The 142246-nt window shown below is 42.0% G+C and overlaps 9 protein-coding genes across 21 annotated transcripts; 5 read left to right on the plus strand and 4 right to left on the minus strand.

The window, feature by feature from the left end:
* The first annotated feature begins 2442 nt into the window (after positions 1 to 2442).
* Positions 2443 to 12543, plus strand: exoc3 (exocyst complex component 3). Of its 2 annotated transcripts, XM_003975489.3 has the most exons (16): positions 2443 to 2590; positions 3269 to 3442; positions 4235 to 4454; positions 4580 to 4752; positions 5675 to 5887; positions 5984 to 6162; positions 6356 to 6472; positions 7072 to 7189; positions 7319 to 7444; positions 7688 to 7788; positions 8061 to 8171; positions 10868 to 11009; positions 11590 to 11712; positions 11797 to 11958; positions 12044 to 12165; positions 12259 to 12454. In XM_003975489.3, the coding sequence occupies exons 2-16, from the start codon at positions 3299 to 3301 to the stop codon at positions 12452 to 12454; spliced, it is 2247 nt and encodes a 748-aa protein (XP_003975538.1). In that variant the 5' UTR covers positions 2443 to 2590; positions 3269 to 3298. The 2 variants fall into 2 exon arrangements, with proteins under 2 accessions (XP_003975538.1, XP_029687169.1); XM_029831309.1 differs by lacking the exon at positions 2443 to 2590 and having other exon boundaries at positions 3299 to 3442; positions 12259 to 12543.
* Positions 12544 to 16275: 3732 nt separating this feature from the next.
* On the plus strand, positions 16276 to 21030 carry LOC101067505 (dnaJ homolog subfamily B member 6-like). The gene is made up of 8 exons (XM_003975512.3): positions 16276 to 16454; positions 16926 to 17032; positions 17229 to 17338; positions 17723 to 17788; positions 18345 to 18437; positions 18805 to 18948; positions 19052 to 19238; positions 19996 to 21030. Exons 2-8 carry the CDS (start codon positions 16968 to 16970, stop codon positions 20099 to 20101), a joined length of 771 nt encoding a protein of 256 aa, XP_003975561.1. The 5' UTR covers positions 16276 to 16454; positions 16926 to 16967; the 3' UTR covers positions 20102 to 21030.
* Positions 21031 to 23803: 2773 nt separating this feature from the next.
* On the plus strand, positions 23804 to 31270 carry kcnb2a (potassium voltage-gated channel subfamily B member 2a). The gene is made up of 4 exons (XM_003975513.2): positions 23804 to 24023; positions 25122 to 25834; positions 28816 to 30111; positions 31265 to 31270. The coding sequence occupies exons 2-4, from the start codon at positions 25259 to 25261 to the stop codon at positions 31268 to 31270; spliced, it is 1878 nt and encodes a 625-aa protein (XP_003975562.1). The 5' UTR covers positions 23804 to 24023; positions 25122 to 25258.
* A 5298-nt stretch (positions 31271 to 36568) lies between these two features.
* Positions 36569 to 51750, plus strand: cntnap2b (contactin associated protein 2b). Its single transcript, XM_029831126.1, has 25 exons — positions 36569 to 37036; positions 39340 to 39450; positions 39841 to 40034; positions 40977 to 41124; positions 41355 to 41558; positions 42277 to 42461; positions 42835 to 42978; positions 43307 to 43565; positions 43646 to 43795; positions 44659 to 44821; positions 44897 to 45003; positions 45461 to 45580; positions 45828 to 45943; positions 46230 to 46314; positions 46424 to 46580; positions 47352 to 47479; positions 47571 to 47741; positions 47930 to 48148; positions 48535 to 48771; positions 48934 to 49167; positions 49276 to 49409; positions 49598 to 49691; positions 50246 to 50476; positions 50562 to 50636; positions 50939 to 51750. Exons 1-25 carry the CDS (start codon positions 36955 to 36957, stop codon positions 51136 to 51138), a joined length of 3948 nt encoding a protein of 1315 aa, XP_029686986.1. The 5' UTR covers positions 36569 to 36954; the 3' UTR covers positions 51139 to 51750.
* Positions 51751 to 52143: 393 nt separating this feature from the next.
* On the minus strand, positions 52144 to 60277 carry tgs1 (trimethylguanosine synthase 1). 2 transcript variants are annotated; one of them, XM_029831127.1, is made up of 15 exons: positions 59978 to 60277; positions 59795 to 59862; positions 59399 to 59502; positions 59221 to 59311; positions 59047 to 59121; positions 58425 to 58907; positions 58112 to 58235; positions 57392 to 57478; positions 56655 to 56808; positions 56055 to 56346; positions 55790 to 55957; positions 55443 to 55589; positions 54729 to 54945; positions 54444 to 54522; positions 52144 to 54280 (listed from the first exon to the last, which is right to left on the minus strand). In XM_029831127.1, exons 1-15 carry the CDS (start codon positions 60085 to 60087, stop codon positions 54167 to 54169), a joined length of 2313 nt encoding a protein of 770 aa, XP_029686987.1. In that variant the 5' UTR covers positions 60088 to 60277; the 3' UTR covers positions 52144 to 54166. The 2 variants fall into 2 exon arrangements, with proteins under 2 accessions (XP_029686987.1, XP_029686988.1); XM_029831128.1 differs by having other exon boundaries at positions 59950 to 60276.
* Positions 60278 to 61184: 907 nt separating this feature from the next.
* Positions 61185 to 68381, plus strand: tmem68 (transmembrane protein 68). 4 transcript variants are annotated; one of them, XR_965487.2, is made up of 10 exons: positions 61187 to 61365; positions 61969 to 62124; positions 62426 to 62599; positions 63613 to 63712; positions 64069 to 64236; positions 64593 to 64786; positions 64992 to 65052; positions 65278 to 65417; positions 65721 to 65912; positions 66453 to 68381. XR_965487.2 is itself a non-coding variant. In XM_011616346.2 (9 exons), exons 2-9 carry the CDS (start codon positions 62062 to 62064, stop codon positions 65823 to 65825), a joined length of 915 nt encoding a protein of 304 aa, XP_011614648.1. In that variant the 5' UTR covers positions 61185 to 61365; positions 61969 to 62061; the 3' UTR covers positions 65826 to 68381. The 4 variants fall into 4 exon arrangements, 3 of the variants coding, with proteins under 3 accessions (XP_011614648.1, XP_011614647.1, XP_029687255.1); XM_011616346.2 differs by having other exon boundaries at positions 61185 to 61365; positions 64593 to 64696; positions 65721 to 68381; XM_011616345.2 differs by having other exon boundaries at positions 65721 to 68381.
* Positions 68382 to 69363: 982 nt separating this feature from the next.
* Positions 69364 to 82472, minus strand: xkr4 (XK related 4). Of its 2 annotated transcripts, XM_011616304.2 has the most exons (4): positions 81404 to 82472; positions 77340 to 77539; positions 76371 to 76725; positions 69364 to 75986 (listed from the first exon to the last, which is right to left on the minus strand). In XM_011616304.2, exons 1-4 carry the CDS (start codon positions 82093 to 82095, stop codon positions 75386 to 75388), a joined length of 1848 nt encoding a protein of 615 aa, XP_011614606.1. In that variant the 5' UTR covers positions 82096 to 82472; the 3' UTR covers positions 69364 to 75385. The 2 variants fall into 2 exon arrangements, with proteins under 2 accessions (XP_011614606.1, NP_001027886.1); NM_001032714.1 differs by lacking the exon at positions 76371 to 76725 and having other exon boundaries at positions 75117 to 75985; positions 77338 to 77539; positions 81404 to 82136.
* Positions 82473 to 89107: 6635 nt separating this feature from the next.
* Positions 89108 to 132675, minus strand: rnf31 (ring finger protein 31). Of its 6 annotated transcripts, none has more exons than XM_029830466.1 (24): positions 132361 to 132675; positions 131654 to 131852; positions 128585 to 128731; positions 127906 to 128061; positions 119143 to 119199; positions 118626 to 118824; positions 117809 to 117977; positions 115915 to 116042; positions 115285 to 115457; positions 101131 to 101364; positions 100882 to 101049; positions 100497 to 100661; positions 100025 to 100210; positions 99303 to 99509; positions 97413 to 97586; positions 95960 to 96058; positions 94537 to 94626; positions 93852 to 93966; positions 93217 to 93329; positions 92790 to 92900; positions 91460 to 91508; positions 90893 to 90989; positions 90155 to 90320; positions 89108 to 89639 (listed from the first exon to the last, which is right to left on the minus strand). In XM_029830466.1, exons 1-24 carry the CDS (start codon positions 132549 to 132551, stop codon positions 89589 to 89591), a joined length of 3444 nt encoding a protein of 1147 aa, XP_029686326.1. In that variant the 5' UTR covers positions 132552 to 132675; the 3' UTR covers positions 89108 to 89588. The 6 variants fall into 6 exon arrangements, with proteins under 6 accessions (XP_029686326.1, XP_029686329.1, XP_029686328.1 ...); XM_029830469.1 differs by lacking the exon at positions 132361 to 132675 and adding an exon at positions 132179 to 132301; XM_029830468.1 differs by lacking the exon at positions 95960 to 96058.
* Positions 132676 to 132846: 171 nt separating this feature from the next.
* ccr12a (chemokine (C-C motif) receptor 12a) lies at positions 132847 to 135024 on the minus strand. 2 transcript variants are annotated; one of them, XM_029830484.1, is made up of 2 exons: positions 134774 to 135024; positions 132847 to 134555 (listed from the first exon to the last, which is right to left on the minus strand). In XM_029830484.1, exon 2 carries the CDS (start codon positions 134506 to 134508, stop codon positions 133426 to 133428), a length of 1083 nt encoding a protein of 360 aa, XP_029686344.1. In that variant the 5' UTR covers positions 134509 to 134555; positions 134774 to 135024; the 3' UTR covers positions 132847 to 133425. The 2 variants fall into 2 exon arrangements, with proteins under 2 accessions (XP_029686344.1, XP_003975539.1); XM_003975490.3 differs by having other exon boundaries at positions 132848 to 134522.
* Positions 135025 to 142246: the final 7222 nt, after the last annotated feature.

Raw genomic sequence — 142246 nt, forward strand, 5'->3', positions numbered from 1 at the left:
ATTGAACAGTTCGTGAGGAACGGATTGCAGCCCTCTGGGGTTCCCACCCGGGGCTCTGGAGCAGTGCCTGGTGGGGGAGCAGGAACCGGAGGAGGAGGAGCAGGAACAGGAGCGGCCGGTTGTGACACTGAGACCACCAGCTGTTGGACCTGGGTGGCTACTGACATTAATGCCCGCTCCAGGGCCGATGCTGTCTGCCGAGCCTCCGCAGCATTGGAGGCTAGCTGGGCCTTGAATTGTTGGAGCCTTCCCTCCACTTGGTCCAAACGAGACTGAGGTGGTGACGAGTGTGCTGGGTCCATGTTTGGCCAGATTGTACTGTGACGGGTGCAGTTTGGACCCAAATGCAGCACTCTGGAAAGCTAGACCATAGTAATGCCTTTTATTAACACACGGGCAAACAGGAACTCAGGCAGACAAGGAAACACAGGAAATAGTCCGTTCTTCAGGCTCTGGGCCCACACAAAGTCTATGGGTTGCAGGCTCGGGGAGTGGGACGAGGAGCAACGAAGTCGGGGCCGGGCGGAGAAGTCAAAACCAGGTGAGCAGACAGGAACCAGAGACACTGAGGCAGAAGTCGTAGTCAGGGGCAGAAAGCAGGTAGGTTGTCCGGGGAACAGGCAAGGCAGGCAGAACGAAGACAGGCAGAACGAAGACAGGCAGGGTCGGTAACGGGTAATCCAGCAGGGAAACAACGCTGGAAAGTCTCGCATGAAAGCAGAAGAACAATCTGGCACTGAGTGAGTGTGAGGCTGGAGAATATATACTGGTAGGTGAGCTGATTGATGAGTGAGAGCAGGTGTGTGATCAGTGACTGAGAGCAGGTGTGGTGATCAATGACTGAGAGCAGGTGTGGTGATCAATGACTGAGAGCAGGTGTGGTGATCAGAGGGTGTGGTGTGAGCAGGGCAGTGGAAAAGTACTGGGACAGGAGGGAACTGGGGAAAAGGGGCTGTGACATTTACTGGTGATTGATAAGTTCCTGGACAGGAATAAGACATCTGATCTGGCCATCTGAGAAGACAATGGAGAAGAAGGACTGCACCAACACCAAAGGAGGCTGGAAGAAGAAGATGAGGTCATCCAAGAAGGACTGAAGGATTGGACTGAATTAGCATCAATAATTTACATATGTCTTTCTATATAAACTGGGCCAAGGGATAGTTAGGTTGTCAGACTTCATGCCCTGACAATGGACTCTGTTATTGTAGGGTTATGAACTGGCCCGGAGCTCTGTAATATTTGTATCTTGAATTGGTTCTATTGCTAAATACATTTTGAAATTGGCATTTGTTTACTTGAAGTCTTCATTTAAAGAACACGCGGATTGGCAGTGACACACGAGAGGTATTGCAATCCAACAGCATCCAAGTGGGTCATTGGAGGGAAACATTTGCAATATAGACAGTGTATACCACCCATTCGCACCGACATCGGTGACATGTTGACCTTGACTTCTACCATCACTTGCACAAAACAGCTTCCTAACTGTTAAATAAGGGAAAAGACCCCATCTAGACATGAAACTGCTTGTAATTCCAGCCATCACTTATCAAATCAATTAACACAGTGAGGAAGACTGGAACCCAACCTGGGGTCTTCACCCAGACTGGCAGGATCCACTTTTCGTGCCTTGTGTGACTGAATAAGTCACCTGTAGGTTGGTATTTGGTCACACCACCTCCTGTCCACAGGGCTTCACAAGAATGCATGTGAGTACACACAAAATGCCAAATGTCTTACAGTCTCAGTTTTAGAATTATTAATTTCTAGGTGAGTTGTTGTTATTTAAACATTCCCAGAAAAGGTTACCAAATATGAATTGTGTCTCCATGTAAATTTATATTTGTTATTACATGTTCATGTAATCTGGTTGGGCAGTGTTCTAACATAATACGTGTGTCTAAATAGCAACTGTGTAGTAATCTCAGAATTCCAAATCTTGTTTCTGGCAAAGATAGGGTGGCCTCTTTTATTTACTTAGAGATTACAATATTTTGTGGGGAGCTCACACAACTCACAGTTCTCACAGGTAACCTGGACTCTAATCTTCAAGCTGAAGTGGTCACATAGCTACACTTTTCTCAAGTACCTTAGAAATAATAACAAACAATTTTTCATCTTACAGCTGCTATTAAAGTATCTGTTTGACCCATAACAGTGTGAGAGGGCAAACTACAAGATAATTTAAATATGACTGTAGGTAGTCAATTTTAAGTCATTTATATTACAAGGCATTACCAATGTGTATCTGAGTTTTGGATGTTGGCTAAGGTCACCATAGGAAAACTGCAATCAAAATCAAATATTTTATATTTAATCTTGTCCAAACGATTAAAATACACTGAAAAATTGAAATTGGTGCTCACAAAACGGTGCTCACTCAGACATTTACACAGAGCTATGGTTGCTCATGTCATTTCCGGACATCCGCGTTGAGGATGGCAATTGACCAATCAGAGCAAAAAAAGGGCGGGTCATCGTGTGTTCCGGAACATAAAAAGCTAACAGCATAACTCCAATACAAATATTATTTTTCACGACTAGAATGTGTTTTATCCTAACAATATTTGTACCTTAACCGCCTACGGTAAGAATGTTTGAAACGATTGTGTCGACAGTTCGACCGTTTGTTTGATTAGTCGTAGAGTGCAATTAAATTTTCCTGCGTGTAGGTAGCTCATGCTATTATTGTTTGACTCGGAAAATCTGCATTACTTTGCAACATTTTTTGTGATTCTTATTCACATTTTTAATAAGATGCGACGTAATTATCTTAATTTTGTTAAACTGTACTGGATTTGTGATAACATTGGCCTATCTTGTGTTAGGGTGTGTGTGTGTGTGTGTGTGTGTGTGTGTGTGTGTGTGTGTGTGTGTGTGTGTGTGTGTGTGTGTGTGTCGCTGAAACGAAAGTTATTTGACACTACGGGGGAAAAAAATTATGTAGTATTTTGTCACCACTATATTTCCATTACCGTAATATGAGGATGACTGTCATGCGACTAAAAACCGGTCGGATTCAAACAGCCATTTCAGTTTGTGCTTGTTTTATAATTTTACAGAAGATGTTTCTTTTTTAATAACATTTCCACCAACAGGGTCACTAAAATGTGAGACTAATGTATTTGCATGACATACATACAGGGTTAATGTAAAGAATTTGTATTAATTATCAGAACATGGCGGAGCGCCCCAGTGCTACATTTGAACTACCGGTAGTTCTATAGATTAATCCATATTTCATTATTCTTGTCTTGCGCTGAAGTTTCTAATTTAAGCTTCAATAGAGAAGACAATGGAGGAGACCAGTAGGGAGGCAGTTGCCACTGCAGTGCAGCGTGTAGCGGGGATGCTGCAACGGTCAGACCAGCTGGACAAAGTGGAGCAGTATCGAAGAAGAGAGGCCCGCAAAAAAGCCTCTGTGGAAGCGAGGCTGAAGGTGATGGCCCACCCATTTCAGACCTTTATACTCCTTGTTTTCACTCATCATTGTCAGTTTATTGATACTGATTTGTAGTTGTGACTAAAATGTCACAACCCCAGAATGATAACTTGTAAATTAAAAGTGACAAACTGAAAGAAGTGGGGAGAAAATGAACAATTAACAATTCCTCACAAATACTCCCAATTTTTGAATAATAAAAAATCATAATGCATCATTATGGGGTATGTTGCTAGACAAGAGATTTGTAGCATAACACCAAAGCTTCAAATAAAAATACAGAGAGGGCAAACCACACTATGGTTTAATTATGAGATAATAAATGAGCTTTAATTAAAAAAAGAACAAACAAAATGTTTTAAGTGGCATGGATTTTTAGGAACTGCTCTGTCAGTTCTTTAGTCTTAAAGTTTAATTTTACTTCTACTAGACAAGAGTCTATTAGAAGTTAATCTAGTTAATTAGGTGTTCCAAAGATTTTTCTCCAGATTTATGGATGCTAATGTAAATAAATTGAGGCTACTTTTCAGTGCTGTAACAGTATGAACACAGTGATGCAAGGCATTATACTGGTAAATAAGGCTGTATGGTCTAAAGCTGGCATACATTCAATTCAGCTCTTACTGGGTGGCTTATCAATGTAGTACAAAATCGAAAAGGTGAAGAGCATGTGCTACTTTAGTACCCGATGCCAACAGGAGGCTGCATATAATACTCAAATTAATTTGTAATTCTTGTTTCAATGACCATTTACTCCAACCCATGTTGATGTCCCCTGACATCCCTTAGGCAGCCATTCAATCCCAGCTGGATGGTGTTCGTACAGGACTGTCCCAGCTACACAGTGCCCTGGTGGACGTCAAAGATATCCAGAACTCTTTGGCTGATGTGAGCAAAGACTGGAAACAAAGCATCAACACCATTGAGAACCTGAAAGATGTGAAGGACGCTGTTGTTCAACACAGTCAGCTGGCCTCTGCTGTGGAAAACCTGAAGAACATTTTCTCTGGTAATCTTGGGTTTTAAGAGAAACTTTAGATCATTGCAGGGAATCTTTTGCTCTTTATTTGTAGAGACTCGGCCATCACAGTTTGGATCACTAGTTTTGCATGCTGTTGTCTTCTTCTTATTTAGTCCCAGAGATCGTGGCAGAAACCCAGCAGCTCATAGAACAGGCTGAGCTTCTGCAGGCCCATAGGAAATTAATGGAACTGGAGTGTTCACGTGATGACCTCCTCTATGAGCAGTATCGTATGGACAGCAAGAACACAAGTGACATGAACCTTATTTCCATCTACTTTGAAGATGTAAGTGTGAATTTTTCTTCGCTATTCACCCAACTCATAATCACGTGATCAGTTCTAAGTAGAACTTCTCTCTGAAATGGCATAAATTCATGTTAAATTTTTTTACATTGAAAATTCAATGGTTGCTAATCAGCAAATGAACCGGGAAAACTTCAACTTTAAAAAGTTTAATCTCCATGTGTTCTGTAAAAACTGATTAATTTATATTTCTCACATGAATAACTGAGGTAGGAACTCAGAGGTCTCTGTTTAAGTCTTTCTTTGTTTGGACAGGAATGAAAACCTAATTCTAAACAGGAATGAAAACCTAATTCTAAAAATCCACAAAGACAAGTTGTCTTTGTGGATTTTTAGAATTAGGTTTTTGTACGATCCTGAAAAGCAGCGATACAAATTTTGTGCACTGTCAAGAAAACATGCGCAATGTCATATACCACTGCATATTTCAGGTGTCTAATCTGAATTGTGATTCATATTAAAGTTTTATCAGTTCAAATTTTCTAAATCTGGAATTGCATTGATTGAAAACTTTTTGAAATGCTTTCCTCAGCTTGTTGATTAAATTGTGTTTTTATTGCTGATGTATAATACTTCACACACATCTTAGCTGATTTTATTAGCAGTGGCTTATCTCATTGGTGGCATTAAGAACAGAGGGCTGGACCGGTGTAATAATCTGTTCTTACAAATGAACTTACTTTAGGATAATGTGATGTCATAAGCCCTGTTGCAAAAACAAAATGGTGGATGGCCACAGATTTCTTTTGTACAAGAATAATAGAAAGCACTCAAAACTACTAGCTGTAGATAGTAAAAAGAGCAGTTGGTGTATAGTGCTGATTATTTTGCTTAAAAATATTAGAATTACTGCAACAAATGAAATTCAAATCTGTAATACATATGGCTTTATGTATTCATCCAGGTTCAGGGGTTGTCAGATGAGTTGGCCAAACAATTGTGGATGGTCCTGCAGAGATCCATGGTAACAGTCCGTCGTGACCCAACCATGCTGGTGTCAGTGGTTCGTATCATTGAGCGGGAAGAGAAAATTGATCGCCGCATGGTTGACCGCAAAAAGCAGACTGCATTCATTCCACCTGGCCGACCTAAGTGTTGGAAGGACAAGATGTTTGATGTAGGAGGAATGATAATAGATCTGAGGAAAGAAATCCTGTTTTTGTATCTTTACATTTGTCCCAAACTTTTCTGCTGTTTTTGCTGCTGCTGCTAGGTGTTGGAAGCCACGGTCAGCACCCGCATTGAGGGCACCCAGTCAGTAACCAGGGAGGCTGATAAGATGTGGCTGGTCCGTCTTTTAGAAATAACTCGGAAATATGTACTAGATGACCTCATTGTTGTCAAGAACCTAATGGTTCAGTGCTTCCCTCCACACTACAACACTTTTAACAGGTAATGAATACAATCTGTCTCTTATAAGAAAGAGGTTCATTGCACTCAAGAAGTTATATTTACCATTGAATATCAGAATACTGTTACAATACTAATTAATGAGAACTTGCGAAAAGTGACACTGATGTTTTCATTGTAATTCTTCCGTCAGATACCTTATAATTACATGTACATATGTGTCTATGTATGGCAGATTTTTCAGTCTCTACCACAATGCGGTGTCCTCTCGTGTCAAAGAGCTTGCCTTTGAAGATCTGGAAGCTAATGAGATCGTTTCCCTGCTGACATGGGTTCTCAACACATATAAAAGGTACTTTTACACATTTTGTTTGTCAGAATTTGCTTTACTGATTGATAGTCTGCAATACAATGTCCTCATTAAACAGTTGTTTACAGCTAATACAGTTTAAACGATTGATATCCAAATGTGAATCTAGATGAGTTTTCTTGACAGTATTTTTTGGTTTGAAAAAAATTCAAGAACCTGTGTAGATTTATTGGGTAACCTGTTAGTTATGAAAGAGTAAACTATTTTTTTTTAAAGAAGAAATGTAGAGTTCTCGACTCAAAATTAGAAGCGATACCTATACTTAGCTTTTACTACATTCATTTATTAAAAGTGCCTACCTTTTCAATTACAACCCAGCCTCTTGAAATGCCATTTTATTTCACTCCATTTTCCAATATAAAAACAATGAAAGAGGGTAGAAGTAGGAAGAGTTTACACTCTACATGCTTTTTTTCTTTACTCTGGAGAACATTTGTGTTGTCAATCTGTATAAACTGAACAGGCAGAGAAAAAAAATCTGTTAACATACAAAAAATTTTAATCCATATTGTGGTACCTCTTACAGAATTGAACCATTTAGAGTCTGATAAATGTTTAAGACATGCACATGTTTGCTGTAGCATGGAGATGATGGGTCATCACGAGCTAAGAACTGAATTTAACATCGACCAGCTGGAGCCTCTGCTGCCTCAAGATTTGGTGGATGACCTGCTCAGCAAATATGTCCAGACTTTTACAGTAAGAACAATGTCCTGTCTAATCAATTTAATTCATGTTAGTCTTTCAGGATTAATTTGCAAATAAAAATAATGTCTCAGAGGCTGAATTAAACATGAGCACTGACTCTGTTTTACTGTATGTGTTTAGTCTAATATTACAGGGTGGCTGAGGAAGGCCCTGGAAACAGACAAGAAAGACTGGCAGAAAGACACAGAGCCTGAGGCGGACCAAGATGGATACTATCAGACCACACTCCCTGCTATCGTCTTTCAGGTAACACTCTTTATGCCTGAATCTTTATGTTGCTTGCATTCATCAACTAACTCTGATCATGAAGACTGACTGTTCAGAAAATAACTTTTGGAGATAAACAATTTTACTTGTAAGATATATATGGTGCAGTAATCATTCAAAACAGCCCAGATATAGTTTTGGTCAGTGAACATTCCAGGAAAACAAAAGTCTACTCATAATACAGTCACCCAAGTCATGTTCTTTGATTGTGCATATATGTAGATGTTTGAACAGAACCTGCAAGTTGCTGCACAGATTAATGGAGATTTTAAAGAACAAGTTCTGAAGCTCTGCCTGAAGCAGATGAACACCTTCCTCATTAGGTATATTTTTGCACTTTTTGACTCTATGATATTTAATAGGCTATTCTGCTTCTTTAGATTTGGGTGGGGTTCAATCCATACTACAGTCATGCTAAAGTCAAGTTTTATTCATTCATTCATTTATTCAGGCCAAACCATTACGTATATTGAATTGCACTTTGCGTGTTCTGTATGTAGCCATTAAGCCTAGTCAACCAGCTATATACCGGTACTCATTGCTGGGTTGATGGTTGATCAAATGTCTTCTCCCTCATGTGTATTTGTGTGTTTAGATACAGAGAAGAGGTGGTGGTTTATAAAGAGGAGCACCTGAGGGACAGGCAGCTTCCTCAGTTCTATGTCCAGTATATGATAGCGATCATCAACAACTGCCAGACATTCAAGTGAGTTAATTATATTAATAGATGACAAATTATTTTATTGTGCTTTTGTTAATATTTGTGATCAGTTTGAAACCAGACAGTTGAAAAAGTCTGTAGTGTTTCTTAAAAAATATTTAGAATATTTGATTATGACAAAATAAGCAACCTTTTTTTGTTAGCTGTACTTGTTTTAATTGGTTTCTTCCATCCATCCTCTACCACTTATCCGGGGTCGGGTCGCGGGGGCAGCAGCTTAAGAAGAGAAGCCCAGACTTCCCTCTCCCCAGCTACTTCTTCCAGCTCATCCAGGGGGATCCCCAGGCGTTCCCAGACCAGTCGAGGGACATAGTCTCTCCAACGTGTCCTGGGTCTTCCCGGGGGCCTCCTACCAGAGGGACATGCCCTGAACACCTCACCAGGGAGGCGTCCAGGGGGCATCATAACTAGATGCCCAAGCCTCATCTGGCTCCTTTCAATGCGGAGGAGCAGCGGAGGTGTGAGTTGAAGCTCCTTCTGACAGGAGACTCTGCCAGGCGTTCCCAGCAGACCCTCACAATACGTTTGGGTCTGCCGGGTCTGTCCGGCATCCTTCCCCACCATCGGAGCAAACTCACCACCAGGTGGTGATCAGTTGACAGCTCCGCCCCTCTCTTCACCCGAGTGTCCAGAACATGCGGCCGCAAATCCGATGACACGACCACAAAGTCGATCATCGATCTGCGGCCTAAGGCATCCTCGTGCCAAGTGCACATGTGGACGCCTTTATGCCTGAACAAGGTGTTCGTTATGGACAATCTGAGACGAGCACAGAAATCCAATAACAAAACACCATTCGGGTTCAGATCAGGGGGGCCGCTCTTCCAAATCACACCTCTCCAGGTCACACTGTCGCTGCCAACGTGAGCATTGAAGTCACCCAGGAGGACGAGGGAGCCCCCAGAAGGAGCACTCTCCAGCACTCCCTCTAAGGACTCCAAAAAGGATGGATACGCTGAACTGCTGTTTGGGCCATAGGCACAAACAACAGTCAGGATCCGTCCCCTCACCCAAAGGCAAAGGGAGGCTACCCTCTCATTCACTGGGGTAAAGTCCAATATACAGGCACTGAGCTGGGGAGAAACGAGAATTGCCACCCCTGTTCGTCGCCTCTCACCATCGGCAACTCCAGAGTGGTAAAGAGTCCAACCCCTCTCGAGAAGACTGGTTCCAGAGCCCTTGCCGTGCGTCGAAGTGAGGCCGGCTATATCTTGTCAGAACTTCTCAACCTCGCGCACCAGCTCAGTGTCCTTTCCCACCAGAGACCCCAGAGCCAGTTTATGCAGCCCGGGATCAGACCGCCAAGTTCCCTGCCTTCGGCCGCTACCCAACACACAATGCACTCGACCCCCTTGGCCCCTCCTGTAGGTGGTGAGCCCACGGGAAGGGGGTCCCATGTTGTCTCTTCGGGCTCTGCCTGGCCGGACTCCATGGGCAGAGGTCCGGCCACCAGGCACTCGCCAATGTCCACCGACCCCAGACCTGGCTCCAGGAGGGGGCCCCGGTGACCCGCATCCGGGCAAGGGAAACGTAGGACCAATGTTGTTTTCCGTCATTAGAGGGTCTTGGGCTACGCTTTGTCTGGTCCCTCACCTAGGACCAATGTTCCCTCTAAGCTGCGTGCTTGCGCAATCGTGCACTGCTTGCACATACTCAGCGCACAAGAAAATCTATGCAGCGCACAAAATAAAATTCAACAGAAACGTATTAATTAATATCTAATTTTAGAACTGATATAATCTAGTTAATTAGACCAGTAATATTGTTTTCTGTACTATTTCGCAACGTAACTCAATGAGCGACAGGTGTCCAGCCAATGATCCGATACAGTTCACTTACGCTACGCAGCCAATCAAAATTGACAGTGTTTGCATATGTGCCCTGCCTTTACTCGCCGTGCACGTTAGCTAGCTAACAGCAGTGCAGCAGATCTAAGAGACGCAAATGCTAATCCCTTATCATGGCGAAACGAACGGGCAGAGCCACATCCACTCATCAAGCCAAAGTAAAAAAGAAATGCAGTTCTTTTAAAATGGAATGGCTGTCGGAGTATGTGCAAATAGAAGAACAAGCGGTGAAACTGAGTGAGATTTTTTCCTTTTCCAGGACTCTTCCTATGGTTAAAGCAGGACTCTCACATATAACATAGTATACATCTCCTGATTTTTGTCTTTTTCATTTTATGTGCTGCTGTCATTTGATTCTTTTAATAAGCCATGTAACTTGCTATGATCCAAGGTTTTGAACAAGCGTGATACTGGTGTGTGGCCACAGCGTACCCATCTGATGTTGCTCACAGTGTGCTCAGGGAACTTGTGTGTCTGCTCAGACACATGAAAAATTAGAGGGAACATTGCCTAGGACCTGTTTGCCATGGGTGGCCCTACCAGGGGCATAAAGCCCCAGACAACGGAGCTCCTTGGATCATTGGAACACGCAAACCCCTCCACCACGTTAAGGTGGTAGCCCAGGAGGGGATTGGTTTTTTACCTGTAATTGTTCTACCCTTATACAGCATGGTTGTGACCTAATTGTAATGTATGTATGAGATATACAGTATGCGTGGGGTTTTTCATGTCATGTTTACAAGATATGTTTTATTGCTGTTCAACTGAAGTTTGAGCTTTTGTCATATCACATGAAGTGAAATTAAATTTAATAACCTTTATTTCTCCCCACAGAGAGTCAATCAATAGTCTGAAAAGAAAATATTCTCAGTCTTCTGAGCCCAGTGACAGTGATGCTGCCATAGAAAGGACTCTGAATGAGGTGGCTAAAGAGGGATGCCAGTTCCTGCTGGATGAAGTCTTCCTGGACCTTGAGGCAAGAACTCTTCACAAATGGGAAAAAAACTAGATTAGATGCTCTTTTTGGAAAGATTGGTCATCTGCTGTCATGTTATCAAGTAGCAGGTCCACCACAGTGTTCCAGTTAGCTCTAACTTTTCCAACTACCTTCACGTAACTGAAATAACAGCTTAACGATAATAAATTGGTGCATAAACCTTATTCTAAGCAATTAAAATAAATAAAGCAAAGTGAGAACAATTTACAAAGGATTGTATTCCAATTAAAATATAAAATTTAGTGATTGTGCAACATGAAAATATTGTTTATATTGTATAAATATTCCAAAGATGTGCTTGTCAACATGTCATATGTATTGCTACGGCATCATGATGATGTGTCTGAATATTAAAGGACATTGAAACATAGTCACAGTTCGGTAGTAGGTCAACATTCATTCTATTGTTGACAACAGCTCCTTAGCTACAACATGTGTTTATCATTAACACGGTAACATACAACTGCTTTACTGAGACGTTCACATATCAGAGGCAGACGGAGACTCAAACTGACATACGTTAAGTTCTAATGCATTCAAATGTAACTTTATGATCCAGCATCACCTATATGAGCTAATGACCAGGAAGTGGTTGACTGGCTCACATGCTGTGGACACCATCTGCGTGACCGTTGAGGACTATTTTAATGATTTCAACAAGATCAAGAAGCCCTTCAATCAGGTAGCATAGCAGTAGAATCAAACCTGGTATGAGCTTGAGGGATTTTTTGATCGCTTGTCTGTTTGTGTTTGTTCATGTTTGCAGGAGATGACCAGTGCAGCCCTTCGCAGAGTTGTGGTGGAGTATGTCAAAGCAGTGATGCAGAAGAGAATCGCCTTCAAAAATGCAGATGAGAGGAAAGAGGGAGCAGAAAGGATGATCAAGGAGGCTGATCAGTTCAAATTCCTGTTCAGAAAACTATCTGCTGTGAGTTCACATATAACAACTACAGTACAGACCTAAAAATAAAGTTAATTTGCAATACATTTACTTCTTTTCATAATGCGCATAGGGTGAAGACACAGATCGGCTATGTGGTGCTATTTCTGCCATTGCTGAGGTGTTCAAGCTGACTGATCCCACGCTGCTTTTCCTAGAGGTCTCTACTCTGGTCTCCAAATATCCTGATATCCGGTACACACATTTTCTGTTAACCTGCATGGACATTTATTTATGATACTACTGCTGACTACTGCTACTGATTATTTTACGGTTGTGCTTCCACAGGGAGGAGCACATCCAGGCACTGCTGTCTGTACGTGGTGATGCAAGCAAAGAAATGCGACAGATGATCATTGGGACTCTAAATGAGAACAAAGTTTCCCACTCTGGTGTTACACAGCCTATCTTCAAGGATATTACAGTTCCTACCATCACCATGACTACCATGACCTCTATGGCAACAGCAAAGCTGTTAAAATAAATCACGATACACTTTACAATTTTGGCTCCGACCAGATGCTAGCGAAGACACCTGCGTTAAGAGAATAAAATTTTATTTGTAACGTGGGATTTTCTTGTTCTTTTGTTAAAACCTCAATTTTGCTTGTCAGATAATACAAAGATGTTGTCTTGACAACAGTCAGGTCCTGATTACTTGCTGTGTGAGGTGTGTAAGTATGTGATGCCTCCAGCTTCCTTTCATTGCACACATCCAAGTCTGGTTATCTACTGAGTTTGAATTGCCTGTAGGTGTCAATTTGAGTATTCATTTTGACACTATACCCATTCTAAGTTAATTTTTATGAAACATCTTGTGTTTAAAACCCTATTTTAGGCAATATTTTTATCCTATTTTAGGCAATTGATCTCGTGAGACATTATCATAACTTCAGATGTAAATCATATTGACACTGCCAATGTTTATTTGTTGCTGTCACCACACAACCAGGCATGATAGTCCATTCAAACATCCACAAGGGTTGAAATTTAACGTGATGACATCTGTTCGATCCTGTTGGTTGGCTGACGTCAATGATGCCAAATGCATGTACCGTATTGGCCCGAATATTAGACGACCACCTCTTTTTCAAGACTCAAGTTTGAAAAAAGACTATTTTCTGTTATCTCTTATTTTCTTCTTTCTTTCTTACCGCTATTTTTTATTTTTCTTCTTCGTGCTACCGCTATTTTTATTTTTATTCTTCGTGACAGGGGTTCGCTTTGGCCTGGGGAGTTAAGTTCAGCATTCGCTTTAAAGATATCTGGCGCCATCTAGCGTTGTGAATGGGTATAATGTCTAGCCCCCGAATGTAAGACGACCCCCACTTTTTCAGTCTTATTTCAAAGCAAAAAACACCGTCTTATATTCGGGCCAATACGGTATTATTTTTATTTAGTCCTATTATGTGAAACATCCAGTTGTATATGTAAACTGTTATTTTGGCAAAGCTTGTTTTTTTTTTAATGAGATGCCTGCGTATGTTAGAACAACCGGAGTATTAAAACACCCATTAATTTCGTTTCCGCGATCTTGTTCTTTCGGTCATCACCCAATGTTGATGGCTATAGGTGAGGACTGGGACGTAGATCGACCGGTAGATCGAGAGCTTTGCCTTCTGGCTCAGCTCCTTCTTCACCACAACGGCTCAGTTGAGCGCCCGCATCACTGCTGACGCCGCTCCGATCCGCCTGTCGATCTCACGTTCCATCCTACCCTCACTCGTGAACAAGATCCCGAGATACTTGAACTCCTCCACCTGGGGCAGGACCTCCTCCCCAACGCGGAGAAGGCACTCTACCTTTTTCCGAGCGAGGACCATGGACTCTAACTTGGAGGTGCTGATCCGCATCCCTGCCACTTCACACTCGGTTGCGAACAGCATATGTTGGAGGTCCCTGTTTGATCTCGCCAGAAGAACCACGTCATCTGCAAAAAGCAGCAACGAGATCTTCCGCCAACCGAACTCAACACCCTCCACTCCCCGGCTGCGCCTTGAAATTCTGTCCATAAAAATTATGAACAGAACCGGTGACAAAGGGCAGCCCTGGCGGAGTCCAACCCTCACTGGGAACGAGTCCGACTTACAACCGACTATCCGGACCAAACTCCTGCTCCTTTGGTACAGGGACTGGACGGGCCCTTATCAAGGGACCTTCCACCCCATACTCCCAGAGCACCCCCCACAGGATGCTTCTGGGGACCCGGTCATAAGCCTTTTCCAAGTCCACAAAACACATGTGGACTGGTTGGGCAAACTCCCAACTCCCCTCAAGCACCCCAGCAAGGGTAAAGAGGTGATCCGTGGTTCCATGACCGGGGCGAAACCCGCATTGTTCCTCCTCGAGCAGAGGTTCAACTATCAGTCTAATCCTCTTTTCCAGCACCCTGGCATAGACTTTCCCAGGGAGGCTGAGGAGTGTGATCCCCCTATAGTTGGAACGCACCCTCTGGTCCCCACTCTTAAAAATAGGGACCACCACCCCGGTCTGCCAGTCCAAGGGCACTGCTCCCGATGTCCACGCAATGTTGCAGAGGCATGTCAACCAGGACAGCCCTACAACATCCAGAGCCTTAAGATACCCCGGGCGGATCTCATCCGCTCCCGGAGCTCCGCCACCAGGCAGCTGTTTCACTACCTCGGCAACTTCCGCTCCGGAAATTGGATGGTCCACCTCCTGGTCATCCGACTCTGTTCCACCTTGAAGATACGTGTTGGTGGGTTTGAGGAGCTCCTGTAAGTATTCCTTCCACCACCGGATAATTCCCCTAGGAGACGTCAGCAGCTGCCCACGCACCCCTAACACGGTGTGGGCGAGTTGCCGCCTGCCGCCCCTAAGGCGCCGGACAGTTTGCCAGAATCTTCTCGGAACAGACCGAAAGTCTTCCTCCATAGCCTCACCGAACTCCTCCCATGCCCGCGTTTTTGCCTCCGCGACTGTCGCAGCCGCAACCCGCTTAGCCAAACTGTACCGGTCAGCTGCTTCCGGAGACCCACAAACCAGCCATGACCTGTAGGCCTCTTTTTTCAGCCTGACGGCTCCCCTCACCTCTGGTGTCCACCATCGGGTACAGGGATTACCGCCACGACCAGCACCAGCGGCCTTGCAGCCATAGCTCACGACAGCCGCCTCGACAATGGCGGAGCGGAACATGGCCCATTCAGACTCAATGTCCCCTAACGCCCTCGGAACACAATCAAAGCTCTGTCGGAGGTGGGAGTTGAAGACCAGCCTGACGGGTTCCTCCACCAAGCGTTCCCAACAGACCCTCACTAAGCGGTTGGGCCTGCCAGGTCTGCGCGGTAGCTTTCCCTCCCACCTGATCCAACTCACCACCAGGTAGTGATCAGTTGACAGCTCTGCTCCTCTCTTCACCCGAGTGTCCAAAACATATGGCCGCAGAGCACCGATGAACAACCTTATGTTCGAACATGGTGTTAGTTATGGCCAACTAGCATGCGACTAGCACAGAAGTCCAATAACTGAACACCACTCTGGTTCTGATCGGGCAGACCGTTCCTCCCAATCACGGCTTTCCAGGTCACGCTGTCGTTGCCGTTGTCGTTGAAGTCTCCCAGCAGCACGATGGAGTCCCCAGTTGGGACACTGTCCAGCATCCGTCCTAGATCCTCCAAAAAGGGCGGGTACTCTGAACTATTGTTTGGTGCATACGCACAAACAATCCTGAGCCGACGCTATGTGTGGAGGTGAGGCCAACCATATTTAGTCGGTAAAGCTCAACCTCCCCCACAAGCTCTAGCTCTTTCCCCGCCAGAGAGGTGACGTTCCATGTTCCAAAAGCCAATTTCCATAACCGAGGATCGGACCGCCAAGGCCCCCGCCTTGGTCCGCCGCCCAATCCACACTGCACCACACTACACCATTAATATTAAGTTGTTGTTTTTTTAAAAAAACAAAACACTTGACAGAGGTTGGGGTTCTGGTCGTGGTACAACAGTGTTACCTGATGGACAAAACTTATACTGCCACTTGAATTCCGCTCCGTCCAGAGCACTTTCTCGCCAACTGGCTGAAGATTGTGTTGAAAGAAACAGGAAAATGAAATCGTGTCAATCCTTCCTGCGCGTTGCATTTAGTTAATATACATTAAGCTGATTTTTTCGCCCTCTTCATGTTACGGAAAAAAACGAAAATCCAAACCAAGTTTTCAGTTTGAATAATGCGTGCTCTATAGACTGATTTTAGCTGCAAATACAGTTGGTAATAGCGCCTTACATGGCTGATTTGACATACCACCTGTGTCCGACCGGGGGCGGTAAGTAGACACTACGCTGTAAAAAAAGAGCAACAAAAGGAAAAAAAAGGACACGAAGAAATGAGAAACAGGACGTTGTTTTGCTGTGAATTCTCGCTGCACCACATCATGATTACTATGATTGTGACATTTTAGCTTGAGTTGCAACCTGACTACTGGCCTGCGTGTCTTCTCATTTTTTAACGTCGATTCAACCTAAACCGAGGTAAGAATGTTTGGCAGAGCCGGTAAAAATCTAGTCTGACGTATATTGCTAATCAAAGCTAGGCTAACACTCCAAACTGATTACTGCATGTTTGCAGCAGACAAAACCGCCAGAAACAAATCTATATCCATCAAATTATTGCATCTTGTAAGTTGTTAAAAATAATATTCTAAAACTAATTGCTATTTGTTAATCCGCCTCGGACATTTCATTAAAACACTAGTCCTGAAGGATATTATAAAACACAAGAAAAGTCATGTACATTGCAGTACTTCGTCCAAATATTCAGCCGTACGTTGATTATTATCATTGCGCCATATCTCTTTTAACCCAAACTCGGGGTTTGCGGGCATACAAAGCGGAATGGGTTGAATTTTAACTACGTTTTTTGACAAGAATTGCGTTTTTGGGCGGTACAGCTACAAGCTCACTGCAGTGACATCTTATGTCTGACAATGGCGCTTTTTTCAGCTTCACAAAGCTTCCTGGAGGATCCTCTGTAATCTTGCCATCATGGTGGAGTACTATCAGATCTTAGGTGTCCGGAGAGATGCATCAGCAGAAGATATAAAGAAGGCGTGAGTTGTGGAAATCCTATTACGCAGCATCAAAATGACTTTTTCTCATCAGTGAAGGGATCGATTTTGTGATTACTTTTTAATCCATTGTATATTGCACATTGTCAAAAATGATCATAGCATTATCATAAGACTGTTAAGTGGTTTAACAATAATTTGGCTTTAACTCTTTGGGAATTTTCTGTTTCTGATTTAGGTATAGAAAGTTGGCCCTGAAGTGGCACCCTGATAAAAACCCAGAGAACAAAGAGGAGGCAGAGAAGAAGTTCAAGGAGCTGTCAGAGGCTTATGAAGTCCTGTCAGATGGTTGGTGTTACCATTACTCTGCAGCTTATGTTCCTGTGGCGGGGGTTGGGGGAGAACTTTACATCGCTTTACAATCAGGCATAACATTCTGACCACATGTTTGGTATTGCATTGGTCTTATTTTAGCTGCTAGAGTAGGTCTAAACCATTTGGAGTAAAAGGTCATAGCCTTATGAGATATTATCAAATCTAATAACATTGTTGCCCATTTTTCCTATCTCTAACCCATTAACCGAGGACAAAATTCCACATCCATTTATTTGTTGCCTCATACATCCAAAGTATCTTGACAGAGATAATCAGTGTTTTTCAATTCACGATCAATGCAAATATTAATTGTAATATTGTAATTAAGGGTTTGTTTTGTTCACTTTTTTCTTCTAGCCAACAAGAAGAGCATATATGATCGCTATGGAAAAGAGGGACTGACAGGGAATAACACAGGAAGAGGTAAGTGTATTGAATTGATTTTATTATAAGAACATAAAATTTAAAATGATATGTACACTACATAATTTTAAAGGCCAATTTTTGCTAGAATTAGTTTGGCGTGATATGAATTTACAGAAATTGACCTTTTATAATAGTAATTGTAGGTATTCTAACTATAGCTACTGATTATGAGTATTGTTTTTCAGTTCAGTAGACATTTATGTTGAGCTGTCCTGGAAATGGTAGTCACAGTTTCAAAGCTAATATATATATTTTTACCACAGCTCTGTGTATAAGTGGGAGACTTCATTTAGAAATTGCAGGATAGGCTCTGATATATTCCAAAACTTTAAAATCTATATGTCCCTTTATTGATATTTTAAAATTATGATGAAGCTTTAGTGTATGTATGTGGGATATTGCAATGGAGGGGCAATGCATTGGATTTGCTCTGCATTTTTTCCTCGTCTTGCTTGAGACACTTTAACCATATCAACTGCTGCTAAGATGTACTTTATTCATCCCCGTAGGGAAATTGAATTAATGAAATTGAATTAATGCTGCCGTGTTTCAGGAAACCACTTCCATGGGCCATTCACATTCCGTGATCCAGATGATGTTTTCAGGGAATTTTTTGGTGGCAGAGATCCGTTTTCAGACTTTTTTGGTAAGTCTGAATTCTGTTTTGTAGTTTAAATAGGTTCTTTTGTGACATGCACAATACAGAATACTTACTAATGATAATATTAGACTTTATTTATAGAATGATTTTCACCCAGGAATCAAGTCTCAAATACTTTAAAAATTAAATACAATATTTAAGCATACACAACATTAGTTACTCTAAAGCCCTGAAAAAAAGAAAATTACAAGTATAAACACTTAGAATATAACATGATGGAAATAAAGAGACATGCTGATGAAACATTTTAAAACAATAGGATATTGGGGGTAAGCTATTCTTTTCGATCAGTCTATCATTTGTGGGGCCCTCAGATTGTCCAAATCTGAAAATTTTACCCTCCTGTTATCAGGTGTTGACCCATTTGGTGATGACCCATTCTTTGGCAACAGCCGGCGCCACCACGGACGGGCAGATCATAGCAGAATTGGTGGCACATTTTTTGGAGGTTTTGGGTTTCCTCCATTTGGTGCTGGCTTTTCACCCTTCGATCCTGGTAAGATACATCAGGATAAATAAAGACTTCAAGAAAACAAAGTTTTATCATAACCATAAAGTAGTAGTATCAGTTGCAGTAATTGGATTCTCTTCTATTGCAGGCTTCACATCTTTTGGCTCCATGAGCACAATGGGCAGTCTTGGAGGTGGAGGTTTCACTTCATTCTCCTCAACCTCCTTTGGTGGTGGGGGAGGTCATGGAGGAGGTCAGGGAGGAGGCATGGGCAACTTCCGTTCTGTTTCCACCTCCACCAAGATCATTGATGGCAGGAGAATTACCACCAAAAGGTATATTTGATGGTCCTGTATACTGCCTTTCTACAGTGTTTACTGTATTCTAATTCTACAGTCCATTTTTCAAGTAAGAGTACAAACACATAAAAGATGTCATTACTTCATATCATTCAGCAGTTTTTTTATTTTCAAACTAATTTGTAATAAAAAAAAATGGCCATCTCATGACATGAAACTAACAACATAAGAAGAAATAACCTTTGGGGAGAAATGCATTTAATCTCAACAGTTGTTTTTCTGGTTTTATTTTTAAAATAACACTGTTAAAGCACTCATGTAAATAACAATATTTGGCGATGACTATTTTAGATCTGAATCATAGACTAGGCTCAACCAAATCATATTCTAAACTCTGGTGTTAAAATGTGTTTATCTGTATTCCCTCATGGCTGTGAAGACCAGTGTGTTTCATTTCCTGCAGACCTGTAGTTGCAGCATTGCTGGTGTCTGATTCATCGGTGCTTTAGGCTGTTGGTAGTTTCTGTCATACAGATACACCGCTTCAGCATTGAGCAGGTTCTGTTCTGTAGACAGGTGTAGATCATAGTTTGCTCAAGTGAGACCAGTTAATAAAGGAATTTTATGAATAACATGTAAGTTTGTTCTTATTATTAATAGTTTTTCAATTCTTTGTGTCATGATTGCTGAGTTTTCTGTCATCATGTCCATTTGTTTGCCTTTTGTATGGCAAACAAATGTATTTGTGGAGGTTTTATCAGTTTCCTAATCCAGTTTTTGTTTTGGCCAACAGGATTGTAGAGAATGGTCAAGAGCGGGTGGAGGTGGAGGAAGATGGTCAACTGCGATCATTGACCATTAATGGTAAAGTGCAGCTGCTTCGTCTGGAACAAAAGTAAAGTTCGAGGGATCGTCTCCTGGAGAACTGTTACCTCAGCACAAACTAAAGCTTGAAACAGAAAAAAATGAGAAAAAGGTGTAATAGTGCTCCACTGTTGTCTGATCTTCATGTTTAGGTTGTGTTTCTTTGCTCTGAGTCAAGATGGAAACTTTTCTATGCATTTTGGTCATGGATTTCTAAGTTGAAAATGTCAATATATTTTGACTCAGGGTGATGTGAACTTTTGGTGTTTGGACCACAGTATTGTGATGTATGTTATCAGCCCTGCGTATCCCTCCCCCACTCACAAACATTCTGTATGCACTGTAGGGCTGCAATGATTCCACAAAAACATCAATGCAAAATCTTCATAGTCTTGGACAGAGACGATTGATTAAGAACTTGGCTCATTCTAATAACTGGATACTGTTCATTTATTTTCTTCAGTATTAGTTTTTAACTGGAAATCATTTTGTAGTGAGACAAATCCTTCACATATCTCCACAGTATTTTCTTTTGCACTTTTGCCTAATTTTTATATTTTTAAGAGTACAACATTATTAGTTATGAGTATAATACTAGTATAATACTATTAGTGCAGATTATTCTGCTGTGTATGACTGCAGATACACATCACAAAACTTTGCTTTACTAGAAAAAGAGCTATTTTAATGAAGGCATTTTTTTCCTTTTCTTTAAAAATTATACATCCATGTTTGATTAGTCATTTTTAATATTTAAAATAACATGGTAGGCTGAATCACAATTTTATATGTTCTAATGAAGATGTAGTTTGTGATTATTTATTATTGCATGTTAAACTGTTCATATTGAGTCTTAATGTTCAAATTGTAAAATGATACAGACATTGAAAAAATAAATGTCGTATGTGATTGTGGAAGGAGTCTTATGTACAATATGAAATTAGTAAACATGTTTAAACCTGCATTCAGGATGAAAGAATCATTTTCTTTTAAAAACACACTTTTCTTAATACTACTATACATGCTGTTCTGAGTAGTTCAAAAACATACGTTTCTTAACTGCAACTCACTTATGACCCTTGAACAGAGCATCAGCTATGAGCACTGAAAAATTGACAATTACAGTTCATAAATATGAACTATAGACCAGGTAAATGCAATTGGATTAACTGGTGCTGGATCAGACCCTCGCACCTCTACGCAACTGTTGTAGATTTTATTCTGGGTCTGTACAGTATTTCTGTTCTTTGCATTGAGAAAAATGTTGTTTAGGTGTAATTAGTTTTAATATGTGCATTAGAGTCATTGCACTCAAGATTTTTATGTAATTATCTGTTGAGTTAATCAATTGTTAACTTTGCTCTCCATAAACAGTACTCTGTTTTTCTTATTAATTTGGCTTTTCACAGACACAAATTTCAGAATGATTTGTAAGTCACAGGACGTGTGCAAACTTGTCAGAGGCCAAGCGGACAAGCAGGACAGTGATTTCTTTGGCAATCCTGGCAATGCTATTGTGTACCACTTCTGACAAGATTTTCTAAAACAAGAAAAGATTTAATACAGATAACTGACAGCAATTCATCAAAATCAAATTGAAATCAAATCAATCTTTATATATATAGTGTCTTACAATCAAAATTGTTTCAAGGTGCTTTCCAGAATCCCAGGGCCTAATCCCAGACAAGCAACAGTGGCAAGGAAAAACTCCCCTTTAACAGAAAGAAACCTTGAGCAGGACCAGGCTCATGTAGGGGGACCCTCCTGCTGGGGGCCGGCTGGGTAGAGAGGAGAGGGGGGAGGACAGGTAGAGGATAGAATGGAGAGGAGAGGAGAGGAGAGGAGAGGAGAGGAGAGGAGAGGAGAGGAGAGGAGAGGAGAGGAGACCATGACCCAGTGAGGTGACAGAGGCCTGTCAGGTGAACATGTTTCTGGACCCTGGCAGCCTTGGCCTATAACAGCATAGCTAAGATGTTAACCTAACGATTAGACGACCCCCTAAGTATGATAATTTGTCTATCTATGATAGTAACTGGAACTACAGAATTAGTAACAATAAGCTTTTGCAAAAAGGTAGGTTTTAAGTCTGATCTTAAAAGTAGAGATGGAGTCTGCCTCCCGTATCTGGACAGGGAGCTGGTTCCATAGCAGGGGGGCCTGGTAGCTAAATGCTCGGCCCCCCATTCTACCCCTAGAGACGCTGGGAACCACAAGTAGACCAGCATTCTGAAAGTGGAGCGGTCTATTGGGCTGGTAAGGTGTCACTAGCTCCTCCAGGTAGGATGGAGCTAGGCCTCTGAGGACCTTGTAGGTCAAAAGAAGGGTTTTAAAAATTATTCTAAATTTAACGGGCAGCCAATGAAGAGACGCCAGTACAGGAGTAATGTGATCTCTTTTGTCAATACCTGTCAGAACTCTGGCTGCAGCATTTTGGATCAACTGGAGGCTTCTTAAAGAGTTGTTTGGACACCCTGTTAATAAAGAATTACAATAGTCCAGCCTGGAAGTAACAAATGCATGGACTAACTTTTCAGCATCATGCCGCATCAGTAGTTTCCTGATCTTTGTGATGTTCCTCAAGTGAAAAAAGGCACTTCTAGAGACTATTTTAATGTGTGAGTTGAAGGAGAGGTTTTGGTCAAAAGTTACTCCTAGATTCCTCACAGAGAGACTAGATGTTCATGAGATACCATCTAGAGTGATCATGTGATCTAATCTATCCCTGAGAGGTTCAGGACCAAACACCATGACCTCAGTTAAGGAGGAGGAAATTTGAAGACATCCAGGACTTTATGTCTTTAAGACAGGTCTGAAGCTTCACTAACTTCTCTGTCTCCTCTGGTTTCATGGATAAATAAAGCTGAGTGTCATCAGCATAACAATGAAAATTTATCCCATGCTGCTGAATAATGTTCCCTAAGGGGAGCATGTACAAGGTGAAGAGGATTGGTCCAAGTACAGAACCTTGAGGAACTCCATGGCTAACCCTACTGTATGAGGAGGGAACACCATGGACATGAGCAAACTGGCATCTATCAGATAGATACAATCTAAACCAGTCTAGTGCTGTCCCTTTAATCCCAATCACATGTTCCAGTCTCTGTAACAGGATGCTGTGATCAACTATCAAAAGCAGCACTGAGGTCCAGCAGAACCAGCATAGAGACCAGTCCATGAGCTGAAGCTATAAGAAGATCATTAGTAACTTTAAGAAGTGCTGTTTCTGTACTGTGATGAGCTCTAAAGCCTGGCTGAAATATCTCAAACAGGCTGTTTCTCTGCAGGTGCTCCAGTAACTGAGTCACCACCACCTTCTCAAGAATTTTAGAGATAAAGGGAAGGTTGGATATCGGCCTATAATTTGCTAAGACATCAGGATCCAGTGATGGTTTTTTAAGCAACGGCTTAATCACTGCCACACTAAAAGATTAAAAATAACCAAAATGTAATACCTTTACACTGAAATACAGGTTTATTTTTGTTTTTTTATTTCGTTTTGTAAAAGCAGGCAGATAGAAGACACCGACTCACTAAGACAGTTATGTTATCAGCTGAGCAAGAACTGTCCATGGTGCTACTGGATGCCCAAATCCTATTACAGCAGCTCTCTCTCTCTTTCTCCAACTCAGTTGTTCTCTCTCTCTCTCTCTCCCTCTCTCTCTCTCTCTCTCTCTCTCTCTCTCTCTCTATCCTTCTATCATTCTCTCTTTCTGTGCTTTGTGCTTTCTGATGGTTTGCAGACTCTGTCTCAAGGCTCGGGTACTCTTCCTATCTCATCTCAACTTTTTACCTTTTTATTTCAACCAGTATGTGGACCTACATCCGTCTGTGTGCTCTCAGCATGTTTGGTAAAATTCTCGTCAGAGGCAAGGCCAAACAGTGACACTAACTAAGCAGGTGCTATGGTAGGAAGCCTATGGTTCCAGCTCTCCTGAGATATCATCAGTTTACACAAAGGTGGGTTGCAAATAATTACTCAGTGTCTCTTGTGATTTTATCAGGCCTAAAGTAAAACAAAGACAGATATATGAATTGTGCTCATGTAACCTTTGTTGTTAATCAATCTTAATTAAAACCATAGTAATTGAAGTGACTTATGCCTGTTACATATAATTCCTTTCCTTTCTCTTTTAATGACTTATGTGTTATAAATAAGAGTCACAAACAGGATTCAAGGCCGAAATATTCTTTCCACCACACACTTTCCCTTTATCATAGTTTTGTTTGTTCCTATCTATCTATCTATCTATCTATCTATCTATCTATCTATCTATCTATCTATCTATCTATCTATCTATCTATCTATCTATCTATCTATCTATCTATCTATCTATCTATCTATCTACCAGTCTGTCTGTCCGTCCGTCCATCTGTCCGTCTGTCCATCTAATTATCTAACTAAATAGATTTGGGCTTTATTTTAAATGTTAACTTGTCTAAATTTTTTCTGGTGAACCAGAAGCTTTTTTAAATCGTGACTTAGCAGCTTGCTTCTTGATGTAACCTTGTCCATGAATGTCCTCAGAGAAGATAGACAGTCCATAATTAGAAATGGCAGACTTGAGCCAGAGGAGACCAGGACTAATGCCTCTATGTGGATTTGTGTTACACAATCAGCTAGACTAAAGGTCCCTCAGTCAGAGCACTTCTACTGGTCACTTAAGCCTTTATGGTCCAATGGGAGAGAAGTACCAACAAACCAAACTTCAATCGCAAAGGGAAAATTGTTAAAGAATACTGACATTAGAAGTAATGTCACAATGATTCCACAAAATAACAACTTCTTATTAATGTCCATGTCATAGGGAATTTGAGATTCAGACCTTCCATTAAGTGTAGTCAAATTCCACCCATGATTGGAGACTAGACCTAGTTCAATTCTGTATTGGTCTGTTAATCTACTGTTGTTTTGCTAATTGAATTTTCAAAGTTGTCCTTAAAACATGGAACAATTAGAACAGTAAAAATCTTAGGGGGGAGGGGTTAAAGCAAAAAATGATAGTGAATGAATGAATCAGACCCAGAAAAATTATTGTATGTTGCATTGTCTTACAGCCATGGGTCCACAGAGGAGTTCTAAGGCGTGAACTGAGCCTGGTGTGCTTGTGGGCCTGGGCAAGAAACATCCTACATAAGCTCCACCCACCTGCCCAAACGCCTCCAGCCTCAGAGCTTACCCCACAGTGGCAAACATGACGGACAGAAGCACACCTAAACTCCCCACCCAGTCAATCACAGCATCTGTGCTCCCACCTGAGCCCATCGACATCATTCGTATGAAGGCTCGCTCACGACGGGTCCATCTTAATGTTGGAGGTCTCACACATGAGGTTTTGTGGAGAACACTAGACCGGCTGCCTAGAACCCGTTTGGGGCGGCTCAGAGACTGCAACACTCATGAGTCACTGCTGGAAATCTGTGATGACTACACTCTTAATGAGAATGAATATTTCTTTGACCGACACCCAATGGCCTTCTCCTCCATCCTCAACTTTTACAGAACAGGGAAGCTGCACATGATGGAGGAGATGTGCGCCCTGTCCTTTGGTCAGGAACTGGATTATTGGGGGGTGGATGAGATCTATCTAGAGTCATGTTGCATGGCACGGTACCACCAAAAGAAGGAACAGATGAATGAGGAGTTGAGGAGAGAGGCAGAAACTCTGAGAGACAATGAGACTGAGGACCAGGAGCAGGGCTGCTGCCCCGAACAGAGACAGAAGCTCTGGGATCTGCTGGAGAAACCAAGCTCATCTGTGGCCGCAAAGGTTAAACACACTCTCTGATATGTTGCATACACACTTGAAGACTAGTTTGTCCACTCTGTAGTCCACTCACTCAATAGTTAAGTTTGACGAGAGTATGATGTTGACAGAATAAAGCAAATTGCAAAACTACAAGAATGCAAAGAAAAACTAGTTGACTCACCCCACCGGCCAAGTAAGGTAATTAAGGGTGAAACAGATAAATCTGCATTCCTGAATGAGAGGGGGAAGTGATTGCTTTAGATGTTTAAGGTTAACATTTATCTTGAAGTTACTTGTTGGACTTTGTGGGAGATCTTAGAGACTTTAAGTAGCAGCAAAAATGGATAAAATAGTTTTACAGGCCATGATGATGATGATGATGATTATTATTATTGTTGTTGTTGTTGTTATCATCACATACTACATCATCTATCATCACATACAAATAATGTACAGTAGGATGGAAAAGTTAAAAAAATCCCTAACCCTAACCCTGAACCCTAACCCATACCTTGATCTTAACCTAAACCCAATACTAATCAAAACCAAGTCTTGGTTCCCTCAAATAGGCCTTCAATGTTGTGAGGATAACCCAAATGTCCTCAGTTGTCAAAATTTCCCCACTCTAGAGGTGAAACACACATGTGCACAAACACACACACACACACACACACATACATACACACACACACACGTTACACTTCAGTCTTAATCTCAAAAGTACAGCTCAGTACTCAGTGTAAAAAATCTGGCTGGTATGATGTATACATCAATGTAAATGCCATTTGCAGCACACCAAGTGAAGAGATAAGTGAGAAGGAAGACCTGAGAGTGGTTGACCTTGATCTGGATTCTTATCTACAACACCTCCAAAATGAAATGGGGTCCAATTCAAATCCATTTCTGGAAATGGTTCAAATCCAGCTTTCAGTCATGCTGCAGTAAAAGTATGTCACAAGGAATAGGATGACCTAGTTCTTGATTAAGTTAAATGTGTTTGCTTAACTTAATTACTTTGATTAATAATTGATTGTAGAGTACTATAATTAAGTCCTAGATTTGCTTATATTTCTGATTGTGCACCGGCAACTTAAGGATTCTTTTATCCTAGTTTCTTTCATTTCCATAGATGAAATAATCTCACGTAATCTTTGTTTATAGGGCCTTGTTTACTTTAATTGTTTTGCTTTTTCTTAAAGTGAATTCTTAAGAAATACTTTCTGCTTTTTAAAATGGTGATATTATTTATGCTATCACTTATTCATTATGGTTCATCTAATACTTTATGACTTTTATTGAAATAGTCACAGTAAGGGAGGTTTTTAAAGATGGAAGGACAGTCTAACAATATATTGTTCAGAGCCATTTTTCTGGGTGTTCTTAGCACTATGTATTTGTTCTTATTTATTTATTTATTTATTTATTTATTTATTTATTTATTTATTTATTTAGTTAGTTAGTTAGTTAGTTAGTTAGTTAGTTAGTTAGTTAGTTAGTTAGTTAGTTAGTTAGTTAAGATTAAGATTAAGATGAACTTTATTCATCCCCGTGGGGAAATTGAATTGTAATAGCACCCTATACAAAGTATAGAAACAGAATAAATAAATACAGATAAGATTAGAACGTTATAAGCATATATACAGCATATATTATAAGCATATATATATATAGATATAATATATACATAATATAATATATACATATTATTGGCATTATAAGCATATATACATAAATATAGAATAAAATAAAAATAAAATTACAACATAAACATTACACAATTATTGTTATTGGCTGGGTTTGGATGAGCGTTAGTTAGTTAGTTAGTTAGTATGTTTTTATAGTGTTGTTTTGGTAGCTGATTTATGTCTTTTTTTTGTTGATCTGCTGAGTTTTAAATATTAAAACCAATAGTTCTTCCTCCCCTGCTCAACATGTAAAGCAGCTTGTGTTCCAGTGCAGGTTTAAATCTGCATTTAAGTCTGCTGCACTTTTTGGCAGCCATTAAGCCACTAAGACAGTGAAGGGAAGGTGGACACACTTGTCCACAGGTCCCAGCAGGCCCCGCGTCCTTCACAATTCACAGACTGTGTCCTTGTACATTTAATATTAACTTAATCGTAGTGTGTTTTAATTAGTGGTTCATTTTTATGCATTTTTTTTCTTTTATGGTTTCATTCAGATCTTTTTAAGGGTAACTACAAGAACCTTGGAACCTTTTTTTTTTTTTTTTACATTATTTCAGAACAAATTATGCAGTTTTTTGTTTAACGCAGTTTGGAGCTGGATTTATTTGATTTATCTGTATTTATTTGGAGGCCCTTCAGTGGTTTGACACTGACCTCTTTGAAAATATATAGTGATTGTGTTTGACCCTTCAGGCCACCAAGTATTTCTTCTGACAATACCTGTTTCCTCTGGAGGGAAGAATGAGTAAAGCGCTCTCTATCCTTTCCAAAGATAGCACCCCAATCCTATTACAATTATCAAGAAATGTCCCAGCCAGAGCTGCAGAGACAAGACTCAAACTGTGCATACTTGTGTTACCTTCTTCAACTTTGAAGTATATACATGTATTTCAGTACATTTTTAAATCCAATACCAAAATTGTCTAAAATTTAGTTTAAAAAATGCTAGCAGCAAGGTGTGGTTATTTGCCTGCATTCTCTTCTGTTGTTTCTGAGATTTGTCTGTAATCTTCCACCCACTTTCTGTGCTCATATGCTATTTTTGTGCTGTTTGCCAAACGTCTGTCTCACCACATAAAACTGCACAAAACAATTCAAAGGAAAATAAGAAGTCAAAATTGTACATTTTAAAACAGTGACATTGACGTTGTCACTAAGTGTAATAACTTTTGGTTAGGAGTGGATAAAACCATATATTCCAAGTCCAGCATTATTTATTCTACATTACTTACATGCTAATCTAGGACTTAAAAACACATGCCATCGCTATCCCTGAGGATAATAATTATCTTTGTTGTCTGTTGTCTTATATTGCAGATCCTGGCTATGATCTCCATCCTGTTCATCATAATTTCCACCATCTCCTTGTCATTGAACACCTTACCAGAGCTACAAGTAGTAGACGAATTTGGCGAGTTTAATGATAATCCCAGCCTCGCCCATGTGGAAGCTGTCTGCGTCACCTGGTTCACCCTGGAGTACATCCTACGCCTGCTCTCAGCACCCCAGAAGTGGCATTTTATCAAAGCTCCATTGAATATAATTGATTTGCTGGCTATCCTGCCTTACTTTGTCACTCTCTGTCTGACTGAGTCTAGCAAGAGTGTAATGCAGTTTCAAAATATGCGCCGTGTGGTCCAAATATTTCGAATTATGAGAATCCTGAGGATCTTGAAGTTAGCCAGGCATTCCACGGGGCTCCAGTCCCTCGGGTTTACTCTACGAAGGAGCTATAATGAATTGGGACTACTGATTCTATTCTTAGCAATGGGGATCATGATATTCTCTAGTCTTGTGTTCTTTGCTGAGAAGGATGAAGAATCTACTAAATTCACCAGTATCCCTGCATCATTTTGGTGGGCTACAATTACAATGACCACTGTTGGTTATGGAGATATCTACCCAAAAACCCTGCTGGGGAAGATTGTAGGTGGGCTTTGCTGCATAGCAGGTGTGCTAGTCATTGCCCTTCCCATCCCCATCATTGTCAATAATTTCTCAGAATTTTACCGAGAACAGAGGAGGCAGGAGAAGGCAATCAAGAGAAGAGAAGCTCTTGAAAGAGCCAAACGCAGCGGAAGCATTGTTTCTATTACACCAAAGGATGCTTTTGCACGTAGCATGGAACTTACAGATGTCTTGGTGGAAAAGAAAGAAGAGAGTAAATGTCCTGTGGACTCTCAGCATTCACCAAGTCACTGGAGTTACCACAAGCACTATACAAATGATGTGCATAAACCAAATCTGCAATCCCATTACAAAGAAGTGACTCAGTTGGGTTCCCCTCAAAAAGTCAATCCTTCTTCTAACAAAAGTACTCCTCAACACCTCAACATGCAGCTGCTCGGTGATGCTAACAAAGAGACAGCCATCAACCAACAGCGACAAGAAAAAGAAATCAAGGAAGAAATGGAGATGAACATTTTGAGTTCAAACCAAAAATCCTCAGCTGAATTCAACAATGCCAGAAAGACCTCCAATGTAGCAGAAATGTTTTCAGTGGAAAGAGGAGAATGTAGGTCTCTGTCCTCTCTTTCTGAAGAATTACAAAGTGGTGCGAGGCAGCAGCGTATCCCCCCGCCTTTAGATCTGAGTCAGATCACCACTATGGAGGTGAGGAGTGCTGAACGCCTCCATCCACTCAGATCTGTCAGAGAGGGCTTGTATGAAACTGGAACTGAAACTGGTTTAAGTCCACAGAGTGTTGGGAATTTTGGAGCATCTAATGACAGCCTCTGTCACTCATTGCAAGATTACAGTATCTCCCCAAATTCAAGAGCTCTCAAGGTTGATTTTGTTGGAACCCAAGATGACGTGCTAATGGCTGTAATGACACCTGTGACAACAACAGCCTCCACTGGCTCAGCCAAGGTTGTTCAGTTGTTGTCTGAAGATGTGTGTCCCAAATTGTCTACATCTCACACTTTAGCACTACCGGAAGTTACCTCTCCAAAGCCTTTACTTAAATCTGCACTTGAAGCCCAGCAATCTGTCAGTTCATGCTACTCCCAGGAGGGGGATGAGCGTTCAGCAGCCAGGAGCTTAGAAGGTGAAGGGCAGCTCACAGGCTTAAGTCATCAAGGAAGGAATCACATGGAAAGGTCTGCTGTTGGCTCAGGCAACAGTGCTTGCCCACTGCTGCCAAAAGCCAACTCGCTAAAGTGCTCCCAGGAGCAACTAACTACTGAGGAAGAAGGGCAAACAGCAGACCAGAGTCAAGAGAAACTAGAAAACCACATCACTGTGGATAGAAGCCCGACACCACCCTGTGAAACCAGCATGTGAGGGAAAAGTAGAGAAACTTTCAAACAAATGGATGGCTTGAGAAATGGAAAATTCACTTGATGTGTGATTAAAAGATAAAGTTTTGAAATCTTTTTTTTTTTTAAACCCCCAAAAAAAACACAACAGTTGAGAAAAAGCCTGAAATGATGCCACCTGGCGTTTTTACTGGGCATCCACCGGAGTCGTCTGTTCACTCTCATGGTGAAAAAGATGCTATGTGAATGCTGATCTCATGTGAATGCTACTGACTCCTTCAGAAATCTATTGAGGACAAGAACAATGTATTTTAGCTCAAATATGAGCATAAGTGAAGCTTTGAGTGAGAGAACTACCCTGGAGGAACTTTCATATGACGCACAAAGGAACAACACGGAAAGATGGTACCTGCGAATAACACACTTTTTACAACCAAACAGTATTTGATTTTATTTTTCCTTTAAAAAAAACCCTGCTTTATAGGTTTTGTTTTTCGTGATTGCAGAATTGAAAGACTTTGGGAGACAAAAACCTGAAAAACCAGTACATACAAGCATGTGTGTGTGTGTGTGTGTGTGTGCGTGTGTGTGTGTGTGTGTGTGTGTTTCTTAGCTGTAGGAAAAAGGACAGGTGGGGGAACCGTTCTCATCACACTGGTTATTCTCATTTCATCAACAATCACAGAGCCAGAAATATTCTAAAAAAACTAAAACAATATTTTCCTTATACTGTCCATGATTGCAGCAGCAATGTTATGTGCTAAATGTTCTTTTTTTCTTTCTTTCTTTCGGTGGTGGAAGGAGTGCGAGCGGGAGAGAGAGAGAGCGAATGAGATACTGTGCAAAAACGCGTTTCCTATTTCTGTCTTTTTCTGTGTGAGTGTGAATTATAGTGAATATAGTTTATTTATTGTGTGTTTCGTTGTTTTATTTTAGTTTAACGAGTGCTTGTGTGGGTTTGTCGGGCGGCCGTCATGGCGGCGAACGCCACTTTAACCGGGTTGAGCCGGGGACACGGGGTGAAGGTGGGAGCGGGCTGCACGCTCAGTGTGGAGGAGGTGGCTCTGGCTGTGGGCCAGGAAATCGGCCACAGTTCGATTAAATCCTCCGCCCGTAAGAACAGGGCGGTAGCGCTGTTCCTAGAGCAGGTGGAACAGGCGAACATGTTGGTGGAGACGGGGATCACCGGGGGGGGCAGTTCGTGCAGGTGACTCCGCTGACGCAGCCGGCGGCGCGGATTACCTTGTCCAACGTGCCGCCGTTCGTCAGCGATGAGTTCCTGGAGAGATAACTGTCCCGACATGGGAAACTGGTGTCCTCCATTAGGAAGTTGTTGTCGGGTTGTCGGTCGCTATTGTTGAGACGCGTAGTGTCTCACCGCAGGCAGGACCACATGATCTTAACAGGGCGGAGGAGTTTAATTGATTGATTATATTTTGTTTGCTACCTCCTCTGCCCTTAAACTGTGGCGAAGAGGGACACCTGGCCAGGGCTTGTCCGAGCCGCGCGGTTCCGGACGTGGCGACGCCGGCGGCAGAGTCTGCCGCGCCCGACCCCGCGGCCCGTTCCGGCGGCGAGGCGTCGGTGGTGCGGTGCGGGGGGCCCCGCGCTGTCCCGGACGGACCGCAAATGGAGTCGAAGGCGGAGGGGAAAAGGAGTGAGTGTGTGCGTGTGACTGAGGTGAGTGGAGAGAACGTGGAGGTGGTGGTGGAAGTGACTGGCGACAGTGGGGAGGCGGGGAAGGTAAGGGATTTTACTGGGGTGGACATTGAAGTGTTGTGTGGGCTGGGTGAGACTGGTGATGGAATGAGTGAAATAAGTGAACTAGGTGAGGCAGGAGAGATGAGAGACATGGGTCAAACAGGTGAACAGGGTGCAGCGGTAGGTGAAATGGGGCAGGGGACAGGTGAGCGTGGGGTGCCAGCGATGGTGGCTGGCGAGCTGGGTGAGGGAGGAATGAAGACAGATGAGGTGGGTGTGAGCACAGGTAAGCTGGGTGAGGGAGGTGCGGGTACAAGTGAGGGCAGTGGGGGGTGTCTCAATGGTGACCTGCTCCTGCAAAGGGGCGCAGAAAACAAAAATATATCAGGAAGGACAGTGGAGACAAAGAAGCTGGGCGGCTGGAGGATGCAGCCGCTGCCACAGTGACCAGGAGTACATGTCCGACACCAGTGAACTGTCAAACACAGATGATTTGTACCCCCCAAGGACGCTCAAGACCTTTCTTACAGAGACCAAAGATATGAGGGGCCCTGATTTGGGGACATATTTCCCCGACAAGCTGCTGTTTATCCAATCAGGAAACCATTGGATTAAACACAAAGCAGCGTCTGACCTCACCGACCCTGAGATCTTTCGGCTGAAGAAACACATGGGCAAAGCCAGGAAACAGCTCAGAGAACTGTCAAACAAGAGCACCAGCTTGTAGGCTGTCCGGCTGGGATGGATCTCTGTCAGACCAGTGCCCGTTTCTGTTCCGAGCGAAAGACAATATTTCAAGTGTGCGATGAACACGAGAGACTCACTATACTTTTTTTTGAATGTCAAATATTAATTGCACATTGAACAAACTCCTTGTAGAGTTACTGTTTTTTGTTGAATTCTATTCATTTTACTTTATTGTCACTACTGTGTTGTCAACAGGGTGTGTAATTTGTAAATAAAGTGTTTGTGTAAAAATCAAAAAAATCTTTCTTTCTTTTTTTTTTAATATTTTCACCATGAATTCAGTTTCACTGATGACCAACACCACAGACAACACAGCCAGACACAGCACTCAAATTATCAAGTACTTCTCTACAGGCATTTTTTTAGGTACTTCAAATCTCTGAGTAACTTGAGCTATAGTTTAGAATCAATCAATAAATTTGAAAGTGTAGCTCATTACAATTTTTTCCAGACTTTGAGAACTCATTTACTCAAGGAAGAAAAAGGAGGCAAACTCATTTTCCACATTCTACTCACCCATCATTGTAATTATCATCTTAATTAGGTATATTTGACAATGATGGCAAACTATAGTACATGAATGTAAATGTTTTTTTCTACACACACACACACACACACACGTTTTTTTTAGTTAAGGTCATTCATATCGAGGTTATTCCTAGGTATTTTCCAAACATGACTTTTATTTAAGGGTGATGTACAAAATTGTTCTATATGAATGCTAAAAACACATAAATACTTAAAATGTAAAATTTCAAGAGGATGGCAAAATTCATGGTTCCTGTATTCCTTGGCTGTAATTAAAAAAAACTTCAGTTGTATATATTCCTATGAGTGAAATACACTTTTACCAATGACAGCACAAAGCCGTCACTAATTACACAATTGAACGACATTCTAAACACTGTGGAATCTATTGACTTTATCATAACCAATGGGAAAAATTGCCAAAATTTCACAATGCTGCCAGAGATAATAAAATGAAGAAATAACATCTTATGCACATACCCCTGAATGATTTAATTCCTCAATTGAGAGACCACTTGTGTGAAGCATTATTGAACTGTTGTGTGGTGATTATTGAAGAGTGTATGATAAACTTTGACTGTATTTCTGTGTGGGTGTTGATTGTGGCAGACAGAAGAGGAGTGCCCTCTACAGGCATTCTTAAATGGTACTTAAAAGAAGGACCCTATGCCTCTTAAGCACCCTAAGTTTATTTATTGGATTGTTTTTATTTATTGAACACCTGCTGACACACTGAAAAGGTCATTAAATTGCAACAGAGTATGACATGCTCTGTGACTGTACTCAAGTTTGTCCACTTGTTCCTATAAATGTCCAATTTTTGTCTGAAATTTGAGGTATTTGTGGGTGACACCTCAGTAATATTCTTAAAGGGTGCCTTTTCATAAAAAGACATTTATAAGAAGGTGGAACAAAGTGTATCCATAGATTGTTTTCCCCTTTCACTCTGTGTTTAGTGAATATACTAATTTGGAAGTACTTGTGTGCTGCATATCTTAACATTTGTGTTGTTAATTAACTGACTATCAGACAAGTAGATTTAATGCAACATAGATTAGATGCCACAGTGTCATTTCTTTTTCAGTTAATCTAGCATTGTATGCTGCACAGAACAGATAAACTACAATAAAATGGTTCAGCAAATGACTTTATGATTCTATGATAATGACAATGGGAAAGACTTTCAGCACATTGTGTGATAATTGCATGGTCTTTCATTGATGATGTAATTTCGGGTGTAATTCAGGATGGAAAGGTTAATTCAAATATGTGACAAACTGAGATCACCAGTATAGGACCCATATTATAGAAATGCCTTATCTTAATGGGAGTGACTAATAATTTGAAAAATGTCTTGGAGGGGGCCAAGTTAGGGTTTGTCTGCTGTAAGGTGAAGGACTTTTTTTTTTTACCCCACCATTGATTCATCAGTCATCCTTTACATTTAAAAACAAATTGTTGACATGACAGTGACACCTGGTTTAATTTCCTGCTTCTACTTCAGTCAAATCCACCTCTTCTAATTCTGGTCTATGTAATAATGAAGCTTCAAATTATAAGCAAACATTCTGAAAATAAGAGACCTGCTTTAGTAGTGACAGAAAATGTACAAATTTACAAATGTGCAAATCTTCCCCTGGTTTATATTACACAAACATACAAACTCTGCACTTTACTTTGCTACAATCAACACATATTCTTTCCTTGAAAGCATCTTCATTGTGCTGTAATGAAAACAGCATTTTATGACTGTGTGCATTTAAATGTTTGTTTCAGTCCTCAGATCTCAAAAAGATGTAGATTCTCTACACTAAATACACCAGCCATATGTAAAAAGATAAAGACTGACATTAAAAAAGGATTAAAAACTTGCTTTTGTTGTGGCTTTTATCAGCCTTATAATAGGTATAGGTCTAGATAGGTGTAGGTGTGGGATCTACAGAGCCAGGCTCAGTAGATCCCACACAGAGTGGGAACTCAAAAAAACTACTTTTTTCCAACCTGGTCAATATCCAATAATCACTCCTATCTTTAATAATCTAATCCAAGCCACAAAGATAAAGTCTACATTCAAATTCAGGTGTTTACTCAACAAGACTCACCAAGAAGGGAAAGAGAAGGTGGATTTAAATACTTCAGAATGAAGAGGATCCAGTTAAATATAGCTGACAACATGTCAGTGATTACATGAGGCACAGTAAGGAGGAGATCTTTGACAAAGAAATGCCCATCATTGGCCTCATCTCAGGGAGACAAGCAAGCGAGAGGGCTCAATAATCAGTACCTCAATACTGCAAAAACAGAGTCATGACTCACAGCAAGAAATGTGGTTGCCACACATGACTATTACTGTTAAAATAATATATAGTATAGCATTACTAAAAAAAAAAGGGGGTATGTATGTATGTATGTATGTATGTATGTATGTATGTATGTATGTATGTATGTATGTATGTATGTATGTATGTATGTATGTATGTATAGCAGTTTGACCCTTTAGCTTGTTTCCTTTCTTTATTTTAACTTTTAAACATACAAGTAAAGTATAAAAAGAACAGTCATGCAAAATATACAAAGAACAGTATGCAATAGATCAATAATAAGACAACATACAGGATAAAGCGTGCGCGTGTGTAAAAACTGAGACTACTGTGCAGACATGCATCCTGCTTTGATCGGATGATCAGATGACATAAACATAACTGATAACTGTAGAACAAGAAAATCATTTTGCATGTGTTCTTGTATTAACTGGAGTGTTCTCTCCTGAGGTGGCGCTAGAAAGCCTCCCACCCTCCCTCCCCTCTCCCTGCCCCCTGGACCATCTGCGTGCTCTTCTCCATCCCCGTAATATTCCGAGGAACCCCTGTATTGTTGTCTGGACCGTACCAAGTATCAGAGCGGTGCGGGGGGGAGGGGGGTATTGATGAGCCAAGCACTTGAGCAGGTGGACCGACTGTTGTATTTTCGGGGTTGCACTTAGAACAGCCACGGGCCAGGACAGAACCGCAGCCCTTTTCGCTTTTCAGACCTTTGTCCGAGTGCTGCTGAGCAACCCGATAAACAGGGGAGACGACGCACAGAGAAGGACCGTGCTCGGCTGCATTTATCTTCCCTGTTCAAAGCATCTGCCGACTGCATTGTCACCGGACAGACGGGGACCACCGCCGTGGTGTTTAGGTTATCTGTTGGGTTTTTGTCTTCGGGTTTTTGACTGAAGATGTTTTGTCCGTCCGGACTGTTTTGGGTGTCAGTCCTGTGGAGCATCATCGGCTCCTGCAGTCCTGGGTCTTCAGCATCCCGTAAGTAGGCTGTCACACGCACGCACATGCATGCGCGACATAGCGGCCTTGGCTAATTGTTCCACTGCAGCTTCCTCAGGTTTGTTTGGGTTAAGTCTGTTCACCGTTAACCTTTATCATACATATACAGCCATAAATATCAAAAATGGTTGAGCCAACGGAGCACTACAGCCGTCCGCTCTTCAACACTTCAGATTTTCGTTTATTTTTGTTAATTTATTTTAGCGCGTGCGTGTTTCCATACAGCACACGCACGCACACACACAAACTATACACACACAAACTAACCCTGTGGTTCTTTGGTTTTGTGTAGTACGAAACGTTCAAACTTTAGCACAGTTTTCGCACAAAAAAAGGCACATTTTGTTATCAGATCTGCTTCTGGCGGGTGGCAGAGTCAGTTTATGAGCCTGCCACCCATAACCTGAGATGTTGACTTTGGGAATTTGGGAAGTCAAGATCCTTAATGTCTTATTAGACAGCTTCTCTGCAGATATTCTGTGTACTTAGGGTCATTCTCTGAATGGAATTTAAGCCTCATTCAAGTCCCAGTTCTGTTGCTGAATGAATATGATTGGATACCAGTATTTTTTAAATTCTTTTTAGTGCTTTCATTTACCTTTTTGCCTTTATGCATCTGTACCTGCTGCAGAGCATCCATCCTTTCATACATCGATACATCTCCTGTCATAGCTTGTATGTCAGGAGATGCTTTTCTGAGAGTTACTTTTGTTTATCTGCCCTCATGGTATAATTATAGCAACAATGATAATTAGTTATTGACTGGAACTTTTACAAATAATCTTCTAACTGACCCACTAATGAATATGTTCAGGATCAGGTGAAGATAACAGAGCCTTAACTTGTTTGTGATAAGAACAGTGTTTCAGCTCCAATCCCTAATTGCTCTAACTATCACTTTGTGCAATCTGATGTTGTTGTTGAACTGAAGTTGCAACTAAAATCAAACTTGAGTTCGGTTTCTTGACATCCACCAGAAGTCATTGCGTACCACTGAGTTGTGACCTGGATTGACTGATAACTCATAGGAATAGATACTCAATGTGATCGAATTCACCCTTTTCCTTATTATTGACATATTAATCAGCTTTTAACGGCCACAGCATATTGTTTTTGAGTCACATTTTAAAAATCCAGAATTGATCAATCTCAGCCCCTATTTGATAATGTTGTAGACAGTGAAACAATCTTAAATGTCAAATTTTTCTGTTTTTGAGTTTTTCTTCGATTATCACTTTTTTTCTTCATCTCATGCAGACCTTCTGCCAATCAGGGTTTAAGAATGGGCTCATAACTTTTGTACTGCTAGTAATTCAGACAAAAATTAAACTTGCTCATGTGGACAAATGTTTGCAGAGGTGACTGTATTGTTCAAAGATCATCTTTCATTCCATTTCAGTGCAGTTTTAACAGAATTTAATATTCAAAGGCTACTAAATAACAAATGTGTCCCCACCTGTTTTAATACCCCACAAATGGAATAATTCAGTTAATTACTCTTATTGATTAAAACATATATAAATAAAAATTATACATGAAACAAAAATTAAAAAACTACAGTGACCATTGTTTCTTAAATGTTAGAAAACAGAGGTTACAAATTACATTTTACAGTATCGACATGCTTAATATATTGGGACATAATGGCTTTTGGACATTCAATAACCTGGATTGATTTATAAATGATAAAAGAAATGTCTAAATTGGCAGCGTGTGGCTGATTTTTCAGGGTGAGCAGACACTGTCTTCGTCTTTAAACAGCTTGGGGTTGGCTTTTTTTGTAATGCTTATGAGGAAGATCATTAGCATCTCCTCCACCTGCCCCCCCCTCTCTTTTTCACTCTCATCTACACACACGTGCAGATGCACAGAGTGGTAAAACCCTCCCCCACACAAAACTCAAGCTCACAGCTGTTCTGTTGAGAACAAAGACCAATCTGTACATATACATTCACATATATGAACACATCACATGTGTATACTAGCACCACTCTAATGATAAATTTGTCTTTGAGTAGTCTTCCTCATATACCAATTTTTATGATTTCTGTGCAAATGTGCTCTGTACTTGGGACCTGGCTCCTTATAGCTGAGCTGGTAGTATGGACAATCTTCATCACAGGTCAAATAAACACTTTTGTACTGTGAGTAGTTTTTATATAATTCTGCCACACAATGCTAAAGCATTGTGCATTACTGCAGTATGATTCAGTAATGCTAAAGAATGGATGCATCATTAAACCCTGGTTTTTAAGCACGTGGGTTAAATATTTATTTTTCAGGGAAGTGTGAGAACAGCTTGGCCACTCCTCTCCCCTACAGCTCCTTTACCAGTTCATCAGTTTATGCTGGAGGATATGGAGCTGGCTATGCCAAACTCAACCGGAAGCAAGGTTTGTCTCTCCCAGAAGCAGTGGGAAATGTCTGCTCTGCATGTGTTTAGATCTGTTCCTAATCACTGTAAAATGGGACTGCACAGATGCATCTCAGAAATGTGTTAATGCCCTTCTCACACATTCAAGTTTTGATATAAAACAATTCAGACTAAACCTCCAATCTGCAGGCCAGTTTGTATCATTAGATAATTGTCATTAATATTTCTATAATTTAAATTTAAGTCAGAAGTGGGTGCAGGACAAGGCTACCAGTCAGCATGATGATCTGTGATGTTTTCCATCATGCCCTGTTTCATGCAGACTGCCCGGTTTCATTAACTGCTGATATGTCATTTTCATCTAGCTCCTCCAACATTAATGCTGCATACAACATTCCCTCTAACCTAGGTGCTGGAGGTTGGTCCCCTCTGGATACAGACCATTACCAGTGGTTACAAGTTGACCTTGGTTCCAGAAAGGAAATCGTTGGCATAGCAACACAGGGGCGCTACAGTAGCTCTGATTGGACCCGCAAGTATCAGTTAATTTATAGTGACACTCCCAAAAACTGGAGGCCATATCTACAGGATGGAAACATTTGGGTAAGTAAGAATCTTCAGTCTCGTATTCTAATGTCCTTTAAACTTTCCTAATATCCTTTGAAATCAGGACTGCTATGTTGTTCTAAATGTTGAGACATCATGCCCATCCTTCTTTTCAACCTTTTCAACCTTGCTGTTTTTCATTTAAAAATGTGTGCTCTAAAACATTTTCTTCTTCACATGTTTTGATAGACTGTTTCAGGACTCACAAAAGGGATTTGAAGAGTTGCAGATTAGGTCAGCTTTACACAGAAAGATTGTGTAAATCAGACTATGGTCATTTGTAATGTTAAACAATATGTTCTAAGGTTAAAACTGAGTCCAGAAGGAGCATATTGAATAATTTTGGCCAAATTCCAGGTTTGGTGAAAACCGAGAAACTATTTTCTCTATAATCTGATAATAATCATTCTTGACTGAAGTTCCAACTTCACAGATGTTCCAACTTTTCATCCATTAATCAGAATAAATTCACTTTTAAGTTACTTGATTTCTGGTTTAATCTTTAAGATGCAAGCACAACAGTTTGCACTTCTGCCATCTTTGTGTCACATGGGATACATGGGCAGTAGGACTAGGGAAGGGAGGAAGGTAAAGTGTAAAACTCCAGGTTAGGGACTTCATGAGGGTGCAGTTAACCAGTGCATCATGTTTCCTGGGAGCAGCCCAAAGCATCATTTGAGTGTCCAAATGGACGTGAAGTTTTGTGTAGTTCTTAAACACAATAATAGTATTTTATTGCTTCAAATAAGAAACAAAACAAAACTCACTATCTGAATATCTTTTTCCTGATTTCTGTCTCAGATGAGAGGAAATCGCTGTGGTTCAGGATAAATTCTACACAATGTAAAAAACAAACAAACTCCAAAACGCTCCACAGGCAGGGCAGCTTTCATGTCATCTCTGTTGTTTTGTGTGTGTGTGTGTGTGTGTGTGTGTTAGACATTTGAGGGAAACAAAAACAGTGAAGAGGTGGTTCGCCATGAGCTTCAGCATGCAATCCTTGCCCGCTACGTTCGCTTTATTCCAGTGGACTGGAGCAGAGAGGGACGGATTGGTGTACGTCTCGAGCTCTATGGCTGCTCCTATTGTGAGTTGATTCATTTCTACTGAGGCTAAAATGTATGTGTGTATCTTATGTCCACATATATTGATCGCTATGTTTTTGTATTTGATGTAATTGATGTTTTGAAACTAATATTGACATAATCTTGAACTTCATAGAAGGAAACAGCTAAAATCTCCCATGAAGTCCAGATATTTACCCATGAACAGCCATCAATTTCTGTCTATTGACAGTATTTTGTTTTTGCACCTTAGGGGCAGATGTCATCAGTTTTGATGGCCACAGTGTCATCTCATACCGCTTCAGGAGTAAAAAGATGAAAATTCTGAAGGATGTGATATCTCTGAAGTTTAGAACCTCTTCAGGAAATGGAGTTCTGCTCCATGGAGAAGGACAGCAAGGAGACTACATCTCCCTTGAGCTGCGCAGGGCGAGGCTACAGCTCAGCATCAATTTAGGTAGTAAAACTGTGCCTTCATTAACAAAGTGCTGCTTAAATATGCATTGTATATTCACTGATCAGCCATCCATAAAACTGATACCAGATAGAGACATTAACACTGCAGTGTTCTGCTGACATATTTTTCAACTGAGGCCCTGTTCAGACAAGAATGTTTTCAGTTGAAAGTAGTGAATTTCCCTTTTGGCCGATGGACATTTTGGCTGCCCATTAATAACAGACAATGGTGCATTATACACTACTGTTTGTACTGCAGACTGTTTTGAATATAACAATGATTCTTCAACAAAAAGTACATTTTCTACATCAACACGCGGATCTGATTTTATGTGCCAGATACTGAACGGGCTGATAAGTATTGTAGTCTGTGCATGTGTGTATTGTTGCGCCAGACAAAACACGGTGAAGACTACTGGCCTAGAATGAAAACTACAGCGTTAGCAAGATACCATTAATGATTTCTCTCGAAACATATTTCTTTTCAAAAACAAAAATGGGAAATATAACTGTTTCAGTCATGTGGTTCTCGTGTAAACCGGTACTTGAATTTTCATCTTCTAATCTCTAATATTGCACTATTAATAATAATGATAAAAAACACATTCGTGCTTCAAGATTTGGATATTCTGTAGTCTGTTCTCTAGAACACAAATTTCCTCATCAGCATTGGTGTAAGTCTTCTAGGATTCATGTGTGAATTTCTCTTCTCTCTTCAGGCAGTAATCAGTACGGATCAATCCAGGGTCACACAACCGTAACCAGCGGGAGCCTACTGGACGATGACCACTGGCACTCTGTTGTCATAGAGCGCTACCGAAGGAATGTCAACTTCACTCTGGATCACCACACTCAGCATTTCAGGACAAATGGAGAGTTCGACCACTTGGACCTGGACTATGAGGTGAATACTGTCAGTATTCATTGGTCATTGACACTAATAGTGTCAACCACATAGATTCACTAATCATCTCTATTGGGTAAGAATTAACAAAGGACTGCAGCCGTCTAACATCTTAGATGTTAAAATGTGTCACATTTGGCCAATGACTGCCATGAGTTTGTCAAGTTGTGACTAGACTGCAGATTAAGTTGACCACGAGGAGTTTCACAAAAGTGGGGATGTATTTTTGTAAAATGTGTTATTCATAAATGTTTAAGGAAATACTTGACCTCATTGTTGCCAATAGTGGAATGAGAAAATTGCCTTTACCATGGGTGTAAATAGGGTGAATGCAGACTTGGTCATGTTGTAGCTTCTGCTGTCTTGTTTTCAGATCAGTTTTGGAGGGATGTCTCTGTCACTGAAACCCAGCTCAGGAGGCAGAGACAACTTTGTGGGATGTATGGAGGGACTCACCTACAACAATGACAACATTACAAACATGGTCCGCAGGAAGAAAGTGGACACCTCCAGCTTTGTAAGACAGCATCTGTGTTGAAGAATAAAAAGAAAATTGGAACATTTATTTACTCTTAGTTTTGATATTTGAGTCCATTATTGTCTAAAGCCTATCCACAATAATATATAATAGATACTTTTTTTTTAATAACTTTTGCTTTCACCTTATTTTCTCTGCTTCAAGGTCCTGTTTATGACATCGGTCCATATTTAGTCTAGAACATACAAAATTCTGTCTGCATGTCAGTGTTCAAAAACATAAATAACTTATAAGTAACAACATTAACGAATCAAGTATTTTTCATAAGAATATATGTTTCTGTCTCTCTTTCTCCCATTCATTTTAGAGCAACCTGACGTTTTCCTGTGCCGAATCCAACTCGTTTTCTGTCTTTTTTAATTCCACATCTTTCGTGAAACTACCGGGTCAGAGTGACAGCGACACTCTGTCAGTCAGTCTGTCCTTCAGGACATGGAACCCCAGCGGGCTGCTGATGTTCACAACTCTAGCTGATGGCTGGGTGGAGGTAGACCTGTCAGAAGGCAAGGTCATTGTCTATGTGACCTTGACAGAGAAGAAGAACATGCGTATTGACATTTCTTCAGGTAAGATCAGCTCTTCTGAGTGGAGCTTATGGATCTTTCAGTTGGCTTGGTTTTCAACTTAAGTTTGATCTGTCCTGTAGGTTCTGGCCTTAATGATGGCCAGTGGCACAGTGTCCATCTAAATGTACTGGAGAATCACGCCATGTTGACAGTCGATGGTGATGAAGCCTCCACTGTTAGAACAGCCATCCCCACTCAGATCCAAACTGGAGGAACATATTACTTTGGAGGTGATACTCATAAAAATGAGCGGCCATTATACTCAAAATGTCTGAATTAAGGTTGAAGCATTTATGCAAGGACCTGGCTGAACTCACTATCTGATAAATATCAATTCAACTGTCCCCTGAGCAATATTTAATCCATTTATAGTGCTGTATTCATTTTCCAGTGCACCAATTCATGCAGAAGATTTTTCCTGATGCGCAAAGCACTTACGTGAAGAAGATGGCACAGAACAAAAATAGAGTGTGAGGAAGAGTATCAGGAGAGAAAAAAGAAACACTCAGATTTTAGGATAATTTGACCATTTTACAAAGAAATGGAAATGTTTGCACAGTTAAATCAGAGTAATGTTGAATCAGTGACAAAAGAACAGTCATACCAACAGAAAGACAGAAACTTGCAATAATTTTTCTAAGCATAATCAACACAATCACTAATATTTTTATTATGAGAACACATGGAAAGTTGTCGTGGTTCACCATTTAGCTGTGATATTTTGGACTCGGGAATGTATTATTTCTACACAAGTCCTCACAAAGATAGATCTATGCAAGTCCCCACAAAGATAGAAGTACAAATGTGTGTGTGTGTGAGGGAAAGCGAAAGAAAGTCCCTTTTAGGTCAACCAATCTCGTACCGGCTACTTTGCTGTTTTGATCAGATTATGGTTAACCTTGATATTGACTCTTTTGATGCTTAGTGACAGGTTTTGTGGCAGTATTCAAAACCCCAACTTTGGAATGTAAACCTTGAGCACATGAATGCATAAAAAGACAAGTGGAAAAGGCCTCCTCAATGAGTAGAAATTAAAAATTAATTTTGACAGTATTCTGTAAACAATTGCCTTGCATGTGACCGGTATCTCCAGGATACTTCCTGCACACCAACACTCGATCGCCTCAGTGGTCCTTCCAGGGCTGCATGCAGATGATCCACATTGACGACTATCCAGCTGACCTCAGAGCTGTGGAGCAAGGCCTCATTGGAACTTTTGAAAATGTCAGCTTGGATATGTGCGCCATCATAGACAGGTATTAACTAAAGATAACAGTTGTTTCACTGCTTGGAAGCATGCATTAATGCAACCTATGTATGTGTCATGGCAGGTGTGTTCCTAACCCCTGTGAGCATGGGGGTTATTGTTCTCAGACATGGGATATGTTCACCTGCAATTGTAGCGGCACTGGCTACACTGGAGCAACCTGCCATGCCTGTAAGTGCACACATATAGGCCACAAAACATCCACTTTTGTGATTAATACTTAAACATTTACAATGCTATGACACTGGATTCTGTGATTTGTGTGTTCCCCACTCCAATAAATACATATTCATGTTTTTCTGCATTACTGGACATTGACGACATCAACATATGCTTCTTAAAATGACACGAGTGTACTACAGATGCTTGTTTCCAGTTGCATTTGTTGATGTACATGTGTATGATCAGTGAACATGGTTATTGTTGTATGTTAAACTTTACACTGAACCAGGCCAGATTTGGTCTTCCAAATGATGTGGCTGTTTGTATTTTTCTATATTTGACTAACAACGGTAAGCATCTCATGATAACTATGGCTGAAGAGCAAATAAACACACACAAACACACAAATGGTGCGGACTGACATGCACACTGTAGGTTTCTGCTAAGCTGTGCCTTGTACTTGCAGCAATGTATCAACAGTCCTGTGAGGAGTATAAGCACCAAGGGAAGAGCTCGGGGAGCTACTGGATAGACCCAGATGGCAGTGGCCCTGTTGCTGCCTTCCAAGTGACCTGTAACATGACAGGTGAGAGTGCTCCTCATCATCAGGAGCTACTGTTTATTAGCCAAGTCTTTCAAATGAGAGCTTAAACATCCCATCATTTAGATTTAAAAGTGAGATTTCAATCTCTACATGAAAATGGCTCTAAAACCAATAGTGGTTCTGAATGTACATAGTTTCAGTAGTAAGAATACATCCTTGACCTAAGGCTTAATACTAGTGAGGAGAGATAGATTTCCTGCTTTTTAATGATGAATTCTCTGGTCTTTAGGAGAAAAGGTTTGGACTACACTGAAGAACAATGTGTCTCCGCAAACACCAGTAATAAATGCTGAGAAAAATGGCAAAGCAGTGCTCTCGGTTGCTTACAATGTGACTGACGAACAGGTAGGCTGCGAAGATATTAAACAAAATATACAGTTCATGTCGCTGCATAATGGATTAATGACACACAATTATTAAGTTATCTTTAAACATTCGATTTTTGACTGATTTGATTTATTTCTTTGTTTAATTTCTGGCTAACAATAATAACAATAATAAAAAAATGATCCCATTTTATGTGCTTAACATTTCAGTGCACAATGAGCACTGATTAAAACTGAGTTATATTCAGGATAGAAAAATAAAAACCAAATACATGAATGTGTTCCCTTCTTGGTGTTCCCCTCAGATGTTGTCAGTCACCAGCAGTGCGGAGTACTGTGAACAGTATGTAGCATATGCCTGTCGAATGTCTCGTCTGCTTAACTCTCCAGGTAACGCATTGAAAATAATCCACAGATTGTAATAATCAAAAGATGTAAACAAATTTAGTGGAATGCCAGTAAATATAAACTAACTCCAGAACTTTGAGTTTATTCCCAGATGGTGTCCCATTTACCTGGTGGATAGGAAGAGCTAATGAGAGGCATAGCTACTGGGGGGGTTCTGGACCTGGGATACAAAAGTGTTCCTGTGGTATTGAACACAACTGCACTGATCCTAAACACTACTGTAACTGTGATGCTGACCTGCGTGCGTGGTGAGTACGCAACTCATCCCCCATCTCTTGCGTAAGAATTTACATTTCCAGCATAATTGTGACACACATTACTTTAATTGTTTATATCCAGTTGGCAAATGTGCAATGGGAATAAAGGAAAAGAAATTATGTAAATATGGTTTTGTGTGTACAGTGTATACATAGTTTACATACCCTTCCACCTTTATCGCATTTTGCAATGTTACGGTCTAATAAGATTAAAACAACAAAATAAAAAATAAAAACTCAAGCATTGTTTCATCAATTTACGGTCTATATGTAATAAGGAAAAAGTGAAACAAGTGTAGAAATGTATACAAATGTATTAAAATAAACTAAAATATTACAATGACATAAGTATTACGGTACTCCCATTACTCAGAACTATGTTGAGACCATCTTTCAGTAATAATAACAACAACAACAACAACAACAATAATAATAATAATAACAATAATAATAATAATAATTATTATTATTATTATTATAATACCCTCATTCTTCTTGACTAGATATATAGCCATAAAATCAACCTATGGTATAGTCAGAGAGTACTGTATGTTGGGCTCCCATGTAAGATCAACCACAGAGCTGGTAAAGTTAGTTTTTACAGTTGATTATTCATTGTAATAGGAATAACCTCTCACATGACTAAATAGAACATGTACTGTATATCTAAAAGAGGCCGTGAATTCATTTTTTTTTAGTTTCAAGACATGGATTTAATGTGTGTGTGTGTGTGTGTGTGCGTGCATGTGCCCATGTGTTCAGGAGGGAGGATGCAGGTCTGCTGGTGTATAAAGATCATTTGCCAGTTAATCAGGTTGTAGTCGGTGATATGAGTAGAGGTGGATCTGAGGCCAAGCTGACAGTGGGACCACTGAGATGTCGGGGGGACCGTGAGCGATCACACAAAAACATACATCCTTTTTATATGTTTGTACTAATCAGTGAACGAGTTCATTGATAATTTGTGATTTTCTTCTGTAGGGAATTTCTGGAATGCTGCATCTTTCAGCAGCCCTGCATCTTACCTCCACTTTCCTTCATTTAGAGGAGAAACCAGCACCGACATCTCCTTTTACTTTAAGACTTCATCAACACACGGAGTCTTTCTGGAGAACCTGGGAGTTAAAGATTTCCTTCGCATTGAATTGAGAGGTTTGTGTGTATTTCTGGAAGGATGTAATATGATTTTCTGCAATGAATAATTTCAGTTTATCATCTAAGTCATGCTAATAAAGATCTAACAGTATTTTTTCATCTCTGGCATTTGATTTTGGCCAGGTGTGGTAATAACAATTGGCCTTTGTGCCATGTTAATAGTTCTCTCTGATGTTTGGTGACAGGAGGCTCAGTGGTGCTTTTCTCTTTTGATGTGGGTGATGAGCGGGTGGAGCTCAGTGTTCATTCCCCACAACTACTAAATGATGACAAATGGCATCGTGTTGAGGTTGAAAAAAACATCCAGGAGGCAGCTTTGCATATCGATGGCGAATACAAAGAGGTCAGACCTTCATCTCCACAAGGACACACAAAACTGGAGTTCTATACTGATCTTTATGTTGGTGAGACACACTCCTTCAAGAACACACATTATTTCTTCAATACACATGCTACAGTATATGATGTTACTGTTGGTGGCTGCTATTACTTTATTACTTATACAAATGCTTATCACCTTGTCCAACATGTTCTCTTTTTTTTAATCAAGTTTTAGTTTATAAAAACATTTTTTATAAAGCCACAATACCTTTTTGAAATTCCAACAGAAATTGGGGCAACAGTCTTACAACTTGATGCTGTATTAGATATTATTTCAAGTAAATTTTAAAGAATTAGATTTGAGTGGAACTATTCTGCAGATACCAGTGATATAAAGAAATGCTATAGCCCTTGGTGCTCAGCAAGATCTATATTTATTTTATATTTTTAATTTTTGTTATATTTCAAGGTGCTTCCAGTGGTCAGAGGGGCTTCTTGGGTTGCATGCGAGCTCTGAAAATAAATGGCGTCCCCTTTAACCTGAAGGCAAAAGCAGAGATGAGTCCGGGTGTGAGTCCAGGCTGTCAAGGCCACTGCAGCAGCTATGGGACACACTGTCAAAATGGAGGAATGTGTGTGGAGAAATACAATGGATACACCTGTGACTGCTCTCTCACAGCATATGATGGACCCTTCTGCACAGAGGGTAATGCTGAGATCATTAACTGATCTCAAACCAAATTATCAACCTAGCTAATGACCAGCTAACAGCTGCATGTGTAATAAACAAATGTCATATTTTCTGTTTGAGACTTCCCCCAACAGATTGATTGCACTTATAAATGACTATTTCCATGCTGTGTTTTAGATGTCGGTGGTTACTTTGAGACAGGGACACTGGTCCGGTATGATTTCTTGCCAGAGGTTGCCAATTTTGCAGTGTCTGAAATGAAGAACCAAGCAGGTATTGGGTTTTTAAATGGAGCCAACCTGACTCAAGAGGAGTTGGTCTTCAGCTTCAGCACCTCTACTACGCCGAGCATCCTGGTCTACATCAGCTCAAGGACACAGGACTACATAGCTGTTGTGCTGAAGCACAATGGTGGGCCTGTAGTGAATACACTGGTTTCATATTGTTTTAATAAGTGTGTATTAAGCTGGAATTTTCACGAACTACTAACATACTCTTAGCTGATATTTTTGTGTTCAGGTACTCTCCAGATCCGCTACAGTCTTGGAGGGCTTTCAGAACCATACACTATAGATCTTCACCAGCGTAACATAGCCAATGGACAGCCACATTCTGTCAATGTAACTAGGAACTTAAGAGAGATACGACTGCAGGTTAGTATCTTATATAGTATCTGCACTACAGTATTTGTAGACATTATTGCATTTATGGCACAGGTGGTATCAGTGCAGCGTACTGACATCAAAGAATGCTGAAAATCTAGCTCTCATAAGTAATAATAATAAATCAACAAAAAGCATTTATCCACACTCCTACCAAAGGAAAACTGTTTTTCCCACAGCTGGACCATTACCCAGTGTCCACATACCTGCTTCCTGAAGAATCGGACACTTACTTCAATTTGGTCAAAAGCATCTTCCTGGGAAAGGTTTTCGGTAGGTGTCAGAGTGAAGGATGTGTGTGAGCCAGGCAGAAGAAGAGTTTCATGTTTGTTCTTGTACTGTAATCTTTAAATGCAATTGATTTTGGAAGACAACCCATTCTAGATGAGGAGGGAATATAGCAAAAACCATTACAAAGAGCCACATATATCCTGTTGTATGACTCAGGATTCATTCACCCCCCTCACACACACACGCACACACACACACACACATTTATTTCCCTTCTCAAGTTTCTATATATTCAGTACAGGCCAGAGTGAAGACAAGATCTTTAGGATGCTATTACCCATACTACTGTGGATCTAATACGATTTTGTTAATGTGCAAGTTAGGTAACAAAGATGGTGGATGAGGGTTAGAATAAGGTCTTCTCATCCAATCATTGACACAGAAATTCCTACAATACGAGTCCCTGATTGACTAAAAAGTTGGCACCGATGTGTGCCTCCCACATACTTTTCATAATCCACATGATGCAGCAATGATTGTGTTTAATAATGCTTTTATTTTAATTATTATTATTTTATTTTTTGTTTTTCTTGTAGAAACAGGACAAATTGACCCCATCCTAATTGAGCGTTATAATACACCTGGCTTTGTGGGCTGTCTGTCCAGAGTTCAGTTTAACAGTGTGGCACCACTGAAAGCTGCTCTGCGCTCAGGCCAAGGAGCTCCTGTAAGCACACATGGCATTCTAGTTCCTTCTAACTGTGGAGCATCACCCTTGACCATCAGTCCAATGTCCTCAGCTGCTGACCCATGGCACTTTGAAGCTGGTAAAGACACTCAAAAACTGTTGACCCTGAATAATGAAACGCAATTATGTCCCAGAGATAACAAGCATTTGCTTACTCTGTTCAGCTGGGGTTCTTTTTCCCTTCAATGAGGACAAGGCTACTGATAATGAAGTAGATCGGAATTCTGCTATTGTTGGAGGTAAATCTCACACACGCACAGGATTTTTTTCTCTTACACATTCCTGTTCAGTTTAATTCTATACATTTTAATGCAACAGCATTGTGAGAGGTTAAACTCTCCGAAACAAAGATTTTCATTAATATGAAAGATATTTTAATATCACATTTTAGTTGTGATAGGGTAAAACGTGAAGTCATGTTTAATTACCAGTTAAAGGAGAACTTTACTATATAATTGCTGTATTATCTCTATGTGGTGAAATAAAACCAAAAATCAGTCTAACTTTACGCATCATCTCTCTGATGCTCATCTGTCTTCAGGCATCATCTCCATGGTGGTCTTTACTGTCGTCTGCATTATGGTGTTTGTGGTAAGGCACCTGTTCCGCCACAAAGGCTCCTACCACACCAACGAGGCCAAGGGCGCTGACTCGGCAGATTGTGCTGATGCAGCGATTATTGTTAGTGACCCAGCCTTCACTGAAACCATTGAGGAGAGCAAGAAGGAGTGGTTCATCTGATTGGCTCTTAGCCGCAGAGACGCTGGGATGGACTGGGAAAAGCAGAGTGTTTGGAACTCATGAGCAGTTTATTCCAAAACTTTATGGACAGCGGACTTTATGACAATGCAGCATGGGTATGAAAGCACAGAGTGCTATTTCATTTAATTTCAGCTTTATTTACAGTGGACAATGTGACATCGGAACAACCTTCAGACAGATCATTGAAAATAGCAGGCTTTGGATGAATGTGCTTCTAATTTTAGGAGATTTCTGTCAGTAACTCACTTTATTTTATTTATTTATTTAGCTCACATGGTAACTGGAGATAGATTCCAGCACAATCTCAAGTATTAAATTAATTAAATGGTTTAATCATTTATTCAAATAAGCTCATTTTTTGTGCAATATGATAATATATCATATAATGATGGTATTAATGGTTGGTCATCCATTATTGCCACATCACCATATCTGCATCAATGCTGGAAGGATATTTTTTCTGTACATGCCTTTGGTACAATTATTGTCTTATCGTATATTTATTTATTATCAGCTATTTATTTGTTGTTTTATTTTCGTGCCTGTGTATGCGTGTGCACGCAGATGTGTGTGCGTGTAGGAGATACAGCCATGAATTTGTTCACGTTTGCATTTAGAAATGTATTAAGGAATCTTGAACAGAATACAGGAAATACAGTTATACATGTTTTTATTTTTACATCCTTATATCTGTTATTACTGAAGCTCATTAATGGCTCCATCTTTATTAGTGAAGAGTTCAACTCAATGATTTACTTTACAGTCTTGATTTGTTTCACTTTCTTTGGCATGTAACAGTGCTGTTGTTTAAAATGAACTACAGCGTGCTTCATATTCAAAGTCATATTTGGAATAAAACTTTATAAAGTGGGATAACAGAATCATGTGAAGGAAGAGGAAAGATATCTCCAATACTACTACTACTACTACTACTACTACTAATAATAATAATAATAATAATAAAATAATAATAAGTACATTACATTACCAAGACAATCCTTTAATTCCAGCATCAATAAAATGGCCTATACAAACTTATAGGATGAATAATATTGGTTGCAGAAAGAATTTACAAGTGCAATACTGAAACTAAAAGCACAGAAGAACCATAACTATGACTAACCTCAGTGTTATAGTGACATAAATGGTCTCAAACTACTGATGGAACACAATAACTTGGGAGGCACATAATTAATAATAATAGTAATTTGTATGTACATGTACGTACATGAAAAAATTACTAAAGAGTAATTAAATTTAATCTGCAAAAACAAGAATCTCACTGTTGTGATCAACTAAACACAAAAATATTGTTTTGCAATTATTGCACTATTATTATCTTTCCTCATCCTTCAACATCCTATGAATGTGCAATGTTGGAACCAGAATATTCAGATTGGAATTTGATCCTATGTCTTTGTTCTGGCTTTCTCCCATCACGCAGACACGTTCACAGGAGTTTGCATGTGCTAATGAAACTATTTCTCTAATGTAGGGATATTTCATATATACAAAATCTGAGCCAAAATCTTTTCAAAATTCTGTTCAAGTTGTTTTTACAAAAGATCATCTTGGTGCCTTCAGCACAAACACCGCCAGATTAGAGGAAAAAGTCCTTCTTTCCAAATAAAGAGAAATTTATTTCCACTATAGCAATAGCTCAAACAGGAAAATTATGCTGTGGGGCAAGTGTCCTTAATTGAATGAGGTTGTGAATTACATTAGTTTCCCCATTTTCTAATCTTTCCCCAGTTCTATAATCTGAAAAGTCATCTGCTGCTGTGTGTTCAGGATGACAGACAAACTTATTATTTTATAGTTAGGCTTTAAGAGACACAAATGATTTACCCCACACTAGTATTAAAGCCTCCAATTAGAGTAGTAATTTGAGAAAAAAAAAACCCTCCAGATATTAAATTCTCAAAATGGTCTGGGTTTGTGATCATCTAGTCGAGGAACACTTTTAACTGTTTAGAACCTCAGATTTTTCTTCCTTAAAAGAATGTTTGTTGACTGCATCCAAACTCTGGCTTACATGGTGACATTTGATTGTATTTGTCTTTCTTGGACTGTACTGCAGTATGGTCATCTGCTGTCTGACACTGAATGACACCATGGGTTAAGTCAATGCCTTTTTCTTCCTTAAAATTTTGCCCGACTCTTTTGTTCTTAATGTGTCTGTCTGTCTGTCTGTCTGGGTCACAATTTATTGAAGATTGTATGAGCCCATGGAGCCCAGTAGTGCCACCAAAGTAGGCACCAAATGAACTGGACAAAGGCATAAGAGTGACATTGGCATGCACTTGAGGACTTTAAACAATTTAGTGTCAATACACTAACACATTTCAGTATAGAAAGAAGAAACAGAACTCACATGTTCATCTACATGGACATATTCAAAATTCCAGTTTGACACTTCCTCGGATCATGAGAGAACACATCTAATTAAATAAAACTGACCTGAGGCACTTGTAACTGAAGAGCTTCATTTGAAACATGCAGAACTGATTGTGTTCAGATGAGAATAGAAAAAAGATGAATGACACAATGCTTTTGGACTGAAGGCTACAGGTCCTCATCATGGTAACAGGACTATTAATCTGTTGTGCTCAGTAATCATAGTGGTCAGAATATGGTTTGCTTTTGCACAAAAAAAGACCACTGTCTCATACTTGGACTCTAAAAATGCCAGTAACAATTCCTAGATTACAGATTTATAAAATAAGTGAATATAAAAACATGATCTAAACAGGCCATCCTTAAGATTCAATCTTGTTCCATAAAGTAGGGAACAGTTTGACCATCTTTATCGGCACCGATATAACTTTGTAAAATTAAAGTGTCAATGAGAATTTGTCTAATTATGAATAGATGAGCAAACTACTTTTAAAACATTTATTTACTAACCCATAAAAAAAACAATAAAACATCAATTAAACAAGCTCTAGAGCCCAGAGGCAAAAGAGCATTTGGTCCAGTATTTATAAAAACTACATTTCCAAGATCATCAGTTATCAGACTTTATCAAGCTGCCAAAATAAGCTGTCACAGTCTTCAGCTTGTTGTTCAGGAAGTTCTGCTCCACCTCCACTTTCCCACCTGGTCCAGCCAAAGAGGCTACCTGTTGAGAGATGGAAGGGGAGTAACATGTTCAGAGGAGACTGAAAACATTTCCCTCCAATAAGGGTAAAGAACCCAAAACTTCTGTAGAAAACTTTGTGGAACCATATAATAACACCTAACGGCCACAATCATGTTATGCAACACACCATCAACACACTCACCTGGTCCATGTCTGCATTGCGAGGGAGAAAGTACATGATGTTGTCTGATATCATCTTGGCCAAATGGAAAATTTGAAATGTGGTAAATGTTAAGGAAAACAAATTTGCTGCAGCAGCTTAAAATTTAATGTCATCAGGTCATTGTAGCAAGGCTTCTTACTTTTTTCCTCTCACAGACCAAAACAGCTCCTGCAACTCTGTGACCCTTGAGTAGGAATAGTTAAGAGGGGGACGGATAAGTCTAACCACAGCAACATAAAGCAACAAAAATGCAGCAAAGGATATCCGTCAGGCTCCATCATGGTCTTGATGTCAAAAACATCAGCACTGAGGTATTCAGGCCCTCCCCATGGTGGCGAAAGGAAGACCACGTCACCACGGAGTCGGGGTGCCAGTTGAAGGAAATCCCCTTGGACAAATTCTATTTTGTCAGCAACATTATAAACTCTGGCATTGTGTTGCGCCAAGTTCAACCGTTCTGCATTTATATCAATTGCCAGCACTGCAAAAAAGGGCAAAAATACTGTGTGTGTTTATACAGTATATAACTCTATATACAAACAGTATATATGTTATGTTATATATGTTATAATATCTACCTATCTCACCCTATGTACATATTTATTGATCTTTCCCACCAACCCTTTCTATCTCAATGAATGGATACAGACTTTTTTAATCAACAAATATACAGGTCAAAAATCAGGTCTTCCCATTTCTGAAATTCAAAACCATCGAGGAACATAGAACATAGTAGAATGTTTTCTTTAGGGTCAAGTTAGTTTTCATGGGAAAGGGAAACTTAGGTAATCTGATCACTCTTCCTAGTGTTCAAAATAAACATTTGTGTCATTCTCTCTGGCCATGGCTCTACTTTTACCGACTTTACTGACTGAAGTGTAATTCTGAACTTCTGTTGAATTTATGATTTAAATTTGTCTAGTCCATGGTCGAATTAAATATTTCATACACTGGCAAGATTTTCTTCACAAAGTTCACCTCTTTTGCCAGTTAGGGCAAACTGAATGGCATTTCCTCCGACACCACAGAAGGCATCTATGACCAGCTGAGCGGGACAGAAGCTTTGGTCCACCCTGAGAGCGATGTGCTCAGCAATCCTTTCTGGTGTCACAGAGAACCAGCCCTCTGAAACACACATCAAGGAAGGTCAGTGTAGATTCTTGCTCATCCAGGTCCTGGTTTTCTGGATTACTCAATGTTCCTGGATTTTGAGGAATCAACTTTCAGGTGAATAACTTGTAGGCAAACAGGACATGATCACTTGGGAATCAACAATATTGCTTACAGGGTAGGAGTTACTGGGATGAGTAAAGTGAAATACTGACCTCTGTCCAGTTTAATCCCTTGATCAAAGCGAGAAAACAATCTGTAACGCTGGGCCCAGTACTTAGCCAGCTCTGGTTCAGTTGCCATTTCTGCTGGGACCTGATGTTTCTTCATGTGCTTGCTTTTCTTCCTCTTTTTTGCCTTTTTACCTTCTTTCACTCTCACATCTTCCCACACACACACACACACACATAGATAAACACACTTCATCACTAGAGCAAACCAAGTCAGACTAACTTTGTTCTATTATTCTTCATCACTTACCACTTCTGCCTTCAACTGCATCTAACCGGAGAAAATCAGGAATGTCAAGACATGTTAACTGTCTTCCGGGATGGTCTGTTTCCTGTTGGGGTTGACTCCACATCCTGCAATCTCTATCTTGCCTGTCCTCTCTTTTGGCTTCTGTATTCCCTTCTTTAGCACTCTGCTTTTCTTCTTGAGTAAAACTTGGAGATCTGTCCTCAGCTTCCTGCCTGCTCCCCTCTTCCATTTCTCCTTGCTCAAACAGAGTCATCTGTGAGACACTCCGATTCTCCTCAAGAAACGTTTGAACCTATGAAACAAACATAACAATTACTCCAGAATATTATTGTGCTGAAGTTATTTTTTGCTAGAAAGCATGACTCTCTGATCTACTTGTATTCAGCAAATAATGATCACAAGATAATGTCAAAGTGTCTCTTACAACCTTATTTTGGAGTGCAAGTTCTCCTCTTACTGGTAAATCAAGAAGGCCTAGTCTGTACTCTATCTGAAGGCAAATACCTCACAAAAAGGCTTTGCCACTATATATGATCCATTTGTGTGTAACAATGGTCTAGCCGTGCCAAAATCAACAAATTCCAGGAGCTCCGAGTTTACCTTTGACAGTGTCCTGCTGGTCTGTGTGTTGTCTTCTGCACCTGTTTCATCAAACCTGATGTGTTTTGCGGTCTTGTGTGCTGCTCTTTTTCTCCACCCATGTTTCTGATATTTCTCACCAGCCCTCCTTCTGAAGTGGACCACACTGCTCAAGCTAACAAGAGGACAAGCTTCAGTAATTAGTCACAACTGTTTTAGACATGTTCACCAATTATGGATAGAGCGGATAAGTGCTACTACTTCTAAAGGATCAGCTGTGGCAGTGCTAGTGGTTTAAAATAATCTACTGTATTGGCAAGATTGTAGTTTGCATGTTTAATGCTAAATCAATCAATAAACATTAGAAATAACAACAACTAATATTCAACTCATATGGATGAAGGCATCAGAGCCATCATCGCGTGATACCTGCCAAGCAACCTCTCTATTGTTTATTGTTTCTATATTTGTTCATTTTTTTATTTTTAAGACAGAGCATGAGGAAATTGTGCCAGTCAGGAATGTATTTAGGCAACTGCCCATGTCAACTAGGCCAAAAGCTTGTTCTGTGTAAACTTGTCAACGGATGGAGCAAGTCCAGCTCCATCTCTAAAATATCATTAGTTCACTTCTGTTTTGTGCCAAAATAACAAACAACATATTTTGATATGTTTGCACATGAAATAGTCAGTTTCCATATCCCATGTCACTTCTTTGAACACATCACTGGAACTGCAAAAGAAATCATGAACACTTACAGAGGTTCTGGGTTACGCTTGAGACCCAGCTTTGCCCAGGCTTCCTCTGATGTCAGATTTGGATTTTCCTCCACATCTAGCTCATGACTGTACTCAAAGAAATAACAATATTAATCAGAATAATAGCTTTCACATTGTAGATTTTTTGATAGATTTTGTTTTGGCAGTAGTTCAAAACCCAAGTAATTGAAGAGACTGAATCAGTCATTGCTTATTCACTACAAAAATTGTGTTGATCCATTGCATCTCTTACTTAACGAGTTACAGGCAAATAATTAGAAAGTAACAAATACGGTAAACACTGATGTTGGTGCCTTCTAAAAGTACATGGCTTAACATCACATGAACTTCAGTCTAGATCACAACGCCAAGTCATATTAAGGAGGATTTCTATTTTTAGCGGATCCAAGCAGAAGATGTTTTAATGCAGTCACAGTTTGGTTGAATTAAATTACTTTCTTTTCTTGCATCTGCTTAGTGGAAGAGACTTCAGTAGGATCTCTGATCCACCTGGTTGGAAATAAGACCTCTGTTGCGACACTGATCCATGTTTTGTGTACAGTAATGTTGAAAGATTGTTTATACTTTAGATTTGGACTTTTGACAAAGCATAAACGTTTGTTTGAGGCTTCGAAGCGTAACTGTGGTGCAAAGTGAAATTACCGGCTTTTCTGCAGGGAGAAAAAAGAATCATACACTATACATACAATACAAACTAACCTGCTTTTGCTTTTAGATTGTTTTCCTCCCGGCGGATCATAATCCTCATCTTCACCTTCTCTATTTGGCATTTCAGTCTTTGTGTCAGGCCGTTTGACAGGTACGTTAGTAGCCTGAGGGGATTCTGAGCCGAGACAGGCAATATTTCAATGCGAGAACAGAAAACAATATGCATTTAATCTACTGAACTTCATCAATCTCACAAAATCTTTGACATCCACAAAAAACTCATCTTTACCACACTTACTGTGTGAGTTGTTGGATGTGTGAAAGTTCTACAAACTGTAAAACAAAGATACCAGACACACATTACCTGACTGCTGAGGCCCGTTGTGCTGGGATGAGGGAGCTGGTTTCTCGCTATTGTTTCCACCATCATGAGGAGGATCTAAGCCACAAACTTCTTGGTTCTGACTTATTTCTAATGTGCAGTTCTCACCAAACAAGTGATTCAAAGCCTTGACATCATCCTGGGGAGCACTGACTTCTTCTCTCTGTCGCTGCTCGATTCGTTCTCTCCATTTTTCTGGGTTGGCTACACTGCAGCTGTTTATCACAACTGATGCTGCTTCTTCATTAGTGTCCACAGCGGAGACAAAATCATCAGTAGTCCAACCCTGTCCCACCCAGTATGTGTACTGCTCCCAGTATGAATAGTAAGTCTCTGCCACATGCTTGTCCCAGTCAAGCTTCAAGTCATTCCATGGAGCACTCACTATTTCTTGATTGTCAGTCAAGAACATCTCAGGATGTTTTTCCAGCCAGCTGCTCCAGAGAAGAGATTCTCTATGTCGAGCTACATGAGAAACAAATGAAAACCTGAACCTTAAAATGGTGACATTAACTAGTTATTCTTGACCTACTGTGTCTGGTGGTAAGATTCTGATGTGTTTATTTGTAGAAAAGTGAATATACGTGTATTTCTGCTTTCTTACCCCAGTAGGTTTCCCAGCCACAATCTTGGATCTTGGATCTTGGTCCTTCTGATTGGGGACCTGTTTTTGTCTCATCTAGTGCATTTAAAAAATTAAACAATAAACATGTCAACCTGTTTACTACATTGATACCTGAAAATCCATGATGTAATAACAAAAGTTGTATCATATTACCTTCAATATCGAATTGTAGATCACCATTTTCCTCTCCATCCTCATCCATTGACATATAATATGTAGAACACCCCCTCTTTTCTTGTCTTGACTGTCAGAAGGCCAAAAAAATTACATACATTTGATTTAAATGGACATAAATGAATGTTCGACCCCCCCAAAAAAACTTCCCACTTACAGTTCTCCTGTAGTCAGAGGTGCTGGCAAAGGCCAGAGGCAGACCCATACTGGTCATTAACAGAGCCTCTTCGTCAAAAACTTCCTCTTCTTCATTGTCTTCATCTGCAAGTATCAAAGAATAGTCAAAATAGAATCACAAATCCAAACTTTTGACCTTCTTTCCATTCCGAGTATTTCTATATCTGCACCTGTCAAAGACGTTTATTAAAAATTGCAATTGTCTCTCCTTGTCCCTGCGTTTTTAATACTTCAGCTCTTACGAGAATTGCTCTTTCCATGTGATCCCATCGACACGTCCCAGATACAGTACGAGCTATTATTTAACGGTCACTGTATAATCTACTCTTTATACATATCATCTCTCTTTATACATGTACTGTATTGCAAAACTTACCATGTCCATCAGAGTCCGAAAGCTCGATTGTGATTAGTCTATTATCAGAACGATATAAATCTCGATCTCTAAACAAAAGCAGAGAAAATAGGGCCCGGAAATTACAAGTTTATTTTGAATATTCAATATTATATTGAATATAAATTGGCATTTACATCTATTTAGTCATTAATAGAGGCTCACTGATAGAAGGCTCTGGAGCAGCGACAGTGAATGACCTGGTCCTCCGGTTCACCTGAGTTATTCTTACTGAAGAAGATATCCGCAACCACCGTCATACTACTCTCCAGCATAATTACACTGCCTCCTGACCCTTCGTGTCAAAATCACTGAAGAAGTCAGGTTTAAATCTGAAATCGAGTGATGGAAAATTGTCTGCGAGAATTCCTATTTCTTTTACACGATCACAGTTTTACTTTTGCTTCCTACTTTTCTTCTTCTTCTTCTTCTTCTTCTTCTTCTTCTTCTTCTTCTTCTTCTTCTTCTTCTTCTTCTTCTTCTTCTTCTTCTTCTTCTTCTTCTTCTTCTTCTTCTTCTTCTTCTTCTTCTTCTTCTTCTTCTTCTTCTTCTTCTTCTTCTTCTTCTTCTGTTTAAGACTCGCTTGCACGCCACCTATTGTACATAAGCTCAAACATCACGGGTAAAATATCAGGTTTACTTGTTTGCATTTTAAGATTAAGAAAGTGTTTCTGAATCATATCGGAGAAATGGGAGAAAATGAATCACTCTAGTAATATCAAAGGGCTTTCAGGAAAGGCAGATCGGTAATGGACCCAATTACTCACTTGGAATCAGATATCAGAAAAGCACAAACATGGAAATAGTGGCTGCTGTCTTTTTGGAGGTAGTGAAAGCTTGTGATCTTTTATGCAAAGAAGTAGCCATTTGTGTGTGTGTGTGTGTGTGTGTGTGTGTGTGTGTGTGTGTGTGTGTGTGTGTGTGTACATAGGGGTCACTCAAATGGGAGGCAGGATCTTTTATATGAAATATTAAAGTTTGTTTGGATAACAGCTTATGTTGGAGTGCATGGAAATATAGTGGCAACTAAATATGCAAAACAGGCTTTAAGGGGAGACATGGTATTAATTGCAACAACTGCGCAGAACAAGAAATGAACTAAAGAAACAATGGCAAAACCAATGGAGTAATGGAAATAGATAGATAGATAGATAGATAGATAGATAGATAGATAGATAGATAGATAGATAGATAGATAGATAGATAGATAGATAGATAGATAGATAGATAGATAGATAGATAGATAGATAGATAGATAGATAGATAGACAAACATTATCACAATTGACCACGAGGTGGCAGCTATGCACTATCATAGTTTGCTGCCACCGCGTAGAAAATCAAAGAGAAAAAGGAGAAGAAGAAGGATCTATTTCTAGTGTGGAACGTATCTGTTAGTGCGGTTGTTTAAGGGATCCTCAATCACCTTAGCACACGAATGTGTCGCATTCAAAACATTCCGAAGCAGAGAAGACGTTCAGCTTTTAGAAGATATATGCATATATAGCGACTGCTTCTGTCGTGACACTGTGTTGCTGTTTTCAGGCTTGAAAGGTAATTTTCAGTTGTAGTTTTTTGATAGCGATGGTAATATTGACATTTGGTAAATGTTATCGTTGTGCTCAGTAAACGTTAGTTACGTATGCCCAATTATTAATATTATTAGTATACTATTCCTTGGTATCTTTCAACATTAAACATGTTAAGTGCGACTTCCTTTCATTATAAAGAAACAAAATTAAGTACAGTAGGTCCAATTTGTTAATTCTGATATGTAATTTTCATCGTCTCGTATCTAGGATCTGTATACAGTGTTACAGAATCGGCTATGCAAATGTTCCGTTTTAAACAAGCCTGCCCACCTGCTTGTCAATAACAGTTTATCTACAACTCCAATAAATTGAATCATGTTTTACTTCTATCATGTCAGAATCCAAAATATTTTGTTTTGACTTGCAGTAGAATATGAGGTTAAAAAATGTACCATAATAGAGCAAGCAAACATTCTTAATTTCATTATAATTCAGAGATAGTATCTCTCTTCCTAATGAAATACACAATAATAACTGATATTTAAATTTAAATGACGGCAATAATAATCATGTACAAGTACAGTATTCAGTGGTGCTTCATCCCCTTCTATTAATTTGTGTTTAGCAGCAGATGCTGTCGATGCCAAGTGATTCCCTTGCTTTCTTTGTCTAACGGGATTGTGCCATGAAGTGTTTGATTTGTGGCTGACAGCAGGACATGATGCCACACACTGACAACCAGTCCTGCTTTGTTCAAGCAGAGGACACTGTCTCTTTCCTGGTATGACCCCTGTATATTTTTGTCTGATGCACTCAGTCGTAGAGGACATTGGGAACTGTTATTGACAACATTTTTAAACCACACATTTATGAGGCTGATGTGTGGTTTAAAAATGTTCTGTAAGAGTCAAGTAATGACTAAACCTGATCTTTATCCATCATCTGATTGGCCAGTTAGTTAATTAACACAGTCTAGAACTGATTGATGTGCATTAATAGAAATTGAAAATAATCTCTCTTTTTTACTTTTTATGGATGGAATGTTCTGAAATTAATTAATTAGGCTTTTTTTTCATCCACAGGTTTGTGTGTATCATACCTTGGAGGATTGGGCTGGCCTTAACCAGATAGAGGATTATCTGAATTACCTGGAATACCTCCTGTGGGTCTTCACCCCTTTGGCCATCGTATTCATCTTGCCTTTCCTCATCGTCATTTTACTCTATCTTTCTATACTCTTCCTGTATGTCTATAAGGTACACAAACATTCTGCCATTTCTGATTCTACTTAGCAGTTAACAAATTTACCATTTGTAGAGGACATAGAATTTCTTATACAAACATGTAGATGCTTCTAGAGATTTTTTCCAGCCTGAATTTGAATATGTACAGATGTTACATAGAATTCAAAATTAACAAATACTTCCAAATGCCTCAGAATTTTAATTTAACCACGTTCATATTTTTAATATCCATTTGTAATATGTTTTCTGTCTAGATGGTTAAACCACCCCAACACACCAAAAAAAAAAAAAAAAACCTAACTCATTGAAACATTTGGTATTTTAAAGTAAACATAAATAAAACAATCAATCAATGTTTATTTATATAGCATCTGTTACAATCAAACTTGTTTTTAGGTGCTTTACAGAATCCCAGGGCTTGACCCCCAACAAGCAACAGTAGCAAGGAAAAACTCCCCTTTAACAGAAAGAAACCTTGAGCAGGACCAGGCTTATGTAGAGGGACCCTCCTGCTGATGGCCGGGAATAGCATTACAATATGCTACTGCCATCAAACATTGATAAATTTTAAAAAATGGGGAAATAACATTTTTTCCCCGAATACCTCACTCCAAGTAAACAAATGCCTGTGAATCAGCATGATCCCTGATCAAACTTTGCTTGGCTGAGCTTTGTTCTTTGGCGATAACATTTAGCTATATTATGATTCAAATAGTTTTTCAGTGGGCTGTAACTAAAGCAAGCTTTTCACAAGCTATTGTTTCTGTAAATATGCATTCTTGTCAGCTTTCCAAACTTTAAACTTTCTTGACTGCAATTCTATGGTGTATGTATATGTATCTGTTCCTAAACAAAACTGTTATCTAAATAAGGTAGCTAATAGGACTGCGCAGGCACTGGAAACATTTCAGCCTGCATTATCATAGTAAGAAGCTTCTTGTGACTGAGATGCAATTGGAAAGGTGGAAAATATGTAGATTTGATGGGAGTTATTTCATCTTTCCTTACGTTTTTTTTTATTACAGAGAAAGAACCAGTTGAGGGAAGCCTACAGTAACAATCTATGGGATGGCGCTAGGAAGACCCTTGCTACTTTGTGGGATGGTCATGGAGCCATATGGCATGGTAATGCACCACAGGCGTCAATCATTTAGGATATGTGGACTTATTTCAACAGGCAGTCGAGAGGAAATGATCGTCTCATTTATTAGATTTTTCAGTGTGGCACAACATTGGATAAGACTGGTATATTCCAGTAATTGTCATAAATATTTGGTCACTATTTTTGCTGGTCAGAAATATAGACTATGTATTAACAATGCTGAATATTTCACATGTTGCAACATTTCTGATTTACTGAAGGGTGAGTTTGAAAAATGTATTGCTGTTGACGCTGTCAGATCAAAGGTTTTCAGATTTTTTTCCTGTCAAAGGTACTGCTACAGGATTCTAATGGTATGCTACATTGAACTCTTTTCCAGGCTATGAGATTCACGGAATAGAGAAGATACCAGACACAGGACCAGCACTGATAGTCTATTACCATGGAGCCATTCCCATTGACTACTATTACTTTCTGGCAAATGTTATTATTCAGAAAGGACGAACCTGCCACTCTGTAGGTGACCACTTCCTCTTTAAGATACCAGGTTTGTTTTTCCATACTGCCAAAAAGATTTCCTTTGCCAGGTTTTTTTTTTTCTTGGTTTAATGTTTAATTTGATTTTTGTCATATCATGCAAGATTATTCAAACTGAAATGGACTGGAGTCAACATTTGCAACACTTGCAAACATTCAAAGCTAACCACACCCAAACTTTGGGTACTTTCTGTTCAGCAACACCAGTAAATAATAAGTTTATTTATATGTGCCATTATGTGTTTGTTTATATTTTATTACATCAGCCTATTTACAGGGGATAAATCTGAGACCTCACTAATGTCCAAGATCCAGGAAAGCAACAGCTTATTGATATATGTATGTTATTTTCCTCTGTTTGATCAGGCTTCAAGTTACTGTTGGAGGTGTTCAGTGTAATTCACGGTCCCCAAGAGGAGTGTGTCCGAGCATTAAGGAATGGACACCTGTTGGGGATTTCTCCAGGAGGGGTACGGGAAGCGCTCTTCAGTGATGAGACTTACCCTCTTCTATGGGGCAAACGCAAAGGTTTTGCCCAGGTTGCCATTGACTCTCAAGTGGTGTGTGTAATATATATATATTTCCATTTGAAATCTGTTACTCGTTGGTACAGTCACAGCTCTTATCAAAGTGCCACTGCAGATTAATATGGTAAATTCATGTTAATAATGTTATTCTCCTAAACTACATGTAGAGTTCAACTATTTTGAGTCATGTTAAATAATCCTCCCTTCCTCACCAACATTGTGACTCTTCTGCTTTCAGCCAGTCATTCCAATGTTTACTCAGAATGTGCGGGAAGGCTTCAGATCTCTGGGAACACTCCGTAAGTTACTGTCATTAGGAAACTGCTAACATTTCTGACATTGGTATATATACAGTGTATGTATTTTTTCTTTGGGGGTGGGGATTGTTGGTATATTTGCAGGAACCATTATAATATATGAGCGACATATGCTTTCTTTCAATATTATCTGCAAGTGGCACATAATCTTCCACAGTTTTACGCTAGCTTTGCATAAAACTCCCTCTCACCGGTCTTCACATGTAGGATTTTTTCGTTGGGTGTACGAGAAGTTCCGTCTCCCCATCGCTCCAGTTTATGGTGGCTTTCCTGTGAAGTTTCGAACCTTCCTCGGTGATCCCATCCTCTATGACCCCAACATAAACGCTACAGACTTGGCAGAGAAAGTGAGTGTGCCAAAGCTGCTGTATTGCTAAGAATTTCCTTGCACAGTGGATATTTTGGAGAAGCAATCATGTTTCTTCTAACAAAATGAGCAACAAGATCATGTAAAGAAATAACGAAAAATATAAACTTCTAGTTTTACTTATAGTTCATATCATTATTGGAGATTTGTCTGATAAAACGTATGTCAGTTTACAACAGTGTAACATTCATGTCAGAGTTGTTCTTGTTGGCAAACAGTGAACAGCCTATAAAATGATATGTGATAATTGAATTCTAAATATAATTAAAATATCGTTGCGCAGGTGAAGCAGGCAGTCCAGTCTTTGATAGACCAGCACCAACAGATCCCAGGGACCATCATGAGAGCTCTGTTGGAAAGATTCCACACCAGAATCAAAAATCATTAACATCAGCAGTTCAATGGCACACAGGGAGTGTCCAGCATGGGAATGAGAAGACGTATCGCATGACCCTGGTGGATAGACGTTATGCAGGTTTGATGGCTGAACATTTTTGGAATATTTGCTTAGCTTTTTTTAACACTGGCTAATACTGCTGATGCTTAGTTACAGGCACTATATGTCCTTTTTATGTTGTCTTCATTATCATAGAGTGGTTCTCAGTATGACCTTAAAGTTTTAGTTCCAAAATGCATATATATAGGCTCCCATTATAGGTATCTTGTATTATACTGTGTTTTTGAATTTGAGTCGATACAGTGTACTTCAGCGGCCAATTTAATTTAAAGAATCATTTATTGATGCAATTGTAGGTTGTGCGTGATCTAATTGAAAGATGGACCAAATGTGATCAGAACTTCATCTTTCAGGGGTTTTGTATGAATGTTTTAACTTTATCTGTTGTGACAGCATAAATTAGGAAACTTTTTCCAAGCATGTTAACCCTAACTTGGCTGTCTTTACAATCAATACTTTTATAATATATAATAATATCTTCCCTCAGAGTGAGAGTTTGCTTTGTGATGAGCACCTGTGAATTTCTATGCTTCATCCTCCTCGCTGCATGTTTTTCAGCTCCCCAGAGACCACAGGCGGTGATACGAGCTAACAACTCTGTCCAAATCCAACTTCCAACATCCGTATTCATGTTTAGTTCTAGCTTTCAAAGTGTAAAAATATTCATCTAATGTAACCTGAGGATCTTTTCATCCCACTCTGAAATCATCTGTGAGTCAGACATTCCATCATGATTAATCCTCTTAAACATACCAGTTACCCCACCTGCTCTGTGCCTTCATTAAAAGTTTGACTGTCTTCTTACATTATGGAAGACGCCGTCTGGTTCTTTGATCCCATCCCTGTCAATATTAATTGTTCCTTTGAAAAGATTTTTGGCTTTTTCTTTAAAATTAAGAGGTCAGCATTTTCCACAGGGAGCCTCCAGATGGCCTTCCACCCATTTGTAACCCACCCATCCATGTTTATACTATAATATTAACATTTACAGTAACTGTCCATTAAACTTGACAATTGCTGGATCAACTGATTAATTAGTGCTGCCTCATATTTGTTTGCATTTTTTTGTTTAAAAAAATGATATATTTTGTCCAAACCCCAGAGATGTTCAATTGGTTGTAAAGATCTCCTCAATATTGAGTTCATTTTACAAGGTGTTTGAAAAGTTTTCAGCAATATTAGATCACCAGGGCTTGTTGCTTTTTTTTTGGTAGTTTCAATGTTCTCATCCACGTCCTTTACATTCTCCATTCTGCTGTCACCTTGGATAGTGACCTGTTTAAGCTTTGATTGCACAACTGCTTCTGCGCTTTTCTTTTATGCCTTTATAAACCTGTACGTATATTTCTATGGAAAAAAATACACCAGTTTTGTTAGGACCTTAGTTTGATCAGGACCCAAATGCAGACAAGAACCAGTCAACTAGGTCTCACAAAAGGCTTTATTGGAACCAAAAGAAGCCTCGAACAAAGTGGGGGGAAGATCCTGCTCGTTCCTTTTCCATAGGAGGGAGGCATGGTGACCTTAAGCAGAGAATAAAAACAATTATAACTCCTGAATCTCAAACAAGAGGGCAAGGAACTGAGTCCACATTTACCACAACATTGATGAGATCAGGTACTGGCGAACCCGGAGCCCAGGCCTAAATAGCCAGTTGATTAGCAATAGGCAGCAGTTGTGACTGTCATCAGGAACAGCTGCAGGAAAGTAGCTCCACCACGCCCCCTGGACTAAGAACAGAGCAGGAACAGGGAAAACAACAAGAACACCAAACACCACCCAGAATCCTGACAAGTTTAGAGACGAAATATTGAAATGTTGTTGCTTAATGGTGCAATATACAGTTTATTTAGATCACAGTGTGAAGTTACAGCAAAAAAGGTCTATTGGTTGTTCAAATAAATTATGTGAAGCAATATTATCTAAAATTTTTGACACTTATTGTAACTAAGATTTCCGGTTTGGATGTGACCTTTGGCGTGTGTGTGTAGCCTTGTCTGTGTATGTGGAGACTTGGGATTCATCGGTCACTCTAGATACAGTAATTGTCGAAGTTACAGTGTGTATCTGATAGTCTAGCATCCGCTGTTATGGCTACCCCGTCACACTGTGTTTGTAATGTTTATTGATCAATTATTGGTTCTTTCTCTGGCTGAGTTATTAACAATTGTAAATTAAGTATATATTATATCAGATGTGATTTAGAATTCAATGAGACTGTAAATGTTTAGGATTAAATGCTTAACTTTATTCTGCCTATCATGTCTTTCTGAGAAACCTCTAAAACAGCATGTTCTGAGTCATGTAAAACTAGAGACTTATTTATTGTGATTGCCTTTAATCATGTTGATGTTGCCCATTTGAAGGCAGATCTATTTGCATTTTTGAATTTTTCAACTGAACATCAGTGTTGCACTTGTATATATATCTGTAAATATACATACATATATACCTACATCAAACTGTTAATAAATCTATTTTATTAAATACATTTCTAGTGAATTTGTCAGCCTCACAATCCACACCTCACTCGTCCCCTGGTACTATTGCCTCCACCGCCACCTCCACCAGAAGATGATCATCCCGCCCACCCCACACTCACTCTTTGACCCTCTCCCCTCAGGCAGGCGGTTGCAGAGTATCCAGAGCAGAATCACTGGACAGGAAAGACTTCTTATGTTATTAATGTATTTGCATGATCTCTGCCTAGTCTCTCTTCTACCTGTCCTCCCCCTTCTCCTCCCTCTCTACCCTGCCAGGCATCAGCAGGAGGGTCCCCCTATATAAGCTTGGTTGTGCTCAAGGTTTCTTCCTGTTAAAGGGGAGTTTTTCCTTGCCACTGTTGCTTGTTAGGTGGTCAGACCCTGGGGTTCTCTAAAGGCTTAGAGACAATTTTGATTGTAACAGATGCTATATAATGATTGATTGATTCTTCCCTGGTGGTGCTCTTCAGAACATTTGACCCCCCCCCCCCCCCCCCCCCCCCCCCCACACACACACACACACGCACACACAAAACTCTTTAAAAAACACATTTACTACAGTGAAGTAACTAGACTACCTCGTGCTACTGTCATTGCTCATTTGTAGATATGTATTTAGCTTTAAGCTAAAGTCAAGAGTTTATTGTATTTTGTTTTACCATTTAGCAATATTTAGTAGAATATTTTGTCTTAGAGATGTGAACCTTTTTCTGACCTGCCTATTTCACCATTTAATCTTCAACACCCTGATTATATTTACATGCAGGACCTGAGTGAATCTTCCTTTGTGCCTTTTGGTATCCTTATGGTGCTCATAATTCTCTTGGATCCTGCTCCTGCTCATGAATTAAAGTGTGTGAACATTTTCTTACAGGATCACCTTTAACAAAGCATCAGAGTCACTGATTGTCATGGATCTAATAAAGATATCTACAAATTGCTTCCTTTCCTTCCAAAAGATGAAATAAACACACTTTTAGGCCAGAAAAATGACCACAGTGTATTTTATTAAATTGATTTTGGTAGTTCGTGTTGCATTCATTTCAAATAAAAATTTACAAAAATCCCATATATACAAAATGTCACATTGCATTTAGTGTATATGTGTTGCTCTCGATTTATTTATAAAGCAAAATGTACTTTTTCCTACTTATCACTTATTTTTTGCACATCAGACTTTAATCACACAATGCAGTTTACTGAAAAGATTGACATTTTCATTTAGCTTTTTAAAATACACCACATATATCACACTTATTAAAAAAAACCTCTATAGTAAGTTGTACTATGTACTTACAGCCATTGTGCTGGCATCAAATCTCTAAAGACACCCTTCACAGTCAGAACGCAAAGAGAGAGGAATGTTCTTTTAACATGTACACTTTGCATACATTTATTTACAGATAAGTTGATCTTCACACTATCGGTGGTTCTTTCACAACCAACTCTCTAAGCAGAAAAATGTACAGAAGGAATATAAAAGTGTAAGTTCTATCAGTGTTACTGTGCTGCTACCTACTCTCTCATTTGGATATGTAAATGCTCTACAGATGTGACATCTTATAAAAAAAATATTTGTATTACAGGGATGTTTGAGACCCTCACAGGTAAGAGGGGGCCTCCTGGTAATAGGAGCTAACTGCTGGAATGCTAAATTGATTGCCTTTGCTTATGTTGCCTTAAAAAAATGGCTGACATAAAACCAAAATGTGCCAAAATGAGCTTATTGTTATTTTGGTTCTGTACACCACCGCACTGACTTTGAAAAAAAGTCACAATTAGAACTTCAAATTCACTGTCAGAAATGGCGTTTTGTTTTTGCCAAAAAATATATCACAAAAACATAATCCAACTGCCTTGACCTATGCTGTCATTTAGAAATAAATTAATTTAAATTAAGACATTAAGGAAGACCAAAAATAACAGCTGGGTTGATCTCTAGAATGAAAGCACAAAGAAATCCCCGTAAAGCACTTTTAAAAGCAATATAAAACCCATAACAATAACTAACTTAACAGTGTCCGCATGCTTTCATTGATGAAGAGAAATCCATGGCATCCAAATAAGCCACCAAGTCTCATTGTCAGTGTCTTTACCTCATCTTAATGTGTATCTTAAACAAACATCAGGCTAGACTTTGCTCAGATATCAGTTTCTGAGAACTCAAGGTACAGTATGAGTGTCTGGCAACCCACCGCTCAGCTGCGAAAGCCCCATCCCAATAAGTGAAATAAACATGTATGGTGGTGTACACAGGCAAAATAAAAATGTCCAAATGTCCAACTGATCATGAACAGATTTCATTATTGTAAAATAAAAGCACCATACTTTTGGGACCGAAAGCATCATCATCCATCATCCATGTTTGTATGTGGCACATGTCCTGGATGTACATACAGGGATGGTGGAAAAAAATATATTCAGACAAGAATCTTCGATACAAACAAGGACCAACACAGATGTTTAGTCTTCACAACCCTGTCAGAAGGACAATTACACCCTGTAGGAGCACATTACAGAACCCACTCTTCACTCTATGGCTAATGAAGAACACACACACACGCACGCACGCACACACACACACACGCACGCATGCACACACACACACACACAGAGTTTAAAAATGGAATATGATAGGAAAAAAGGTTAGGAATAGAAATATATTCTCTTTAAGGCAAACTAAACCTAGAAAGCAGCATTTTCAGAGTGATGAATAGACTGCGTGAGAATCTGATGATGTATTACCATGAGTAGGATACTTTTATAGAATATTAGCCCATTACTTCATTTGTTGATTTTTTTTTTTGTTTCTGTGCTGCTTGCAAGTAAAACCCAAGAACTATTTCTTATAGACTGTTTTACAAAGAAATATCCAAAAAAACCAACAAAACAATGGGAATTCTTTTGATTACCATCTATAAAGGCAGTAAACGAATGTTTGCAACTTCAGTTTGGCACATTATCTACACATTTACATTTGATGTTCTAATAAACTGGCTATTTTACTGTTGGAATGAATGCAGTTAAAAAGAAAAGAAAATAATCTTCACATTTCTTTTTCTGATGATTGCCAATGTGAAGGCAGATCTCTACTCTTGGGGAAATTTTTTTAAACAAAAACAAACTGAGGTAGTATTATGTTCACTGTATATGTATTTCAGTTTACACATCTTTACAAAGTGGCCACACTGGAGCTGCGGTCTGTTGTTTGAGGGTTTTATGCCAAGTGTTCATCAGATGCTGAGAAGTAACCAGAAATGCTTCAGAAAATAAAGACTTAAGGCAGCATTGACAAAGAAGGGGAGTGTCACATGATCACATACTTTCTACTTCCTTTCATCATCTATCACTAGGAAAAATATGTATATTTTATTATAAATAAATTGCTCCTGATTTGGTTTTATGCCTTCTTTTACAGACAAATTTATCTATGGGGATTATTTTAAGTGCTATTAAAATGCAGCTGTGTATAAATGTGCCAAGTAACAGTATTGTACCATTCTGAATCATGAACTTTATCATATTTTGCATGTTCACATATGCTCACCCAATAATAAAACCACCAAAACTTCAGTCAGATAACCAGGTGTCTAATAGTACATGAATTTAAGAACTGCCCATCAGTAGACATTGCCTAAAAATGTTAATTTTAACCTAAGAGGCTGCTTTAAGTGACTAGATGGCACACATTTGCTACTACAGCAATGCTGTGTCCAGTTGATAACCTGTAACAAGTAAAAATATTGAAAATGTCCAAATCAAATTAAATGAAAGTATTCCACAAAGCAAAATATACACACCAATGAACCTTTTGATGAACCACATTATGACCAAAATAACATGACACCTTAAATTAAAATGCAGAGCGGCATATCTAAATTAGTAGAAATGTTTAGGCTTAAGGGTCAAGAAACAATTATCAGCACAGATACAACAAATAGAAACAACCACCATGATTTACAGCAGGACTGGGACATTCTGAAAAGGCTGTAGCTGATGACCATGTAACATGTATTTTTTGTGCATAGGCAGTATCCTATCATGAGTTTCCAATAGCCTGTCTATGCAATTTGGAGGAAAAGTTGGAAGCAGTGGAAGCACAGACTGTAACCATGAGTGTGTCCTCAACATTTCTACCAAGACATTTTTGCAGTGAGCAGAGTTTAATGTCCAGGAGATGCAATTGGCAAACAGAGCAAGGGTTAGAGTACCAGCCCTCTCCAGATTTACTGAAGTGCAGCAGCTTGGCAGAATGTGCTCACTTCATCCCTCATGATTCCATTTATATAACTGCCAGGACTAGATTGTTGGGTCATGCGTGTGCTTTATTTTAAATATTTTCCATCTATACGAGTCTAAGAGATTGTATTGTATTTCTTCAGCCGTTTTAATGTGAGCGTTTTTAGTCCACATATGTACTTCATCACAGGCGGCCAGCCTTGAGAGGAAGAAATAGATATCAATCTGCGTGCGCACGTTTGGATAACTCCAAAATGTTGTACACATGAGCTATGACCCCCATACTAGACTAGATTAAGTCAAGTTAGCGATACAGAAGTGGAATAAGCAACTTCCACAGAACCAACTCAACTTCTGATTGGAGGCAACTGTGATTCTGCAGGTATTAAAACAAAGAAACTGGGGTTCTTATCTGACTCAATAAATCACTCAGAAAATCTGACACAAAAGTGGAAATTAAGATTTAAGACCAAAAAGGAAAAAAAAACAAAAAAATGCCAGACTGATATGTTTTAAACTCAACTTTGAGTGCGACATTAAGGGGGAAAAAATGATCACAAATAAAATTGATGCCAGTAATTTTCACATTGCACTTGTCAGTTTAAATTCAAGTTGTAGCTTGTGCAGATTGTGTCCTGATGGCAGTGGGGGATGTCATGGTGCTGGTATTTGTTGCAGTTTACACTGAGCAACAAGGTGCGTGTTACCGCATTTGCACTTTGTAGCAGCATTACAACCAATCAAATGGTCCATATTTCTGATCACTCCTGCTCTGTCGCTGATGCTAGAAATGAAATCATGACAAAGCTGTACTGGACTAATAGTGATATACAGAATCACAGGCCTGGTGCTTTAAGGTGTCACTTGGTGTCATGAAGGAACAACCGGAGGGAAAAGAAATACAGTTAAATGGGGGTACTTCGCCATCAAAAATGGCACGAGACACACACACAGTGGCTCTGTCCCCTCAAACTGAAAATTTTAAATTGGAATTTATTCAGATTTCCCTTTATTCATTGAGGTTTAATGTGCTTATAAAAATTACCAACCATGAAACGCATGTAAAACATCTTGGAGATAAACATGGTTAACAAGTAAACATGAAATCAACTTAAACAGGTGGACAGTCTGATGTCATCATGTTGGTTTTGTGCTTCTATTGAAAAAAGGACAGTGCACTTGTGATCTACCTTTTATTCTGTGCCCGGGTTTTAAAATGATCTAAATCCTATAGTTGATAGTAAGGAATCTCTACTCCATGTTGGCATTGAATGACAACTCATATTTTATAACTACTGAATGTGTTAGAGAAACAAGAAATCTTTCCTTTATTCTGCAAAGCTAAAAACAGCTTCATAATGACAGACAATGAGCTGTGCTGGGTGATGTGGGAAGCAGCAGCTATGGTGATGCTACTGAGTCCAGATTGTAGCTGAATTTCCATGAACAACATGGAGAATTTCTGTGTTTTTGATTTGATAATTTACCTTGTGCTTCAGCAAAAGATGAACATTATGCTTTCCCAGAAGAGCTTGTTAATAAACTTCTGATGGCTAGCAAGAGGAGATGTCATAAAAACCTCCTCTGTGATTATTTTTAATAACACTTTAGTGTTAAGCTTTTTGGGGAGAGTAAACACAGCATGTTAACACACTGCTGTGCTTCTCAAGCCAGTGGATCTTTGTTGTGTGATTTAGTTCTCTGCTGTTTAAAAAGAAAGCCCAATTCCAGCTTTTTTTTACTTCCAGCCTCTCACACAACACTTTTACTCTGCTGCTGGTATCATGTTCAGCAACACACCATTTTCCCTTTGGCATCACAGAAGTTTCCTCCGGTATAAAGCCATCAATGCCACTGACAGACACCAGACTTTTGTGTCCCTGGAAACAAAATACTGACACACTGGTTGGAAAGCAGGGAAGTTGATTTAGGCCTCAGACCTACTGAGCTGTTCATCTAGTTGAAAAAACAGCCAGTGTCATACACACATACACAAATGGACGTCATCTACTACTTACACATGACCACAGAAACACAGATTAACAAAGACTTCAACACTGTCTACACCATTTGGAAAGTACAAAAAAATGCTGCATCTTCTGTCAGAGTTCAAACTGTCCAGTGGTTAATCCAGTCTTAAGGTAATGACATTTGACGTATTGACCTCGTCTTCCATCTCTTTTTTGTTGCTTCATTGCTCATTTGTTTCTCTCTACTCTCCACGTTCATATAGCCTGCATTATGGGGCTGGATTAAAAAATGTAGAGTTTAGCTGCCAGATACTTTTTTCTCTTGATTTAACAGACATTTAATTAATTAGATGGTCGTAGATGGTTTTATCCAAATCAGTTGCATGTGGGTGCCTATTTGTCTACCATGTTTGTATCGTTTCAGTGCATTATTAAGGTGAAAAGAAATGTCTCAGTCAGATAGAACTCAGCCATCTGGGTGAAAGCTTTTCCTCTAATCAGAAAGTTGATAGACATTTCCAGGGTACCTTTTTTGGCAAATAGAGAATTGTGATCATAGCATCATTAATGGAAGGACCCATCAATGTTACTACTATATCACCTGAGGTACTCCTCAGGTTACTATCAACTAGGTGCTGATGTTGAAGAAAAGAAACAGAAATAAGAATTAGGGTAGTTGGTACTGATAAATTGTTATTGCCACAGTCCCTGCTGTTTTTTTCTTTCTTTCTTTTTATATCAGAGCAAAACAGTTCTCTGATGACTGCACCAGTTCTGGGTTCACTGTTGGGAGATGGAACTATAATGTGGTTTCATATTCCAGCCTCTCTTGCACCAGAGCATCATCTTTGTACTGAAGCCGTGGAGGAGTCTGAGAGGAGTCTACAGCTAAGATTGCCTTGCGTATACTTCGATCTAGGACATGTCGCTCCCAGGCTGGGTAGCGGTTTCTACAAAGGTCAATCTTGATGACAGTCTCCTCAGGGCGTGGGGCACGTGACGATGGAGTTGATGGCACTGTGGGTCTGACCTGAAACACTGGCATGCATCCATCGCGCTCAGAATATTTTCCCATGTCCCGTTCCAGGGTTGCGGTGGCTCCTCGGTTGGAGCGAAGTGAGTTGGTGGCAACTTCAGATGGTAGTGTTGAGAACTGAGCAGTGGGGTCCAGGTTGAGACCATGACCACTGAGTGAACGTCCAAACCGTGGTCCATTGGGGTGGAAAAACGCATAGTACATAAGCATGAAAACCACACCAGTGAAGAAACTGCTAAAAATAACGCAGAGAGCTGGTACTGCAAAGGCGTCAGTGGCTAGAGGAGATCGGTAGAGATACCATAAAGCACTGAGAGCAGCATTCTCCACTAATATCAACAGGTAATAGATGAAAAGACGACACCTAAACAAAGACACAAGAGAAAACAGATGAGAATTAAAAAAAACAATCCATTCAGAAGGAAATGTTCATACTTTAGATGTAAACAAACAAACAAACAAGCATAGTTATCATAAATGAACAACTAATCAGTTCTATTATTACAAATACATTTTTATTTATTATCTATAACACTGGGGTATGTAGTCAGTAATATCAATAAAATTTGTATCATTCAGAAATTATATAATATCCATTGTGTTACATGTCCAAATTAAACATGAAACTCCATTTTGTATTAAATGTAATACTACATGTGCTGAAATCGATAGGAGCACACAAAGCTTAAAAATAGGCGAGCCTGTAAAAACATGTGTGAGTCTTTGTTGGCCTGGTGAAGCCCCTTACCTTGTCCGTCCCTCCTTGACATTGAACCAAGAGAAGATGTAGATTATTCCCACTACCATGTCAAACACAATCTCCTCCCACTTGCTGATGCAGAAATCTGTCTCACAGTGGACAATCCAGAAGGTCATGATGCACCAGTGCAGAACAATGAAAATGCCAAAGTACAGTTGGAACACAGAGGCAAAGAGGGCAAAGGTGATGACTCTGGCAGCGATGGTGAAGAAGTGCCAGCAGAACTGGATGATAACAGCCAGGTAGCTTATCGGCTTTTTGTCATCACGAGAGTCTCGTAGGGCCTTCTGATATGAAGCCAGAGCCCAGGCCAGAGAGACGAGGGAGGCTGCTGCTGTCATGCCTGCATTTTCAAAAATACACAGTGACACTGATGCATCTGCTCCCATTCATTGTACACCTATGCCACAAATCGCATGTAAACTGCAGAAAAATCCATTATGTCTCTGATTTAGAGTCATAAAACAGCTGAAACAGTCTAAAAATACCTGAACGATGACATTTAACATGAAAAACCACTTGAACCTTAAAGGTTAATTTAAAAAAACATTTATAGGTATATCCATATCCATTTTGTGTTTCATTTTATGTAACTGACTGAGAGGACTGCATGTGGTTACATAATTGTTACATGTTTATACTTATATCTCCTACATGATGCAACTTACTTAAACTGTAATTACCACAAATAAGCTGAGCTTTACCTTTGTTTAGAATCTAAAAACCAAACTGGTTGTGTTATCTAAACTTAACCATTTTTACCTTTACCTTGATTGGTCCTTGTGACCTCTTGTTGAAGCATATAAACATTGATATCATCTTTTGGAATGCTTCCAATTGAAAAAAAAAGCACAGTGAATTTACTTTTTAACCTACATAATCAGTGGTCACTAAAAGTCTCCTTCTAGGTCTGGCAGATACAATAGGTGCGCACTTGATCCATAGCAAAGAATCTACCTTGCACAGCCTGGAGCTTGTGTGTTTGTATAATAATACAGAGCTGCAGCACCAGCTGTGGAGCGCTCTCCAGAAAGGTGGCCAGTAGATGCAACATGCTCACATCTGCAAACTCATACACCATCCTCCAATAATAACGCCACCGCTCTGTTTCGACACTCTGATGACTTTGAATGCCCAGGTAGATGGTGTGAATATACCTGAAAGAGATGTAAAAACAACATATTTCAATGTCAACCAGATAAAAAGAAAACATTTTACAGATCACATTATACATCTAGTGTACTGAGATTGCTTCTGAAAACTGCACAGTCCAGGCAAACTACTTTAATTCAGTTAAAGACTGCACAAATGATCTGATATTAGATGCCCAGTAGATTAAAACAACTTCAAACTAAGTCAGTCACTGCTCTGATGGCCTTATGAACATTGCATATGAATGTGAATGGCTAAGATGCCACTGAACATGCTGGTAGGCTTACCGTGATGCTTAGCACCCACCATCTACTCTCTCACTTTCCTTGCATTTGCGTGCTACTATGGGACAGCCAATCATTAAATCATTGTTTGTGTACCCTTGCTTGTATCATGTGTATGTACAGCATGTATACATTCATGGTTTATGCTAATTAATGCATGCATTAGTTTGCTTTTGCTTTGTTAAGACATTGAATTGAATTTATATGAATCAAATGGATTTAAATAAAGCAAACTGAATGCTTCTATCTACTAATATATACTATGTACATATAGCATTATTGAGTTATATTATTGTTACTCAGCATTTTAAGTGTTGGAAACATCACCAAACTAGTGTGAGTTACAATCTAACATTATGAAACTCCGACATGTTGTCGGTTTGACCTTGACACTTGAAACAATGTTACATACAGTGATGCAGATTGATTGTGTACCATCTCAGGTACGGAAGAAGTCTACAGTTTTGTATCTTTGTGTGCATGCGTGTGTATCCTGCTAAGGTTTTTTTTTTTTTTTAACTTCCATTCATTTGCCTTTGCTACATTTCTTCCCACATCTTGACTTCTGGATTTTTCCCTCTCTCATTCCATATTGGACTTTAGGAATGGTGAATAGGCTATATTTGAAAAGCACTTTTATAATCTTTTTGATCAATCAAAATGCTTTATATTCCAAATCTCCATTCACCCAATCACACTTACACATCACACCCACCTCCATGCACACATGGCAAAGACACTATTTTGCATTGAAAATACGATACTGTCATCTTTACTGTCTACACTGGCCCATTGCAGGGGTTAAACAAAATCAAATCTGTAGTGTTCTGATCTTGGACCAGCCAAACACAATCATAATAGAACAGCAGGACAACCTAATGGTATCAGAGCCAATGAGTTTGCGATAGAGCACCACAAACACACACTTGCTAAAAGATATGCGGAACTTACTGAAACACACACATTGGTCACCTTATGGCAATTTAAAATGAGCTGGATTAGTGCTTCAATGTGGGATCAATCAATAATCAATAATCCCAATGGGTGATTTTGGACACAGTGTTAACCATTAACCATCTCCAAACAACCCACTTTGCTTTTGTACCAACAGCTGGTGTTATTGTAACAGACTTTTGAACTGAATATTCCAAATAGTCCAGAAGTCCAGACTATACAGAAACAATAAAATAAACAAAAGTGGTCAGAAAATTGTACTATTGCAAAGGCTTGTTCATAAGTATTTTCTATTCCTATGTTTCATTTACAGTTTCTCTATTTATTTACAGGTATCGCCGCCCTCGGAGCTGCATAATGACCTCCGGCCCCGCTGAAGTGATTGTACATCATATTTTTTGTGTGTGTTTCTGTGCTCTGTGCCTCTCCTCTCCTCTCCTCTCCTCTCCTCTCCTCTCCTCTCCTCTCCTCTCCTCTCCTCTCCTCTCCTCTCCTCTCCTCTCCTCTCCTCTCCTCTCCTCTCCTCTCCTCTCCTCTCCTCTCCTCTCCTCTTACCCCTCCTCCTCCTTCTCCTCTCCTCTACCTCCCCTTCACTCTACTTCTCCTCTCCTCTACCCCTCTCCTCTCCTCTCCTACCTATCCTATCCTCTACCTGTCCTCCCCCTTCTCCTCTCTCTTTACCCAGCCGGCCATCAGCAGGAGGGTCCCCCTACATGAGCCTGGTCCTGCTCAAGGTTTCTTCCTGTTAAAGGGGAGTTTTTCCTTGCCACTGTTGCTTGTCTGGGGTCAGGCCCTGGGATTCTGGAAAGCACCTTGAAACAATTTTGATTGTATAAGACGCTATATAAATAAAGATTGATTGATTGATCAAATAGTATAATTAAAGAACAGAATTATTGACAGTATGTTAAGTTTACCAATAGTTACATTAGTAAACTTTGATGTAGACTGATCTCATAAATAGATGCTGCAACCTTTTACCCTTCTAATATTCTATTATAATGACACTGTGATATGAAGATGGGAGAGATACGTGTAAAAATATTTAAATAACACATTTGTCTTTGATAAAATGCAACCAAACAAAAAGGAACAAACATCACTGAGAAAAAGATCATTTGCTTTATTTGTTTTAATTAATCTGCTAATAAATTGTAAAACTAATGGATTCCTCGGGCTGTAGTATTACAAATATATTGACACAGAGTTGTAAAGTGTGGCTTTGCTCATTAATAATTTACCACTTTAGTCATTTTATTAAGCGTCAGAATACCATTGAATTAATTATAAGACCTGATCCCAGAATGGGAATTATATTCCAAGCCTAAAAATATAGATACATTTACAGATATCTGGCCCCTTTTTTTGTACCTTGCTCGTGAGGTGTTCTGGAAGAGTAATACACATTACTTATATTACTATGATACTGTCACTTAGCAGAACAGGGGTGATCATTAGTTCATGTAAAACTTCACTACTGAGTAGATTCACATACTATGCATGTTATTGATGGCATGTGAAATACCTGTCAAACAATGGAAAAACTGGGTTTTTGCCCTGAAAAATTAGACATTGAATGTAATACCCCATGCTGCTACTAATGATACAGTTGGCTGATCTAAGCAACAAATCATGCCCTTTTCCTGAATGCGTCATGAGTTTTTCTGCATGATCATGCCAGTGGTGATCTGATCCCTGGCTCCAACATGTCAAAGTTTATTTAAGTAGGGAACTGATATTTTTTCCTGGCTGGACCTTTGATAATCTGATTGATTTCTGTCCAAATGAGCAGGTGGCAGACTATAAAGTAAAGCTTTCCATGGCCACAGAAGACCAGAAAGGTGCTTTATAAATACAAAAATAAATCTTAAAAATTAAACTGCACCCTGTAACTAGCAAATGGAAAATATAAAACGAGAATAAATGTAACCACAACAACTGGGAAATTTGTGATTAAAGATTTAATGAAGCAGCGTAACAATTAACAGGGAATATTCCAAAATTTAACATGAAGACATATAAACTATATATGTCTATGAAATGTGATCAGAGAACCATGTCAATAAAACCTTCTATGCAATTTTAGAAACCATTACATGTTATCGTTTGTCCTAGCAAAAACTGTAAGATGCTTTGTAAAAGATCTAAAGATGGTATAATATTTTCCATCCAATACATCCTATAGCCAAGGCATTGGGGATGATTTAATTTAGGTTTTGTCAGGTAAGATGAGCATTTTGCTGTGCTTTATTTGAAATTAAGAATCATTTATAGGCTGGCTGCTGCAAACCACCATCATGTGGACATTGACTTAAGATTCATCTGAACTCATGACTCCACCCAGCGAGGTTCAGCCATCAGCGTGGAATGTGGCCTCAGCATTAACAGCCTGACATCACGTGGGACTGACAGTCCTGACCAAATGACGTGTCTTCTGATAGGGACCTCCCCTGCTGAGTTGGGGTTATTGATGGTAATGACCAGAAAAAATCGTCCCACAGGCTAATTTTCAAAATCACCTTCGTGTTCCTGAACATGACAGGAGGTAGCTGTCGACTTAAGAAACTCTCTTCCATTCCTGCACACCACATGTGCAATAAGCACTTATCCCTGGTTCCTGTCAGCTCCTACCTCCATATCTGGCCGAGCTGCAGGATGTGGATGATGGACTGGCTGATCCAGACGCAGAAGGTGTAGTAGGCCGAGCGTTTTTCACTCCTGCCCACCGCGGTGCTCGCCGTGCTGTTGGTCGTGGTGTTCTTGCTGGCGGTCGACGCCTGCCTCTGCGGCGTAGCCGGGTGTTGCTGCGCGGTAACGTCGCCGTGCGAGGCAGAGCCGCTGAGCAGTTTATTACCATCCATGTGGGTGCAATCAGCGGCGGATACCGCACCGTCCTCAGTGCTGAAGTCGTGAACAAACCATCTGAAGCTAAATAGCTGGACCGAGAAGGAGCCGAGCACCACGAAGAAGAGCGTCAGGCCAAACCACCAGTAGTCGTTATGGAGGTAGTAGTCGACGGAGAGCCACACGTCACTGCCCACATCGGCCACATACACGGCCACGGCAGCTAAGATCCACAGGCAGTCCCACACCGTGTACTTCTGCTGCTCCCTGCCCAGGCGAAGGCATGTCGAGTTTGAGCCTCCACCACCGCAGCATCGCGACTCCCCGTTAGCGAAGTCCGCATCCCCGGTGCCCGCAGAGTCGAGCTGCGCTCCCGGGTGGAGCCCTTGAACCGATCCGGAGTGCTCCGAGTTCTGCAGTGGGGTGAAGGCCACATCGCTCTTCTTCATTTTCAAGACCCCATCCGATTTGGCCGCCATTATTAGAAGCTTGTAATATTCCTAGCGTGTTATTTCTCCTCCCCTCCTCTCCTCCTGCCTCCCACCGTCAACACCCTTCTGCACGTCTATCCTCCTTCTCCTCCTCTCTGGGCTGGACCAGCTCCTCTCCGCTGCCGCCTGCACATCACTCGTCGTGCACAGGAGTGAACGCGGCGCCGTGCACGTGCGGTCTGCACCGTGTCTGTAATGGACCTTTAAGCGTAGTTCTCATTTTGAGTCTCAGAACTCCTCATCTGCGACAGGTCGTCATTGGTTGCCCTTGGCGACTCTCAATACTGCAACAAGAGTGAAGGATGGACAGGAGCTGCAGCCATCTGCGTCCTCCATGGCACAGACCGAAGACTATGACATCATCTTTTCTCTCAGAGACCCCCCCCCCCCCCCCCCCCCCCCCCAATAGTAGACAGGTATGCTTAATACCAGGTATGCTGAATAGTCGCCATTAGTGTAATTGGGAATTAGGCTACACAAAGGCCTGGGAAAAATTCCTCCAGCACCATGGACAGTTCTTGCTGAGGCATACAGTATTTCTAGGAAAAACATTATCACTGTATATATACTGTGTGTGTATATATATATATATATTCTCTATTCTTACACTCATTTATTGTTTGTAATTAACCTTATTGGTGCTTTAAGTTGCATCTCTTGCATCACAAATGGATGTAATAGAATGTTAAAAGTGATAAGTTCTAAAAATTCAAAGTCACAGTCAAAGAAGCAAGAAGCTGCTACTACAACATTCTACTGTTTGCTCACAATCATCAGCTTACCTGTGACAACACTAAAAACAACACAGACAAGGGCTCAGGCATGCAGGAGCAGTCCGACAGGAGCTCCATTACAAAGGAGGACTGTGACGGGTGCAGTTTAGGACCCAAAAGCAGCACTCTGGAAAGCTGGACCGTAGTAATGACTTTTATTAACCCACGGGCAAACAGGAACTCAGGCAGACCAGGAAACACAGGAAATAGTCCGTTCTTCTTAGCCCGCACAAAGTCTATGGGTTGCAGGCTCGGGGAGTGGGACGAGCAGCAGCGAAGTCGGGGCCGGGCGGAGAAGTCTAAACCAGGTGAACCGACAGGCACCAGAGACGCTGAGGCAGAAGTCGTAGTCAGGGGCAGAACGCAGGTAGGTTGTCCGGGGAACAGGCAAGGCAGGCAGAACGAAGACAGGCAGAGTCGGTAATGGGTAATCCGGCAGGGAAACAACGCTGGAAAGTCTTGCATGAGAGCAGAAGAACAATCTGGCCCCGAGTGAGTGTGAGGCTGGAGAATATATACACTGGTAGGTGAGCTGATTGATGAGTGAGGGCAGGTGTGTGATCCGTGACTGAGAGCAGGTGTGTGATCCGTGACTGAGAGCAGGTGTGGTGATCAGAGGGTGTGATGTGAGCAGGGCAGTGGAAAAGTACTGGGACAGGAGGGAACTGGAGAAAAGGGGCTGTGACAGAGGACATAGTGAAAAACTCCTCTGTGAACCATCACTTTATCGTGGTGGAGGAGTATGCGTACCCTAATGAGCCTGGGAGCTATGATGTCCGGGGCAGTCTGCCCCTGGTAGGGTCTCCCAAGGCAGATTGGTCCTAGGTGAATGGTCAGACAAAGAATGGTTCACAAGACCCAAAATGGAACATCAAAGAGAGAAGTTGCGTACCCGGCCCGGAGGGTTACCGGGGCCCCACCCTGGCCTGGGACCTGGTGGCCCAGCCCGAACCGGCTATGTGGACACTCCCGTCCCAAGTGGACTCATCACCTGCAGGAGGAGCATGAAGGGTCCAGTGCATTGTGGATTGGGTGGCGGCCTGATCGTCGGTTATGGAAATTGGCATTCGGAACATGGAACTTCACCTCTCTGATGGGGAAAGAGCTGGAGCTTGTTGGGGAAGTTGAGCGCTGCCGACTAGATATGGTCGGCCTCACCTCCACACATAGCATCGGCTTGGGAACCCAAGTCCTTGAGGGGGTTGGACACTCTTCTATGCTGGAGTTGTTCAGGGTGAGAGACGAAGAGCTGGGGTGGGCTTTTTGCTTGCCCCTAGATTCTCTAGTTTGACGTTGGGGTTCTCGTGGTTGAGGAAAAGGGTCGCTTCCCTGCGCCTTTGGGTCGGGGAACGGTTTCTGACGGTTGTTTGTGTGCATGCACCGAACAATAGTTCAGAGTACCCGCCCTTTTTGGAGGACTTGGATGGACGCTGGACAGTGTCCCGACTGGGGACTCCATCGTTCTGCTCGGAGACTTCAATGTCTGGTCCGGCCCTCCGAAGTCTGGCACAACCCACTCTCCTGGGTCGTGAAGGCTGATCTGGGTGTCTGGCGTGGAAGTCACAAATTAGCTCCTTGTCCAGGATGTGAAGTGCCGGTACCCAGAACCTCTCCTCAGGTCCATAAACCCTCCCAGTCGACCAGGCATTGGAGACCCCTGCCACGGGGTCTGGAGCGCAGGAGCCGACTGACGGTGTATGCTGGGCCCCCATCCACTAGCAGCGGGGGAGGTGGGGCCGGGCGATCCGGGACCAAGGGGCTCTCGTGGGCAGGCTTAATCTGAGAAAGGCGGAAGGTGGGGTGCACGCGCATTGACCGGGGAAGCCGGAGTCTGACTGCCGCCGGGCTGATGACTCTGACGATGGGGAATGGTCCCACAAACCGCGGGGCCATTTTCCTGGATTCCCCCCGAAGAGGCAGGTCCTGCGTAGATAGCCACACGCGTTATCCCACTCTGTATCTAGGGGCCGGGGTCCGGTGCCGGTTGGCCGCCGCATCGTACCGGGCTCCCGCCCTCAGAAGATTGGCCCGAGCCTGGGCCCACATCTGCCTGCAACGGCGGGCATAAGCTGCTGCAGAGGGACAAGACGCTTCGCCTGCTTGTGCCGGGAACAGAGGGGGTTGATATCCAAAAACACACTGGACCGGCAACATTCCCGTTGCCAAACTGATCAGGGAGATGTGGGCATACTCGACCCAGCCCAGAAAGGTCGACCATGTGGCCGGGTCCCGTGTCGCCATGCACCGGAGGGCCATCTCCAGGTCTTGATTTATCTTCTCCGTCTGGCCGTTGGTCTGCGGGTGGATGGTCAGAATGACTGTGTTCCCTGCAGACTGGGGTGCCCGGTGACGAAGTCTAGAGCGATGTGTGTCCAGGGTTGACGAGGAACCGTCAGAGGTTGCAGTAGCCCGGCAGGTGCTCGGCGTGGTTGTTTCTGCTGGTTGCAGACGGGGTAGGCGTTGACGAACTCCTGGACATCCTCCCCCAGGGAAGGCCACCAAAACCTCTGCTTCAGCAGACCTGCCGTCCAACGTGCTCCAGGATGGCAGGCCAGTCGAGACGCGTGGGCCCACTCCAGGACCTCTGCCCTGAGGGAGGCAGGCATGAAGAGCCGGTTGTTGGGGCAGGCGCTGGGCCCAGGTTGATTGGCAGCCGCCCTCCGGACTCTCTCCTCGATCTCCCAGGTTACTGCTGTGACACTTATACAATCAAAATTGTTTCAAGGCGCTTTCCAGAATCCCAGGGCCTAACCCCAGACAAGCAACAGTGGCAAGGAAAAACTCCTCTTTGACAGGAAGAAACCTTGAGCAGGACCAGGCTCATGTAGGGGGACCCTCCCGCCATGTTCAAGCATAAGATTGTTCATCGGTGTTCTTTGACGGCCTGGGCTGTAGGTCGATGATTGACTTCATAGTCATGTCAGATGAGCAGCGGCCATATGTTTTGGACACTCGGGTGAAGAGAGGAGCAGAGCTGTCAACTGATCACTACCTGGTGGTGAGTTGGATCAGGTGGGGGGGCACCACATGGACCTGGCAGGCCCAAACGCTTAGTGAGGGTCTGTTGGGAACACTTGGTGGAGGAACCCGTCAGGCTGGTCTTCAACTCCCACCTCCGACAGAAGTTTGATTGTGTTCCGAGGGCGGTAGGGGACATGGAGTCTGAATGGGCCATGTTCCGCTCCTCCATTGTCGAGGCGGCTGTCACGAGTTGCGGCTGCAAGGCTGCTGGTGCTGGTCGTGGCGGTAATCCCCATACCCGATGGTGGACACCTGAGGTGAGGGAAGCCATCAGGCTGAAGAAAGAGGCTTACAGGTCATGGCTGATCTGTGGGTCTCCGGAAGCAGCTGACCGGTACAGGTTGGCTAAACGGGCTGTGACAGAGACGGAGTGGAGGCAAAATCTCGGACGTGGGAGGAGTTCGGTGAGGCTACGGAGGAAGACTTTCGGTCGGCACCGAGAAGATTCTGGCAACTGTTCGGCGCCTTACGGGAGGCAGGCGGCAACTTGCTGTGTGCAAGGGGAGCTCGTTGGACTCGTTCCCAGTGAGGGTTGGACTCCGCCAGGGCTGCCCTTTGTCACCGGTTCTGTTTATAACTTTTATGGACAGAATTTCTAGGCGCAGCTGGGGAGTGGAGGGTGTCGAAGATCTCGTCGCTGCTTTTTGCAGATGACATAGTTCTTCTGGCACCATCGAGCAAGGCCCTCTAACATATGCTGGAGCGGTTCGCGACCGAGTGTGAAGCGGCAGGGATGCGGATCAGCACCTCCAAGTCAGAGGCCATGGTCCTCGCTTGGAAAAAGGTAGAGTGCCTTCTCCAGGTCGGGGAGGAGGTCCTGCCTCAGGTGGAGGAGTTCAAGTATCTCGGGATCTTGTTCACGAATGAGGGTAGGATGGGATGGAAGATCGACAGGTGGATCGGAGCGACGTCCACAGTGATGCGGGCGCTTAACCGATTTGTCATGGTGAAGAAGGAGCTGAGCTGGAAGGCGAAGCTCTCAATTTACCGGTCGATCTACGTCCCAATCCTCACCTATGGCCATCAACGTTGGGTGATGGCCGAAAGAACGAGATCGCGGATACAAGCAGCCGAAATTTGTTTTCTTCGCAGGGTGGCCAAGCTCAACCTTAGAGATAGGGTGAGAAGCTTGGACATCCGGGAGGAGCCCCTCCTGGGCTTCCACCTTATCGTGGTGGAGGGGTTTGTGTGTCCCAATGATCCTAGGAGCTCCGTTGTCTGGGGCTTTATGCCCCTGGTAGGGCCACCCATGGCAAACAGGTCCTAGGTGAGGGATCAGACAAAGCGTAGCCCAGGCCCCCCTAATGACGAATAACAACAAGTTTCCCTTGCCTGGATGCGGGTCACTGGGGCTCCCTCCGGGAGCCAGGCCTGGGGGTGGGGCACGTTGGCGAGCGCCTGGTGGACAGACCTCTGCCCATGGAGTCCGGCTGGGCATAGCCCGAAGAGGCAACATGGGACCCCCTTCCCGTGGGCTCACCACCTGCAGGAGGGGCCAAGGGAGTCGGGTGCATTGTGTGTTGGGTGGCGGCCCAAGGCAGGGACCTTGGTTGTCTGATCCCCAGCTGCAGAAACTGGCTCTAGGGACATGGAATGTCACCTCTCTGGTGCGAAGGAGCCTGAGCTGGTGCACGAGGTTGAGAAGTTCTGACTAGACATAGTTGGCCTCACCTAGACACACAGCAAGGGCTCTGGAACCAGTCTTCTCAAGAGGGGTTGGACTCTCTACCACTCTGCAGTTGCCGATGGTGAGAGGCGACAGGCTCGTTGCTCCCCAGCTCAGTGCCTGTATATTGGAGTTTACCCCGGTGGATGAGAGGGTAGCCTCCCTTTGCCTTTGGGTGGGGGGACGGATCAGCAGGGTCTTCGAGGGTGCATTGCCCAACCAGTCCACATTTGTTTTGTGGACTTGGAGAAGGCATTTGACCGTGTCCCTCGGGGGGTCCTGTGGGGGGTCCTCTGAGAGTATGGGGTGTCGGGCCCGCTGATATGGGCCGTCCGCTCCCTGTACGATCAGTGTCAGAGTTTTGTCTGCTTTGCTGGCAGTAAGTCGAACCCGTTTCCGGTGAGGGTTGGTCTCCGCCAGGGCTGCCCTTTGTCTGAGCCAAAAGGCGAAGCTCTCGATTTACCGGTCGATCTTCATTCCTACCCTCACCTATGGTCATGAGCTTTGGGTAATGATCGAAAGAACAAGATCACAGGTACAAGCGGCCGAAATGAGCTTCCTCCGTAGGGTGGCTGGGCTCTCCGTTAGGAGCTCAGAGTAGAGCCGCTGCTCCTCCGTGTTGAGAGTATCCAGATGAGGTGGCTTGGGCATCTAGTTAGGATGCCTCCTGGACGCCTCCCTGGTGAGGTGTTCAGGGCATGTCCCTCTGGTAGAAGACCCCCGGGAAGACCCAGGACACGTTGGAGAGACTATGTCTCTCGACTGGTCTGGGAACGCCTGGGGACCCCCCCTGGATGAGCTGGAAGAAGTAGCTGGGGAGAGGGAAGTCTGGGCTTCTCTTCTTAGGCTGCTGCCCCTGCGACCCGACCCCAGATAAGCGGTAGAGGATGGATGGATGGATGGATCCGGGAGGAGCTTGGAGCAGAACCGCTGCTTCTTCACATCGAAAGGAGTCAGCTGGGGTGGCTCGGGCATCTGGACAGGATGACTTCCAGATGCCTCCCTTTAGGTGTTCTGGACATGTCCCACCGGGAGGAGGCCTCGTGGCCGGCCCAGGACTTGGTGGAGGGATTTACATCACTCGCCTGGCTTGGGAGTGGCTGGGGTTCCCTACTGAGGAACTGATGAAAGTGGCTGGGGAGAGGGCATCCCTCCTGAAGCTGCTGCCCCCGTGACCCGTATAAGCGACAGAAAATGAACGAACGAACGAACGAACGACACAGTGAAAAACATATATATATATATATATATATATATATATATATATATATATATATTGTGTTTTGCGTGAGACCTAGCAAGCAGATAGTTGAAGGAGAAAAATCTGTTTTATTTATTCATAAACCAGTCTTACCTGTCACTCCAACTCTCCATGCAGCACAACGTGAAATTAAAACTTAAGAGACAATCTGTCAATATTTCATGTGCTTTGGAGACATGTCGGAGATTAACGGCTGTTTAGCTTCAAGAACCAGCAATGATGGATCCTCCTCTTATTAAATTATAATAAATTAGAGTACATAAAATGTAGATGCCATGATAAAATTCAAGTATTTATTTTTTTCATCCACAAGTTAAAGACAGATTCAACACAAGCTCAAGTGATAAAAGTTGCAAAGTTTGCACCACATTGGTTCATTATATTACAATACATTTAACGCATCAACTTAAGCTTGTAAGGTGGTTTATCTGTTCCATTAACAATAATTATAAAACAATAGTTCATAATCATTCTTTATCAATAAATAACAGTGTTAATCAGCATAATCTCATGATTCAGCATGCAGTCAAACTATTCAATTTTAAATTCATTTCAAAATCCTGGACAACGAAAATGAAAAGTGTATGTCTACTGCTCATAAAAGTGCAATATGTTTTGTTTTAAAGTTTTCACAGCTTCTTCATCATTTATAATATTTTAGAGTGAACACATTTGATTTTATCAGTTACAGAGCAAAAACCAGAAAATAGATGTTTTCTTTCCGTCATGATGGTTAGTTTTGAAAACGTAACAAAGTGAATCATTTCTTTCGTGGCACCTTGTCACCAAGTGGTACTTCATCCATCAGCTTCTGCAGAGACCACAGAGAGTTATGAGTACCACAGTACAACTGGAAATACAGCAAATACTCAGATGCTGCACATAAAACAGATACAGCTGGATGAGGCATCGTCACTTTGTCCAACTTTATTAAATAAAGTGAGTCATATTTTAAGAGTGCTCCACCTTGCAATAGTGACTTCATTCATAGTCTCCATCAATTTGGTGGCATCTAAGTGTAAAAATCTAAAATACTGGTACCACATATAAAAATTGAGTTGTGAACAGCAGCAGAAATATGAGGAAACAGAGCCATCATTCACATCTGTGGAAGTAAAGTTACCCCAAGAGAATTCCATAGAAATGACCCAATAAAAATATGTACTAAATCTTCATTGAACTTTTGACACTTTGACAGTTTGGAAATCTGTTTATGAGTATGATTCATTTCAACAAAGGTGCTCATTCAAATAAACCTCTGAACATGCAGTTTATGAACTCTAGTTTGGTGCAACACCACAGTCCACCGTTTCCCCGCAAACTCACTTCCAGCAGTCTGCTGTAGTAGATGAAGCTGTCCTCCCCATCACGGCGCATCTCTTCCACCTTGTACCTCTTGCATGCCAGCAATAGTTCGCTTGAGCTGTAGATGGGAGCAGGGTCCACAGAGTGACTGTTGATCAGGCTGACCAGGTATTCCCGGTAATGCTTCCTAGAAAACACATTAGCATGGATGCATAATGGATGTAGGAACTGGCATTGACAGATGATAAAAATAATAGATTGTGAAAGGAAAAAAACAATTTTAAGATATTTTACTTTTACCTTGTCAGTATCTCTTTTGCATTGCACTACCAAATTATTTGCTGGGTTTTTTTTGTGTGTTCTACTGCAGACTTAATGTGAATCAATAAAAATTCAATTTGAGTATAGATGTTCAGCCCATCATTGTCAGTGTCATAATAAGATATAGGAAAATTAAGTAAATATTGGGTTGTTATGTTTTACACTTTGTCCTCAGCTACCACCTGATTATGTATCAGGAGTTTTTTGGATTTCTGTATGTGACTAAAAGATGCTTTAACATGTACAATCCAGAGTCTGGAGGCTGAAAGGCCGATGATGAGAGTTTTAGACTGGTGCTTTGTATAAAAAAAAACTTTTAGGACCTTATTGGGAGACTTATCTATAAGGATTTATACATCACTGCCCAATTTAAAACAGCTAAACCATAACTAAACCATGTTTCAAAAGTAAACGTATCATCGGTTTTAAGCGTCATACTCGCAAAGTCCAGCATGACCATGCTGGGTCTGAGTGCCACAGGCTGTATCAGGTTGTTGCCCTCCTTCATCTTTCTGTTCGATCACTCCACAAAGACCTGACAAGAAAACAAGATTATTTCAGAAGTGTCTCTAATAAGAAAAAAACAAACTCTCAAAAGCACACATTACAACAATGCCAGTAAACACTTCAGGTCTGAACAGTAACTGAAAATGAGTTAATGTCCACATGACTTAAAAGTTTTGGTTTTACTATGATAAATAAACCATAAAAACCATATCCTCTTTAATATGAAGCTAAATAGGAATTTCATATTGTGTATGTTAATGTGTTAATTTTCAATGTTAATTTTCTGGCAGTGCTGCTGCAATTAACTTGTGAAATATCTCTCTATCATAATTCATACTTACTTCACCCTGTGCATGGTATTATAATAAAGAATACACTAAGTATGTAACGTTTATGTGTAGTATTAATCCTGGGTGTTAATTATATAGGAAGTGATTTTTTTTCCACTGATCAGTATGTCTCACTATTTTTGCTTTTGGGTAAATTTTATTGACTTACTTGTCTGTGTTCCAGGAGGAAGCTCAGTGTTAAAGGAAACTCCACTGTTCTGGGAGCCAAATGATACAAATAGAACACTCACAATCAGTATTCTTTCATATGCAAATGTATCTCTATATGGAATCAAACACACCCAAAGATTTTTTTTCTCAATACAAAAAGATTCTTGTCGATATTGTTATTTCCTTCAGGCACTTTTGACCATGTCCAGGTTCCTAAATTTTTGTCCTTGTGATATACAGTATACATTTCAGTTAATTGTGTTCAGTGGAGTTCTTACTGAAACAAAAAGTCATATAGGACAGCAGTGGAGAAGGGTGGGGCCTTGACAGTCGATTTTCTAGTTGCTAAACTGGCTGTTGGTACATGGAATGTCATCCCTCCTGTGCGTGAGGAAGGACTCAGAAATGGTATGAGAGTCTGAGAAATACAAGTATAGAGATATAGTTGGGCTCATCTCATGTTCTCAAGAGAAGTTAGAAGACAATAATTTCTCTATGAGAGTTGATCCAGGTGAGAGTTACTCCACTGGCACTGTCTCAAATGTCCATCCATTGAGGACATCTGTCCACACAATATGGACATGTGTAGACTTCTTTTTAGCCTCTCTACAGTCTGCCTGTACATTGAGGTTAACAGGGATACGAGAGGTAAGGCTGTGTACTGAACCTTTTTAGATAGCCTTGGAGGGTGTTGGAAAACACCTCTGTAGCTGGCTCCAGTGTTCTCCAGATGCAATTCAATGCTCATGGCAGCTTGTGACTTGCAGAAGTGTGAGCAGAAGGAATAGTTTACTCAATCAAAACTTATGTGATGTTCCGTTATTGGACTTCTGATACTGCTAGCCACTCTTTCATGTTCTGCAGCCATCTGGGTGAAGAGAGCACTAGAACTGTCAGTTGCTAATTTTGGGGGTGGGGAGTTGTTGCTGACACTGACGATGATCTCATTAATCCATAGGATTAATAAGAAGGCAAAGCCTAATGCCTCTGCGGTGGTATTTCTCCTTGTCAGCATCTCTGGACATACACTGAGATGCTGGTTCCACCTTTCAAGAACCAGAGTATCACAGACACCCTGGTACAGCTTAGCCTCCCTTGAAAAACCTTACTATAAGTGAGGGGGAAATAGAATAAGAGGTTCACAGGTGCATATTGTTGTAGCTTCCCGAGCAACGTTGATGATCTACAGGTCAATTACCATATTTGGTAATGCATAATTCCAAATTTGTTCAGTTTAGGGATAGTACCTGTTCTGCACAAGCTAAGGCCAATTAATAATTGGTCTTACATCCTTTGTTTATATGTTTGCCTGTGATTGTCATGCACACCTGCAGTAAAGCTTGCAATCTGGAGGGTTCCCAGTCCCTCAGGTAGAAAAGACAGTCTCTAGGATGATGGGCGTGTAGTCCAGACACAGAGCACTCCTCAACTGCACAAGTCTGATGGGAAAACAACAATATGTCGTAGCAACATCAATCCATCTATCTAGCCTGATCAATTGACATGTATTGACAAATATCAATATCAAGGTCTTCTTAATCACTGAGTTTTTACTTCTCTCTTTCTCTTGCAATATTTATATATATATAGAGAGATATATAGATAGATAGAGAGAGAGTGTGAGAGAAATGCATACATACATCCATACATAAATTAACATATTTATATAGATACACTTGTGTGTATAAAAGCAACCTTTGCTTAACCAAATATTTAAACAGGGTTGAAGAAGTGCATGCAGCATTTCAAACTCACTGTGTGGAAAGGGTTGTTGCAGCCACTGCAGAACTGGTAGCGACATTGTGAGCAGCAGAAATGCATGCAGCCTCCTTTCGACAATGCATACTGGAAGCGACAGTTTGGACAGGCTGATTGGTGAGAAAAGAAGTAAGACAGTGGGATGAATGAAGAGAAAAATCATAGAACGGGGCGGTATCAGTACATGCTCAATAAGGTTCAATTATTCTGCCTATGATATGCCTATGATGAAAATGTGGACTGGGTTTGCCATTCTTTTCTGAGTTTACATAGTTCTCCCAGTGCCTGTGTGGCTTTTGTCTGGGTACGCTCGGTAGATTGGACACTATAAACTGTCTCAAGGTTACCAAGTGTGAACATATCAAACTAGTCTATGCATGCCAGTGGACTGATGACCTTCCTGCCCTGGTCAAGTATAAGTGGCATTTAAAAGCAAAATTAATCTGGCAGATGGAAGCAATTATCAATCAAATTAAGAAGTGGAATCAGATAAGTGACATGAATAGATATTAGTGTATATAACTATTTAGAAAATCAATATTGTAATAAGTTGTAAATAACAGTTTTGTAATGATTGCCATTGCAGCTCAGCTTTTTCGGGTGTGTAAGTCAGTGTGTGCGCAGGTGTTTACTGATGCCGTTGTCTCGGAGGTAGCCAGCCAGGCCCTGTCTCTGGTACTCTGGATCATTTTCTCTCTTCCATGACTGATATTGTTCACAGGACAGACCAGCATGCTGAGACTCCCACTGCAGTGACAGATCAACACACGGAGCAGCAAAATCAATAAAACACTCACCATCAAAATCAAAACGTCTCATGACATGTTAATGAAAAATAAAATTCAATTCAAATTTACAGGGAATATGTTCCCAACAATTTACAATGATTTTCCCAGCAAATCATGCGATTTTTACATACATGGTTCGATTCCAGAACTTTTAAAGCCTCTTCAAAACATGACATATCAATGCTTATAAAAATGTGGGCTTCAGTAGAGACAATTCTGGCATGTTCGGCATTTTATTTACTGTATAAGGAAAATACTGGTGACATTGCAAGAGGTGGAGCTTCGACAGGGTTTGACATCTGACATTTGAAACAAACCACAAGATCTCCTTTTCCTGTTGAATACTTATACGATACTGAATCAATGTTAATAAAGGTTTACTTACATACTAGAAGTCAACTCTACTCCACTACTTTTAAGGAGGAGCTGATAGGAAGACAACACTGACAAAAACACTTTGTTTTTTAAGTATAAAACTTAACACAGTAAGAGATGAAAAGTGGGAGAAGAGAAGGCCCCTAATACTCACAGGCTTTTTACACTGAGCACAGAAGCTGTTGTGGCACTGAAAGCAGGTGACCTTGAGCTGGTCTCCATCATAGATAAAACCATATGAGCACTGAGTGGAAGAAAGAGGCAGAAAGAGTTCTTACCTACAATATACACTATATTTCCAAAAGTATTTGGCCACCTGCCTTGACTCACATATGAATTTAAGTGCAATCCCATTCCTAACCCATAGGGTTCAATATGATGTCGGCCCACCTTTTGCAGCTATTACAGCTTCAACTCTTCTGGGAAGGCGGTCCACAAGGTTGCGGACTGTGTTTATAGGAATTTTCGACCATTCTTCCAAAAGTGCATTGGTGAGGTCACACACTGATGTTGGTCGAGAAGGCCTGGCTCTCAGTCTCCGCTCTAATTCATCCCAAAGGTGTTCTATCGAGTTCAGGTCAGGACTCTGTGCAGGCCAGTCAAGTTCATCCACATCAGACTCTGTCATCCATGTCTTTATGGACCTTGCTTTGTGCACTGGTGCACATTCATTTTGTTAAGAGGAAGGGGCCACTCCAAACTGTTCCCACAAGGTTGGGAGCATGGAATTGTCCAAAATGTGTTGGTATCCTGGAGCATTCAAAGTTCCTTTCACTGGAACTAAGGGGCCAAGCCCAACTCCTGAAAAACAACCCCACACCATAATTCCTCCACCAAATTTCACACTCAGCACAATGCAGTCCGAAATGTACCGTTCTCCTGGCAACCTCCAAACCCAGACTTGTCCATCAGATCGCCAGATGGAAAAGCGTGATTCATTACTCCAGAGAACGCGTCTCCATTGCTCTAGAGTCCAGTGGCGACGTGCTTTACACCACTGCATCCGACGCTTTGCATTGGTGATGTATGGCTTAGATGCAGCTGCTCGGCCATGGAAACCCATTCCATGAAGCTCTCTGCGTACTGTACGTGGGCTAATTTGAAGGTCACATGAAGTTTGGAGCTCTGTAGCAACTGACTGTGCAGAAAGTCGGCGACCTCTTTGCACTATGCGCTTCAGCATCCGCTGACCCCTCTCTGTCAGTTTATGTGGCCTACCACTTCGTGGCTGAGGTGCTGTTGTTCCCAAACTCTTCCATTTTCTTATAATAAAGCTGACAGTTGACTTTGGAATATTTAGGAGCAAGGAAATTTCACGGATTTGTTGCACAGGTGGCATCCTATGACAGTTCCACTCTGGTAATCACTGAGTTCCTGAGAGCAGCCCATTCTTTCACAAATGTTTGTAGAAACAGTCTCCATGCCTAAGTGCTTGATTTTATACACCTGTGGCCGGGCCAAGTGGTTAGGACGCCTGATTCTGATCATTTGGATGGGTGGTCAAATACTTTTGGCAATATAGTGTATTTGCATACATAGGGGAAAAAATCAGACACAAAAGCTCATTTTGAACTCACATGGCAGCACCAGAGAAACTTGGGGTCCTTAATTAGAGCCTGCTCCGTGAGTTTCTTATGAAATAGCTCATAGACTTCAGAGTCAAGACACTCGCGGAGCTGAAGCATTAGAGACAAAAAAAATCATAAAACTGCAGCCAGATGCATAACCCAGAGTATAAAAAGGCATTAAGCTCTGCTATTGTAGTTACTGTATCAACTATTAACATTAACACTAGCTTCAATCTTGAAAGAATTGGTTTCCCTTATTGAGAAGAATCGCTAACAGCTTTTGCAAAGGGACTTCAACAACAATGGTGGGTGCTGATGATGAAGAATCTCCATTGCTTACTTGTTGATACTCTGTGTAGCAGAGATGACTAGAGCCACATTCAATCTACACAGATCCATGTACATGAATCAGGCATAACATTATGACCACTGGCAGGTGAATTGAATATTTATTATACCTTTGTCATGGCAATTGAGGTATTTTAGGCAACAGATTAGAGGGAGTTTGAGTCACTGGGTCTGATAAAAAAGATGTTAGAATACACCGTGCATTGCAATTTGTTAATAGAGTATGCCGTGATGGCGTGTAGCCTCTTTAAAAGTGACCAGGCAGCCTCTCACAAAGGTAATTGGATATATGTGCAGAATAAGTTTAAGTTATTGACTTGGCCTCCAAATCCCCAAGATCACAATCCAATTAAGCATCTGTTGGATGTGCAGGATAAACATGTGTGATACATGGAGACCCCACCATGCAACTTAAAGGACTTACAACTCAGAGGATCTGCTGCTCACATCTTGGGGCCAGATAGCACAGCTAACCCTCAGGGGCTTAGAGTAGGTCCTACTTAATGGTTCATGGTTGTGTTTTCAGGGGGGGTAACCAAACAATATTCAACTGGTGGTCATAATGTTATTCCTTATGTTGGGGTCCAGGGTTCTGTGTTGTGTGTCTGGTTTTTCCTGCAGGGGGCATGGAGGGGCCAATAGTTGCAACAGCTGGAGCTGCAGGCAGGCGCGCCTGTCGGCAATCTCCATCAGGCCACCTATTTAAGGAGGGAGTGCCTGTCTGCCAGCGGTGAAGAGTTTTTCTGTCTTCCCTGCTTGTTTGAGGTCTCCATGCCATCCTGCTGTACAAGAGAACACGCAGAACCTGACTCCCGTGTTGGCTCTGCACTGGAGCTCTCTGTGCACCCCGGAAGATCGGATGAGTGCTCCCCTGCGGTCCAGGAGGACTGCCAGTTTGATTTGTTTGGTTAAAAACTAGTTTTGGGACTTTTTATCACTTCATTTTTGCCTGCTTTCGGGTCCTGTAACAACCCAAACCCTAACACTTTATCTGTATATATGTACAGATGATTAAAAACCACAGTCTTCACAGAGGAGAACTGTGATGCTTTGGTGGGTAATTATGCTCTCCATGGGTTTGTACCATCTACCTTAACTGATATGATTCTCTTACCTGGATGTCTAGTGTGGAAAAATAGCTGTTGAGATGCTCAGGGTCATTAATGTCAGGCTCCCAGCAGACAGGACACACCATGTCTCTTATGTGTTTGTCCCTCACTACTATGGTAAAGTGTTGCTGGAAACAGTCACAGCACACGGAACACTGGCATGATGTCAGAGACTGCATCTGCAAGGACAACAACAATGGCAATAACATGAGACTAGTGGTGTAATTATGTTTCTAGGCACTTGGTAACAAACAAAGGTAAATTCTGTGATTTACAGCATTCCATGATTTCTTGCATGAATTATTATGTAGGGCAAGATCTTCAACACCAAAGATGTTGACGTAGAAATAGAGTAAAATCAGGCAAGATGAAACGCATGAAATAACTGAGCAGTCACATTAGATCACACAGAACTGCTAGATGGCAACATTATTGGCAACACTGAACATCCGATAATTACTGCTTTAGTCAATCACTAATTTCAGTCAAGGTGTCCCAAAAATCGCAGAAAATTAATTGTTGTCATCACTTAATTTTTATCATGTGATTATAACTCATACTGAACACACTTATCTCTCAAACAGTGATGAATAAATACAAATGGAAGAGGCTAACAAGACAAATGTCTGAACATTTTACTGAGAACCGATTATAGCACACAACTTTCTGGACAATGTACATCCATTAATCCTCTACAATCAATCATTTGAGTTGGGTTTTATCTATCAAGTAGTAGTGTGAACCTCTCCTCTTCCTCTTACTTTTACCTTTTTAGTGTCCATTCTATAATTACATTATCATATTAGACTGTTAATATACTACTGCCTCTCTACCACTTGAGTACTCCTAATTTTTGTTCTACTAAATACAGTAAATATATTATTTCCCCAAATTGTTCTTTGACCAAATACCATAATTTCTGGACTACAGAGCGCACCTGATTAAAAGCCGCATAATCTAATTTTAGAAAGAAAATCAATTTTGTACTTATACAAGCCGCACCGGATTTTAAGCCGCAGGTATCCCACGTAGTAATATGAAGAATTAGATCGAAAACATTCAGTACCGGTAGATGTTTTTATTACCGTAAGAGACGAGTCACTGATGAGTGACAAACAGACAGGTAAGAAACAACAGCCACTCTTTTCACTTGTAAGTTTATACAGAGACCTTAAATCCAATTTTCATCACGTTAGGATTTTTAAACTTTTCTTTTAATTTAATCCGCTTAGCAACATAAATATATTGTACCGGTAAATACTTTTTTTCCTAACAGTGTCTGTAATGCAGCTACCTTGAAATATACGTTTGTATTAGCTACACACAAATTACGTTGTTTATGCTTTTTTTACTCAAACAATGAACAATCTAAAACTCCCCGATGGCCCACCTCTAAAATCTTCTATTTTCATCACAGTGGCGATTGCTTTTGCCTTCCGTCTGATTTGTACAGCGGAAACACTGCGGCCGCCTGCTCTCTGTGTGTTGACCCAGTCTTCCAGAACGTTTTCAAGCTCGGGCCACCTTCTATGTTTACATCTAAAAGCTTCTGTCATCTTTTTGCTTTGGATCAGTTCTTCAGGCGGGCGTCTCCACCTTCTCGCTATTGATTACCGTAATGTATCCCAAGATTACGCGCGGCAGCTCAATTTCCTTCTTCAACCGCCAGAGTGATCGCTTTTAACTTAAAAGCCGCATCATATGCTTTTCTTCTAGTATTTTCCATGTTGATGAGGGTTAGTAAAAATGACTGATTCACAATAGTTGTGATAGTGCGCCACGAAAAAAACATAAAAAGGAGCAACTTAAAGTCCGGAAATTACGGTAATCAATAAATTCCAAGCATTATTACTTGATGTGTCATGCTTTGATGATGCAGAGTGTGAAAAACCCACCTTACTGTGGGGGAAGATGGAGAGACAGATGGGACACTCTTTTGTTAGCACTCTCTTGATGAACTCCCTGTCATGGGACTCTCGTACAGCCTGCACCACATCTTCAAGTGAGTAGGGTGCGTTTTCCTCCAGTAGGAGTGACAATGCTAATTCGCAGCGACCCCAGCTGGGAAGATCATATACCGCTAATAACCGCCGGCAAATGTGCTGTGAAAGACATAGTGCGTGAGCAGTTGGTTCCCAAGAAAGACAGAATTACAACCACAACCAGCTTAACATTTGGAAAGGCCTATTATCACACCAAGGACACAATATATCGGGATATATGGGGAGAGGGGTTGCTTTTGAAGGTGGCTGATACCGAAATACTACTTCCCAAATTATCCTTAATGAGAGGCTGCATACTGTAGCTTTAGTTACAGATATCCTTCTGTTTTAAGTTTCTCTCTTTTTTTAAGTTACATATATCATGTAACTGCAAAGGATAGTGCAGCATTAAGCACTGTCACCTCACAGCAAAAAGGTTCTGGATTGAAATCCCACCAGGGGCCAGGGGCTTTTCTGTGTGTACTTTACATGTTCTCCCATGCCCACGTGGGTTTCCTCTGGGTAGTTTGGGGTCTTCGCTAGACTTTAAATTGACTTTACAACAGTGACTTTAAATTGAACGTTAGTGTCAATGAGAATGTGAATATTGTAAGCCTGGGAAAGGTAGGGCTTACCTGCTTGTCTGGGTGATGGATGTCTACAGGAGGATCAGGTTTGTCACTCCAGATACGTTTGTGGAAGCCTTCCAGAAGGGGTCGCTGCAGCAAGACGAGGGCCCCACGTACCTCACCACCACTTTGCCTTAAAACCTCATGACACTGTGCCTCATCACAGAAGCCCAGATCAGAGAGTTCCTTCACCTATGAAGAGAGTCGAGAGAAAAATTCAATTTGATTTGCTTCAGCGGAACTTTATCTGAGAACTCTCTCTTTAGAAGCTCAATTCTGAAAACAACTAAAATGCTGTAGGACTGGACAGCATAGCATAGCAGTCTTATAGGACCTAATTTTGTCATGGGATTGTAAGAAAGCTGCTTAAATTGTAGGATCCTCTGTAATCAGATAGTTAAAACAATAAACAATTGGAGGTCTATCTCTGCTATGTTAAATAAAGTAGGGAAAAGATGTTTTGCACAACATGTCTCACTTTTGCCAGTCTTTCTCTTTGAGCCTGTCTTGTAGCTCTCTCTACATCACTTCCTTCCACCAGCCATGCTTGCTTGGCCTCAGCTCTGGACAGGTTGACCACACTGTCTGATTGTGCAGGGTCCAACTTTTTTACTGGATCTTCAGCAGAACCACAGAACCGCTTCTGGATTAGAAGGAAAGGTGTCATTGCCACAGTATACTATTGCTGTGATGGATTCAAGGTGTTAACTCTATCTAAATTCAATTCAGGTATTAGGTGAGTAATATAATACTGTTTAGAAGCAGCCAGTTACTAAAAATTCATCTGCATTAAATTCTGACAATTTTCTTTAATTTAACTTGTAATTAGGTCACAATGAAACAATGTTGAGGGAAATACTGACTTTGTGCTCTGTTGTGATCTTTCCTGATGTTGCAACCAATGTTCTTATCTGGTCTAACAGCAGAGGAAACTCCACCTTTAACCATTTGAAGGGCAGATTGATCCTGTCGCCTGTTACCCTTATACTCATGTACACCTCCTCTGGACTCATTCCTTTTTTCTCTCCTTCCTGACAAACAGAAAACTCATTAGACAACAGACCCACAATGGAATTTCTATTCATGAAGAAATGTTAAAGAAAGACACTTGCTCTGATGAGCTGAATAAGCTTCAGGCCATCCTCCTTTATCTGCCTCTGCCGGCAGCTGTCTTGGGCTTCAGAAGCCAGTTCTTTGGGTTTTAGTGGCAGAGCAGGGACCCGTCTGACAGGAGAGGGGGGGCTCAGCTTCACAGGCAGGGGAGCAGGTTCTGGACGAGCTAGGTCACACATCTCACACATTGTTGAAGGAGAGTAGTTCAGATAGGTACAGAACTGACAGACCCACTGTGCACAAGAAAACAAGACAGAGAGAGACGGACACTATTATACTAAAATAGGGACTTAGACCTCACACCGTCTCTATTAATCCTCAAACAATCCTAGAAGGTTGTGAGGACCAGTCAAAATGTCCTCAGATTCCCAAAGTGTCCTCATTGCTAGTAAAATATGTATTTGGGTGCTAAATATGCAGCGATCACAAGAACACAAACACACTCACGCACAGACACCCACAGACACATTAAAGAGCCAAACATCCAGTCATTTTTTCTCTGACCATGAATTAAAGTGAAGATGCTGACTCTGCCTATTATTCAGGAACACACCTCCCACTAAATTTGATGCGTAATTCACCAAAATTAATATGACAATATGTCCTGTGAAATTTCATGTTCAATTACACACTGCACACTTTCCATCCAACAATTTACTGTTCTAAACAGTCAAAATAATTGTGTCACATAAAGCTACCTTTCATTGTATTTGATGTCTCATAGATGAGCATTTTTTCAGGGTCTACTCTAAAATGGATTCGTTCAGAATAAACTTCTTGTCAGGGGTGGACTGACGTGATATTATCAGTCATTGAGCCAAACATCCATGGTCTTCAATGGGGCAGCAGGGAATTGTTTTATTCAGTGCAGTGAAATGAGATGCTCATTGGAGAGATGCTGCACTGGGCTTCTGCGTGATCATTGGAGGATCCGTCTAAAGGCTATTTTCCCGGCGAGGGGCTTGTAAGAGGAGTCCAAAGACAGCTCATTTAAATGGCGATTTTCTCCCAGTTCCATTGTAATAAATTGTTGATGAGACCAATTATACAGACCTATTATTATAGTTTCTGGTTTAATTGAGCTGCATTAGTTTGTTCATTCATCCATAGTGTGGTATCAAGGCAGACAGCAGGCTGCCCATTATGGCAGACTATACTAGTATTGTCTCCATGATTTATCTATGTGTAATTTGAAATTGTCTGTCTTTTATATGGCTTTTTTTTTTTTACTTCATTTTCCTATTTTTAATCATTTCTGAAAAGAATTTTGGAGTTTTTTGAAAATCAATCTAGAAATAAAATGTAGTAATATTAATGAATGGCATGTCAACAGATATTAAGGAATTATTTATTTCAAATACACATAACTTTGACAATAGTCCTGCCAAAATATTCATATTTTATAAGAAAAGAGAAAAATCCATAGAAGCTCAATATTTCAAATATTCACTGCTTTGGGGTTCCCAGTTTCTGGGAACTTTGTTGCTGGGGCGTGGTGGAGCCATTGATCAGCCACAGTTGGCGCCGCAGGCAGATGCACCTGCGGTCTATTTTCAATCTACCGTTCCATTTAAGGGCAGAACTCCCGTCTGCCAGTGTCGGAGTGTTTTTGTCCTCATCGTGAAACCCTGACTTCTGTGGCTTGACTATTTTGTGAGTTTTCCTAGTGGACTTGTTTTGGACTCAGTCGAGGTCTCTGCGCCTCTCTGTGAATGCGGACCGAACTGTTCTTGTTCACTTTTCGGACACCATTCTCCACTGCGTGTTGCCTGCTTTCGGGTCCTCATACAACCGTGCTTAACAGCTGCAGTCAAATAATGTTTTGCATGTTCGTTCATAGTACACTAGCACGTATGCAGTTGGGTTATTGAAGTGAAGTGCCAGCATTGGCCATGAATGTGAACGGTGCACAAATGTAGGTGAATTAAGCAAAATGTTGGGCTCTGAAAAAAAGGTCTCTGAAAGGAGGGAGAAGGTGGTGATTCACGTGAATCAATGAAATCAAATCAATCTTTATTTCTATAGCGTCTGTTACAATCAAAATTGTTTCTAGGCGCTTTACAGAATCCCTGGGCCTGAACCACAACAAGACACACTGACAAGGAAAAACTCCCCTTTAACGGGAATGAAACCTTGAGCAGGACCGGGCTCATGTAGGGCGACCCTCCTGCTGATGGCTGGATGGGTAGAGAGAGAGGAGAAGGGGCATGACAGGCAGAGGAGAGAACAGGCAAATATCATAGAGATACATTAATAGTACAGGCTGCTGGTATAAGAGTAGAGTGGGTCAGCAGGTTCAGAGGTCGGCAGACCAGCATACTGCTATAAAGGCGGCTAGACCTGTTGAATTAGGCATGTCCAATCCCAGTTTTCTGATCTACCAGGAGATCAACATACACAGAGGGTGTGTGACCTCATGCTATACTGCAGATCACATATCTTAAAAAAATTAATTTAGCTTTAATGCTGTACTTCTCTTCTTCCGCTTAACCCCTTTTGGGGTCACGGGGAGGGTACACAATGGGCAAAGGTTGGGTCTATTCAAGTTTCATCAGTTCATCATATGTGAGCATTTGTCGGTTTGGTACCTTGCTCAAAGTGCTCAAGGTGAACGATGCTTTTTCTAACCAACACAAAGTTTTCATCTTTGTTTGCAGATGCTCAAGTGTGTTCTTACTCCTTAGATTGCTTCCAACTGTTCTGCTGTCAGCTGTGAAGCAATACATACCATGGGATTTCTCTTTAAAACCCTGTGCTCTGGCATGAAAAGACTTGTGGGCATGACAGGCACTCCTCTGCTTGCAAGGTTCACTGCTCAGAATGGTTTGAAGGAGAGAACCACTAATCCCTTAGAAAAAAATATTTACCAAATATTCCTGCCTTCGTGCTTCCACAGCCACCATTCCTGTGCAGTTCAGGATGGTACAGCTGTGAGAATAATTATTCTATTTTTATTATTGCTTAAATGCATCTGCTTGTCTGACAGCGTCAGAAATGGCTTCATTTCATTACTTGAGTCAGTTGGTTTCCTCCAACAGATAAACCAACCAACTCATAGCTTGAACCACACCCTAGATCTAGTCCTGACTTATGGTGTTGAGGTAGAACATGTGTCAGTGTTCCCTCAGAACCCACTCCTGTCAGATCATTCATTGATCACTTTTACATTTATGATTAAGGATTCTTCAATGCTCAGAACACAGTCTTACTATAGCAGATGTCTTTCAGATAATGCTGTAGCTAAGTTTAAGGAAGCAATCCCTGCGTTGATCCCAGGACCACTGTGTGTTTCCCCAGGGATCAATCATTATAATCTTAGTCCTGCAGGGGTTGACTCTATTGCTGAAAGTGCAGCAGGCTCACTGAGAATCACGCTTGATTCTGTTGTCCCCCTGAAAAAGAAAAAAGTAAATCAGAGGAGGTGTGCCCCCTGGTATTATTCACATATCAGGACCCTCAAGCAGAAAGTGCGAAGACTAGGAAGGAAGTGGTATTCTTGTAAAATAGACAGCTATCATGTAGCCTGGAAAGACTGTCTATTAGTTTACAAAAAGGCCCTGTCACGTTAGAACAGCTTATTTTTCTTCTTTAAATGAGGAAAATAAGAACAACCCCAGGTTTCTTTTCAGCACTGTGGCCAAATTAACCAAGAGTCACAGTGTTTTAGATCCAGGTATCCCTTCTTCCCTTAGTGGTGAAGACTTCATGAGCTTCTTCACTGATAAAGTTCTAGCTATCAGAGAAAAAGCTAACCAGGCCATCCCAACAACTGGACTATCACCAGATGTGCTGACTGTGGGAACATACAGGTTCTCCAACGAGCCCTTAAACTCCTTCACTCTTATCTATTTTTCTGAGGCGTCTTCGCTAATTCAGAAATCCAAGTCCACCATGTGTCTTTTAGATCCTATCCCAACAAACCTGTTGAAGGATGTATTATCATTGATAGGCAGATCTATCCTGGACCAGATCAATTGTTCTTTAGTGACAGGTCATGTACCCCGGTCCTACAAGGTGGCAGTGATTAAGCCGTTGCTTAAAAAACCATCACTGGATCCGGATGTGTTAGCAAATTATAGGCCGATATCCAACCTTCCTTTTATCTCTAAAATTCTTGAGAAGGTGGTGGTGACTAAGTTACTGGAGCACCTGCAGAGAAACAGCCTGTTTGAGATGTTTCAGTCAGGCTTTAGAGCTCATCACAGCACAGAAACAGCACTTCTTAAAGTTACCAATGATCTTCTTATAACTTCAGATCATGGACTGGTTTCTATGTTGGTTCTGCTGGACCTCAGTGCTGCTTTTGATAGTTGATCACAGCATCCTTTACAGAGACTGGAACATGTGATTGGGATTAAAGGGACAGCACTAGACTGGTTTAGATAGTATTTATCTGACAGATACCAGTTTCCTCATGTCCATGGTGTTCCATCCTCATACAGTAGGGTTAGCTATGGAGTTCCACAAGGTTCTGTAATTGGACCAATCGTTTTCACCTTGTACATGCTTCCCTTAGGAAACATTATTTGGCAGCATGGAATAAATCTTCATTGTTATGCTGATGACACTCAGCTATATTTATCCATGAAACCAGAGGAGACAGAGAAGTTAGACCTAAAGTCTTGGATGTCTTCAAATTTCCTCCTCCTTAACTCAAGATAAACTGAGGTCATGGTGTTTGGTCCTGAAACTCTCAGGGATAGATTAGATCACATGATCACTCTAGATGCTACCTCATTAACATCTAGTCCAGAGGTGCCCACACTTTTTCAGCATGCGAGCTACTTTTCAAATGACCAAGTCAAGAAGATCTACCAACTATAAATTTGCAAAACATACATTTATTCATAAATATATTGAGAATTCAATCCATATATGTTGGTGTACCTCGCATAACTACATGAATCCATATTGCTCAATACAAATCTGCATTTTTTTAGCATGCGCGCTACTTACAAAATGATCTACCCACCACAAAAATGCAAAACATCTAATTATTTTCAAAAGTACTGAGGATTCTTTGTATGTACAATGTTTGTTGATGTACCTTTCATAACCGAATGAGCCAATATTGCAAAACACACATAATAATTAACTAATTGGCTTAAAATCAGAGGTAATTAGCTGAATAGTTTAGCGCCATTGTTTGCACATGAGCGGTGACCTAAAGGTCAATTAAGTAACGGGACTGCTGATAGGCTGACATCGTAAGTTCTGCTGCACTTAGCGCCGTTGTTTGCGCTTGATTTGTAACCTGAATGTCAAATTCAGTTGTCATCTAACTGGCTGCCCTGTATATCAATCAAGTGACGGGATGAATGATAGGCTGATATTTTTTAATGTCATGCCGTGATCGACCAATACTACCTCTGCGATCGACCGGTAGATTGCAATCAACGTAATGAGCACCCCTAATCTAGTCTCTCTGTGAGGAATCTTGGAGTAATTTTTGATCAAAATCTCTCCTTCAACTCACACATTAAAATAGTCTCTAGAAGTGCCTTTTTTCACCTGAGGAACATCACAAAGATTAGGAAACTACTGACGTGGCATGATGCTGAAAAGTTTTGGGAGGGATGCCCAGACAGCCCTCTCCCAGGCCACTTCCATCAGCTCCTCCGGGGGGACCCCCAGCCGCTCCCAAGCCAGGCGAGAGATGTAATCTCTCCACCTAGTCCTGGGCCGGCCACGAGGCCGCCTCCCGGTGGGACATGTCCGGAACACTTCTAAAGGGAGGCGTCCGGATGGCATCCTAGCCAGATGCCCGAGCCACCCCAATTGACTCCTCTCTATGTGGAGAAGCAGCGGTTCTACTCCAAGCTCCTCCCGGATGTCCGAGCTTCTCACCGTATCTCTAAGGCTGAGCCCGGCCACCCTGCGGAGGAAACTCATTTCAGCCGCTTGTATCCGCGATCTTGTTCTTTCGGTCATCACCCAATGTTGATGGCCATAGGTGAGGACTGGGACGTAGATCGACCGGTAGATCGAGAGCTTTGCCTTCCAGCTCAGCTCCTTCTTAACCACAACGGATCAGTTGAGCGCCCGCATCACTGCTGATGCCGCTCCGATCCGCCTGTCGATCTCACGTTCCATCCTACCCTCACTCGTGAACAAGATCCCAAGATACTTGAACTCCTCCACCTGGGGCAGGACCTCCTCCCCAACCCGGAGAAGGCACTCTACCTTTTTCGGAGTGAGGACCATGGACTGTAACTTGGATGTGCTGATCCGCATCCCTGCCGCTTCACACTCGGTTGCGAACCGCCCCAGCATATGTTGGAGGTCCCTGTTCGATCTCGCCAGAAGAACCACATCATCCGCAAAAAGCAGCAACGAGATCTTCCGCCCACCGAACTCAACACCCTCCACTCCCCGGCTGCACCTTGAAATTCTGTCCATAAAAATTATGAACAGAACCGATGACAAAGGGTAGCCCTGGTGGAGTCCAACCCCTACTGGGAACGAGTCCGACTTACAACCGGCTATCCGGACCAAGCTCCTGCTCCTTCGGTATAGGGACTGGATGGCCCTTATCAAGGGACCTTCCACCCCAAACTCTCAGAGCACCCCCCACAGAATGCTCCTGGGGACCCGGTCATAAGCCTTTTCCAAGTCCACAAAGCACATGTGGACTGGTTGGGCAAACTCCCAACTCCCCTCAAGCACCCCAGCAAGGGTAAAGAGCTGATCCATGGTTCCACGACCAGGGCGAAACCCACATTGTTCCTCCTCGATCAGAGGTTCGACTATCAGTCGAAATCCTCTTTTCCAGCACCCTGGCATAGACTTTCCCAAGAAGGCTGAGGAGTGTGATCCCCCTATAGTTGGAACACACCCTCTGGTCCCCACTCTTGAAAATAGGGACCACCACCCCGGTCTGCCAGTCCAAGGGCACTGCCCCCGATGTCCACGCAATGTTGCAGAGGCATGTCAACCAGGACAGCCCTACAACATCCTTAAGATACCCCGGGCGGATCTCATCCGCTCCCGGAGCTCCACCGCCAGGCAGCTGTTTCACTATTTCGGCAACTTCCGCTCCGGAAATTGGATGGCCCACCTCCTGGTCATCCGACTCTGTTCCACCTTGAGGATACGTGTTGGTAGGATTGAGGAGCTCCTGGAAGTATTCCTTCCACCGCCGGATAATTGCGCCAGGAAACGTCAGCAGCTCCCCACGCAGACCTAACACGGTGTGGGCAAGTTGCCGCCTGCCACCCCTAAGGCGCCGGACAGTTTGCCAGAATCTTCTCGGAGCAGACCGAAAGTCTTCCTCAATAGCCTCACCGAACTCCTCCCATGCCCGAGTTTTTGTCTCCGTAACTGTCGTGGCCGCAACCCGCTTAGCCAAACTGTACCAGTCAGCTGCTTCCGGAGACCCACAGACCAGCCATGACGTGTAGGCCTCTTTCTTCAGCCTGACGGCTCCTCTCACCTCTGGTGTCCACCATCGGGTACGGGGATTACCGCCACGACCAGCACCAGCGGCCTTGCAGCCACAGCTTGCGACAGCCACCTCGACAATGGTGGAGCGGAACATGGCCCATTCTGACTCAATGTCCCCTACCGCCCTCGGAACATGATCAAAGCTCTGTCGGAGGTGGGAGTTGAAGACCAGCCTGACGGGTTCCTCCACCAAGCGCTCCCAACAGACCCTCACTAAGCATTTGGGCCTGCCAGGTCCGCGCGGTGCCCCCCCCCGCCATCTGATCCAACTCACCTCTGGTAGTGCTCATCTCTTCACCTGAGTGTCCAAAACATATGGCCGCAGATCAGCTGACACAACTAAAAGTCAATCATTGACCTACGGCCCAGGCCGTCATGGTGCCAAGAGCACCGATGAACAACCTTATGTTCGAACATAGTGTTAGTTATGGCCAAACTGCGACTAGTACAGAAGTCCAATAACTGAACACCACTCTGGTTCTGATCGGGCAGACCGTTCCTCCCAATTACGCCTTTCCAGGTCACACTGTCGTTGCCCACGTGAGCATTGAAGTCTCCCAGCAGCACAATGGTCCGTCCTAGATCCTCCAAAAAGTGCGGGTACTCTGAACTATTATTTGGTGCATACGCACAAACAACCGTCAGAACCCGTTCCCCGAGCCGAAGGCGCAGGGAGGCAACCCTTTCGCTCAACCGCGAGAACCGCAACGTCGAACTAGAGAATCTAGGGGCAAGCAAAAAGCCCACCCCAGCTCTTCGTCTCTCACCCTGAGCAACTCCAGCGTAGAAGAGTGTCCAACCCCCCTCAAGGACTTGGGTTCCTTTGAGGAGGGTGTCCAGTATTTAAAAGGCTGAAACACCTGATGAGTCAAAGGGCATAGCGCTGATGATGTGTCCAGAAAGTTAAATCTTTCCAAGGTCATACGTACCCCCCCCCTTTCACAACAAGGTATTCCTCATGTGAGTGCGTACCATCTACTGGCACAATGGATGTTTCTAACAACTCATCCAGTGTTTACTGATTCTGAATATCTGGACTTGTCCAGTGACTGTTGTGAAAGGGCAGCTGACAACACAGAAAACTCTGTGTGACAGTTTGGAGAGACAGCTGACTGGAGGGAATAGACCCCAATGGGGCTGTCATGGGCTAGCTACCCATGCCGGCAGTCTCCGATGCTGTGTCAGCTTGTTGGAGGCACCCGCCAAGTGCTACAGAAAATCAACAGAGGAACATACCCCCAGAGCCTGCGAGAGCGGGGGCGCAAGATGGCTCAGTGATTGACAACACGGTTACAGACCCAGGAATGGAAACGACTTTGAGCAAGAACACTACACATGAGAGATCTACAACAGCAGCAGACCAAACACTTCAGGTGTGCCTCTGTGGCTGGAACAAAATAACAACAGCCAAGGGCCTGAAAATCCACCAAGGAAAGAGAGGGTGCTTGAGGCAGCAGAAACAGGGGCCTCGCATTGACCAGTAGTTCTTACGAAGTAGTGACTCAAATAAGTCAAGTGAAACACAGCGACAGGATGAAAACAGAGCAGAGCATCAGCACCTCTGAAGCTGAGGAAGAAAGCACAAGCACAAGAATGCCGGTGGAGAAACCCACACAGTCACAGAGACCTTCTAGAGAAAAGACCCTAGAGTACAGACTAAGGGTGAAATGGCCCAAAGCTGTTGAAAAGTAAAAGCGGGAAACTGTCAACAACGACCTGACATAAATCCTGGAGCAGCAGGTAGGAATGGCGGAGGTAAACCTGGAAAGGCTGGGTAACATCATTTATCACTATGGAGTAGAGCGCTTTGGAGTTCAGCTAAGGAGAAGTGACAAAGCAACAACTGGGCCAGCCAAATCAAGGAGGCAGCAGGAGATTGAGAGGCTGGTGAAAGAGCGAAGGCAGCTGAGGAAACAATGGAAAAAAGCATCGGATGCCGAGAGAGAGGGTCTTCAGCTTCTTCAAGGAGAGATCAAAACTCGTTTGGCAACCTTGTGTAAAGCTGAGGACTTGAAGAAGCTTCTTAAGAAGTAGGAACGCACAAGAACTCCCTTCAAGTTTGTAAAGGACCTCTTCGCTCCGGAAAGTAGAACCCTGAAGGCCACAAGGCAGGAAGTGGAAGAATATATGGAAAAGGTCCACCAGGACACAAAAAGGCACGAACAGCTAACTATTCCATATGACATCCCACCTATTCAACCTCCTGAAGTCAACTTGGAGACTGGTCCTCCAAAATGGAAGGAAGTAGAGGAGACAATAAGGCGGCCAAGGTCAGCATCGGCCCCTGAACGCACCAGATGTCTTGCGTTATCTTTGGAGGCTAATGAGGGTCGTGTGGCAGAAGGGACTAATACCTAAGGCATGGCGAAGGGCTGGAGGTATGCTAATTCCCAAGGAGAAGGATGCGACAGCTATTAGTCAATTCCGGCCAATCTGCCTTCTCAACGTTGAGGCGGAAATCTTTTTCAGTGTAATAGCAAAGAGACTGTCCAGCTACCTGGCATTCCTGGGTTCTCTGGTTGCTTAGAGCATACCAGTATGATTTGGCATCAGATACAAGCAGCGAAGAGGGATAAAAGAGACCTCCACGTCATTTTTCTTGCCCTAGCCAATGCCTTTAGTTCAGTTCCTCATAACCTCCTTTGGGAATCCTTCACCTTCTTTCATGTTCCATCGTCTATCACTTCTCTGGTAAAGGCCTATTTTACAGACTTGCAACTGTGTTTTACAACAGGTAAGTTCATAACATCATGGCAGCGGGTAGAGGTAGGCATAATGGCCGGCTGTACAATATCACCCCTGGCCTTTACAATGGCCATGGAGGTCATCATCAGGGCTTCAAGGTGGGTGGTGGGGGGTGAGCGGACTACAGATGGAATCCGCCTTCCACCTATTCGAGCATACATGGATGACATGACCACTTTGACCACTACGGCAGCATGTACCAGCCGACTACTTGGGAAACTGCAGGAGAACATCAAGTGGGCCCGGATGAAAATAAAACCCAGCAAATCCAGAAGCATCTCAATAGTCAAGGGTGAACTAAAAAATGTGAAGTTCCTCATTGGTGATGACCCAATACCAACAGTGTCTGAACAGCCAGTCAAAAGCCTGGGCAGATGGTACAACGCAAGTCTCAAGGATAAAGACCAAGTGCAGCATCTAAAGCAGGACATTACCAATAGCCTTGAAATCATCAACAAGACCCCTCTACCAGGGAAGCTTAAACTATGGTGCTTGCAGTTTGGACTTCTTCCTCAGGTGATGTGGCCACTCACTATGTATGAGGTCCCAATGACAACCGTGGAGAAAATGGAATGAACTGTGACATCATATGTCAAGAAATGGCTTGGTGTCCCACGCTGTTTGACTAACATCAGCCTCTATGGCAAAGGAGTTCTTGAACTACCCATCACAAGTCTCACCGAAGAATACAAATGTTCTAAGGTGAGACTCCAGATGACGCTAAAGGATTCCAGAGACCAGATTACCAGTAATGCTGTTCCACCTCTGGTAACTGGACGGAAGTGGGCACCAGCTGAAGTGGTGCAGCATGCTGTATCAGCTCTAGGGCACAATGACATAGTGGGGCATGTCCAACGGGGAAGAGGAGTCTTGCACCAAGTAAACCAACGTGGCGCAAGGCAACAACATCAGAGAGGAGGAGAATGGTGGTTACGGAGGTGCGTCGACAAGAGGAAGCTGAAAGAAGTGCGAAAGCTGTCTCACTTGCTAAGCAGGGACAATGGATGAACTGGAATGTCCTTGAGAGGAGAAAAATCGGCTGGAGGGATCTCTGGGAAATGGAGGCAAACAACATCAGCTTTATCATTAAAGCTACCTACGATGTGCTCCCATCCCCAAAGAATCTACACCATTGGTATGGGGAAGACCCAACCTGTGTCCTCTGCCCAACTCCAGCGACTCTTAAGCACATACTGACTGGCTGTAAAACTAGTCTTACACGAAGTTGCTACACTTGGAGGCACAATCAAGTTCTTAAGATTTTGGCAGCTGCTCTGGAAAGAAATAGGACATTCATCAACTCATTACCCTCCAGTGCATCCAGGTCTAGCAAGGCACCAACATTTGTTCAAGAGGGCCAAAAAAAGCCAAGCTCTCTTCCAGTCAGATCTGAAGAAGGACAGTTAGCCATGGCTCGGGACTGGAAGATGCTTGTTGATATTGGCCAGCAGTTAACATTTCCACTGGAGATCGCAGCCACAACCCTTAGGCCAGACTTGGTCCTTTGGTCTTCTTCACTGAAGTCTGTATACATCATAGAACTTACAGTTCCTTGGGAGAGTTCAGCAGAAGAGGCCTACGAGCGAAAGAAATTGCGCTACACAGAACTGGCTGCAGAGGCACAACGGCGAGGATGGAATCCAAGAGTCTATCCGGTTGAAGTTGGATGCAGAGGGTTTGTGGCTTCTTCCTTTATCAAGCTGCTAAAGGTTCTTTGGCGTCTGTGGGCAGGCCCTGCAGCAGACGATAAGATGAGTCTCTGAAGCGGCTGAAAGAAGCAGTCAGTGGATATGGAACCCTTTCTGGGCTCATGGAACATCAATATAAACAATTCCAGGTATGCGGCCAGCGCAGGTGCTGGCCACTGGAGGTATGCTGGTTCAGGGAGTTGGACGCCCCTGCCTTGCAGAGCCCCATGGGCTATCCCATATCATTGGCAAACGGCTGAAACTGGTTTCACTCTGTTTTGCTCCTGGCTACTGTGTGACCAGGTTGACGTATGACTAGGCAAGGGACACAAGTTTCAGGCTGTAGCTGGCCACCTTTGAGGAGACTGTCCAGTATTTAAAAGGCCAAAACACCTGATGAGTCAAAGGGCATACTGCTGATGATGTGTCCAGAAAGTTAAATCTTTCCAAGGTCATACGTATCCCCCCCCTTTCACAACAAGGTATACCTCATGTGAGTGCGTACCATCTACTGGCACAATGGATGTTTCTAACAACTCATCCAATGTTTACTGATTCTGCTGCTATAGGCCAAGGCTGCCGGGGTCCAGAAACATGATCATCTGACAGGCTTCTGTCACCCCACTGGGAAATGGTCTCCTCTCCTCTCCTCTCCTCTCCTCTCCTCTCCTCTCCTCTCCTCTCCTCTCCTCTCCTCTCCTCTCCTCCTCATCATGTAGGCTAGTGATGTTATTTCTTATTTCCCCCGCCCTTCTGTAATTATCTACAGGTATCGCCGCCTTCAGAGCTGCATACTGACCTCCGACCCTGCTGACCCACTCAACCTGACCCTACCGGCAACCTACTTTACTAAATATAATGTATTTCTGTATATACTCTGTGGAGTATGTGTGCCTATTCTCTCCTCTACCTCTGCTCTCCTCTTGTCTCGTCTCGTCTCCCCTCCTCTCCTACCTATTCTCTCCTCTACCTGTCCTCCCCCTTCTCCTCTCTCTCTACCCAGCCGGCCATCAGCAGGAGGGTCCCCCTACATGAAATTTGGTCCTGCTCAAGGTTTCTTTCTGTTAAAGGGGAGTTTTTCCTTGCCACTGTTGCTTGTCTGGGGTTAGGCCCTGGGATTCTGGAAAGTGCCTAGAAACAATTTTGATTGTAAAAGACGCTATATAAATAAAAATTAATTGATTGATTGATTGATTGCTTGATTGATTGACTTGAGCAGATGGAGGAGGAACAGAGGGTTTCCCCTTTTCTAAGAATTGACTCACTTGTCTAGCCTACCAAAGCTACTAAGAAACTGTTTATGCATGCGACACTGAAACTGGATATAAATTAAAGGAGGAGACTTGCAGCAGAACATCAGAGCAATGGAGGGTGTTCGTGAATGAACTGCTGCTTGCTCTTCCTTACAAGGTTTGCCCGTGTGTCTGTGTCTTTTGTTAATTCACGCAGTTATTTTGAGCAGAGTTGTGTCATTTCAACTCTAACAACAGCTAATCTGCTTAGTGTGCTGGCTAACAAAGTGGGTATAAAGAAGGTCTTCTCATCAGAAACCTTTGTCAGTGCTGTCACCCGATGTGTGGGGATGCTTCTGCTACAATGACATGAGTTTCATTTAGTTTCTAAACATCCACATTAGGCAGAGTAGTAAAGAACCAACAACTGGGAATGATGTAAGGTTTCCTAGCTTCTCGGAGAAATTAATTTTCTGTTATGGTCACTTCGGAGCTCTTATTTGTCGTTTTCATACAACTAGTTGAAACCGTATTGATGGGAGCTCAACATTTTTGTATTCAGTCTAGTCAGTCTACCAAGCCTACATTTATTTGGATCAAAATCTTATAACGCCAAATAACATCTGTGCTGCAGTTGTCAACAGAAGAAGCCAGCCAGATACAGATACAGTTTATCAGCTGATCATGTAAAACTTGTGCCAGATCCACTGAGAACAGTTCAAACCTTTCTCGAAACTCATTTAGTTATTGCTGTTTACACAGGTTCCATGGTAATGTCCTCCTCCATGACATGATTAATGAAGCAGGCACACAGATGCTTTTGTCTATGCTGAAAAGGACCAGAAAACAATATGCAGTGCAGGGTTGACACTGTAGCATTTACATCAAGTAACAGCTCACATACCAGAATGCTGCCTCTTGGGATAAATGCAAAAAACCATATTGCCAACAGACAAGCGTCTGCTTAATCTGTCTTTTTCTCCATTGTGCTTCTCTAAACCCCAAATCCTCTAAATTTGCTCACACACACAGAAAAATAACTGACCTGGCTGTCAGGGTCACCCGGCATGCCCAGTACTGGAGCTGGTGGTCTGGGTGGATTGGCAGGCTTGTGTGATGGTGTGGCTGGAGGGCGCGTGGCCAAACGTGGTCTTTCACACACCTCACACAAAATGCTGCTGGCGGCATTCACCATTGTGCAGCTCTTACAATGCCAATCTAAGAAAAGCAGAACATACAAAGACAAAGACAGATAAAAAATAGTCCTCTCTAACAAATTGCAATAATTGTATTGTTACAGTTAAAGCAAACAACAGTGTTAATATTAATAAATGCATTTTTTATATACTATAATCTCAGTAGTGAAAATGAAGTTGGAAATGTGAAGATGTCCATTATTTAGCACACCCGGGACAAACACAATACAACTGGAATCAACCAATCAACCAATCAATCAATCAAGCAAAAAAACTGGTAAAAACTGGTAAATAAGTGAAATGAAAAAGGAGATATTGTCAATTTTGACACATGAAAAAACCAACTCCTCCATCTTTACAGTGGGATTAGGAATCCATGGTCTAATAGCTTAATAAAATTTGAGCTGATTTTTAAATCAAGGTGAAAATGCAGAGACTTTAAGGTAAGGAGTGCAGAATGACAATGGTATCTGACAAACCCGGTTTAGGTTGAGATTCATCAGCTTTAGTGTTGAATGAATCAATGCGAGGGAGCTCACACTCCTCACACAGCACATCCTGTAGAGAGTTGACTTTTAGACAGTGAAGGCAACACCAGGTGGAGGAACTGCAAAAGAGAAAGAAGAAACAGTAAATAAAGTGATATCATGGACAAGACAGACTCGTAGCTTCAGAAAATTCAACTGTTAGTGTTTTTAAATACATTTTCCCTCTTATTGAAGAAGCTTCTTCAGTTCTAAATTAACTGGTAGAAATCCGAGAGTTCTATACTGTGCTGGTTTACTAAATGCAATTGTTACTTTGCATTATGAAAATGGGTGGATCATCATGTAATGTTGGGTTGTAAAACTTTCTGGGGAGGGACCCTCCAGGACAACATTGTAAATGGCTGGAAACTGGTGTTGATCCATAAGCCTTCTCCTCTGTTCAGTGAAGAGTTTTCCAGTTTAACCAAGATGCCTTCTTTTACTCCTCTTTCAAACCGTCTTTCTTCTCTGGTCAAAACATGAACAGTGCGGTCTTCAAATGAGTGTCCCTTGTCTTTAAGGTGTAAATGGACAGCTGAATTCTGTCCTGAGTTGTCTCCTGTGTTCGGCCATGTGTGCAGGGGCTGTTTAGTCTCACCAATAAACAGATCTATACATTCTTCACTGCACTGGATAGACTAAACCACGTTACTCTGTTTATGTCGGGGTGTTTTGTCCTGAGGGTGGACCAGTCTCTGTCTGAGGGTGTTAGCAAGGTTGAAATGAACAGGGAGGTTGTGTTTTTTTTTAATTCTTTAAAAATGAAAATGATTTTTTCTGCTGTACCTGCTAATATATATGGTATGACAATGTCGTTGCATTGTTTCATTCTTTGAGGATAAGCACAGCTGTTCAGAGACTTCCTGAAATTCGATGATTTGAAATTAGATAATCAATGTCACTGTTGTTCAGAACAGATTTAAGTATCATCGTAAAAATCTGAACCAAAAATGTGTGCAGTAGCGTAGCTAAAGGTTTGTGAAATGGATGATATTTTTCCACAATTTCTAACCTGATTCAGGTAGTTTCTTCATGACTGTTACAGACAACAAGTTCTTCTGATGCAACTACAGAGTTTGGCTGACACTGCAGGGAGAAGACAGCTGAGAAGTTTTCAGCAACCCCCCACAGAGATTTGAAATTGCTCATTATTGGGTTGAGTCTATCAAAGTATATATTTATTTTTCAGTGTGGTCAGAGTTTTGTCCTGTCCTCCCCGCCTCTGTCTTCTCTTGATCCTTCTCCCATCCCCTCTCTACTGTAGTGATGTTAGAGACAGAAATCATATTTTTCAAGTTTTTTTTTCCAACACTTGGTCTCATACAGGCCTTTTCTGTACAATTTTAAAATATTGGGAATCTGAAGTGAACAGCTTCTAGTTCAGCTTCCTTATAATTCTCATTGCTGCCTTCAGTGCCACAGAGGAAAAAACAGGTAAATGCACATAAAGAGACATCAGAAGTCCAGAAAATTCCTGCTTGGAGGTCAATATTCAAACAACCACGCGATGCCATCATGGTATGGCAACGGAAAATGATGATCCCAATTTTTTAATGGCTAAATGATTTGTACTATTTCCTGCTAAAAGATCATTTTCTGATTGAAAAAAGGTAGTTGGCTTAATAAATGCCATTATTTCTGTCAAAAATACACTGAGATATATGCTGATGGCTCATCTGATTTTGACTTTGGAAAAAACTTGATTATATCGTATTATCGGTGAGTAAAACTTGACATCTTGCTTTTTATTGTGTCAGAATATCATTTCATCCTTTCAGTGTAGTACAAACAATGTTCACTTTTATTTTACATGCCCCCTTGTAATCATATTCTTTTGGACTCTCACTTGTTACTGTTCTTCCTCTGGGAGGAGGATTTTGATGTGACAGTTGTTCGGCGGTGGTTGGCCCTGTCAGGGTAGGAGTGATACAGTCTGTCACATTCTGAGCAGAATCCCTGGAGGCAAGTGAGGCAATGGGCAGAGATGCGAAAGATCTCACAGATGCTGCAGTTGTCTGAAAAAGAGACAATTACGGTGTGGGTTTTGTTAACTGTTCGGCCTGTAATTGGATGAATCTGCGCTCTATTAAAATGCTTCTCTCTTCTGTTTCATTCTGAAAAACAGGTATAAATTAAATGTCTTTTGACCTTGGAGATGAGTAATATTTGCAAACTAAAAGGCATTGACAAAAAAAAAGTTTTAAAAAAAGGCTTCCAATTTTCACTTTCAAATGTCCAAAGAAATAAAAACACAACTTGAAACAGCCACCAAATATCAGTAATTTAGTCATAATATGTAGAAATGCGCTTTTTTAACATAAAAGCTTATCGTAATAGTACAAAAAAATGTAGACAACAAATGCTTATAAATGTTCACAAATAGCTCATATGCTATTTCTCATTTTAGTATCAACCAGTATGTCTTATTTACAGGTATAAAACAAGCCTGGTTCATTTAACTAAGAAATGTATTATTTATAACAAAATTGAACAAGCCCAATGTCCTTTAAAATAAAATATACATAAAGGGCTGTGTATTGACACGAAATGACATTAAGAAGATATTACCGTACATGTGTTAAAGGAAATTTCCCATCGTTTGTTTCGGTTATGGTTATTGCATGTGTTACTGAACATATCCTTGCACAAATGTGTTCTCTCACCTGGATGCTTGTTAGAAGAGGTAGAAAACACTTGTGTTGACCTCAGATTTCTCTGATTGGACAACAAACAGTGGCCATGGCTACTCTCCCTGGTGGAGCGGTGAAGGTGGGGTAATGCCAGCGACTTCGTCTGACCCTTTGAATGAGATGATGTGGATGATGACTGGTAAACCACAGCCTCAGTGTTCAGACCCACGTCCTATTTGGAGAGACGGGGATGAATGTTGGTGCAGCCTGTTGATACAGCAGCTCAAAACATCCAACAGACAATTCATTCAGTCCAATAAATATCATCTACAATGGAATGTTTAGATGGGAGTTCAGTATAGTGCTTTATCATTACTCCTTATTGATATGTGCTTATCTAATCTGAAAAGTCAATTACAGAGAGAATTAATTTAATTTCAGTAATGTCATTTCAGTAATTTAGAGCAGTTTACACAGCAGAACAGCTCTTTTCTAAATGGTTGGATTTCAAACAGACGGCAGAAATATGAAACGAACAAAATGACTCAACCTTGTGTCTCAGTGTGGGAATAATTCTTTCGTAGAACTCCGGATGGGGGTGAGCTTCCTAAAATAAAGGAATGAATTTTATTTTAACTCAAATGTAACTTATGCACAAAATATTTAACTGAAGTGGCTTAACATCATTAAAGGTGATGATTGTGACACACCCTGAGCTGTGGTGTCTTGCTGTGTGCTGTCTGTCATTGCAGGTTTCCAGCAGGGTGGAGCTAACCTAATCTGAGCACCTGCCCAGTGATTTACAGGTTATAAAGCTCCGTCTGATCCAGCATTCTGGGGCTTTTCCCTATCTCTGCAACTCCTCATGTTCTCAGCAGCTTTGCCTCTTTGTGAATTATTGGGTTTTGCACTTACAACATGCCTCACACCTTCCCTCTCTTCATTCAGGCACTTGCTCACACCACTGACTTTCATTCTCACCTGCCATACTCCTTCGTTGGGTGTTTTCTTTTGTTTTAGAAAGCAAATGGTTAAACCGGGCAGCGTGTCTTCTTCTTTGGTTGTGGACTTCATGAACAGGCCATAACAAAGTGTGTTGCCTCGTCCATAGGACATTGTAGTTGATTGTGTTGGTACTATGAGGGACACGTGGTGTTTGCCATTTAGAGCAGGTACGTACATGTCATTTTCTATGATTGGGGAAGCCAAACAAAGGGTAAATGTGGCTCTGCCTGTGGCTGTTTTTTGTATGTGCGTGGTCCCTGTTGAAGATCCCCAGCTAGGTTTGAAGGTGTTTCCTCTCTTAGGTTACACCTGGGGGAATTTGTAGTGTTGGGGTAGGGCGGTTAGAACTTCCCTTTCCCCATTTCCCTACTGTTTGCTCAGGAGCATGCCCATGGTTGCAGAGTGGTTGCTGGTTTTCCGGTGCCAAGCCTCATGAAGACTAGGGAGGAGCATTTAGTCAGTATTTTGGGTAAGCGGATAGGGGGAACCTCCAGCAGGAGTGTCTTGCACATGCATACAAGGGAGTAGCACATTCCATTTTGTTTTGGTCTCCTATTTGAAGTTCTTGCAGTGTGTAAAATAGATGAGTTAGTGAAAAAATTTATTGGTGCACAAGTGAGAAAGGCATTCCCAACAGAGCCTCACAATACGTTTGGGTCTGCCGGGTCTGTCTGGCATCCTTCCCCACCATTGGAGCCAACTCACCACCAGGTGGTGATCAGTTGACAGCTCTGCCCCTCTCTTTACCCAGGTGTCCAGAACATGCGGCTGCAAATCCAATGACACGACCACAAAGTCAATCATCGATCTGTGGCCAAAGGTGTCCTCATGCCAAGTGCACGTGTGGACGCCTTTATGCCCAAACAAGGTGTTTGTTATGGACAATCTGAGACGAGCACAGAAGTCCAACAACAAAACACCACTCAGTTTCAGATCAGGGGGGCCGTTCTTCCCAATCACACCTCTCCAGGTCAGACTGTCGTTGCCAACGTGAGCATTGAAGTCACCCAGGAGGACGAGGGAGCCCCCAGAAGGAGCACTCTCCAGCACTCCCTCTAAAGGCTCCAAAAAGGGTGGATACGCTGAACTGCTGTTTGGGCCATAGGCACAAACAACAGTCAGGATCCGTCCCCCCACCCAAAGGCAAAGGGAGGCTACCCTCTCATCCACCGGGGTAAACTCCAATATACAGGCACTGAGCTGGGGAGCAACAAGATTTGCCACTCCTGCCCATCGCCTCTCACCATCGGCAACTCCAGAGTGGTAGAGAGTCCAACCCCTCTCGAGAAGACTGGTTCCAGAGCCCTTGCTATGCGTCGAGGTGAGGCCGACTATATCTAGTCGGAACTTCTCAACCTCACGCACAAGCTCCGGCTCCTTTCCCATTAGAGAGGTGACATTCCCTGTCCCTAGAGCCAGTTTCTGCAGTCGGGGATCAGACTGCCAAGGTCTCTGCCTTCGGGCCGCCACCCAACACACAATGCACCCGACCCCCTTGGCCCCTCCTGCAGGTGGTGAGCCCATGGGAAGGGGGCCCCATGTTGCCTCTTCGGGCTGTGCCCGGCCGGACTCCATGGGCAGAGGTCCGGCCACCAGGCGCTCGCCAATGTACCCCGCCCCCAGGTCTGGGTCCAGGAGGGGGCCCCGGTGACCCACATCCGGGCAAGGGAATCTTGGAACCAATATTGTTACTCGTCATTAGGGGGTCCTGGGCTACGCTTTGTCTGATCCTTCACCAAGGACCTGTTTGCCATGGGTGGCCCTACCAGGGGCATAAAGCCCCAGACAACGGAGCTCCTAGGATCATTGGGACATGCAAACCCCTCCACCACGATAAGGTGGTAGCCCAGGAGGGGGACCATCTGACCACTGTTGCTAACTTTTCTGCTGGATATATAAATCAAACGCCCAAAAAGGCCCGGTGTGCTTTTTACCTGTTGACAGACAGAGAATGTTTCTCTCGTATTGTAAAAAGGCCCACAATTGTGTTAAATAAACTTTTTACTGAAGCTCACGGATTCTCTGGTCGTTTCTTGATCTAGTTCTGACTTACGGTGTTGAGGTACAACATGTGTCAGTGTTCCCTCAGAACCCACTCCTGTCAGATTATTCTTTGATCACTTTTACATTTATGATTAAGGATTCTTCTATGCTTCTATGAAGTGATCCCTGTGCTGATCCCAGGACCACCGTGTGTTTCCCCAGGGATCAATCATCATAATCTTAGCCCTGCAGAGGTTGACTCTATTGCTGAAGGTGCCGCAGCCTCACTGAGAATCACGCTTGATTCTCTTGCCCCCATGAAAAAGAAAATAGTAAATCAGAGGTGTGCCCCCTGGTATAATTCACACATTAGGACCAACAAGCAGAAAGTGCGAAGACTAGGAAGGAAGTGGTACTCTTGTAAAATAGACAGCTATCATGTAGCCTGGAAAGACTGTCTGGTAGTTTACAAAAAGGCCCTCCTTAAGGCTAGAACAGCTTATTTTTCTTCTTTAATTTGAAGAAAACAAGAATAACCCCAGGTTTCTTTTTAGCACTGTGGACAAATTAACCAAGAATCACAGTGTTAGATCCACGTATCCCTTCTTCCCTTAATGGTGAAGACTTCATGAGCTTCTTCACTGATAAAGTTCTAGCTATCAGAGAAAAAGCTAACCAGGCCATCCCAACAACTGGACCATCACCAGATGTGCTGACTGTGGGAACTTCCTTCACTCTTATATATTTTTCTGAGGTGTCTTCGCTAATTCAGAAATCCAAGTCCACCACGTGTCTTTTAGATCCCATCCCAACAAACTTGTTGAAGGATGTTTTACCATTGATAGGCAGATCTATCCTGGACCAGATCAATTGTTCTTTAGTGACAGGTCATGTACCCCGGTCCTACAAGGTGGCAGTGATTAAGCCGTTGCTTAAAAAAACATCACTGGATCCTGATGTCTAACCCTAAATTATAGGCCGATATCCAACCTTCCTTTTATCTCTAAAATTCTTGAGAAGGTGGAGGTGACTCAGTTACTGGAGCACCAGAGAAACAGTCTGTTTGAGATGTTTCAGTCAGGCTTTAGAGCTCACCATGGCACAGAATCAGCACTTATTAAAGTTACTAATGATCTTCTTATAGCTTCTGATGGACTGGTTTCTATGCTGGTTCTGCTGGACCTCAGTGCAGCTTTTGATACAGTTGATCACATTACAGAGTGGAACATGTGACTGGGACATGTGACTGGGAGTAATGGGGCAGCACTAGACTCGTATTTATCAGATAGATGCCAGTTTGCACATGTCCATGGCGTTCCCTCTTCATACAGTAGGGTTAGCCATGGAGTTCCACAAGGTTCTGTACTTGGACCAATCCTTTTCACCTTGTACATGCTTCCCTTAGGAAACATTATTCGGCAGCATGGAATAAATTTTCATTGCTATGCTGATGACATTCAGTTATATCTATCCATGAAACCAGAGGAGACAGAACAGTTAGAGAAGCTTCAGACTTGTCTTAAAGACATAAAATCTTGGATGTCTTCAAATTTCCTTCTCCTTAATTCAGGAAAAACTGAGGTCATGGTGTTTGGACCTGAACCTCTCAGGGATAGGTTTAAATCAAATCAAATCAAATCAATCTTTATTTATATAGCGTCTTATACAATCAAAATTGTTTCAAGGCACTTTCCAGAATCCCAGGGCCTAACCCCAGACAAGCAACAGTGGCAAGGAAAAACTCCCCTTTAACAGGAAGAAACCTTGAGCAGGACCAGGCTCATGTAGGGGGACCCTCCTGCTGATGGCCGGCTGGGTAAAGAGAGAGGAGAGGAGAGGAGAGGAGAGGAGAGGAGAGGAGAGGAGAGGAGAGGAGAGGAGAGGAGAGGAGAGGAGAGGAGACCATGACCCAGTGGGGTGACAGAGGCCTGTCAGGTGATCATGTTTCTGGCCCCCAGCAGCCTCAGCCTATAGCAGCATAACTAAGAGGTCAACCCCCAAAGTATGATAATTTGTCTGTCTAGGATAATAACTGCAATGACAGAATTAATAACAATAAGCTTTTTTAAAGAGGTAGGTTTTAAGTCTGATCTTAAAAGTAGCGATGGAGTCAGTCTCTCGTACCTGGATAGGAAGCTGGTTCCATAGCAGGGGGCATGGTAGCTAAATGCTCACCCCCCCATTCTACCCCTAGAAACTCTGGGAACCACAAGTAGACCAGCATTCTGAGAGCGGAGTGGTCTATTGGGCTGGTAAGGTATCACTAGCTCCTTCAGGTAGGATGGAGCTAGGCCTCTGAGGACCTTGTAGGTCAAAAGAAGGGTTTTAAAAATTATTCTAAATTTAACGGGCAGCCAATGAAGCGACGCCATTACAGGAGTTATGTGATCTCTTTTGTCAATACCTGTCAGAACTCTGGCTGCAGCATTTTGGATCAACTGGAGGCTTCTTAAAGAGTTGTTTGGACACCCTGATAATAAAGAATTACAATAGTCCAGCCTAGAAGTAACAAAAGCATGAATTAACTTTTCAGCATCATGCCGCCTCAGTAGCTTCCTAATCTTTGTGATGTTCCTCAGGTGAAAAAAGGCACTTCTAGAGACTAATTTAATGTGTGAGTTGAAGGAGAGATTTTGATCAAAAGTTACTCCTAGATTCCTCACAGAGAGACTAGATGTTAATGAGATACCATCTAGAGTGATCATATGATCTAATCTATCCCTGAGAGGTTCAGGACCAAACACCATGACCTCAGTTTTTCCTGGGTTAAGGAGGAGGAAATTTGAAGACATCCAGGACTTTATGTCTTTAAGACAGGTCTGAAGCTTCACTAACTTCTCTGTCTCCCCTGGTTTCATGGATAAATAAAGATGAGTGTCATCAGCATAACGATGAAAATGTATCCCATGCTGCCGAATAATGTTCCCTAAGGGAAGCATATACAAGGTGAAGAGGATTGGTCCAAGTACAGAATCTTGAGGAACTCCATAGCTAACCCTACTGTATGAGGAGGGAACACCATGGACATGAGCAAACTGGTATCTATCAGATAAATATGATCTAAACCAGTCTAGTGCTGTCCCTTTAATCCCAATCACATGTTCCAATCCATGTAACAGGATTCTGTGATCAACTGTATCAAAAGCAGCACTGAGATCCAGCAGAACCAGCATAGAGACCAGTCCATGATCTGAAGCTATGAGAAGATCATTAGTAACTTTAAGAAGTGCCGTTTATGTGCTGTGATCAGCTCTAAAGCCTGACTGAAACATCTCAAACAGGCTGTTCCTCTGCGGGTGTTCCAGTAACTGAGTCACCTCCACCTTCTCAAGAATTTTAGAGATAAAAGGAAGGTTGGAGATTGGCCTATAATATGCTCATACAGTATATCAGGATCCAGTGATGTTTTTTTAAGCAACGGCTTAATCACTGCCACCTTGTAGGACCGGAGTACATAACCTGTCACTAAAGAACCATTGATCTGGTCCAGGATAGAACCGCCTATCAATGGTAAAACATCCTTCAACAGGTGTGTTGGGATGGGATCTAAAAGACACGTGGTGGTCTTGGATTTCTGAATTAGCGAAGGCGCCTCTGAAAAATATATAGGGCTGAAGGAGGTTAAGGGCTCATTGGAGAACCTGTATGTTCCGAGTCAGCACAGCTGGTGATAGTCCAGTTGTTGGGATGGCCTGGTTAGCTTTCTCTCTGATAGCTAGAACTTTATCAGTGAAGAAGCTCATGAAGTCTTCACCACTAAGGGAAGAAGGGATACATGGATCTAAAACACTGTGACTCTTAGTTAATTTGGCCACAGTGCTGAAAAGAAACCTGGGTTTGCTCTTATTTTTCTCAATTAAAGAAGAAAAATAAGCTGTTCTAGCCTGACAGAGGGCCTTTTTGTAAACTAATAGACAGTCTTTTCAGGCTACATGATAGCTGTCTATTTTACAAGAATGCCACTTCCTTTCCAGTCTTTGCACTTTTTGCTTTAAGGGTTAGGCTTAAAGAAAGCAATGCCCTGGCCATCCAAGGGGGTTAAGGGTCCATCACTGTAGATCAAGGGTGGGCATTGAGGGCCGTATCCAAGCCAGACTTTCTGTCCTACAGGTAAACACGTTCACCTGGGGTTTCATTTACCTTGGTGAAAGCATTTCCTGCCTGGTAGGATGCAAATCCCAGCTTGAATTCAACCCTCGAGGACTGGATTTTCCCACCTCTGCTCTAGATGGTATCTCCTAAGCATCTAGTCTCTCTGTGAGGAATCTTGGAGTAACTTTTGATCAAAATCTCTCCTTCAAGTCACACATTAAATTAGTCTCTAGAAGTGTCTTTTTTTCATTTGAGGAACATCACAAAGATCAAGAAGCTACTAACGCTGTATGATGCTGAAAAGTTAGTCCATGCATTTGTTACTTCCAGGCTGGACTATTGTAATTCTTTATTATCAGGGTGTCCAAATAACTCTTTAAGAAGCCTCCAGGTGATCCAAAATGCCGCAGCTAGAGTTCTGACAGGTATTGACAAAAGAGATCACATAACTCCTGTATTGGCATCTCTTCATTGGCTTCCCATTAAATTTAGAATCATTTTTAAAATTCTTCTGACCAACAAGGTCCTCAGAGGCCTAGCTCCATCCTACCTAGAGGAGCTAGTGACACCTTACCAGCCCAATAGACCGCTCCGCTCTCAGAATGCTGGTCTACTTGTTGTCCCCAGAGTCTCTAGGGGTAGAATGGGGGGCCTAGCATTTAGCTACCAGGCCCCCCTGCTGTGGAACCAGCTCCCTGTCCAGGTACGGGAGGCTGACTCATCTCTACTTTTAAGATTAGACTTAAAACCTACCTTTTTGAAAAAGCTTATTATCACTATTTCTGTAGTCCCTGTTACTATCCTAGACAGACAAATGATTATACTTAGGGGGTCATCTAATTATTAGGTTAACAATTTAGTTTTTCTGCCCCCCCTCTGTAGTCATCTACAGGTATCGCCGCCTTCAGAGCTGCATGCTGACCTACTGACCTCCGACCCCACTGACCCACTCAACTCGACTCTACCGACAGCTTATTTTAATTAATATAATGTGTTTCTGTATGTTCTACTTATTCTCTCCTCTACCTGTCCTCTCCCTTCTCCTCTCTCTCTACCCAGCCGACCATCAGCAGGAGGGTCCCCCTATACGAGCCTGATCCTGCTCAAGGTTTCTTCCTGTTAAATGGGAGTTTTTCCTTGCCACTGTTGCTTGTTAGGGTCAGGCCCTGGGATCCTGTAAAGCGCCTAGAAACAATTTTGATTGTAACAGATGCTATATAAATAAAGATTGATTGATTGATTGATTGATTGATTGATTGATTGATTGATTGATTGATTTCAAGGTCCAAAGTTACGAAGCAGATTTGCAACAAAACCCTCTATGATCGACAGACTGAAATACGCACATTTTTGTCTGAGGATCAGGTATTGATTTTGCTACCTGTCATTGTCTCTCCTTTGAAAGCAAGGTATTCTAGCCCACATACTGTTATGAAGAAGCTGTCAGACCAAAATTACACCATAGTGACTCCAGGGCGAAGAACAGGAAAACAGCTTTGCCATGTAAATTTGTTAAAACCATACTTCTTTTGTGCTGAGGATGGCGGCGGCCAGGAGGCAGGTACACCAGGTGCAAGTCCTGCATGTGTGATCACGTCTGGGCTTCCCCAGATTGGAGCAGAACTGGGGAGGAGGACCTGTTGGGTCCCAATGAGGCAATGCTGTTTGGTCGGTTCAAGAATTCTGAGTCATTACAGAACTTACACATTACACATTACGACACATTACAGAATGTGTCGTTGGGACATCTTGACTTGGCTAAACAAGCTCAACTAATCGATCTGATTGAGAAGTCTTGTGTTCTTCTTGGCGATATCCCCACTCAAACTCATTTATTAGAGTTGATGATGCAAAACCCATCAGACAACATTTTTATAGAGTCCAAGTGTACGGAAGCGTAGATTTCTTTATGAGGAAATCCACTATATGCTGGACAATGGGATTGTGGAAACTTCTAAAGGGGACTCCCCTTGTCTGTTAGTTCCTAAATCAGATAACACCCCTCGATTTTGCACATCTTTTAGCAAAACTGATTTTCATTCTCACCTGCATACTCCTTCATTGGGTGTTTTCTTTTGTTTTAGAAAATAAATGGTTAAACCGGGCAGCGTGTCTTCCTTTTTTGTTGTGGACTTCACAACCAAGCCATAACAAAGATTCACTCTCTTACAGTGTCTGGCACCATTATCACTATAATAGTCATAATCAACACTGCCTCATTGGGAGCTCAGACCTTAATAAGCATTTCCAGTTCCATTCTGAGGCTCATCACTTCTAGTGTTACTGCGGCAACCCGGCCCACATCAGGATCTATGACATCATCGGGGAAGCTGAGTCCATCTGGTTGCTGATTGGAGTAACCATAAAGACAGAGCACATTTCTCCCCCCCTAGAAATGTACAGGAAAAAAAGAACACGTCATCTATACTCAAACACATTGGCCAAACGTTGAGTTGCCTTTTAAGCCACAAACAACTAGAGAATGTGAACCATCATTTAAAGTGTTTTTATGATCAAACTTAGCAGTCAAATTCTGAAAAATTTAACTTTTAGCTGCATCAAATTGGAAAAGATTGTTTGAAACCCCAGAAGCACTAAGTCAAAAATCAGGGATTAAGACTAAAGGCACTCATAAAAGAAAAAATATAGGTATAGAATACATGTGCATAAACTAGAACATCTGCATCTGGGCCTTGTGACAGAAATAGTTAATTTATTCATGAAAAATACAGCAACAAACTATAAAAAAGAAAGTTTACAGCAATTCTAGATAATGATGGTATAAAGGTATCTGCAAACCTGTTATTGGCCATTCTTTTGGTTTTCAATTTCCCAACAGCCATGACTGTTGGGACTGTTACAACTACATGGTTTACATCATATGCGTTGTGGTATGTGCGGTGTATTTTTACCTGTATGGCATCAACAGTGGCCCTGAATACTGGATTGTTGTGTTTTACCATCCTCCAATACTTTGGCCTGTTGGGATTTGTCAAATTGCAGCCATACTTTTCCAGAATGTTCAATGCTGTCGACAACCTTTGCAGAGACCTCAATGTCTGAATAAAAGCAGGGAGAACAGCATTCATCCACATTTATTTACATTTGAAGGTGTCTGATATTATTTATTCTTTTGGTTGCTAAAAACAGGGTTGTAGAGATGTATTTATTAGGAATGCTGCTTATTAATTTGCAATATCACAGTATGTCTGTGTCGATTCTCAATCATCCAGGTCATAGTTATCCAAGGTAAGTTTACTGTGTCAACTGGACTGTTTTTCTTCTCTTGAAGATGTTTCAGAAGCCAACACCTTCTTCAGAAGAAGCCTTCTGGATAGAAGGCGAAACATCTTCAAGAGAAGAAAAACAGTCCAGTTGACAAAGAAAACTTACCTTGGATAATATCATAGTAGAAGTCCAAGGTAGTTTTCTCTGTCAACTGGACTAGGTTTCTTCTCTTGAAGACGTTTCGCCTTCTATCCAGAAGGCTTCTTCAGTTCTGAACTCGCTGGGGAGAGAGCTTGAAAATATATAGCCCCCGTGGACCATTTGCATGCTAATGATCTGGGTGGTCACCTGAGAGTCGTTAGCAGGGTCGTTGGTCGGGTCGTTCACCTAGTTTCTGTTAAGGTGTCTCCCCTTTGTCTGCTGGATCACATGGTGATGAGTCACTGGGTCTCCTGGAATGGTGTGAATGTTTGTTTTGCTGTTGGAAGGAGTGGAGGACTGCATTGTATGTGGGTGATAGGAAGTGCCTCAGGCCACCACCTCTGTTTAAGGATGGTTTTTCCAATTTAACATGGATAGCTTCCTTGACCCCCCTTTCAAACCAGCGGTCTTCTCTGGCCAGTATTCTTACTTGGTTGTCCTCGAAGGAGTGCCCACTCTCCTTTAGGTGTAAGTGGACTGCTGAATCTTGACCCGAAGAGGTGGCGCATCTGTGTTGTGCCATTCTTCTGTGGAGAGGTTGTTTGGTTTCCCCAATGTACAGTTCCTTGCATTTCTCCTGGCACTGTACAGCATAAACAACATTACTTTGTTTGTGTCTTGGTGTCTTGTCCTTCGGGTGTACTAACCTCTGTCTGAGAGTGTTGCTGGGTTTGAACTGAACCGGTATGTCGTGTTTCTGGAGGATCCTCCTAAACTTCTCCGAGACTCCAGACAGGTAGGGGATGGAAACGCTGCAGCGTTTGTTTCTCTCCTCCTCTCCTTTGCTGGGGTCTGGCTTTCTTGAGGTTTTGGTGAAGGCCCAGTCTGGGTAGCCACATGTTTTGAGGGCTGTCTTAATGTGGTCCTGTTCCTTCTTTCTGCCTTGGGATGTGGTGGGTATTTCTCTGGCCCGGTGTTGAAGAGTTCTGATCACTCCCAGCTTGTGTTCCAGTGGGTAGTGAGAGTCAAACTGAAGGTACTGGTCGGTATGTGTAGGTTTTCTGTAGACTTCGATGGTGAGATTTCTGTCCTCAGTGATCTTGACTGCGCAGTCCAGAAAGGCCAGACTGTTTCCTTTTACATCTTCCCGGGTGAATTTTACATGCTCGTCTGTTTTGTTGAGGTGATCGGAGAACGCTTCCAATTCTTGTGTTCGAATTTTGACCCAGGTGTCATCCACATACCTGAACCAGTGGCTTGGCGCAGTTCCTGTGAAGGATGTCAGGGCCTGGGATTCCACCTTCTCCATGTATAGGTTGGCAACTATGGGGGATACTGGTGAGCCCATGGCACAGCCATGTTTCTGCCTGTAGAAGCCTTCTCTGTACTGGAAATAGGTGGTGTTCAAACACAGGTCCAGCATGGTGCAGATTTGGGCCGGTGTTAAGGTTGTTCTTTCTGTAAGATTCTTGTCCAATAGAAGGTGCTTGTGGATGGTGTCTATGGCGCTGGCGGTGGCGGTGGGGATGCACGTGAAGAGTGACGTGACATCATAGGATACCATAGTCTCTTCTGGAAGTAGTGTGAGTCCACTGACTTTTTGAGCAAAGTCTTGGGAGTTTTTGATGTGGTGTGGGGTGTTGCCAACCATGGGGGACAAGATGGAGGCCAAGTATTTGGAAATGTTGTATGTTACAGAATTGATGCTGCTTACTATGGGTCTGAGAGGGGTCCCTGGTTTGTGGATCTTGGGCAATCCATATATGCAAGGGATGGTTTCTCCTGGATATAGACGGTAGTATTGTGGTCTGTCAATGGCTTTATCCTTTTCCAGTTTCTGTAGTAAGTCTACCACCTTCTTCTTGTATGAGCTGGTGGGGTCTCGCTTGAGTTTCTCATATGTAGCGGTGTCTGTCAGGAGACTGAGTATTTTGGTGTCATAGTCAGTGGTATTGAGTAAGACCGTGCACCTACCTTTGTCAGCTGGTAAGATGGTGATGTTCTTGTCCTTGGCTAAGGATGCAATGGCTCTTTTTTCCTCATTCGTGATATTGGAGTTTGGAGGTTAGAGGATAGAAGGCGAAACGTCTTCAAGAGAAGAAACCCAGTCCAGTTGACAGAGAAAACTACCTTGGATACAATGACCTGGATGACTGAGAATTTACACAGACATCATAGTAGAAGCAACAGTTGCTCAGCATTTGAGCTTGCACTTAGACTGAAGGACACTGGGGTAGGCTTGACAACAAACCCCATTTTTTAAGGAATAATTGTTTTTATCCTTCGATGTTCTCTACATTCCAAGACTGTACTTACACATTCCTACTCGCATTCATACACTGGTGGCAGTCTAACCCCAAGGCTTCTCCTCATGAGAAATGACCAATCATGTACATTCATGTAACGAAGACGCAGACTCAGGGGTCATTTAGAGTTCAGCTTTTGCACACCAGCAACCTTATCTCTGCTGCAGCCACTACCCATCAGGCACAGCTGCTCATATTGTTATAACATGTATAACAGAGGGGTTCCCTTTAGCTACAGGTGTAGACAGCAAATACATCTGCTGCTTCCTATTGTAACCCTTCTGTTGAGAGGGACATCTCTCTTACCTCTTTTCTGTTGCTGCCAGAACTGTTTCTCATGACCATAGTCTCTGCAGCAATGTGGTGATATTTAGAGCATGGTGGCAGGGGTAGATTAGCCATATCCATCACCGCAGCCCACACTTCTGCTACCCTGCCACCAGAGTACAAACACACTTCGGCCTGACTCCGCACCTCCTGCAGCAACTCTGACAATGATGGCATTCTGGAAATATGGTTAGACAATAAAAATTACAACAATGGCCATGGTACATAGTGGTACAAAACACTGTTTCATTTATTTCCCAGATGCAATGTGAATTCTCTGTAGTTAGCTTGTCTTTCTTGTTACTCCGGATGCAGGCCAGATGTAATAGCTGAGGTGCTGTTTACATTTACTATACAGTATACGCAATATGCTGCAATTTTCATTAGGTTATAAAACATTTATAAAAACAAAACAAAGCACAAAGGGGAGTATGTTCCATTCTTACGTCGTTGTGTCAATGTAACGTTTAAACGCATCAAATGCCTTGGATTTTAAATAAATACCTTTCACGTTCAGAAATTAAGTCTAGCTTGAATTTTCCTTTAACGAAGCATCAATTAGCATCGCTAGTCGGTTTGCAGCAGGTTAGATGGCCAGTGACACACACACACACACACACACACACACACACACACACACACACACACACACATACAGTAGTTTATGCGCTGCGATTCTTCCTTACCTCTGCAGCCGTGATCCAGAGCGGTTCCCCTGTGTGTTTCGCCCACAAAAACCGCAACAGTGTCGCAACAACCACCCACAGGTATATTTAGGTAAAGCCACCGACGGTGCTACATCTGTAGAAATTTGCACCTGGTTTCTTCTATCAATGGAGTAAAATCGTTGACTGTTGCTGAATATCGTGTCTGACATAGACCCATGCAAACATGGACGCAGCAGCGTCAATGACGTCACTCCGAGCGGCTCTCTTATTTCCTTTGTTCATCTTTGAACGTTGTTTTCACAGAATGTCATTTACATTTATTCAGTCACTATTGGATAGAAAATGTTACACAGCTGTATAAAACGAAGAAAATAAGTCTTCAACCAGTATAATATAGACAGCAATGTTTAGCCTATCACGCACGCACGCAAACGTATGCACGCACTAATAATGCTTTCATTGAAGGCAGACGTATAGTCTGCCTTCAGTGTATGCAATGGAAAGATACGCACATCTTGAGTGTATTTATTTATTCAGCAAATTATGGTTACAAGAAAAAAACTGTATTTTAAAAACTGAATTTCAGCGTTACAACTGTGTTTTCCAACGCACTCCAGCATACTGTATATATTTTTTAAAAAAATAGCTTTGCTTGTTAAAAAAAATGTATCCACTCGGATGACCTAAATATGCCAAGATGATAATTAGAGGCAGCTTGTTTGGTTCTCCCCATGTTCACAGTTGGAGATATTTGGCAATAATACTGAGTCAAACATGTACGTCATTTATGAAAAAAAGTTGCAATTCAGCATATTCCTACGTGAGTAACGCATAGACTAAAGACAAAATGCAAAATGTGCTTCAGTAACAGGAAATTCCTCAAGATGTTGTACTACAAAGAGGAAATGGTACGTTTTTCAAGCACAATATGGAGAACTGAAAAAGGGAAGAAAATAAAGTTAGAGAGTGGGGAAAGCTATTCTGGCATTAATTTACACTAAATGTTATCGCCAAAAGGTAAATTTGAGCAGATAGGTTTAATTCTGATTCTTAAATGAAACGTGTGGAAAGAATACATGTATTCTAGTATTCATAAATGGAATGTGGTGTCCTCTGAGATGTTGTTTTGGTGCTCTGGGTGCTGAAGCCCATGCCTCTCTGCAGACAGGGGATTTTCTTTGCTATGAGCCTCCTGAAGTGACTCTGGAACTTCTTTCCCACAAAAGTATAAAACACAGGACTAATGCAGCAGTAAGAATAGGCGATGTTTTGGCTGATATACAGTGCATAGCCCAAGCTCTCTGAACAGAATTCATCCTCTTTAGCGCTGGAATCTTGTATGGCGTGGAGGAAGATGACAATGTTGTAGGGGGTCCAACAAATGAAAAAGGTGAAAATAATGATGAAGATGAGTTTGATGGTACGACACTTCTCCCTCATGCGGGTGGAGAGGATGCGAATAGTGATGGTGATGTAGCAGTACATCAGCGTGAAAAGAGGAAGAAGGAAGAAACCAAAGAATTGCTGATAATAACTGACCAGACGCCACACTCTCATGGTGCTTTCAACATATCCTGACTCTTTACATACCAGCCCAGTGGTCGGACTCTTCCACACATTTCGGAGAACTAACTCTTTCATACTTGCGAAGACGCTGATAACCCAGACTGCCACTGTTGCAGTGATAGCATATATACTTTTCCTGCAGTTAGCAGCTGCTATGGCATGTACCACTGCAAGGTATCGGTCAAATGTCATGAGGGTGAGGAAAAGGATGGAGCTGTAGAATCCAATCAAGTAAGCACTGCTTACCAGCTTGCATAGTACCATCCCAAAAATCCATTCAGACTGATGATAGATTGCCAAGAAGGGGAGGCTTGAGGCGAATAGAATGTTGGAGAGGACCAAATTCAGGATGAAGATGTTTGTCACTGTGTTGAGCTTTTCGTACTTGTAGATGATGAAGAGGACAAGCCCATTGCCAAGGTAACTCAGGAGGAAGTTGACATAATAGAAAACTGGGATGATTCTTGCACCAAAAGTGTGAACAGCCTCCCTTGTACAGAGTTTGACTGAACCGGTGAACACATAGCTCAGGTCGGTGACATTTGCAGTGGCATTGAGGAGGTCCAAGAAATCTGAATACTGGTCATCTTCAAAGTTCATCACTGAAGTTTGTCCTGCAGTACAGGGATGGTATAGATTATAGATTGCTGATAAAAAGTAAAAATGTCCAACATATAAAAATTACGGAATGCCTGTTTTTATTTTTCCTGCACTAAAGGGATTGCAAATAATTTTGTTGTACATTGTGCAAAGCAGTAAAAGTCACCTCAGAGTTTTTTGAGCCAATGGTTGGGTATTACACAGTGTATAAATGAACATTAAATTGCATTAGAAATGCTGCAATGAGAGATTTAACTGAACTCACCAGCACAGATTTGTAAGGCAGAGGAGAACGCAGGAGCCAAGGGACACAGTGACTGACTGCAGAGGATTTGATGTCTTTAACTTCTCGTGGGCTGTCCTAAAACAAGCAACGAGTCAGACTTTACCAGAAACTGTGTTGTGACTCCTACTCTGGCCCCACCTCCTCCTGGGCAATCAGCTCAACCACCACCACCTGGGCCCTCTCCTTCAACTGCACCCAATCCGCCCAAACGACTCTGCACCCATAAAAGGCCCCTCTGCACTCAGGCCAGGGCTTGATCTAACTGATGTTTTGGCAACACTTCCCGTCGACCCAGCATCTCTCCAGGCTCCCCAGCGACCCCCAGCGTCTCCCTGTGTCTCCCTGCGTCTTCCAGCGACTCCCAGCCTTCTCCAGCGTCTCCCCCGGCTCCTCTGCAACCTTCCTAGCCCCTCTTCCTCTGACCTCTTCCTCTTCCCCTTCCTCGAACGGATTTCTCCTGGCCTCTGGACACTTGGACTCCCCCACGGACTCTCGCCCTTGGATCTCGGACTTGGTTCGTCTGCCGCATCACGGCCTCTCTCCTCATTTAGTTCTTCCCTCCTGTCTTTTTGCTTCATTAAAACCGTCTGAGTTTACTTTTAATTCCCGTATCTGTCTGCCTTCTTTGGGGTTCCGCCACACTTGACCGCCAGTCCTCTCGAGCGTAACAAACTGTCCCTGTTACATGCAGCATGCCAGACTTCCACTATTAAATATATGCTGACTTTTGCAAATGAAGTTCCGCAAAAGGCTTTTCCTCGATACTTTCAGATTTGACATATTGTTTAGAATGAGACTGCAGCTGGATTCTTTTAAGAAATTTATTTCACGATTCAAATTCTACTCTTTTAATGGCTTTTTATTTATTTTCTGTGAGGATTTACTTGATATGTAGTTTTGTCTTTTAAAATATTTAATGCTGCTTGTCTCGTCTCGTGTTCTCCCGCATATCCGCATCCAGGTCGAGGGGGAAGCAGCTTCAGGAGGGATGCCCAGACAGCCCTCTTCCCGGCCACTTTCATCAGTGCCTCCGGGGGGACCCCCAGCCACTCCAAAGTCAGGCGAGAGATGTAATCCCTCCACCTAGTCCTGGGCCGACCACAAGGCCTCCTCATCACTTCTAGTGATCCCGAGATACTTGAACTCCTCCACCTGAGGCAGGACTTCCTCCCCAACCCGAAAAAGGCACTCTACCTTCTTCCGAGCGAGGACCATGGCCTCTGACTTGGAGGTGCCGATCCGCATTCCTGCCGCTTCACACTCGGTTGCAAACCGCCCCAGCATATGTTGGAGGTCCCTGTTCGATGTCGCCAGAAGAACCACGTCATCCGCAAAAAGCTCCCGCCCACCGAACTCGACACCCTCCACTCCCCGGCTGCACCTAGAAATTCTGTCCATAAAAGTTATGAACAGAACCGGTGACAAGGGGCAGCCCTGGCGGAGTCCAACCCTCACTGGGAACGAGTCTGACTTACAACCGGCTATCCGGACCAAGTTCCTGCTCCTTCGGTATAGGGACTGGATGGCCCTCATCAGGGGACCATCCACCCCATCGAAGTGATGACCCGGTCATAGGCCACAAAGTCTACAAAGCACATGTGGACTTGTTGGGCTAACTCCCAACTCCCCTCAAGCACCCCAGCAAGGGTAAAGAGCTGTTCCGTGGTTCCACGACCGGGGCGAAACCCGCATTGTTCCTCCTCGATCAGAGGTTTGACTATCGATTTAATCCTCTTTTCCACCACCCTCGCTTTAGACTTTCCCAGGGAGGCTGAGAAGTGTGATCCCCCTATAGTTGGAACACACCTCTGGTCCCCACTCTGAAAAATAGGGACCACCACCCAGGTCTGCCAGTCCAGGGGCGCTGCCCACGCAATGTTGCAGAGGTGTGTCAACCAGGACAGCCCTACAACATCCAGAGCCTTAAGATACCCTGGGCGGATCTCATCCGCAACAGGCAGCTGTTTCACTACCTTGGCAACTTCTGCTCTGGAAATTGGATGGTCCACCTCCTGGTCTCCTGACTCTGTTCCTCCTTGTGGATACGTGTTGGAGGATTGAGGAGCTCCTGGAAGTATTCCTTCCACCGCCGGATAATTATCCCAGGAGACATCAGCATCTCCCCACGCACACCTAGCACAGTGTGAGCAAGTTGCCTGCTGCCCCTAAGGCGCCGAACAGTTTGCCAGAATCTTCTTGGTGCCGACCGAAAGTCTTCCTCCATAGACTCACCGAACTCCTCCCATGCCTGAGTTTTTGCCTGTTATACAGTTGTTATACAGTTCTTCTCTAGTGTGTGTGTGTGTGTGTGTGTGTGTGTGTGTGTGTGTGTGTGTGCGCGCGCGCGCTTGTGTGCGTGATGGCAATGCATATCCCTCTGACTGCTTAAAAATGCACCCAACTTGGAGCCTTTTCAGTTTGATAGATGGTGTATACTCACGTGTTTTGTGGGTATTGATAACATTGCTTTGCCTCTATGTAATGTGTTGCTTTAAATAATGAGGAGTAATGCAGCAGGCTATAACTGGTCATATTTACTATTTGCTGTTAGTTATGTTTAATATAGCCCCTCCCAGTCTCCAGATGAGGGCAGCTTTTTCATTTGGCCACAGGATGACAGTGTTGCACATGAGACTGAAATACAGGTTGTACCTTGCCTTGTGGCTTACATTTTATATTTGCGAAAGTCTGGTGATTTTTGCACTTTAATGGCTTAGTATTATGAAATAATAGTGTCTTTGTATGAGCAATATGTTAAAATTTGTATATTTATCTTTGTATATTTGTAATTGTATCTAGTATCTTTAAATGTGAGACTTAGCAATGTTCAACACTCTGATGAACCACAACCACAACCCATCATTAACTTAAATCTACCACTTTTGAGTTCTTTAGAACACATTTTCAGCTTTACATTTTAAGGGGTCAATAAAGATCAATATTAAAACCTGCTGTACAAGTAGTTTTGCTTTTGAACGCTGGATGGCAATAAAGGCCTTTCTGTTTTGTAACTTTTTTGTTATTGTGTATTACCACTTATAAATTATTCCCTTCCAAACTTTAAATTTCAGGAATTATTCTCTCACCATCCAACTGCATTTATGTAGGCACAATAAGAACTTCATAACATTAAGATCTTACCTCATTTTCTTGACCACTTTATCCCTTTCAGGTTCACGGGGAGGGTACATATATGGGTGAAGGCAGGTCCACCCCTGGATGAGTCTCCAGTTCATCACAGGCCCTATATGAGCATTTGTAGGTCCGGTACCTTGCTCAAGGGTACCTCTGCACTGCTCTGAATGTGTTCTGGCACCTTTCCCTACTACCAGAACACCTTCCATGTTTTATCTGCACTGGGGCTCGAACCGAGAACCCTCCACTCACCCTGCACTTCTCAGCCCAGTTCCCGAGACTGCGCTGCCACCTCCCAATATTTAGATCATAACATAAAAATATTAGTATTGATATAGAGAAGATGATGCAGAGGACAGAGGGACATGAAAAGTCACTGTAGTTCCCTTGAAGAGAAAAGCTGAAAGAAGACTCCCCTTTTAGAGTGCATATTTTATCCCTCCATGTTGGTGGGCTTTGTCCTCTTTTAAACAAACAGTATTAAAAGCACTGCCATGAATGAAGAGGTTTGGGCTTATGCAGAGCAAAAGGGGCAACAGGACATTAACTTGCTGGCTTTTGTTTGGTTTCTATTGTCATTTTCCATAGCTACCCTGATGTTACTGGTACTAGCAATGCCTTTGTGAACCCTGTTTTCTTATCGTAGCTGTAACGAGGCCCTTCTGTACATCCCTATTGCATGGAGCCAGTTTACTGAGCTTGTTGTTACAGGAGAATATCTTACTGCTGTAGCCCACTTCTCATCTTGGTGATGCTGGTGACATTAGGTGCAAAACCAGTTTTTGATCTTAGAGGGTTCTTTGGCAGGTCTGGCATCATTCCAGCACGCACATTTCACGCTGCACATTTTGACACTGTGAAAGGGTTGTCGCAGTATTTTGCTCCATTTTTACCCTGCAAGCAACCTGGAAAATATGCGGCTCACCTCGCCTCGTATGCAATATGAAAGGCATGCCACATTGTCCTGCTAATTCCTTGATGACATTGGTGTACCTGATTTTTGTCAGTGGACAGCCTCTCTACAGGTAAACATTGTTCATATACAGCTTTTATAGTGATATGGTGCACATTTTTTGTTGATGATAGCAGCATGATAGCAAGATCGCAAGATATTGGAGCTGCTCAACGAAGATTTTCCATCAGATTTCGGGGACTGTGCGGGACAGTTATTTATGACAATATTGCCAATGCCAAACAAGGGCAGGTCGCCTTGTGTTGGAAAATCCCGTAACAACGTGCTAATTTATTGCAAAAGCAGTATTGCTTCTCCATCCTCCTTTATTAACTACCTTTTAGCCTTGGATGCCCCCTCCTCCCCTTTTTTTCAATAATGAGCCAACAGCTCATTATGATGCAGCTGTCAACAGGCCTCCACTCAGTTCTCAACAGTCTGAACAATAAAGGGAAAGTAAGTGTGGATGGTACTCCAAAGGATGCTGTTTGTAGACTTTACTTCAGCATTCAACTGAATCAGCTCCAATTAGCTGCTGAACTTTCTGACCAGGAGACCAGGATGCATTGGCAGCGACACATCGAGCGCTATCACCCTGAATGTGGGAGGGCCTCCATGGATGTGTGCCCAGCTCTCTGCTTTTCAGCGTACGACACAATTGCAGATCAAATCACAGCACCAACCTTTTCATCTAGTTTGCAGACATCGCTAGAGTGCTGGTCTCATCCATGACCACCATGGGTCCAGCTACATAGATGAGGTGAGCCATCTGGCCTCAATGTGGAAAAGACAAAAAGATTTTGCGCGACTTCAACAGAGAGCACAACCACAACCACAGCTGCACAGCGCCCTGCTGCCAGACCCTACAGTTCATAATGAGAGCAGCTTGTGATGAACCCATCCTAAACAATCAGTGTAGAACAGAGCCATAAAATGTAACAACCGGTAGACACCTAGGCTTTGGCTAATGTCTAGCCTAGAAATAATTTTAATTAATTATGGCTGAGGCTCATGGAGCAGTTATGCTATGCCCAGCAACTATCCAACCACTTAAACTTAGTTCTGCTTTAAGTCTTCTTCGTGATTCTCTCAGCCAGGCTCTAATGTAATGGTGTTGTTAATAAACCACAGAACTATAAAGCTTGTTCTAGTGTTCTGTTGGGGAGAAGAATGACATCTTAGCTGATGAGTAAATATTGAGGGGGGTAGGAGTGGGGGTGCGGGGGACTCTCAAGAAATGGTGAGAAAATCCAAACACACTGTTCGTCCTCCAGAATGGGCAGACAGACTGTTCTAAATAGGGAAGAATGAGGTTGTTGGTTATGGGTTAGTTATGGATGCCTTATCAAAGAACAATTCATTTTAAAAGTGTTTATTAAGCAGGCACACATCCAGTGCTATTTTTACCTATAACTTTGAGGTCTAACATAGCATTTACCAGACTTTAATTTTAATGGTTAAATAATCAATCAAAAAGTAGATAATGATATTACAGTTAAGATCCTTGGTAATTTACAAGTTTTTTTTGTTGCATAATAGTCAAAAGTTCTAACAGTCTGCTGATATATTTAACAAGCTCTTGACATCTCTGCAATTTTTAACTAGTTCATTTTTCAGTCAATTAGCTCCTGATTCTCAGGACATGCAGACACTGATTCAGCAGCACCAGTTTTCACCTTCTTTACAGTAACAAAGCTTTGAAGCGCTGACATCTAAACGCTATTAGGGAAATTAAATCCCTGGCCCTAATTCTGTGTTGATAGGTGGACCTAATTAAATGTGCAACCATCAGCTCTGTGGATGTGTGTACTTTTTAACTTAAGTCAGTTGACACCTCTAGATTGGTGTTATTGCAGAGGTGACAGAGACCTCCTGGCCACTGACTAAACACACAGTAATTTCATTTACTCTCATGCAGCGCATATGTCTGTGTTCCTTTATCTTGTGTGTTCCTACAACTCTAGTGTGTGGGTGTGTGCGGGTGTTGGATAATGGCTTCAGGTGTCACGCCATATCTTTCCATCTTTTTATTAGACCCTGGCTGTAACAAGTAATTAACTTCCCACAGAGACCATGTTTGTTCCTCAGTTGATGTCATAAAAAGGCGATATTGCAAGCCAGGGGTCAGAAATTTACTTTTCCATACTAGAGGCATTTGTGTGTGTGTGTGTGTGTGTGTGTGTGTGCGTGTGTGTGTGTGTGTGTGTGTGTGTGTGTGTGTGTGTGAGTGAGGAGCACTACCACACAGAGTGTCAGTTGGGTGATATTATGATATTAGAGTGGATAATGCCAATTATTTGGAAAATAGCTTTAACAAGAGTGAAAAATATGGGCTGGCAGCTCAGAGGAGAAAATGTAGATTCTTCTGCTCTCTGCTGAACTGTGTGCATCCGAATGACACCTGAGTTCATTGCCAGGCCAGGTCGTTTATATTATGATTTCTGCCAAATCAGGTTTTTAAGGACTGTGAGAGGATGTGCACCATATTTGAGTAGCAGAAAATCTCAAAAGTGCTACCATGCTATGCTATGGTCCTCCTTTTGTGTGTATGACACCTAAAACTGTTTTGTCCTAGTGACTGATTCAGACACAGTATGTGTGGCTTTGGCTCATCTGTGTTTCTGCTTGTCCCTGAGACATCATTAAACTTGGGTACATCAACTTGATTAGGTAGTGTTTGTAATGTTGTCTATCTCATTAGAACCACCACCATCACCACTGCAAGCACTCACTTGGAGCTCCTCAATTTAAAATGTATTTGATGTATCAACTCAAAACTCTCTGAAAAAAATGACAGAGAAGAATTCTCACAATCTATATATATATGTACGGTTTTTACAGCATAACATAAAATTTTTATTAAAAAAAAAACCCCACAGAAACAAAAAGGAGATTTCCTCAACTAAGTCACCATCCTGTAGACTTGTGCTGATATTACCTGTCTAATATTCAGTTGGTCCTTCTTTTGCTGGCAAACAGCCCTAACCCATTAAGGCTGGAACTCTCCTATAGTCCTAATAGTGTGTCGTGGTATCTGGCAATATAGATCATAAGTCCTGTAAATTATGAGGTGGGCCCTCCAGTGAACAAAATTGCTTATCCAATATGTTCCAGAAAGATTCTATTGGATTTAGATCTAGATAATTTGGAGGCCTATTGAACACCATATTACCCTGCTGAAAGAAGTTACAGCCGTGTTATCACGGTGTTATCATTACCATGACAGGGTGAACATGAGCTGTAACAGTCCTTAGATAGGTACGTGTGGCCTCTACATGGATGGCAGGACCCAAGATTTCTCAGAAGAACAAAAATATGGATTCTAACGCATCACACTAACTCTGCAGGCTTGCCTCCTTCACATA

This window comes from Takifugu rubripes, chromosome 22 (genome assembly GCF_901000725.2).
Source record: "Takifugu rubripes chromosome 22, fTakRub1.2, whole genome shotgun sequence".
Classification (NCBI taxonomy): Eukaryota; Metazoa; Chordata; class Actinopteri; order Tetraodontiformes; family Tetraodontidae; genus Takifugu; species Takifugu rubripes.

Excerpts from the sequence above, each read along its gene's own strand:
- exoc3 (XM_003975489.3), top strand. The coding sequence starts at position 3,299 with ATGGAGGAGACCAGTAGGGAGGCAGTTGCCACTGCAGTGCAGCGTGTA. Across the intron at positions 7,789-8,060 it reads ATGAACACCTTCCTCATTAG|ATACAGAGAAGAGGTGGTGG; the intron begins GTATATTTTTGC and ends TTGTGTGTTTAG. Across the intron at positions 11,959-12,043 it reads TGTTCAGAAAACTATCTGCT|GGTGAAGACACAGATCGGCT; the intron begins GTGAGTTCACAT and ends TAATGCGCATAG.
- LOC101067505 (XM_003975512.3), top strand. The coding sequence starts at position 16,968 with ATGGTGGAGTACTATCAGATCTTAGGTGTCCGGAGAGATGCATCAGCA. Across the intron at positions 18,438-18,804 it reads TCCGTTTTCAGACTTTTTTG|GTGTTGACCCATTTGGTGAT; the intron begins GTAAGTCTGAAT and ends TCCTGTTATCAG. Across the intron at positions 19,239-19,995 it reads AGGAGAATTACCACCAAAAG|GATTGTAGAGAATGGTCAAG; the intron begins GTATATTTGATG and ends TTTGGCCAACAG.
- kcnb2a (XM_003975513.2), top strand. The coding sequence starts at position 25,259 with ATGACGGACAGAAGCACACCTAAACTCCCCACCCAGTCAATCACAGCA. Across the intron at positions 25,835-28,815 it reads GCTCATCTGTGGCCGCAAAG|ATCCTGGCTATGATCTCCAT; the intron begins GTTAAACACACT and ends CTTATATTGCAG.
- cntnap2b (XM_029831126.1), top strand. The coding sequence starts at position 36,955 with ATGTTTTGTCCGTCCGGACTGTTTTGGGTGTCAGTCCTGTGGAGCATC. Across the intron at positions 37,037-39,339 it reads TCCTGGGTCTTCAGCATCCC|GGAAGTGTGAGAACAGCTTG; the intron begins GTAAGTAGGCTG and ends TTTATTTTTCAG. Across the intron at positions 42,979-43,306 it reads AAGTGGACACCTCCAGCTTT|AGCAACCTGACGTTTTCCTG; the intron begins GTAAGACAGCAT and ends CATTCATTTTAG.
- tgs1 (XM_029831127.1), bottom strand. The coding sequence starts at position 60,087 with ATGCTGGAGAGTAGTATGACGGTGGTTGCGGATATCTTCTTCAGTAAG. Across the intron at positions 59,122-59,220 it reads TCTACAATTCGATATTGAAG|ATGAGACAAAAACAGGTCCC; the intron begins GTAATATGATAC and ends TAAATGCACTAG. Across the intron at positions 58,908-59,046 it reads TGGCTGGGAAACCTACTGGG|CTCGACATAGAGAATCTCTT; the intron begins GTAAGAAAGCAG and ends TTTCTCATGTAG.
- tmem68 (XM_011616345.2), top strand. The coding sequence starts at position 62,062 with ATGATGCCACACACTGACAACCAGTCCTGCTTTGTTCAAGCAGAGGAC. Across the intron at positions 62,125-62,425 it reads AGGACACTGTCTCTTTCCTG|GTTTGTGTGTATCATACCTT; the intron begins GTATGACCCCTG and ends TTTCATCCACAG. Across the intron at positions 65,053-65,277 it reads CAGATCTCTGGGAACACTCC|GATTTTTTCGTTGGGTGTAC; the intron begins GTAAGTTACTGT and ends CTTCACATGTAG.
- xkr4 (XM_011616304.2), bottom strand. The coding sequence starts at position 82,095 with ATGGCGGCCAAATCGGATGGGGTCTTGAAAATGAAGAAGAGCGATGTG. Across the intron at positions 76,726-77,339 it reads CAAGCTCCAGGCTGTGCAAG|GCATGACAGCAGCAGCCTCC; the intron begins GTAGATTCTTTG and ends TTGAAAATGCAG. Across the intron at positions 75,987-76,370 it reads GTCAAGGAGGGACGGACAAG|GTGTCGTCTTTTCATCTATT; the intron begins GTAAGGGGCTTC and ends GTCTTTGTTTAG.
- rnf31 (XM_029830466.1), bottom strand. The coding sequence starts at position 132,551 with ATGTCAGACACGATATTCAGCAACAGTCAACGATTTTACTCCATTGAT. Across the intron at positions 118,825-119,142 it reads TTCCCACACTGAGACACAAG|GACGTGGGTCTGAACACTGA; the intron begins GTTGAGTCATTT and ends CTCTCCAAATAG. Across the intron at positions 115,458-115,914 it reads TGAATCTCAACCTAAACCGG|ATTGGCATTGTAAGAGCTGC; the intron begins GTTTGTCAGATA and ends TGCTTTTCTTAG.
- ccr12a (XM_029830484.1), bottom strand. The coding sequence starts at position 134,508 with ATGAACTTTGAAGATGACCAGTATTCAGATTTCTTGGACCTCCTCAAT.